The sequence below is a fragment of the Tachypleus tridentatus genome, chromosome 6 (assembly GCF_004210375.1).
Source record: "Tachypleus tridentatus isolate NWPU-2018 chromosome 6, ASM421037v1, whole genome shotgun sequence".
Taxonomy (NCBI): domain Eukaryota; kingdom Metazoa; phylum Arthropoda; class Merostomata; order Xiphosura; family Limulidae; genus Tachypleus; species Tachypleus tridentatus.
In genome coordinates, this window is record NC_134830.1 from 10287112 (window position 1) to 10431290 (window position 144179).

General features: G+C 33.2%; 5 protein-coding genes across 6 annotated transcripts; 1 reads left to right on the forward strand and 4 right to left on the reverse strand.

The window, feature by feature from the left end:
• Window positions 1-9318: 9318 nt before the first annotated feature.
• l(3)80Fg (dnaJ homolog subfamily C member 16 l(3)80Fg) lies at window positions 9319-86403 on the reverse strand. Of its 2 annotated transcripts, XM_076503288.1 has the most exons (11): window positions 86109-86403; window positions 77006-77072; window positions 64802-65001; window positions 46501-46634; window positions 41400-42084; window positions 33368-33536; window positions 31726-31985; window positions 28968-29045; window positions 26755-26916; window positions 19923-20136; window positions 9319-12627 (listed from the first exon to the last, which is right to left on the reverse strand). In XM_076503288.1, exons 1-11 carry the CDS (start codon window positions 86270-86272, stop codon window positions 12382-12384), a joined length of 2379 nt encoding a protein of 792 aa, XP_076359403.1. In that variant the 5' UTR covers window positions 86273-86403; the 3' UTR covers window positions 9319-12381. The 2 variants fall into 2 exon arrangements, with proteins under 2 accessions (XP_076359403.1, XP_076359404.1); XM_076503289.1 differs by lacking the exon at window positions 77006-77072 and having other exon boundaries at window positions 10932-12627; window positions 86109-86241.
• A 5103-nt stretch (window positions 86404-91506) lies between these two features.
• Window positions 91507-124520, forward strand: LOC143251921 (DNA fragmentation factor subunit beta-like). The gene is made up of 7 exons (XM_076503290.1): window positions 91507-91632; window positions 93541-93721; window positions 109730-109853; window positions 117953-118156; window positions 120103-120182; window positions 121708-121970; window positions 122229-124520. Exons 2-7 carry the CDS (start codon window positions 93572-93574, stop codon window positions 122422-122424), a joined length of 1017 nt encoding a protein of 338 aa, XP_076359405.1. The 5' UTR covers window positions 91507-91632; window positions 93541-93571; the 3' UTR covers window positions 122425-124520.
• Window positions 124057-126109, reverse strand: LOC143251540 (E3 SUMO-protein ligase ZBED1-like). Its single transcript, XM_076502812.1, has 2 exons — window positions 125258-126109; window positions 124057-124272 (listed from the first exon to the last, which is right to left on the reverse strand). Exons 1-2 carry the CDS (start codon window positions 126107-126109, stop codon window positions 124057-124059), a joined length of 1068 nt encoding a protein of 355 aa, XP_076358927.1.
• A 106-nt stretch (window positions 126110-126215) lies between these two features.
• On the reverse strand, window positions 126216-126977 carry LOC143251541 (uncharacterized). The gene has a single exon (XM_076502813.1). The coding sequence runs from the start codon at window positions 126975-126977 to the stop codon at window positions 126216-126218; it is 762 nt and encodes a 253-aa protein (XP_076358928.1).
• A 4727-nt stretch (window positions 126978-131704) lies between these two features.
• Window positions 131705-132391, reverse strand: LOC143251543 (general transcription factor II-I repeat domain-containing protein 2-like). Its single transcript, XM_076502814.1, has one exon. It carries the CDS (start codon window positions 132389-132391, stop codon window positions 131705-131707), a length of 687 nt encoding a protein of 228 aa, XP_076358929.1.
• Window positions 132392-144179: the final 11788 nt, after the last annotated feature.

A 144179-nucleotide genomic window follows, 5' to 3' on the forward strand; every position in this document is an offset into this window, starting at 1 on the left:
AGAAATAACGTAACGTACATGCAATCACTCATAACAATAACCTATGACTAAATACAGCAACTATGTTTTATCAAGATAAGCTAACATAGGATTAAATGCTTTTATAACATTGACTTTGTCGTTGTTTATGTTCATTGCTTTTATCTGTTTTTTGGTGCGTGCTGTGATACGTTTGATCAAATCTTACTATTCGAGTCCTGCGTACCAGTGTTGTTTCTCCGGTTATCGAAAGTTGTGACCTTAAGTGATAATAACGTGTCACTGGTTGAACCGGTGGAGAAACCTGTTCTTACCCACGAGTTTTCAAATATAGTGATATCTTCTGTTTTATCATCCTCTTTACTTTTTGGTTCACTCTCACACATAGATTCAACCATTATCACATTATCATTTGCTGTTATGGATTCTTCAGAAGTGTCTATATCCATAGGTACAACTTCTGTTTTTTCTTACTTCAACTTTTTTTGTTTCATGTTTACTTTTGTCGTAAGGATATGGTTACTATTTTTTAACTTTCTTGTTTTGTTTTTGAATTTCGCACAAAGCTACTCGAGGACTATCTGTGCTAGCCGTCCCTAATTTTGCAGTGTAAGACTAGAGGGAAGGCAGCTAGTCATCACCACCCACCGTCAAATCTTGGACTACTCTTTTACCAACGAATAGTGAGATTGACCGTCACATTATAACGCCCCCACGGCTGGGAAGGCTAACATGTTTGGCGCGACGGGGATGCGAACCCGCGACCCTCGAATTACGAGTCGCACGCCTCAACACGCTTGGCCATGCCGGGCCTTGAACTTTCTTGAACCTATTTATTTGTAATAATATTTGTTTAGTTCTGCCATATAATTCCTGAATTTTATAATTAATTGGGCTTGTTTGCTTATTTACTTTAAACGACCCTTTCCATAATTTAGCTAACTTAATATTTTCTTTTTTAACACTAATGGTATACAACAAAATCTAATAATTTATTTTTTATATCAGTTATTTGTGCTTTCTTTTCAACTTGTTTTTATCTTTGTTCTCCTGCTTTTGTTAATTGTTCTTGTGCTATTTCAAAAACTAATTGCATTATTTGTGTCATCTCAGCTTTATAGTCATCACTAATAGCGTTGGTAAGATTACATTTCTACCATGCAAAAGTAAGAAGGGGCTTTCTTGTGTAGATTCGATATTTTCTCATCCCAGATCTTTTGATCTTTCTAACAATATTGAAAGATCATATCTAACGAAGTTCGATTGAATCTTTTTTACCAATCTGTTAGTAGCGGGATGATAAGCCTTGGTTTCAATTTTCCTCACTTCCAAGGTTTGATAATTAAGTAACTAAATGTGAAATAAACTCATATCTCGATCTATTAAAAAGATATTGGGGTACTTCATACCTGGCAATAATTTTATCTACAAATGCTTTTGCGATTGTTCCAACTTCCTGATCCGGTAAGCAAATGGCTTCTGGAAATCAAGTTAAAACTACTACTCTCTTGATAGAACCTAAAATATCCACAGTTAGTAACTGAAAGGATGTGGTTAAATTGACATCATTTGTACGGGGACAGGGGCGTAGATCCTGGTGGGATGGAGGATACATCCCCCTTCATTTTAGGTGGGGCTATGGTGCATACAATCATCCTCTCCTACAGTTTGGTTTGTTGAATTGTTTTATTGCATCACAGACCTACAAATTGTGTGTTTGTTCTTGTGATTCTCGTGTTCTTACCAATCGAATTACATAATTAGGCCTAGATGTAGGCTTTTTCAGTGGCCTAAATGTACATCTTTAATATAGGCGTGCTTCTAAGCTTTTCGATCTAAGCGATAGTTCGTAAGTATCAGTCAGTAGGCCTAAGTATACATGCAAGGCTTGGAAGCACGATCACAGAATCTACCTACTTCTTGTAAGTAGTGTAAGATTAAGTAAAATTTTCATCACAACAGATTGAACAGAGCATGAAATTCGAAAATATTACTCCCAAGCGTAAACTCCTGTGATCTACGTAGATCTGGCAGGCCATTTGTAGCTTGTAGCTGCATCAATCTTATGTGTATATTGTGCGGTTTTCCTACGCCATTTGTTCTTATGCATGTCTAGCTGGTTTTATTGCCGAACACCTCACTCTCCTTAGTTGCCGAAGGCACTGACTATAATGTATGTTTAGTGTACAGTTAACGACAGGTTCGGGCCGCTCGGATCCAGACGCGCCCTACATCACCCCCTCCGCTCCCTTTAGTCTGAGCCTCGATTTTACAACAGGGCTCATTAGACCTGTGTTTGTGGTCCTCATTAATTCATGAAATTTCAGATTATCACCGCCCTTTAATAAAGTGCTGGTGCTTTGTGGTAAAAGAACAATATATTCTCTTATCATAGATAGTAAAAATATTGTATTTTCTTGTCCAATTAGAACACAAAAGGAGCGATTTCAACGGCCTGAAGCCTCTACTCGAATTGTACTGCTAGTTTTTGTTTAGGTTTTTATTTAATAGACGTGCTTATAGACATTATATCACAACGTGTTTGAAGAGCTTTAACAGTAATATAATATATTTGTGATTCTTTAAGTATTTTTCGAAAAACTTGCAATTACTTGTGTTGTAACTAGCACACATTATTGTTCCAGTGATGCCCAGGCGGTCAGTCGGCTCGGTAGTCACTGTGAGGTTCGCGCGTTCGACTTAAATAAATTGTACAGTTCAGTCCTACTTCCATTCTGCTCTATCTTCGTTCGTTGTACGTTAAAGTTTTTCAATAAAGACTGTATTTTAGCCTGTTGAATCATCTGGGAAACAGATTCCAATTATGACAAGCAAGCGTCTGAAACTTTCCGATATTAGACAGTTCTACAAGCCAGTTACTAGTACTACAAGTGACAATGTAGATGTAGATAATCCAACAACCTCAAGCGAAGGAATAGAAACTTGTTATACAGAGGAAATACCATGTTCATCAGAGGACGAGTCTGAAAATGCTTGTGTAACTATTGCACATCATGAACCACCAGACAGTTGTGAAACATGTTTGTGCAGTAATGAAAAATCTGACACTCCACAGATACAGTGTGGAAAGCCATATCATCCAGATGCACAACTAATACCACGACAGAAAGCAAAATCTCAAAATATCAACTTCCAGGGCAAGTGGTTTGATGAGTTCCCATGGCTGCACTTCGACAATCAGACTCAAAAAGTCATATGCTTTCATTGTGCCAAGGCGGAAAATAGAGACCTTTTCACAGGGAAATTGGAGAGGCCATATCCACCGGTTTTTGCAACTGGAAAAAGGCAAAACAGAAATTCAACGAACACCAACCCTCCTCTCAGCACAGATTCGCTATATCTCCAGAAGGTTCACTTGATGTAACTCCAGGACTGTCCAACTACATGATGGAAAAAAGAAGCAGCAGGAAGAATGCAAAAGAAGTCCAGCCAAAATATTCAGAAGTTTACGGTTCTTACTGCGTCAAGGTTTAGCATTACGTAGACATACTGATACGGAGGGGAACTTCCTGCAGTTAACGAAATTCCTGGAAGAGGAAGATCCTGAGTTGACGGCCTACTTGTCAAAGAAAACCACATTCACATCACCCGAGGCTCAGAATGAAATAATAGAGAGTTTCAGCCATCAAATACTGAGGAACATAGCACACGAAGTGCAGCAAAGTAAAATCTTTGCATTAATGGTTGATGGCACTCAAGATGTTACAAATGTATGATACGTAAATGAGAACCTTGATGTCCATGAGACATTTCTTGGTTTGTACAGTGTTTCCAACTGGTGAAACAATATCCTCGACTATACTTGATGTACTGACTAGACTCAATTTACCACTGTCATGATTAAGAGCACAAAATTATGATGGAGCCGCTAACATGAGTGGTGTGTACAGTGGATGCCAGTCAAAAAAAGAGAAGCAACCGTCAGCTTTGTTTTTTCACTGCAGAGCACACAAGGCTAATTTAATAATGCAACATGCAGTTGAAGCTTTTGAATGTGTTCGAGATTCTATCCAGTGGGTACATGAACTTGGTGTCTTGCTTCAGAAAATATTATATTGTCAGACAGCCACAATGGTCCAGTTTAATGGATCCGCCCACTGTGTCCAACACGCTGGTTGTGCCGCCTATCTGCAATTACATGTGCTAATGATCACTACAGTGACATTGCTGATTCTTTGTCTGAATTAGCAAATGAAAAATCAGATGTAGCAGTGAAAGCACGAGGTTTGCTGGACAAATTTGACAAAGGAAAGACAGTTTTAGGATTGTTGCTGGCTCAGCATCCATTAGCTGCATCAGAGGAATTAAGCCGTGCATTCCAAGCAAAATCAGCGACAGCATCTGGCATGATTGAAGTATCTACAATGACAGGTGATGGTTCAGCACACCATTCTGCAACAGCTAGAGATTACTACAGAAGCCAATATTTTGAATTTGTAGACACAGTCATAGAACACTAGACCACTAGATTCAATGCAGACAACGACTTGAGGCAATATCTGGCACTTGAGAACATGATCAAATCTGGCAAGATTGACAACTCGGTTATAAACTTCTATCCAGAAATCTCTGTACAACTGCTCGAGTTTCAGTTGCCCATGTTCAAAGGAACAACAAAAGCAGTATCTCTGAAAGGTGCGAAGGATGCTTACTGCAAAATGCATGAAACAAGCCAGCAGATGTTAAGTGAAGTGTTTCTTCTCATGAAAATTTTGCTTGTATGTCCAGTATTCAGTTGCGAATGTGAACGCAGCTTTTCTGTATTAAGACGGTTGAAGACGTTGTTAAGGTCACCTCAGTGCCTCCTCAACCATGTGGCAGTTTGTCACACTCACAAATATGAGGTCGACAAGATAAATATAGAAGAGCTTATGAAAGAATTCATAAACAGATCATCACAAAGGAAGTCTACGTTTGGGAACATGTCGACTAGAGGACTAAATGAATTTTACTTCAATGAAAAGTATGAATAATTATGTGCTACATTGTATTGATGTGTAATTTTCAAGAGTTCACAAAGACATTTTAATTATTTTTATCAAACAACATGAACAGTTTTCCAGTAGATATAAACTTATCAAGGGTATTACTAATTTTATTAATATTTGAAAACGTAATTCATGCAATGAAAGTTAATAGTAACCTTGTCAAGTATAATGGCCATATTTTATACTGTGCAGGAATAAATTCATGTGGCTGTTAATTTACGACACATTTGTTGTCTTTATTCTATTATTAACATTTTGAAAACTGTCCACAATACCTCACTTATACAAACATACATGGAAACCTTGAAGTATCGTGGCAACAAGATTACTCTGTGACTGTATGTTTACAGGTTTCAGGTTCACGTAATCAGAGATTAACAATTTGCAAATTGAACAGTCCACATAAGTGGTTGCAAAAATCATCCTCCCCATCAGGTGTAAAAAATCTACGCCCCTGTAGGGGAATATTTCAAATGTAAGCTTGTTTCTCGTTCTTGATGTTCTATGCACGATTCACAGTAATGTTTGATAACTTTTCTCAAGTTTTGCCAGAAAGCCGCTTACTTATTCTACTACGTTTTTACAAATGCTAGGTGAGCCTATAAGGAATAACATGTTAAGTTTCATGACTTTATATTTTAAGTTATGGGATACAACTATTTGAATTATTTATTTTCCAGTTTGTTTATAGTTATCCCATCTCTACAGTATATCTGAACTATTCAACTTCCAGTTCTGATTTTAAAACTTTTTGTCTTAACATGTTAATTACGAGATCCTCGTTCCGCTCTTTGATTGTATGATCTAAAAGATCCCAATGAGCTTCGGAGTTGCCTGATCTAGTTTTTACTTCCTTTATCGGATTAATGACATGCTTCAGCATATTCTATCATGATTCTAATCAATGCATCTACGTTTGAACGTACTCTACCTGGTCCATGTCTTACTTCGAAATCATAGTCCTGTAATAATACATGATTTTTCCTTTTACCATTGTATCATTGTTAAAGGGTTTTTCAATGTGTGATTGTATGTATGTTAAATAATTGTATTATTTGTGTTGTGTGTGTTTTATAAGAATGAGAAAAAGATTATGTATTTCCTATATCGGTGTATTTGGAAGTTAAACTGGTTTTAGTTTGAGATTAGTTGACTTGATGAGCTTGACTCAAACAGAGGGAAGTGTGATACGAAGGAATACTGTGGACTTTTTCTTTTTGTACAATTTTTTGAATTTCTTTTTAATACTAAACGTGGTTTTCATACAAAATGTGTTCTAGAAAGTTGTTAGTGTAATTTCATTCTTGTTATTCACATGGAAGGTACAGATGTGATACCACATGTACACAAGGGTCAAGAGCAGCAGTATTCTCCAGTGGTAGGCCAAGTGATATCTCAAGGTTACAAAGTTTTCAGTGTTTAAATGGGAATGACCAGTCACGTGAGAAGCACTAGTCACTGTGGGTAAGTATTGTATTATAAATTTAACTAATTTAAGTGAGATTTAAAAAATTGGAACATATCTTTAATGAGTGTGTGTGTGTTTTTCTTATAGCAGATCCACATTGGGTTATCTGCCGAGTCCACCATGGGGAAATCTTGAATGAACCACTCAGTTTGGAAATAACACTTGAGGGAGTAAAGCTGGTCTGTTAAATTAATACCTGTCCAGTGTCCAAAGCAAATATATACAGTGTGTTTTAATGAAACTCAGCATTACTTTACATTATATGTAGTTAACCTATTGTTATATACCAAATCTATCTAACCTCTTTGTTTGGAAAATCATTTTATCTGAAAATACTATACTTGTAAATTATTTAATGTTAGTATCTAGAGTTGGGAAAAAATAAAACTTTTTCTAACAGGTATAATTCTGGCATTTTCAAGAGAAGTACACATTTTTCTAAAGTAATTTTTTACACTTCAAAGTTAACGCACAGCTAAGATAAACAAATTTTGCATCCACTCTTACATACAATTATTTTTAATTGTGCTAGTGTTGCTGAATTGTTTTATGTATTCAAGAAAATGTATTTAAAACTAAACAATGTTTAATTTGGTACATATATGATCATCCAGATTACATGTTGAAAAGTTAAAATAACAAAATATTTTGCTGCAGTAAGTAACAGAGTGAAAAAATTATTTCTAGTAAATACAGAGTGAGTTACCAAAAATGAGACGTTATTTAATGTTTCAAACTATTCTGATACTTAATTATGACACTCATCTAGGAGAAATTAAAACTTCATTCCAACTTCTGAATAAATAAATAATCTATTATATTTCTCTGTCACGTAGTTAAGATCTATTTCTCAAGAAAGTTCTTAGTTATGAGTTACAATGAGTTACAAATGAAACATTACTATAGAATAATGACAAGAGATTAAAAATATAAATTTGATGATGTAAGAACTTTCTGTTTATTTAAAAGTGTAAACGTTTTTTATTTCACATAGGTTTAAGTGGTGCAATGTTACGTGGTCTATCTTAAAACTACGTAATACTCTCAGTAACTGTTTCATGAAAGTCTTCATTCATTTTGTTTATTCGTTGTTAAAAACAAGGCTATACTATAGTCTATCTGTGTTCTGTCCACTGTGGGTGATTTAGACTTACCATTGGGCCACTTAGGGGATACTTGATGTATAAAACCTAAACGAAATTATGTCAGTATATATCATGAAAAAATTTCATTAGATTTGGCTAAAATTCTTAACATTTTCTGAGGCTTGTACTATATTTAAAGTACCCATGAAGATTATGTTAAAAAAATATCATAAGTCAAAGCACATTCATGGTCACATCCAAAAAATTCAAATTAATCAGTAAAGCTAAAGAAAGAGACTGTGCTACAGACACAGGATATTACATCAATTTTAACTAATTCCTGTGAGTTAAAGATATTAAGTCCCCTACTGGTTTAATAGTAAACTTCTGGACTTACAATTCTAAACTCCAAAGTTCAGTTCTCCATTTATGACATAGTTCAGATAGCCCATTGTGTAGCTTTGCTCCGAAACAAACTATCGTTAAAGCAAAACTAATTTGTTCTTTTTACCATTATGTATTTATATATGGATTAATTAATTAAACTTGTAGATGATTTAAGGTCTCTGGTGTTGCTGGCGGTGAAGAAAATGCTGTTGAATTTACAAAAAGATTTAGATAATCTGGTGAGTTGGTTTGTTTTGAATTTTGTGCAAAGCTATCTGCACTAGCTGTCCATAATTTTGCAGTGTAAGACAAGAAGGAAAGCAGTTAGTCATCACCACCCACCTCCAACTCTTGGGCTACTCTTTTACCAACAAACAGTGGGATTGACTGTAACATTATTATGACCCCACAGCTGAAAAGGCAAGCGTGTTTGGTGCGATGAGGATTCGAACCCACAACCCTCAGATTACGAGTCAAGTGCCTTAACCATCTGGCCATGCTGGGTCTGGTGAGTTGGGTAAAACAAATGGATTTTCAATGTAATAAATGCATGTGGGTTATAATAATTTGAATTATAAGTATAATTTGGATGGGAATCACTTAAACAGTGCCATTAACTAAAAGGATCTTGGTTTAATAGCTGATCAGTCTCTAAACCCATACAAACTGTATCTACATAAGTACTGTTTACAAGTCTAAAAGGTTATAATTTCATTGTATGGCTACTTATGATACAATGCATTAGCTTCTCTCACATAGATAGCTATTCTTGTTTTCTACTTTCTATCACCTCTTCATTGTAACTGACCTCTTCATTGCATCTTCCATGCAAATCATTGTGTGTTAACCCTCCACCAATAGTCTCATGATACATTCAATTCTCTCCATTCATTTCTGCCAAACTATCACTTCTCATTTGGCGCTCTCCACATGAATTGTTCATGGACAGCAAATTAATTCTGTATTGACACACAGTACACTTCTCATGACAGGAAGCCAACTTCCTCACTGAACACATGCAACTTTTCTCAGATGACAGTATGTAATGTCCTTGTAGAAATATTAACATCCAAAGTTAACTCATTGAAGTTGAATGATTTGTAATGTATGAAATTCTGTAAACATTCCTGGTTAAATACCAGTACTTTCTTGAATACTAAATGTTAATCACAATTATAGCTTCTGAGTCTTACAGTATACAGACTGTAGAAAACCAATGTTCTTAAACTTTATCCTCATGTGTTGCACTGGTTACCTTTTATACACTTGGAGGAGATTTTCTATAAATTTCAGCTGAAGAAGGCAACAGTACTGGTATTTGACGTACACCTTAACTGCTCCTTAATGTTCTACAAATTTAGAGAACAGGTGAAGCATTTGCAATACACATTGAACAATGTAAGTTACATATATTTTTAAATATATATTACATCAAAACAGATGTAGATATTAAAATATGTTACAATAAATCTGTTACATCTCTCTTCTTAGAGAATTAAAAATTGATATTAGACAATTTTTAACTAAGACATGTATATACACACATTGATACCAATATACTGTCAAAGAACTATACAATGTCAAAAATCATGACAGCATATAATATGATCAATGCAAATAACCTTATTATCATAAAATTATGTAGCATGTGAAAGTACATCAACAAAATCAATAATCACATGACTGAGATGCTCTTCACAAGCTGGGATAGGTTTCAAAGGAGCAACAGGAACTTTCTGGTTAGGTTTTCAGACCATTTGACATGCGTGACAAGTTTTACATAACTGAGAAACATCTTGCCTATTTTTTGGCTAAAAGAAATGTCTTATTATTTTGTTACATGTCTCATTGACACCTAAATGACCTCCCATTGGCAACTTTCCATATTTCAGAAGGATGTGCTTTTGGAACAACGAGTTGATAAACTGTGGCCCAATCTTCTGAAACTGGTACATTTGGTGATCTACGTTTTCTCAAGAGCACATCATTTTTGAAAAAACATTTGGAATTTTTTCCAGTCCATCTTTTGGGAATGCATATTTAAATAGTATGGAGATCTGCAGACCATCTCTTGCTCAGTGATCAGTTTACTTCTAGCAAAGAGAACTTCAGTAAGTGAATCAGATCCCTCATGTTTGTCATTGTCACTCACTGAAGAATTGTCAGTAGGACAGTTATTCACAAGATTTCCATTGGATCCAAAAAATTGTCTAAGACAAATCTATAATGTTGTCCTCCTCTGAACGTGCATCTGTAACTTCTTTTTTTCTTAATTTCTTAGCCTGAGCTCGAATTACAGCACACAATGGAAACACATCGGTATTCCCCTCAACAATAACACCATCATCAGATGAAACAGTGATTAGATCACTAACCATTTTGGGTTCAGGAACGACTTTCTCCCAGACAAATTGTTTCCCAACAATAATAATACACCCTTAATTGGCAAAGTAGGTCTTACTCCAACCACAACAAGCCCCACAACTAGGTCTGATGCTAAGTAAATGTTATGAAGAGAAGCATTAACAAAGCAATCCTCAATACCCTGAGCAATAACAGACTCACGAGTGACAAAACTTGAATCTAAAGGCAGTATACCCTCTAACAGTAACAAATGAGGCTCCCTATTGTTGTGTAGAATAGATATGAGTATGATATTCTTCAAAAGAAGCCAATATTAAACAATTAGGAAACTTCTACTCAAGTTTTTCACACATTCATAAGTGTTTTATGTTTACAAACTGAAATTTGGTTTTGATAGTCAAAACTTTCATTCATTTTCAAAGAAGTGTTTAATAATGAAATTCTGGAACTTTTGGCATATTCAGTTAACTTATTATTTTCCCCTTTTACTTGTAAGCTCAAAATAAATTACGCTTAAGATAATACGTTACTTAACGAGTTTCATAATTATTGCCTAAAAATATAAAAATTACTGTGAAAAATTTAATTTAAGTTTGATTTATTATAATGTATTATAACACATTATAAGAATGATAATTATACAAGTTTTAACTTTTATTGCAGTTGAAAAATCTTAACTTCAACAGCATTAGAAATGATAACCATTAAATTAAGCTCTGAAAATACAAATCATATAAACAGAAATAATCCTGTTTCACCTGGTCACACATAATACAAAAACAAAGATAATTATGTTTAAGTTGACAAGTGAAATGAAGTAATGGATTAGGTTTCATAAATACTTTCACCTTAAATTTTAAAAAGGTGGTAAAATATAAACCCTAAAAGTTCTACCTGAGGAAATCACGTGTGTTTTTATTAATGTGCAATATATTTTTAAGCACAAGCATATCATTTATCAGTAAGTAAAACATGGGATCAACATATTAGGCAGTTCTGGATTACATATATAAATATGAATGCATTGAATAATAAGCATATTATTCATAAGACTTCATACAGTAAAGTCTATTACGATGAATACAAAACACTACATTTTCCAAATCTAATTATGAATCATTCGAAAACTTTACCAAAGAAAACCAAAATTTTAGTTCCAATTAGTATGTTTACACATAGGATACAAATTGTATGAATTCTAAATATATAAAAAGAATCAGAAAGACAGAAAATTGTAACAACAGGTTTTTGATATACTAATTTTCAGGACCTAAAATCCTTGTAGATTATACCAATTTGTAATTATCAGTGACATACAGGTTTGGTTGTATAAATATGCAATAATTTCCAAAACTGCACTTCCCTTTTTTGTGTAATATTATTTAAGGAATAATCAGGAGGCAATAGACTTGTGTTAAAAATGAGGTGAAATAATATTACATAGCTAAAATCAATGAATCCAAACATTATTAAAATATAAGAACTCTTACTTAACTCAAAGGTGTTTTGATTGGAAGATTGCATTCAAAAACAGATTGTACAATTTTCAAAAATGTTAATTTTATGAAGAATACTTACTGAAATAACATCACCATCACTGAAGCCAGGTTACATACCTTACAATATATTTTTCTTTCCCAGAATTATAACTTAATTTAAACCTTTATACAAATTAATTTGATATCATGATTTCATGAATGTTTTAAACAAAAATATAACCTACTAGTCACTAAATGTCACACCTCTTTTATGAAATACGATATTAAACTTTTTCAAAATTCATGCTAATGTTAGTAAATGCTATTTTAAGTAAAATGGTGTGAACTAATTACAAATATAAAAAGCAGTTATGAGAAGTGTGTATCAGTTTTCTGCTTTATGTGTCCTTTTAAACAGTTCATAGATTGTATCATGCAAATAGAAAATGAGTTATTCACTGTTTACCTGGGACAGCATAAACTGCATTAAGTTTAATTGAAACATTAAAAGAAAAATACTAAATGGTCTCAAAAGATTAAATTATTTTTATATAACATGTAACCAGAAAATGGATGTTAAAGTTTTATATCTCAGTAATAAGAATGTATTTCTATTTCATATTTTCTGGCCAGTACTGGATATAGTACCGTTGAGTGGTTCCTTCAAACAGCCGGTCCAACCAGTTTGATAATCTGTCAAGTAAATGCTCTTCGAAGAGTATGTTGTATGATTCTATATCATCATCATCATCTCTCTTTAAAAATCCTCCTGTTTCAACATCACTACTCTCTGATTCACTGTAGCTCTCTTGAAACCCCATGAAATTCACACTGATCCCATCTACTTTTTTGGATTGCTAAATGAAAATAACAACTTTAATCAGCAGTATTATTTGGAAAGAGAAATTAAAACCTTGTAGATGATTCAGGATTTTTGCGAAAATCTAAATTTATGTTACAGGCAACTTATCTAAGTTCTAAGGCCAGATATGGAAATCTGTAAAATGTATATTTACAGGTACTTTATATAAAGCTAATTTATAACATAAATCACCAAAATTAACTTGTACAAACTTCAAATTTCATGCAGTGTAACATAAGGTAATTTATCACTGTTAATTACTGAACAGCAGTCAGGTGATGGTGTGCTTAGTTAAGTTATACATGAACCTGTATTTATGTTTAAAAATTGTATTTCCAGAGTAGAAACATAAGTATTTTTCAAAGCAACATGTTAAGTGTTAACAGAAAGAAAAGAAGTGAAAACGAATAATGACAAACTTTAAAATGTTTGTCATTTGATAAACATCTAATTTGTGAGTCATTCAAAACTTCTTCGTGAATGATAGGAAAAGATAAAACCATCAAGAACATGCATATTAATAATGTGAAAACATTTTTATTAACCTTCACTAAGTTAATGAAAACAGTCAAATTAAAATAAAATCAATAAATATATAAATTTACAATTTAGGATACCAATACTGCATTGAAAAATAGTCAATATTTCTTTAACATTAGTTTCATTAACACTATTGGTTAAAATGTTTAAAAAATACAAACATTTATATTTTTCATTACATATTTTTGTTGTTGTCAGAATTATTTTGCATTGTTAGCTTAGTATACAGATTTTTTTTTTAACTAACCAAAACCCTCTAAGCTAGCATGAGATATTATTTGTAATACAGCTGTAAATATTAAAAGTAAGGATACCCAACTGATTGTATAAAGATTCTAATCTTTATACAGTATTATTTTCTGATATTGTACATTTCTAGTTGAAATAGTACATTAAATTAAATACACCCAATACTGGGTTAATTTTTAGTTCTAGTCTATTAGAAAGCTCACTTCACTTGTAAGTTGATAGAGTCAAGCCAATCATTTGTTATACTTCTAATATTTATCCTGACAGAAATGTAAAAATCTCAAGGTCAGTGTACATTTCAGGTCTGTCTGTACTTTACTGCTGAAATCCAAAAACAAGATTGAAATGGTAAGGTATATTTTATATATATGTAGAATCACTTGTAAAATTGATTGCTTTTTAAAAATAAAGGCTTACAAACCAATTATTCAGATGTGTGAGTATAATCATATCTATTTACAGAATGTGATATGTTCTTTTTTAGTACACTGCATAACAGAATTTAAGGGTGACCAGAATTTGTAATACTATAGTTAAACCAAAATAATGTAAATCATCTTCTGACAATCAGTCACATGATCTGAAATCCACACAAATGACTGATACTTAATTCAGTGCACACGAAATTCAGTTTTCTCACAGTATAAAGAAATTCTAGTTCTTCAAAGTGGGACTTCACAAACAAACAGTGGTTGAACATCAGTGAAAATGTCTGAATGTTTTACTCATACAGAGATCCAATGAAAGAAAGAAAGCAAGCTGAACAATCTCAGAAGGCTGTTCCATATTAACTACACACATTCCAAAACACTATGAAAAGAATGTTTGACTGCTTACAGAAGTGTTTACAACTGCTCAGGCAATTGATTAAAATGGCTTGTCATTTATACCACAAACAAATGATCACTGGCTGTTGATTCTGGGTCATTTAAGTAGAAAGATGGTTGCTCCAGGATTAAGTTACATATTCATAACCTTACATTTATGCTGTATCAGTGAACACTGTTAGAAAAACACCACACAATTAAAGTAATCAATTTTATTAACAATAATAATAAATTTGACATCAAGGAATAGTTCATAATTAAAATTTTTATATTATCTAACTTTCAATTTCAAAAGGAAATAATAATAAATTCTCAACCTTTATTTATTATATGATGTTTCAGTGCTGTCCTTTTGAAAATTTATATCTTTAATAATAGGCTTACACTGTTTTCAACCAATTAGGATCAGAAACTAATGACAGTTAAAAGCATGTTTGTAAAATATGGTACTGCTGCTTTGGTTTCCTGAGATATCAATACAGTTGTGAAACCCACCAGAGAATCTTGTTCCCTGCTTATCTCTATTTTATTTGTTGCTAATAGTTCTTCAACGATTGTTGACATATTTATAACTTATAAAAAGAAAAAATCTACTTTCTATAACACTTTTAGTGTTATTAGTTTTTCAATGTAAATTGTTAGTTAGCAGAAGTATTTAGTTTTGGTAACTGAAGTTCTTTACACTGGTGCTTACAGATTTTTAAACCTATTTATAATATACTTACAAAGGAATATAAATTACAGTTGTTTTGAAAGAAACATTACATTCTGGTGCATGATAGACTTCTTGTGTTTTAAAATGCATAGCTGAAATATACATTAATTATTTTTTGGCAAATCAATATAGTGAGAAGAAAGGTAAGATTATTGAATCAAGACATCCAATCGCAAATTTATTGTTGTTTTTTGAAGGTAAGCACAGAACACCACAGTAGGCTGTCCGTGCTCTGCCCACCATGGGTATTGAAATCTGAATTCTAGTGTTGCTATTCCATAGACCAAGTGCAAATGGCCTCAAACCCAGAAATGCTAAATTTCTTGTTCTTTTGTGTGTGTATGTGTATATATACTTTATTTATTTATTCTTATATATTTATATATATATATATACACACACAATTCTTTTGTGTGTGTATGTGTATATATACTTTATTTATTCTTATATATACTTTATTTATTTATTCTTATATATCTTTATACAAAAAGCAACTAAAATGTAAAATTAGAGGTTTCTTAGGTTAGGTCACTTTCATAAGATCAGTTGATAATGAAATGAGCAGTATCTATATTGTTGTAACCTGATCATTCATTTACTTTAAACTCAACCACTTTGATTTATTACTTTTCACAGAGAGAGAGAGAGAGAGAGAGAGATCAGATCCAAAGTATAGTAATAAAACTATAGAATGATATGATAAGGTTAGATGCTGACATTGTTAGGATAAATAAATGTAACTGACTGTTAAAATTTGCAGTCATCCTAGAAAAAATATATTATTCATTTTATTTCAGTGGATATTTGGAGTTCTCACAACAAGTAATTACTTTTATTGGATTAACTGTCTCCCTTCAGGCTTTCTCAGTTAAGATTTTGTAACAAACTGTTTAATTATAACAGTTTATAACCTTTCTTGGTTTTCAAGAAACCTAACATATACCCAGAGCAGCAAGAACTACCTATATGACATTCTCATTAAAACACAGACAAGGTCATAAACTTTAGATACTACCTTATTAACTGTTGTTGACTTCCTTGCATAATACTTACTTCAAGAAAAAAAATCATCTGTATGGTTTTCTCAATGACAAATAATGCATATTCAAAACAAAGATATTTATATTCTCACCTTGCAGATTCTTTAAAACCATGTGACATACTTTTCAGATGTTTACCCTTAAAAATCAGAGAGACAGAATTAATTGTCTTAAGACCATCAGAGTAAAAACAGATGGTAGTCAATTACTGCAAAAATGTCAATCAAAAGATGACCTAGCTATTCACATAAACATTTAAAAAGTACTGAGAGTAACCTGTGGGAAAAAGACAATAATTTCAGATAATAGAATCTGTCAAAAGTGTTCACTGCTCTTGTAATACATGTTAAAAGATAGGCATGTTGAAATAATGATCAGTTGGGAAGCAAGACCACACTGGATATAGCCCAAGTGAATGTAAGTTAGGGGAATGACTTCATGGAGTTAAACAATTGTCTCCCAAAACAAAAAATGATGTTGGTATCAGTAGGTCTAGTAGATAGAAATCCTGATACAGTGCAGTATCTTTGCACACATAAATGGTTATTCTTATTCAGTGCTGCCTTCTATATGCAAAAACATTTTGTTCATGTCATAAGCTTTGAACCTCCCACATCTTGAAATGGCTGATTTCAGTGTGTCTCACATGCAAATCACAAAGCTACAACTCTTCATCAATAAGAGTGCAACATACTCTCTTAACACATGTAACTCCATCTATTCAGTTCAACCCATACTCTCTTAACACATGTAACTCCATCTATTCAGTTCTCTCTTAACCATGTAACTCCATCTATTCAGTTCAACCCAAACTATCACTTCTTGTCTGGCAGCACTTGTGTTTAGTTTGTGCTCTCTTCAAGTGTTTTAATTTTTTCCCTTATCTTTCTAATAAATTTCTCTCAAAAAGTTTAGTTTTTATTACACAGTAAAGTTATTTGTAATTTGTTAAGTTATTCTAAAGCAGAATTATTTTATATTTATATTAGGCTATGGAACTTACTACCTCATTGCAAAAACTTTCTTTGTTTTTGCCAAAACATAGTTTTGTTTGGGTATTCGTTTTGCATTATGAATTCTGTATTACCACTTCGGATGTTATATGTTGTAATTGCACATTTACACTGACCTCAAGTCATGGTACTCCAGAGGAAGATTCTCAGCTTTATTTTGATGGGATCATTCAAGGAGCTGATATTTGTTGGACCTTACCAAGAGTTTGGGGGCCCACATATTTTGACATACAGTCCTTCTGACTTCGCTATGATAGGATGTTATATTGTTATGGCTTTTTAATATTATTATCTGTAGTTATTTGCGTTGTATATTATAAATTTCATTAGTTTAGTCAATACTTATACTTCAGTTCAGGTTAGAAATGAGGTTTAGTTGTATTCTTTTTCCTATACCATTAATACTACAAATCTCTCTTATTTTTGTATTACCTGTAATTAATCTGACTGGAATATTAATCATTTACCTACACTGTTTTTTTTTTCAGTACATTACATCTCGTACATAGGCAATTTTTCATACATACTTAATTTATTTTATAAATTACTACTTATTTCATTTTTATTATACTTATTGTTAAATTAAAATTTTTATTTTAGAGCTTAGTGATATCTTTTGTCCTGCACTGTTCAATTAGGCTTAACATGTGCCTGTTGTTTTCAGTTACTTGTAGTTCAACTTGAGGATTATCCTTAATTATGTTACATAAATTGTTAAATTTTTACCATTCATTTCATTTACTTTACACATCTTACCATTAACTTCATTTGTGTTGGTTGTGGAGGTCCATCTTACCTGTTCCCAAAATTACTTGCCTTCTTCCTATAGCAGCTGAACCCATTTCAGACAGACAAGATTTTCAGTTTTCTTCACCTTATCATAGCTTGCATTCCAGGCCAGTACTCCAGAATCTGCTCAGCCTATCTTTGTTTTAGACACATTTTACAGTATGTTTCCATCTCCTGACATTGTTTCTTTATTATTTTTTTGTCTCTTTTGAGATTGGGAACTTGAAAGCCTTCCCATATCCAGGTTTTAATTATTTTATACTTTAACTTACAATCACACATAATTTCTTGATGGTTTTATGTCTTTTGGATCACTTTTACTACTTTCTATTTTCTCCCCTACATGGTTTTTAAGTTTTGTTTTACCCTATTTACTCTCTTATGGGTAGTATTTATCTTTTCTCACGTGTTTCACATCCATTTAGGAATTTTTGTGAGACATCTTCTCCTTCTTCCTTCCAAGTTGGGGTTTTGCCATCTTCCATTCTTTCCCTCCATATGTAGCTTCTTTTCTTTTGGGAATTTCTTTGGTGGAACAAGACTGTTTCATGTCCACTATTTATATGGACTTACATGCAGATTTTTTTTCTCTCCACTGTTTTTTTTTGGGGGGGAGGGCTCCTCCTGTACATTTAGCATCACATGGAGTGTCTGCCATGCTATGTTAAATTTTTGTTTTATTCTAGTATTGTCATTGTTATTCCTTTAAATTTCCAGAAATTTTCCCATCCTTTACCTGTTCTACTTATGGGTTTTCTCCATTTGTCTCGTTTGCTCAATGCTGTTTGTGGTTTCTAGATTGATCAGCCCCACCTCAGTCATTTCTTGGGTATTTTCTGTTTTTATATGTAGTATTTGATCACATTTAGGTTTGCTATTTCTGTAAATCAGAGTATGTCTACATTGTACATTTTAATTTTCCATTTTTTGGGACATTATTTTAGGTTTTTTCACCTGTAGTAGGCTTCAGGACAGTGGTCTCCAGATGGATGGTCTTATTCCTTTCACACCTTGGCACTTCGTTCAGTCCAATGTGCTTTCCTTCACTCTTTTCATTTGATTCAGATTTGATTAATCATGTTTTATTTTGACTTTTCAACAGTGGTGGTTTCTATCACTATCCAAGGGGATGTTCTTTCTTCTTCTTGTGGTAAACAGTGGATCTCCCTTTTTGAACTCATACACTTCATGTACATCTAGTGGAAGATCATGTTCCAGGTTTTCTTCCTTAATTATCATTGCCTTTCTAGTGCCCTTACATTTTTTCTTTAGAAATGAGCCTTTGATTTTCCAAATTTTTAATGGCTCTACCTTCTGTTGGGTACTCTCCCACATGAAGTTTTTCAATTTATTATCAGTTTCCTTGTAATTCCCTCTTTTATTTTTCACCTCTAGTGTATCATTTCTTTGCCTTTACTGGTAGTACATTCAGACAGGATTACATCCAGTTTCTCATGTTAGTTTTGTTTCTCTTCACCCATCATCATTTTTTCGCAAATTGTTTGTTCATCCATATCCCTCCAGTTCAGGTCTTTCTGATTTCCTGGCTAGCACAAATCTGAGTTTCTCTGCTGTTTTGGCTTGAATATTTCCTTTGTCCAGGATCAGATTTATTTATCTTCATTTTGTGGTTAATGTGATATACTCTTTTAAACGTTTTTGTTTCTTATGATCTTCCACATTTCTTCTCAAATTTATTTTTCCTAAAGGTAAGTCTATAGTATTTCAAAAGTAAACCTACTTGATTTTTAATTTTAAATACTGGATATCCCTAATGTGTGGCTTTGCAGAAGAATAAGACTTCAAGAACAACTAATAAAGTAAATATGGGAAAAATTATATTTATTTACAGAGCCAGACTTCTGGGACACCTTGTATGCGTATGTGTAAACTTAAGTCTGTATACAGATTTGATTCTCATGTATATTGTTCACTTCTTAGTTTTCTAGGCTTACTTCAAAAGAGTACAAAATTGGGGAAAAAAACAACAAAAAAACTTAAATTTTAATTCAATTTCTTAAGGTTTTTGTAATTTATTTGATACTACTTTTGTGCAAGTAAAACAATTCCTTTGTGAAAATGTCTACAACCTACACAATATGTAAAACAAAACCAACCTTGAAACTAGAGTGACCTTTTTTTGGCTCAGCATGTTTGGCATGATATACACAGAAATATTTACGGTGTCCATTCAGTGACAGTACAGTACCAATGCAGTTCTTTGGGTTGATATTAAGTTCTCTAGATTCTCCTAATGTCTGAAGAAGAATTCGACGGTACCAGTCTAGATTCTTCTCCACCACGAGAAAAGCAAACATCAAAGACTTATTCCTAAATAATAATAGGAAAGACACTTGTGTAAAGATTTCAAACTTCAAGAAAAACATGTATACAAAAAGAAAAGAAAATAATTATTTGAAAAATGTGATATTCATGTTTGGGATAGCAACAGTTGTTCACACACTCACACAATGTACAGAATCTTAGAGCTATTGTCAGAATCCTTTATACAGTAAAACCTGTCTAGGCTGGAAATATCAAAATTTTGCAGCATTATCTTAAGATTTCTCTTATAAAAGGCCCTCTATATGGCAGATACTGCGTAATGCAGATGGAAAACTATCTTTCATCTGTCTCATCTATCAACAAGGAGGATTAAAACCTAGGTAAGGCAAAAAATTGTTTTTAACTAAATGTTAATAAATTCTTGGACATTTTGTTACAGTAAGTATTGGTTAAATTTATTCTGTTCTTTTTTCTGCCATCATTATTCCAAAGGTCATTATTTGAAAAAAACAACTGACTGTACTTTTGGTCACATTTGCTGATGGAAAACTAGAGAAACCATGGGTAATAGGTAAAAGTGAAAATCCACACTGTTTCAAAAATTTAAGGAAGAATCAACTTCCTGTGGAATGGAAAGCAAATAATAAAGTGTGAATGATAAGTGCTATTTGAGGAATTTTTGAACAAATTAAACAAAAGAATGGAACAAGAAAATAGGAAAATTCTAGATTTCCTAGATAATGCAACTTGTCACCCAAAAGTTCAACTTTCAAATGTTTGTTTAGTCTTTCTACCTCCATGTACAGCATCAGTTCTACAGCCACTAGATAATGGAATTATACAGTGTATGAAATTGAAATACAGAAAATTGATGCTTTAGCATATTATTGCAAACACGGATGACTGTAAGAGAGCATCTGAAATGAACATTGATATGTTAGATGCAATTGCATTTTTGAGTCATTCAATCGAATGCGTAATAAAGTGCTTTCGAAACTGTGGATTCATTCTTGATAAAGGCAGAAATTGTGGAGAAGGTGTTGTTATGACGATTCTAGTGAAATCCAAACTCTGATTGAGAAGATTGAAGCAGATGATTCTGTGAATGTTGATAAGAATGTTTTAACAGAAACTGATGAAATTGATTTAAAATCTATAATAGAATCAAAAGATGGTAACAGTGTGAGAGATTCAGAAGATGAACAAAATGGAAAATATAGTGAGGAAATGGAAATCCTACTTCATCGCAAGTGTTAAGTTATATCAACACTATAAAATTGTATGCAAAAATGAAGGGGGAAAATGAACTTCATGAAAAGGTCATAGAATTGGCTTTCTCTTTTACCTCATGACAAAGCCCATTAAAATAAACGAAACAGTTGATATTGGACACTTTCTTCAAATAAATTTGATTAAGATTTTCTGTACTTGTGCATATTTTGAATGTCTATTATTGTTCTTATTCTAATAAATATAGCATAAACAGTATAATAACTTTATTCACAAATGTCTTACTTCTCTTGAGTCAAGAAATTATAACCTTCTGCTCAAAATTATATATAATTAATGAAATGCACGTTCACTGTGTCTAAGCTGGAAAACCTGCTTAAGCCAGAAATTTTATTTAGTTCCATGATATTCTGCCTTAGACAGGTTTTACTGTATAATGTTCTTTCACAAGTTAGATTCTAAAATTTTTAAACCTGAAATACAAAAAAATAAATTTCATAAGTAGTTTAGGAGACTGAATTACAGAAAATGATTCTTATGAAACCCAATTATGAAATTAAGGATGAAAAGGTGTTCAGATACCATAAACACTTTAAGATGGAATGTTTGAAACCAAGAAATATATTATTACAGTTTTCAAATAATAAAAAAACAATGAGAATGAGCTAATAAGAATTTTTGCAACTGCAAGAAAAGTAGGGTTGTTACATACAGTAATGAAGGATAATAAACTTCATAATCATACGTGTATGGTAACCTAAAAACACTATTTGTACTGTGTTGATGCTTGGTTATATAGATATGGAAAGTAGGGTTGTTACATTCAGTAACGAAGGATAATAAAATTCATAATCATACGTGTATGGTAACCTAAAAACACTATTTGTACTGTGTTGATGCTTGGTTATATAGATATGGAAAGTAGGGTTGTTACATTCAGTAACGAAGGATAATAAAATTCATAATCATACGTGTACGGTAACCTAAAAACACTATTTATACTGTGTTGATGCTTGGTTATATAGATATGGAACAATACCACTTAGTTCATGTTAGTTTCTCAACTTGTATCAGTCATATACTACAATTTATTAATAATTACATGCAAGCTTATTTTATACAGACCATATTTTGATATAATTCACTGAAACAAACTTGCATACTAAGAGGAGGACATTTTAAACATCTCGTTTGAAAAATGTATCTTACATGAATGTATGAATGACCTTTACTTGCATGCATAGTATGTTTTACAGGACAAGATAAAAATTAAAGTTTCATATTATGAAAAATGACATCTTGTATTCAGTTTACTTATTATCCAAGAGCTTCTTGGTTACATCTACTTCATGAAGAAAGTCAAAAGAGATTTTTTATAAACATACAAGCATTCCTTTTCTAAGATGTAAAACATTCTACAAATGCTAGAGAGACAAGAATTTTAAAGCTAAGATTTTATATTAACCAAATGACAAACAAAACTAAGTATATTTTAAATACATAATTGATTCATTGAAATTAGTTTCACTACAAATATGCCAACAGTTACAACATGAGCACTCTTAATATAAATGTGGTAAGAGTTAGAAACTGATAACATAAAGCTGTCTGTAACAAGTATGGGCTCCATGATATTTACAGTTTTTGAATCTGTGAGATACATTTATGATCATTCATTTGTGGTATGATATAGGGGATTTCTTTTATCTTGTTCAATCAGATATTTATATCAGAACTGTATGATGGCCAAACCATGGGTTTCTGGTTCAAAATATTCCATCACAATCCTAACAGTGACACTTAACATTATCATGCATTAGTTCCCCTCACAGTAATGCAACTAGGTAAAATACTACATATATATATATCAAACAATTTCTCTAAACCACAACAAAGTCACAGATTTGTTCACTCATTCAAAACATTGATCAAAATCAAGAATGTTTAATGAACAACATGTTCCTCTCAGAATCTCTAGGTATGAATTTATGAATCACTGAGAGAAACACCCAACCTTGACCATTATGTGAAGAAAGAAAACACCCAGAAGCATTGGTGCTAGTTCTGGTGATTTTTGTTCAAACAACATGTGCACTCAACTATCTGGTTGAAGCAAGTCTTCTTGACCTTAAAAATTGGCACTGGAAGTCGTATTTTGCATCACTGCTAATACCATATTTCCCCAAATATAATGCACTTTTTTTTTGTCATTCAAATTCCTCTCGAAAAATTGACTGTGCATTATATTTGTGTACATTCACTACTGTTACACATTTTACTAGAAGCTACCACTAAAAACCATTGAAGCATTATTAAAGGTTTCAAAAATTGTTGTATATCCAATGTTATGGCTGAGATGGATGATGAAATGCAGATGGAATCACAAGATGATGAAGCAAAGGTTGAAGGAAGCAAATCCAATGAATCTGATGGCAGGAGAATTTTAGTGATAAAGATTTATGTTAAAATGAACAATTAGCTTGGTTTATTACCACATACAAAATTTTCAATAAATTTTATAAAACTTACACACACAAAAATGTTCAAACATTTTTAGTAGATTGACAGTTACTTATTGTACTTGGAAACTATTCAACACACTTTGTATAACTGATGTGTAGAAACAAATTGTCTTCAATTTAATCTTTCAAAACTGTGTGCACATGGTATCTGGGCATATATAGTAACTTCATTGTTATCTTTAATTTCATTATGAGTCTTTCAAAAAGACCTCACAATTCCTATGGGCTGTTTTGTGTAAATAATGGGCATTATGCTGAGTATAATACAAGCTGGTTGGCTCGTAACCTGTCTCCTATAATGAAATTGGATATGCCAAAACTAGCTTCTGCATTTCTTAGTGTTTGTTCAGTTTGAAACATTTTCAATAGTTCTGATAGACTATGAGTTTTTGTATCATGAATCTTCACTCACACAAAATACGTTTATATTAAAATAACCACTAAAACTGGTACAATCATATCCGAAGATAAAATGAAAGGCCTGTAATTAGGCAGGTCGTACAAATTTTACAAAACATCCATACATTTTCACAGTATTTGTGAACTATACCTTTTGTTTATTTTTGGACAAGACTCATTTTAGTTCTCTTAAGTTTTTATAATGGTAATACTATAGTTAATGGTGTCATTTTGGTGTAGTCTTGTTTAGTATTAAACCATAATGGTAATACTATAGTTAATGGTGTCATTTTGGTGTAGTCTTGTTTAGTATTAAACCATAATGGTAATACTATAGTTAATGGTGTCATTTTAGTGTAGTCTTGTTTAGTATTAAACCAACTGAATTATTTCTGGTATTAAATTTCATTTCATTCTGTCTTCTTTGTTTTTTTTATAGCAGACTTGGGCCAGATAATTTGACTACACTGAATTTGTGCTTAAAATTTATGCAAATTTATTTTTTCTTTATTGAGTTATTGGGATATCTTAGTAACCATGAGGGTAGGGGTTTCCTATAAAAATTTTAATATTTTGTATTCTTTTATAAATTATGTGGGTGACAGCTAACTTACTAGTAAAATTCATACCACATTTAAGATTTTCTCAAAACAAACCAATATCAAAAGTCATTAAACATTGGTACAATACATCCATATTAACTCTCTTTTTTGGAAATGTTGAATAAAACTGCATTTTATTGTTTTCAAAACCAACTACATTTGTTATTTTTCAATCTAAATTAATGTAAATGGTTAAAGATTTTCCCTCACTTTCTTAATTTTAAGGTTTTGATCCTCTGATTCCAGCATCCAAGACAATATAATAAGTAATTTTGAGGTTTTGATCCTCCGATTCCAGCATCCAAGACAATATAATAAGTAATTTTAAGGTTTTGATCCTCTGATTCCAGCATCCAAGACAATATAATAAGTAATTTTAAGGTTTTTATCCTCCGATTCCAGCATCCAAGACAATATAATAAGTAATTTTAAGGTTTTTATCCTCTGATTCCAGCATCCAAGACAATATAATAAGTAATTTTAAGGTTTTGATCCTCTGATTCCAGCATCCAAGAAAATATAATAAGTAATTTTAAGGTTTTGATCCTCTGATTCCAGCATCCAAGACAATATAATAAGATTTAAAAAGTTGATCTCAATTTAGAAATGACAAGAAAAAAACATCAGTTGCTTACGTCATCAACTATAAAAGTTACTTTAAACTATCTGGAAATATAATAATGTTTTTATACTTCATACAATGAACATATTTCATACAGTTATAAAACAATAAATTCATACAATGAACATATTTCATACAGTTATAAAACAATAAATTCATACAATGAACATATTTCATACAGTTATAAAACAATAAATTCATACAATGAACATATTTCATACAGTTATAAAACAATAAAATCATACAATGAACATATTTCATACAGTTATAAAACAATAAAATCATACAATGAACATATTTCATACAGTTATAAAACAATAAAATGCCTGGTGAAAGTAAAAAACAAACAACTGGATAAGATTAGTGGCAACAGATAAGTAAAAACTATTTCACAGAAAATTCTAATCAAGATATATCTAATTATTCTAAGTACATGATGTTGAGCAAAAGGAACTTGCTCATGGTCTGAAATTTAGTGTTCCTAATAGACTTAAATTTGAAGATTATTTATTACAATTTGAAAAGTTTTTGCAAACACTGCCATACCAATATATCTGGAACCAATCAGAACAATCTTTAAGTAATTTTAGAACTTTGACTGCTTTTAAAACTTATAACACTGATTTCAAACACTTTAAGTTCAGAAGAAACTGTGGTTCCACCATATTTGTAAAATGATTATACTGACAAAAGGAGGGCTACACTGCAACAAACTATGAAGAGATAAAATCCTTAACAAATGACAGTACTGGCATATTAGACCACTAGGGCATTACATAGGAATCCTCTATGGGTTATCAAAAATTCATAGATAACCAGGGAATTACACAGGAATTTTCTATGGGTTATCAAAAATTCATAAAGCAGAATGCCTCTTGTGACCAATAGTATCTAAAACTTGAGCTTTCAACCTTTTCACAATGGATGAAGGTTCAAAGTCAATTTCATTGTGTTTGTTGACTCACATTCAAAACTTTATTGAACTTATGTCAATAAGTTTGGAACCAAATTGTAGATTATAACTCAAAGTTTAATATAATGTATGAGTTAATGCCTTAATTTAAAAGTAAGTATTAAAATAATACATTTAAACATACATATATACATCATAAATTTACTTATAAAAACATTCCACCAGTACCACAAGATGGTCTACCATCTACTGGTTATGTACAACAAAAGGTTCAATCTATTTGATAAGAACAAGTCAACACAATTATGAATGACACTTTAAATAAACCATTATGATGTAAGATGATTTTAAGTAAAAAAATAAAATTGGCCTTACTTTCTGTAAGGGTAGACAATTTTGTAGAACTTGGGCAAAAGCTTCGATTTCGACTCTTTGTCTACAAAAAGTACAATAGTCCTAAAACCTGGTTTCAGTAGTCGCACCAACCCATTGTATGTCTCACCTCTCAGTTCGTGTATGTTCAACTTATGTTCTTCTCTGCAAATATTAAGGAAATATTAATGAGTTAGTAAAACATATTAAGGGTGATATTAAACAGGATATAATAAAATTATTTTGGACCTTAACACATCTGTTTAAATTCTGTCTGATAATCATGCATCTTGACAACAGTCCTGCATCACAGCTTACACTGTAAAAGACTCTATCAAAAGCTGTTCAAAATGCAAGAATCCTCCAAACATGATTTCCACAATCCATCCAGTGTAAAGAACAATGATTTCTTAGTGTCTGTTTCAAGAGATTGTTTACACACAATCCACACTACATCTGGAAACATGACAAGTATGTCTTTGTGTAGAATACTATGAATACCCATCTCATTCTCTAGTTATTTGAGGTATGCCATAACCAAGATGAAGGTGTGACTGGTAGTTCATTTTGTTGCAAACATACACTATGTCAGATTCATTTCCTGAAAGAGACTTTTATTAATTATATTCCAAAATTTTGTTTGAAGCATACGGATGGCTTTTGTAAATACCTTTTATGGTCATGGATTCTTACATGGTATAAAATGCTGCATATTGCTTGATATGATTTGGGTACTACTTGTTGCAGGTCTTTTTCTCAATGGTCCTGAAGTTCTAAGTAGACCCATATTCTTTGCTTTCCAATACCATTAACTATAAGAGATATTGCAATGTTGAAAATCTTAAATCTCTAATCACTATAATATTTGAGTATGAATATTTTGTATCAGAAATAGTTGTTATAGACCATTCCGAAAACAATAAATTTCTGGTTTTGCTACACTACATATAAAATGCCAACAATGTTTACGTTTCCACCATAACTTTATATCAGGTATCATAACCATGTGTCATTCTGAGTTGTATATTCAAAATCAATAGTATAAGATACAACCAACCAACATATAGAGCCATGTGTATCTTAATTACAAGTCCTTTCACCCAGTAGAAACTAAAATTACTATCCCCACAGACTAGTTATTAAGACTTAGATATTCATGCTCTAATGATTATGATTTAAAATTAAGGAGTGACAAAATGACATTCTTATTTGAAAAAAAAAAAAAAATTATCCTGTTAATGCTATTGAAAAAACCAGAAGTAATGTCTTAGAAATTTCATACAATCTCCGAGCCAAAAACAGAGATAATATTGCTGGACTTACCTTAACCTCCTTTCCAAAGGCACATTACCAGAATAATATAAAATCTTCACCCTTCTAATGTGTTTACTAACCCTCTCATTACATCTTCCAAACATAACAGTACATCATACGTCTCACATACCAATGACATCATGACTTCATCCACAAATAAATTACAAAAACTATTTTAAGGGTCACTTCACTCACACATTGTAGTTCATCAGTGATTAAGAACAAAACAAACACACTGTGTAATTATGGTATGCAGGCATACTGTGCATTTTTTTATCTTGTTATTTTAAAGTAGAAAATTTTAACAATTTATTCTGTATCTATGCTGTTTCTGTATAACATAGGGTCTAGAAAGTTGTTAAGTTGAATTTGTTCCAGATAATACCTGTTATGCCTGTGGAAGATTCTATTATAATGATGCATTTCTTGTAAAAACATTAGATAGAAACAGCATCCTTCACTAGCAGGTCAAATAATGTCTTAAGATTATGAAATCCCCTGGAGGAAAATCCTGAAACAAATATATTTATCCACATCACCACGAATATAATTATTAACATGATAGTCTTAACTGAGCATGTCGTTTGATGCCAGATATCAGAGGTGGGATAGGAGATATTTGACTTGTCTCTCTATGCCAGAAATAATAATCTGGAAATTCATACTGTATATCACCTTGCATATCAATTTCCTTTTGTACAAACAAAAATAAAGAAAGACATAACATTATCTGATTGAGGTGCTTATATAGAGTACCAGGATAGAGGATGCATTGATTAGGTGAAGAATGTCACAAGACAGATACTGATAGATTTTTTACCTACATATCTAGATCACAATGTATTTTGAGTTCAAATATTTATTAAGCAATTAATGCAAAAAACTCTGGAAAATAAATGTACCTTGATTTTCCACAAACACCTGGTGGCTGCTTTCCTTCTCGTCGATATTTTTCTTGTATGTTCCGTTCTTCAAGTTGACTGAAAAATATTTATCTTTATTAGAGTACAAAGTTATCAAAAGTTTATGTAGTTATTATAAATCTAACAGTTAGGTTATTACATGTAAGTATCATAAAACATAACACTGTATTAATATTTCATCAAATTTCTTACTGAACTCCATTTGATTATTGTGGTACGAAGGTATACTGTGCATTTTACATCTTATTTTAATGTACAATTTTTCAAAATATATTGTTTATTCTGAATTTATACAGTTTTCACAAAATGCACGGCCAAGAAAACCATTGAACTGGCTTTTTCTAGCTGTATTTGTCCCCACAGGTACTGTAATATGTAATGCTGCACATTGAGCAATTATACAGAAAAAAACAGCAGTGTTCTTCACTCTTAGGAAAAATAGTATACAGAAATTAAAACCCACATCATGTTGAACGAGAATGAACAGTCATGAAGGTAGCATGAGTTTTTGTTGGTAAGTGTGCTTTTTTTATTAATTAAGAAACATCAGATTTAAAACATTACAGTGCTGGATCTTATGTAAGTTGACTGATGGAAAACATCTTGAGAGAAAAAAGCCACTTACTCAATACACAAGTAAAGTACAAGGAAACTGTCTAGCATCTTACTTAAAGTGTGCATACTGTTGTTTTTTTGTCAATTAATTTATTAAAAATTGTTTCATTTGTATCATAGTTTATCCAATTTGTTTATTATTTAGCTTAAACTCTGTTGATTTAGTTAAATTAAGGAGACTTATCCTGTCAATCCTTGTATTATAAGGTGGACTGTTTGTGAAAGTTAACATTTTCTTAAACAGAAATTATATTTCCAATAGCATTTACCTCCTTTCACACTTATAGTTATTACTTGACTGCCAGGATTTCTTTCTCTGCTCATCTCAGAGTTGGTCTGATTTATTTTCTCATTTGCTTTTGTCTCTTACAACCAACTTAACTTCCCTTGACAATATTCTTCTGACACTCTCCACATACATAATTAATTTTTCTGTGCCTTCTTTTAGTCTGTTAGCTTTTCATTTTCTATGTGCAACAAAAATTAAATCTAAATTATTGCCAGAATGTTGATGACCAGTCTCAGTTGCACCCTCAAGGTCCCCCAAGAGGATAACCATAGAACCGAATGTGTCTATCTCACTGTATACAAAATAATTAACAATCTCAACCAAAAGTGATCCCCCTCTGATTGTTGTGTGAAACTAGATACCAGAGGTGAAATATGAGAGAACTGATTTACCCCAGTGCCAAAAACAATAACTTGGGAATTCATACCATAAATTATCTTGCCAATGAAAATATTTGTTCAAAAAGTTATTATTATAATGAAAATCAACAAAATAGACCAGTAAACATTCAAAGTATCCCTAAGTGATCATAATACCAGAAAAATTGTTAATGATGTTTGTCACGAAAAAGTGATAACATTAACTAAATAAAGTGGTTATATACAACATCAGGATAGAGAATGTGCTTACATGGAACACCAGGATAGAAAATGTGCTTACATGGAATACCAGGATAGAAAATGTGCTTACATGGAATACCAGGATAGAAAATGTGCTTACATGGAACATCAGGGTAGAGAATGTCCTTACATGGAACACCAGGATAGATAATGTGCTTACATGGAACACCAGGATAGATAATGTGCTTACATGCAATACCAGGATAGAGAATCTGCTTATATGGAAACACCAGGATAGAGAATGTGCTTACATGCAACACCAGGATAGAGAATGTGCTTACATGAAACACCAGGATATATAATGTGCTCACATGGAACACCAGGATAGAAAATGTGCTTACATGCAACATGAGGATAGAGAATGTGCTTATATGCAACACTAGGATAGAGAATGCACTGATGTAGATGGAATGAGATAATTATTAACAATGACAAATGAGGGGGTGTAAAAGACTGGAGCAAGAGAGAAAAAAAAACAGACCAATGCTTAAATTGGTGAAGGAAAAAACCTTTGCAGTTGAGTAACAACTATAAATGTCGAGTTAAGTTTGATTTGGAAATCAGCATAACCTGAGAACACCATTTTACCAAATACATGTAATTTATATTTTTAAATGTTTCATTTTATATTCAAGAAAAGTTTTATTTTGCATGGAGTTAAAAAACTACTAAATTTATATGAAAATACCTGTATCAAAATATTGATACTTGCAGAAGAGAAAATCTGTATGTTACAAGAACAGTAAAAAAAAATTTGCATTTCATTAAGACAAACACAGATATATATATATATATAGAAAAAATAATGGAAAAAGAAAGACAAAACTACAAAAACTGAGTTATTCAATATTTAAAAAATGTTAACCCTATAACATACAGGAATAATCTGTCTGACTGCTCATTTTCGAAGTAACTAGAATATGCACTACACCAAGATCAAACTACTGATCAATTGTGCAGATCAATCAACCAATAGCTGTTTAATGGATGAATCATCATTTTGAAATTTTGTGATAATAATATGGTATAATCTTGAAGAGAAAATCTAGAAACAATATTTTTTTACTGAAAATTAGCCTAAATAATATCAAAACACACAAAAATATCACCCAAAATAGCTTAATACTGAATGGATATTCAAGAAACAATATAATAAAGTGTTTGAAAAATACTTATTAATGACATATTTCTAAAAAGATATGGTCATACTCACACAAGATAAGACATGACATAGCCCACAATGATAACAAATGCAACAGACAAGACAATAGAGATGGCTGGAAGGACTTCTTGACGACTGATGTTGTCACGTAGTAAATCACCCATGATGATAAACCTGTTTACAATGCGACTAAAGAGTCCCCTTGCTTGTTCATCAGATAGAATAGCAACTTTAGCATGATAGGGTAAACCCTCTGTTGTTTGTATCAACTTTTCTAAGTTTTCTTCTAATTTCTTCTTTGTATTATTCATCTGTAATTTTCATATAAAAGTTTTTCATTTATCAGCACAATATTTTTAAAAAAATGTTACACAAGAAAAATCAAATACAACAAACATCACTTCTTCCAATCTTTATTAAATAATAAGAGTTTTAAATTATAAATATCTTATACAGTAAAAAGTGTTTGGAAGCTTCTAGTTAACTGCAGCTAAAAATATTTTCTCCAAAATAAGCTAATTGATTATTATGTTTCTAACATGGGAAGCATAATTTCAAATTTATCAAAAATGTGAACTTCTGTAAAAAAAACATTTTCAAAAATTGTTCACTTTTGTGCATTGGAATTCATGATAATTCTGTTTTTCATTAACACAAGTACATGGGTAATTTTTCAGTGTTGAATACTGTAAGAAAATGTTATTTTTATATCTAATAAGGTAAACAATAACTTACTTCATTAATATAAATAAAGACTGATAACTTTCTTAAGTTAACATGCCCCTATTAAAACTCCAGTTATACAGATTTATTAGACTGTTTGAACAATGAAGAAAACCAGTAATAATTTTAAGCTTTCAAAGCAAAGGCTTTTAAAATACTGATAACCTACAGGAAGACAAATAATTTTATAATGAAGGGACATAAGACTGGATAACTGAAACAAATTAGCTTCTTAAAAGACTTTGTATTGAATATTTAACATTTAAACCATAAAACAAATTATACTTTAGAGTTCTTATACACTAAGAACCAATTCTGTTATGAGAATATAACAATTCTTATTATTTATTTTATGATCTCAAACTTAATTTCACAATCTATGAATATGGTTCTGTTCTGGTCTACATACTGAGCTATGCTCCAATAGAAAATATTAATCATCTTTATTCCTTCCCATTTTAATATTATTATTATCAAAGACAGTAATCAGGCTCTTTGATTTAATTATAATGAACACCTCAATTAAAAATAAAATTCTTAAAACATTTGCCTGCATTTTACAGGTTTGATCTGTATTATGCTAAATGTCAATCCTTATTTACACGAAACAACTTGTAAATGAGTCATTGCTGAAAATTATGTTTTTTACAAATGTTAAAAAATACTTATATTTATCACAGGTCCACATCAGCTTATACCCTGAAGTGTAGAACAGCTTCAAAGTTAAATATATCTATGTGGTTACAAAACAGAATTTACTAGTCCAGTATATTTTGGCCCATAATTAAATAATTTATAAAAAAAATCAGTTAGTATATATTTCTAAAAAACAAACATAGTTTCCATACCTTAGATCAATTAACACATACCTTTCTGATAAGCACAGTTTTCATATTCTAAATTAATTAGAACCAGCATCATCTACTGCACCAATTTTCATAAAAATATAAATTAGACACAATGAACTTACAGCGTCTGGTTTTATAGACCATTTAGCATCTAACCACTGGTAGCGAACTTTGTCAAATTCTTGTCGCCACAATATTACAACGTGAAGATCTGGTTCCTTTGGAGCTCCTTCTCCTGTTGACAAGGCATTTACAAATTCCTCCTGCTTTTCTTTGAAAACAAACATAAACCTGTGAAATTAACACCTTGCTTGAGTTTATATGTATCAGAAATACCTACTGACATGAGAAAAAAGAAAGATCTTTAATGAAGTATCATGAAGAATAGTAAGAGGCAAGACAATACAGTTGTCTTCAAAGACTGAATAAACTGAACTAGAATATAACTGTCTACTCATCTAAATAGCATCTCACTTTATAGCGATGTACACATGAGCATTCATAGAGCTAGAAATAAAATCAACAAACAAGTACATGAATCTCAGTGAAAATAAAATGTTTACACTTATATTTGAAGTAGATGAGTTTCTTTCTTCTTTCAGCATTTGATTATTCAATACATGTTTAACATTCCAAGACCAACTACTTTAGATTTCACACCTAGACCAATAACAAACAACAAGTCCCAAGATATAACAAACTACAAAACTTTATATTGCCACACACCACATGTGAAAAAATAACCAACATCTGGAAAAAAAAAACTTATAACAAAACACACCATTCCAGTAAACACCAAATTTATTCAAAAACCAGGTACAAAACTAAAGTCCATATTATGTAAAAACTACACTGACAAACATAACACCAACATAATTCATATAATACAATGCAACAACTAACACAACTTCTATACTGGAGAAACAAGCAGAAAATGGAAACTAGATTCAAAGAACAAAAAAAAAACACCTTCACACATTTTTGAACACTGCAAATAAAAAACACAGAACATAACCACAGAAAACACCCAGATACTAAATGGAGAAACAAATGTAAACAAATGCAAAACTTATCAGGCTACACTTATCAACTTTTTCTACTTTGTCTTTTATATAAATAAGAAAATTATTTAACTTACAACTCACTGAGAATGTTACATTTCAATACATTACCTACTCTTGTTGACAAACCTTAAACATGTGGCAGCAGTTCATGTGATCAGTTTTATTCTTTCCTTTTAACTTTGTATGTGATAACATTTTTGATGTGTTTATTTCTAGATGGCACTAAATGTAAGCAAATTATTCATATATTTATTACATAAGTCATAATCAAATTTTAGCTTTTACTTTTTAGTATGGTAGCGTAGAATACAGAAATGTGTAATGTCTTTTCGACTTCATCATGTTTTTAATAAATTAATTTTTATGCAGTTACTTTCACTCTATAGCAGCAATGCTATTTGTGAACCTTGTTAACCCCTTCTGTGATTGTTACTGACTCACATTTAATATTCAATTAAATCACATTACTATAAATTTATTTTAACAAAATTATTATTGTCAAGTACAATATAATTTAAAGTTTCATATTATTTCAGTTTAAATTCTTTATTTTAGAAAGATTACATCTAAAACAGCAATTAAAACCAGTTTTTAGCTGTCACATCATCAACTCATTGTTATAATCCAAACTTTTAAGAGCTCTTATGCATGTAACCAAACTGTAAGTAGCTAATAGACACTGATAGTTGAGACAGTCAAATGTACAAACATTACCATCTGGAAACTTCCCAAGAATTTCTCCCTACCTGAAATGTTGCAAATGTTGTCAAAGCTTAAAATCTACCATGGCAACTTGCAAAGTCAAAGGTGATATTAAACAACACTTTAAGGTATGACAGACTTATAGCCAACAAAACGATCAAGTTTCTCATTATTTACTTAATATCTGAAGAAATGTATGGTTCTGTACTGCGGGATAGATAAGTTCAGTTCGTTGTTTTCTTGAAGGATATGTAGTGCTTGGCAAGTGTTTCTCACCTTATATGGATTAGTTTGCTAGATAGTCATATTGCATTTAGGTTTTATGTTTATATCTCAATTAATTATGTATTATTTTTGTTTTAAGATGCATATTTGAAAGGTCTGATGATTGTCACATGTTAAACTTGTTGCATTTTGTATTGTGAAAGTATCTAAACAAGATGGCATTATTTACATTTGTAAACATTAGTGACAGAATTTGTGCACAAGAGTTGCCCTTTAATAATAATAATAGAACAGAACCCTGCAGAGACAATCTGGTGTATCAGTAACAATAATAAAAGGCAAATAACTGGAAGTCATAATATCCTTGTACTGAAAACCTGTTTCTGACAGTTATTTATTTCCACTCATATATTCTTGCTTAGTGTTATTTTCTATTTATAACACTTTTTCTGTATGCCTTTCACTGTTACACATTCCTTGATTCATACTCTCTAACTGCTTCTTGTATGCAAATTATCATGTGACACACTTCTATTAAAAGTAGTAAAACACAGATGACTCTGTCTGCTATTCTTCCCAACTATCACTTTGAGTTGAGACAGCACCAGTTGACAGTGGGGAGGAAGGGTTGGAAGTGTGAATAGAAAAAATTCCTGTTGGAAATACATTTTTAGTACAGAAAAATTATAGCTTTCAGCAAAATACTTCAATTATGCTCATATAAATAGCTACAATCCCACAGTCAATAAGTGAAGGGAGAAAGTAGAAATATTCTTAAAAACTGAACTGTTTAAAGGACACCCAAATGAGAAGACCCTCTAACGAGAGGGTTATACTAAAATACTGTACTATTTCTGTAAGGAATATACTCTTTGCCCAAATGTTGAAAAGGTGTAATAGATTTGAGCAGAAAATGGTGAAAAGCACATACCAATGGGTAAAAAAAAGGATGTGCCCTAAGGATGTGTTGATCCTTGGCTTTCTTGTCACAGAAGAGCTTCTGACTGTCTTTAGCTACATAAAAACTTTCTTAAGAGAGTTGATAGGTCTCCTCAAGATGATTTCTGAGGTCTAACATGAACTGTTATATGTTCCTCCCTTCTGACTGTTCTTCTTCTGTTTAGTTCTTTCAAAATATGCATTGGATTTTGTACTGTTCTTCCACATTGTAATGTGAAGAGTGAGAATTCTGTACTCACTTGTGGGATTTCTTGGTAAGCAAATAAGTGATGTGATCTTCCTTGGCTATTTCAGACTCTGCTGACTCTCTCACAAAATCCATTACATCTGAAGTAGTATGAGGTGGTAAAGAGTGGCCTAGTGTTGATCAATTCAAAAGTGAAATGAGTCCATTTGTCACTCCAGACTTCTTTTGGAAAGCCTACTCTGCACAACACTTCCAAGAGTAGGCTTCTGCTACTCTCTTCACCTTTGCCTTCAGCAGTGTTATGGTTTTTGGGTAATGTGTCACATGTATCAGTTCCCCTTGTTGGACACAGGTGCAAGTGATTAAATGAACTTCACAGCTACTCTGATGAACAGCTCTTATATGAGTGACATATTCACCAGTGGCACCTTGGGTACATTTTCTCTCAGTATTGTCTTCTGGCAGATGTCACATTATCTGCAGAATCTAGTCACACCCCTAATGACCCTCCAGCTTATGGAAATTCCTGACAATTTTGGCTGCATCTTCTTTGCTCTTAGGTGTCCTCTCACAATCAACTGACTTTATCAACTTATTCTGGATACTGTTGTTACTTTGATCTGTTTAACTTCTCCAGTATAACAGATCTGGTGTAGCATCCTTTTCTGGTTCTCTGTATTTTGTAAATCCCCTTCCTCTTAGTTTCATGTTTGAGTTTATCCAAGCTATTGTCCTAAAGTTTTGCAGAGAAGAGTCTTTCTTCTGTGTGCTTCTTTAAGTTCCCATAAACCTATGTTTGGGATGTCACCTTTCAAGGTTCAAAGGGGCTTGCTTTATTTTCTTGAGCTCTTGTGGTGGTTGCAGATGCCTAATCAGTCTCTTTTTCTTCCTGATTCCTTCAAACGTCTATGGCCTAGTATACTGCCAGTCACCAAGGCATCATTATTCTGGCTGTGTGAAACTTTCTCACTGTCATATCAATCATCACACACACACAGCTGTACCTTGCCTGTTATCTTGTCATCAAATACTAATCTGGTTATCATTGCTGCACCAGTCTCTCATTGGATTTTCATTTTTTTTTGTCCAAAACATAGTTCTTACCTACTGACATGTTGTTGTTTGTTGGCACATCTTGACATTTTAACATACTCCAATCACCAATGGCACTGTTGACCTATTCGCTAACTTGAGATGATCATTAATAATACATTGTTTATTCATGGTTACAGCATTTCCTTACTGTGGTGAAGCTGATGAGTTGTCTTTATTCTGCTTTTCCTGGCAGTTGCAGCACCAATTGTGACACGCTTTTCTTGTTTCTTGTCAGCACCATCTTTGTAAGTAGTTCCAGCTGATATTTCTGCTGTTACTTGTTGATAACAAATTTGCACTCACTCAAAATGTGCTCCATTTTATAACAAGCACATCATCTACTCTCTATTTTGTCTGATGACGTTTTTCTCACCGCAGGTGGCATCAGTTTCTGGTTAGACATCTTTGGTTTTGACTTTGACTGATTATTCTTTTACTTGCCAGTTATACTCCCTTTATAGACTCCTATATATGGTTCTGCCATATTGTCATCTTGTCCACTAATATTGGTGCTTTCTCTTTTAGGAATAGTGACTTGTCAGTGGAGCTGTTCATGTGTTAATAAATCTATCAGTCCTATCTTTATAGTCAGTCCACCTTGTGATATATCACTGAAGAAGTGCCACAAACTGAAGTATTTTCTCAAGTGTTAGGTTTGACCTCTCTGAACTATTGGTGTAAACTTTCCATAGCAAAGTTCATAGCATTTCAACAAGACTACTTTCGACAAGTCAGAGTCAAGATCATGTTGTTGTTTAAAAAACTCTCATCTCATAGATTGCCACCTGTGAGTCCAAGTTACTTCCCCCTTCTCTATCCACTTATAAGTGTTAGTCAACATGATTATATTGTGTGGTTATGCCTGTTAAATTTTTTACCACCACTACAGCCAATTTATATAGGGCCACTATATATGGCGTTTAACATGTAATCTGATGGTCGCTGGTTTGAATCCCAGGTGGCACCAAACATGCTCGCCCTTTCAGCCGTGGGAATGTTATAATGTGATGGTCAATCCCACTATTCATTGGTAAAAGAGTAGCCCAAGAGTTGGCAGTGGGTGGTGATGACTAACTGGCCTTCCCTCTAGTCTTACACTGCTAAATTAGGGACAGCTAGCACAGATAGCCTTTGTGTAGCTTTGTGCAAAATTCGAAAAGAAACAAGCACACAAAAATAATAGTACAGACCCACGGTTCTAGAGCAGGAAATCAAATGTCTCAAGAATAAATACCTTCCTGTTTAACCCTATTAGAACTGACTAGGAATTTTACTCATAGCTAAATCACTTTCATCATATTCTGTTTCAAAAACAAAAGTAGCAGATGAAACTGTTTAAAATTTGACAAGAGCATTTCTACAAGATTGTAGTGATAAAATATTTTTATTTTTTCTTCTAGTTCTATTAAAAGAATTCATAACTTAATGTAGTTGGACTTGGATTCTGAATAGTTGACCTGAAAGGTGAATTTGTATATGAAGTATAAAAATAATATTTGTCATCATATTTATCTTACATTTCATTTATATAATCACTAGAGCCTTTTAAATGAATATCAAGTGTTTTCTCTACCACACCACTAATTGTAGTTATTATCATCAATGTGCAGTGCAATGAAATGTTTAAAATTAAAAAATGAAAGTATTTGAACACCTATTAGCTCTTCATAGAAGTATTCTGAAACTTGGATTTTTAAATATGCATAATTTCATGTCTTTACCGTTTCACTTACAGCTCATTTTTAATTTCCCTTTCGAATTCTTAGTTTCTTATTACTTATGATGATCCATTAACTGGTAGCCCCAGAACTTTACTGTTATTATATGACAACTCTCACATACAGACTCATTTCACTAATGCTTTCCAGATGCAAATGATGCCACTCTCACAAAATAGGCAACAAGAAGTTAAAAATAGTAAAACATTTAAATATGATTTTAAAAACATAATCAATAAATAATTAACTACAAGATAATAGTAAGACCTAAATACAACTTAACTGCATTTCTAACTGTAGCATATTTAAATAAGAAACTGCTATAAGTGCTATAGTCAATCAAGCATACAATAATAATGGCAGTTACATGCACACTCTGAGGAAAACTGCATGGCAATTTAAAATTAACCGTTGTTTGAGTACAGTGTAAACCTCATTCTTTTATACCACTATGTATACTTCTGTAAACTAACTACACGTATTTTGTAGATCTCAAGTATAGAAGGTGGACATGGTACATGTCAAGGTTTGGAAAATTTATATCTGTTTTCCAGACAAATCAACTACATATTTCGATGTCACATGTCAAGTAAGTCAAAAACATGTATTTACTGCATACATACTTAAGTACATTGCCAGTTTATGTGGCTATGAGTGAACTGTTACTACGGTTCAGATTCTTCATAGCGTGTTGATCACTTAACTTGAAAACTGCAGTTTTAAAAAGTTTCCTTTTAAACAAAGAAATTTTAACTTATGTAACCTAAAAGTTCAAATTATAACACACATTATAATATTACCTTCATTGTCATAAATTGATAATACAGATTGAAAGATTTAACTCCAGAAAGTAAGATATCTTAGCCAATAAAATCCTGGAAACAAACACAAACAAACGAAACAATTCAGCAACTGTTGAAAAAATTCAGTGAGTATGGAGAATGGATATGTGACCTTTTCTAATAAATCTGTTGGGGGTTACAGTGCAGCCTCAGAAAGTTGAATACAATCATGCTGAGAGTGAGTCAGGAGTTAAGTACAAGAAGAAGATCTCCTAGCTGGAAGAAGAGATTTGGAGTAGGAGAGAACCAGAAAAATAGAGGTAAGATCCTAACAACAAAGAAAAATTCTTGAGAAGTCAGCACAAATCTAAGATTGAAAATAATTTGCATTAATGCAGAAACAGATCAGGAAGAGAAAATGAAAAAAATATTAGAATGAACCAGTGTTAACAATCGTGGTAAGAGAAAACAAAAGTCACATACATAAGCTACAGACAAAAATGTGGTTACCTGATCCTTGTTAATCATAGAAGAACCAGTAGAAAAAGCAGGTTATGAGAAAAGCTGATCAAAATCTTTCAAAGACAAGACAGCCTCTACAGAAGCAGAAAGCATAGTCCTTGGTCTGAGACAAAAAATGTATGATAGAATCAATAATAGTGGCACCTTTGTTCACCACCAAAGTATCTCAGTTGCCACTGGAATAAACTAAAACTACTACTGCAGAGGAGGTATCAGAAAGGTGAAATTAGAATTTCTGTTCAATATGACACACAAAACTGAATTAAGTGAAATTATTATTTGTAGTATTTTTAAACAATTTTTTTCCTTTTTTGTCTTCTTTTTTATATGCATTTTATTTTCTTATTCTGTGTATTTGTTTTTGAAACTAAGGTTAATTATCACTGTTTGCCTGAAACTAATACAAAAGTATGGATATGGAAACAATAATGGGCAATAGTTACTACAAAGAAGACATATCATAGTCTCTTAAACATTTCTCCTAAATCTTGTAGTTCGGTTACTTAAGGAAATTAATTAAATAAAAGCAAGATGGTAATTCTTATTAGAAGATTTAATTAAAATTATTTTAAGTTCAAAAGTTGCATGCAACAATGAAATATTTTTATTTCACTGAAATCCTAATAAAATGACAAATCTAAACAATGCATTGCCAAGGAAACGAGTGAGATTTTGGTTTACACTTAGTGCTCAAAAGGAAAATTGTGCAAAAAGGATATGTCACACTCATATTGGTGAAGGAGTATAGTCTAGAGCAATTCATATAACTACATACAGGAATGAGAGATCTTACAATGGCTTGCTGTAAGCACAAAAACATTTTAGCACAAGCACTGAGGCACTATCTATTTCTATTTCTGGTGAATAATGTAGTAAAAAATGAAATAAGAATAACTTACCGAACTTTTCCTCTTGGGTAGGTACTAAACTGAATAAAATTTCTCATTGCAGCTCGATATGGGTCATGGCTTTGAGTGTTTTGAGTGATGAGAATAACGCATAGCAATTTCCTAGACTTTGCTGCCTCTGGAGGGCAGATTTGGTCAAAAAGTTGCTGAGAAGACAAACGTGGGAGAAGAAGAAATTTGTTAGCTTCCAGAACATCCTGCATTGTTTGAGGAGCAAGTTCACTCATGCTAAGAGTTGCCACTGGAGATGTGACATTCTCACTGAAGACCAGTAAAGATTCCATTTGTTTGTTTACTCCATAGCGTCTACAAATCTCATCAACTCCTGGGCTTCCAAGATTGATAAACCCAAATAAAGCACGTGTATTGTACTGATAGGCCAATAGAAGATAACGCAGACGAGGGAGTTCCACTTGACTGAAGAAAAGTGCCCTGACCTTATTGTCAGACCATCCATTTAAAAATTCCTCAAGGGAGTCATCATTTACATTAACTACTGTTTTGTATGGAAACAATTTACGAGTAAATTCAACGATTCTGCGAAAGCTTAGCTGGTCATTCTTATAATGAATAAATCTACCATCAATAACCCCTACAAGATATGGCAGCGAGTTCACCCCAATCTTTTTTATAAGGGCTGGTTCATTCTGCACATGAATAGCTGCTAAGCCGACTCCTATGTAAACAGAAATGAAAAGAAACAAACACTTTCTTCATAATTAATTATAAAAGACTGCATAACTTAAGTACAAGTAATCCAAAACAATTATATTCCACAACGTTGATTAAATTAAATAGTATTTAATTACATAACTGCTATTATGGTCAAATAACAGGACATTATTATACTAAAAGAGCTAAAACAGTATACACTTAAAAAGGGGTATTTACGTTTTCTTTGGTCCCTCATTTAACACTTTAACAGGAATTGAGCCCATCTTTGGAATCAATCACATCCTTTATTATCTTGCTTACAACTGCTACTAGTCATTGTTTCAAATCAGGTGAAACAAATGGGTCTTATTCTTGTAAAGCAGTTCTAAGTTCTGTTACTAAAGCAGTATTTTGAAATATTCTAGAGCTACTATTTTTGATACAGTTTAGAAGTTTAGGCTAAAATGCATAAAATAACATCTTCCTTATCTGAAAATGTATTTTCAATAGACACTCACCTCTCATAGCTCTATTCCTGATGCATCTGCCTATGAGACTTGCCTTGAATTAAATGTTTCTAACATGAATGTCACTAGTGTATGAACAGATCATCAAGCAATAACAGCCAACCATCAAAAGAACAGCACCACAACTTCCTTGCTCAGTAACTCCTCCTTAGTACTTATCCTTCAAATAATTTCATTTTTTAGAAGCAAGAAGAACGTGCATTGGAAGTGGGGAGGATGGGTGGAAAGGTGTGAGGAGGTATCTATCAGAAATACATTTTCAAGCAAGGAAAATGTTAACTTCCTAAACAATACTTCATATAAAATATTTAGAATGCCGCACTGAAATGATATTGAGATTTGGGTAAACATTAAGCTTAGATAAACTCTCTTGATAAGGTGCATGAAAGGAAAGCTCAGGAAATGTAGCATCTGATGGCAGGGGCTCCATAGGGGTACGCCCATGGGAAACTGCATCTCATCTCATCCAGGATATACTCTTCACCTAAAAGGAAATAGAGGGAAAGGCAAAATAGCCTCTAGTGTTACAGAGATAAGGCATAATTTTGTCATGATCAGCCAAGCATTCACACATGGTTGGTGAGCCAAGAAATGTAGCATGGCTATGGTGCAATAAGACCATATGGTATGTGCCTTACTTCACCTCAACTGCACAGACTGAGACAGGGGGTGACAAATTCTTCCCACAGGAGGAGAGCACACTATTTGTTTGAGGGCTGGGTTGCACTACACAGCTAGTACTACCACCACCTTAGTTCCCACCACATACATACTGTGTTGTATGTAATAAGTAAAGAACCTCACAGGGTCTGTCACCTCAGTGAAGAAAGGAGGGAATTTACATTTGGAACACCAAAGAAGTGCCTGGACATACACCAGATATTTGCAAGATAGGTTATTTTATTGGAGACAGTGCAATGAGTGACTGAAAAACCAAATTTCTAAAACTAGCAAGTGAAAGCCAAAGAAGTGGGCAGTCATTTCCCTGGTGCTAGTTTTTTCCATGATATTCCATGAAATAGATCTAGATAGTGTAACTGAGTCATTTTTAGTGCCACAAGATTCCATATGTAGTCTTGCAGAACACTTTATCTCATCAGTAGGCAGTGGTAGAGCTAGGTCAGATGGGTTAAATACTTTCCATTACACCAGCCTAGTGTGTATTTAGAGATAAAGTAAAACATGGGAGATAACACAAGTAACCTGGTAGGATCCTATAAAAGGAAAAATGGTGGGAAAAAATGAAATATACTTACTCCCTCTCAAAGGTAGCATATAGTTTTATTGAATAACAGTGATTAAACGAAGCCTTAATCACCAAAGAGACAAAACAGCTAGATGATGATGATGACAAGAGACAAATGTGTACAGATACATCTGTGCCAGCCTCAAGGGTCTTCATCTAAAGGTCAGTGAATATGAGATGCAAGAGAGTAATACAATTGAGGAATCAGATGTGACAAAATGTGATAGAATGATTACCTCCCTAAGCAGCCAAAGTCCAATGATAAAAGAACAAGTCTTGAAAGAGGAATAAGTTGGTATGATGAAAGAGATCAAGAAAGCATCAACTGTATCTAGATCCATTTGATAGCAATCAAGGATGAGGAGAAGAAAAAAACATGTCTCCAGGGAAAGAATGTATAATGAACATGAAGCCATAAATGAAGCAGCATTTGTAAGCATGTGTAAAACCACATCAAAGTCCATGTCAGGCATGTGAATTAGATAAAGGGGTCAGTAAAGAAAGAAGGATAGAAACAAAGTGGAGACAACAGAAGAAGAAAAACCTGACAGTAAAGGAAAGACAAAGTGCAGTTGATAAATCCACTCAAAAACTAAAACAACCATGTGAAAAAGGCAAAGAGGTAGGCCACAAAAGGATGTCCCAGACGAAGAAGAGGCTGAAGAACCAATAATTAAGAAAACTACCCTTTCTAGTGATAGACAAACAGAGTTAAAGAAAAAATAGGAACAGTATTAAAAAACAAAAGACTGTGACCAGAAAGTACTACTCTGATGACAATGGACTAGACAAATCCTACACATAGGGTGGGGCAGAAAAAGAGTGAGCTTGGATGCCATTTAATAAAGCAAGGAAAATATAGCTACACAGGGCAAAGAGGCACTACCAACAGGATCCAGCAAGGAGCAATAGTTGTGAAAGTGAGGATATAAGGAATGAATAGGAGCAAAGAAACACAGAAAATACTGAGGATAGTTTTGGTTGAAAGTACTGATCACCCAGGACAAACTGTGAACCTGAAGAGAGAAAATTTAGTGTTGAGAATGGTGAAAGCTTTCATAAGAAATATGCCTAACAAAGAACAACCCCAATATAAACACCTGAGAATGGAAAGACCACTCCATGATCAGAATTCTGTTTTGCCAAGAGAGGCAGTTTGTTACCATGTTCAGAACTCCTGGCACATGACAAACCATCTGATAAAACCAATGGAAATAAACCCAAAACAGCAAGTACAATGCACAAAAACAAGACATCACTGCTATCAAAGAACAAAGTGGAAGTTACCATCACTTGATAATCCATGATAGATAAAAATAAAAAAAAAACTATTTTCTTTAGTGATAAAAAGCCAGAAAACTTTATATGAAATTTAAATTTTATACACTATCTGCAAATCTTGTGTAACTGATTAATTTTACAAAGAAAGTTACTGTATCAGGAGGTTTTGTTCTGTCCTATTAGTGGAAGGCTACTGTCACATGATTACTTCATCATGCACTAATGTAGTTCACATTAAATGTAAATTTTAGGTGGGATTTATCTCAAGGCGAGTGGCATGCAATATTTAAAAGGAGATGCATAAGTGATCTAGCTATTTTGCATGTGGTGAGGTATTATCTCGGAAGTTTGAAACCATTACTAATCAAGTTGTGCAGAGTGGCATACATCATTCTGTTAAAAAAATCTCACAGAATTGCAAAACCATTCCTAACAGTTGAGAAAAAATGGTCAAATCCATATTCTCAACACTGGAATCAAACACATCTGTAACTTAAAAATGATGAACAGAAGTAAACTCTCTTGGTAAGATATTTTTTTTACTATTCTTCATCTTAATTTTGATATTCTTGGCACCTGGAAAATCTTTGTTTTGTGATGAAACAATTATAGATAGCACGTCAAAGAAGTCAGGAGTTTAACCAAAGATAGTATATATTCATACAGTTCTGAACTTTTATTTAAAGTAGTGGGTGACAAATATGAAATAAACACACTTTTATTTTTAAAATGTGCTGTAGAAAAAATAAAATTTGTAAATGAATAAAAAAATCTTTTAACCTGGGCAGCCAACTTGATATGCTAGATCAACATATCCAAAGGTCTTCCACTGTCTATGAACATTATCCCACAGTGAATTTGGAAAACATAGGTTGAAATGTTTTGCACACTCATACTATCAATACTGAATCCAATAATCATTCCTTCAGGAAAGATACATCCCATCTTTTTTTCATTACATTTTGATTCCAGCTGGGCATTTGATCTTTGTTATCTCTAAACAACTGTAGATAATGGAATGTGCTTGAAAATTTAGTAGACGTGAACCCATTATTAGTTAAAGAATGAGCTGTCACAATACTTATGGTAATTTAACGTGAATGAAGTATATTACATAATTATTTTAGAGTTAGGAGAAAGTATATGGTTTACACATTACAAAATATGTACTTGATATAAAATTTCATCAATAACACTACTATTAAAACTTATATTTGCATATCAAACAGTTTTATCATGACATAAACTGGAAACAAGTCTTATGATATACATAAATGCAAGGAACAACAATAAGTTTGAACTTATCATACCTTTAAAAAACCTAGCTTTTTATAATGATACCCTTTGTAATTTTATTAATAGAACCATACCTTTTATAACCTACCTATTGGTTCCAGTTCTGAGGCTACCTTTTGCCAGATAGGTTCTGTGTGAATACAAGGTGCACACAGATTATCATAGAAAATGACAAGGTAAGGTCTTATTGCAGTTGCTGGAATGATGTGGTTCTCATATGCTCTGCAAATCAATATATTCATGAAATCACAAGAATGGACAATAATTTATTAAAAGATATTCAAATAATATTTCACAGTTTATCTATTTTTTAACACTCATAAAATTTCCTAACTTTTTTAAACTTGTCCTCAATGTGTGAATTAACAGTTTGAACTAATTGTATAATATTGATAAAATAATGAAAAATGCATACATAGAACATCATTACCACACCAGTGCAATATAACTACGTTTGAGATGGAATAATGAGTTAAATTACAAAGAACACTTCAGTGAAATGGATTTGAACTAATATCATATGAGCTTAATATTTTTATTTTAATAACATAATGACTCTCATGAACAGCACATGACATATTCAAAGGAAGAGTTCAGAAAGAAAGGTAAGCACAAACATACACCACAGGTGGTGTGAACACTGGCAACCAAACATCATTTATCAAAAAAGAACTGATATAAAGTTCCACAACTTTATGAATATCAGTTGTCTGAAAGTTTTGTTCATACAGGCTTTCCTTGAGAGAAATAAAAACTTAATGAAGATGTAGGGTGTTAATATACAATTAAATTCAAAACAAAAATAAAATAATTGTTAGTTTTCCATTTAAGTACCGTACAACTGAATACAATATAATACTCAAATCAGTAGCAGTTGGTAATTACACACAGCACCATCTATTATAGAGACAAAGCACACAATGCTGGTAATAGTGGCAAGAATAATGACCTATTAAATATAATACTTTGTAGCCTGCAGTTGGTGACAGACACTGATAATAGATTGCACTAGACTTAGGTATTCAACAAAGACATGATCTGTATACATTATAAATTTATAAAATATAAAATTCAATATTTATATTTCTTGGGATCCCTAGGATATATAAACATTTTAAGCAGGAATATAAAAAAATAAATAAAAATTCTAAATGTCCAAAAAAACATAGATGCTTTCTTAGTTATTACAATACTTTTAGAAAGTTTCTTTTTGTGAAGCATCACTCACAATTGCAGTACACAAACTGCTGGCTTTGGGTGTAGGTAATTTATCTAAAGAAGCAGAAAGTGACTGATTACCACTTAAAACTGTGTGAATATAAATAGTGGTTGCAACTCATAGTTGTGCTAAAATATTTGGAAAATTATTTGAAAGTTTATTTAAAATAAGTTATTTTCATCTTTCAGTACCCAATAAATAAATGGAAAGATTTCCTCTTCAATTTGTTACATCTTTATTTCAAGGATTAAGGCCATATGCTTAGTATAATAGAGACATTACAACTGAGAGTAATTTCAGCATATACAGTTTTGTACTATACATTCAATACTCTGCAATGGAAATTTTTACTCCTATTGAAATAAGTTGGACCAGAAATGCATTAAAATATGTGATTATTAAATACTAAAGTGCCTGCTGAAGATAAATTTGTTATAATGGTTATTTTACTTGTAAAAGATAAAAACATTTGAAACCAGACTTAATCAACTAATAATATGTAGACATATGATGCATGTCTCTTCTTATTTACAGCAGACAGTTGTAAAAAAAAAATATATTTAATCTGCACCATTGCATATTTTGCATTCTGCACAGCTTAGAATTCTTAAGTTGACTTTGTTCCACTGTTATTCTACACACTGCATTATTGAGAACACTGCTGTAACATTTCACATTTTGTTAAGAAAGTAGATGCTAGAAGTGTCCTTCATCACTGGTAGGACATATGATATCCAGATATTAAGGCTTTATTACTACCAAATGATAATTACAGCCATGTGGGTAGCATTAATCATTATGGATATTTCAGCATTTCTTATGACTATAGGATGAGTGTATTCCACCCAGCCCATACATATAAAAGTAACCACGAGAGCAGTTGTATTACAATGTTTGATGATGTAGAATTATTTTCATGAAGTTTCACAAATTATTAGTAATTATTTCTGAGCTTTTATACAAAAAATACTAAATTTTGTATGTAAAGGTTGCTTATGATTTTGTTTCATTTGGAATATTAACTATCCAAAATGCAAAGTAATTTTATAATTAAAAATACTTTTATTTATCTGAAAAACTGACAAACTGGAATAGCAAATTTTCTATAATTTTCTAATAACATCCAGATAACTATCAAATGTTTTTTCAGAAACAACTTTATATTTTATCCATTTTTTTCTTGGGAGTATGCAGTAGTACCCTCTACTGGTACATTTTTTCATAAATAGAAAAAAACAAAGTAGTTTATAAGAACTCCAAAGTACAAAATTTTATTATAATTTTATGATCAGCTTAAGAAAAGGAAATTGTATTTTTATAATATTTCATAAAACAATTAGAATTTCACATTCTAAATGTTACACTGTTGCATTCTAAATGTAATATTTATGTATATAAATAATGAGAGAGCTAGGTAGTAGATAAGAGATAAATTTGAAATATAAACATTTGAATACTTTTGTGCATGCTTAGAACTTTCAGTAAAGCAGTCTGGTAACAATTTGTGAAGTGTAAACTTAGCTGTTGGTGTGCTAATCTGCAGTGTGTATATGGGAGCTGTTATACTTTATACAATGAAATTAATCATGAATTAACCCTGTGCTTAAAAGAAGGAAATTTGATGACAAGAAGGAGAAGATAATAAACTGGAATCAGATGTTACTACTTCAACATCTTCATCTTCTGGTGTTGAAGAAAGTGTCAGTAACTGGTCTAGCTGTTCAACTTTAGAACAAAAAATTAATTCTGCAAAAAATATGAATGGCTATCTATACAAAATGAAAAAACTTGGCTACAGGCCATACCAGAAAGTTGGAACACTTGGAATTGAGACAAAAATGCAAATAAAACCAGTAAAAGAATGAGCCAATAACGAAATTACTTATTTTAGTGAAATATGAGTGCAGTAGTTAATGTCCTTACAGAACAATTATTTAAGTATAAAGAAAATTCTGGTTACAAATCTGCCCTAAACTTAGTGGTAGAAGCCAAGATAGAGATGCCAGAGAATACACATATGAAATCACTTTCTTGTGAGAAAAACATAACTGCCAAATATTTTTATGTCTTACCATGTGCCAAAGAATAACCAATAACTGAGTAATTACAAAGTTGAAATAGACATATATGTACATAATGGTGTTTACATGGGATGCAAACTTCACTCGCAAATGCATGTATTGATGTTGTATCACATTTGTATTGAAATGAGAAATAAATTGGTTCATCAAATTGTAAATTCTAAAGATAGCATTAACTGACAAAGCAACAGCCTTCAGTCAAAAGCCTATGTTAATTTTGAATGTCCAAGCATTAGTTTGATTTGTTAAATGACCACATCAGTAAATTTATTTATTTATTTGACTGAATTAGAAAATTTAACGATGAAAGAAATTTTCAGTTTTTTGGTTTATTATCTCCAGTCTTTCTGCATGACAGAAGAATGCTTGAGTAATTACTTGGCTTCTGTGTTTTTGATGGTGTATACGTTGTGATGTTTGGGGCTGACAGTGATTAAAGAAATTATTTAAAAATTTTTTCTTCAGCTTCTGTATGACACTGTGTCAGTCACAGATTAGAATTAGCTGTCCATGATGCTGCAAAAGCTGTTTCAAGAATCAACAGATTCAAATCATTCACTGTTAAAACTGTATGTGCTACTATCATGCATAACCAAAAATAATAGAGAATTACAATTTTGTGCAAATGCACTAGAAAATAAATTCCTAAAAATTGGACAAATTTTAAGCAATTGTTAGTTAATATCCAGTTTTCAATCAGTTTCCACAATATGGCAGAATTATGAAGCATTGGTGCTTCACTTTGAAAATGCTACGAATGATAATATTAGAAACAAGAAAGATAGATGCATGTATGAAGGATTTAAAGAATTTAACATCTGTAGAATTTGTTTAGACTTAAGACTAATGTGTTACACACTTCAAGAACTGTATGAACTAAGCCTAGGTTTGCAAGAAAGTAGCATGGATTCATAAAGAACCAACAACAAGATTAAAAGTCTTATTCCAGTTTTTGAAGAGAGATGACAAAATCCTGGCAACATCATGAAAAACCTGTCTCTGCTGCCAATTGTCTCGTATTTCAATTAACAAGAAGACCCAACAATCTGTCCAAATGTATTTTATGTAAACCTGAAAACATGTATAAAAACTGGAGTTTACTGTTCCACAGTTTGACTAGAAAAAATTTGATATTCATTTAGAAGAATCTAAAAGCTGTGTACATAAACTATGAAAACTGTAAGATGGAAATACTTTTTTTATGTGTAGCTTGAACATCACATTTTATCCAAACAGACTCATTAAAGGGTTCACACATTTACAGATTACTAGTAGAAATGCTGTTTATGTGACACCATAACATTACACTCTCAAGATTAAACATGCATAATCATAGTGAACCTGCTCTATGGAACTGAACATACCCGAATATACAAAAAAAGAGCTTGTTTACTACAGTGCTTACAGGAAAATTAATCCAGACATTAAAATGCACTTTGAAACTGAAACAAATGTTTACAATATAGCTATTATAAAGTTACTTGTGCTCATTCATTCAACCTATTTCTTATTTTTTATTCTGTGAATTTATACATCAACAAAAAACACCTTTCAAAATACATACAAGGTCCCATTCTGTTTTATCTCATTATTCTACACCATTTCATATTTGTTCTTTTATGTAAAATCTAGCATCAGTCACTGGTAAAGCAACCAGTTTATAAGTAGTATTACATGAAAGTAAGTAATTGTTACGTTCACTACATCAGAAATTTCTAATCAGTATATAGATTGTGGTAAAAATCTAGTGAAAGTGTTTCTGTATTTTAACATAACATGAACTGTTTCTGACACCTATGATACACAATGCATGTGACAACACATATGTAACATTTTGTTTTTTTACTTCTGTTCAAGTTGACCTTTACCACAATCATTACACATGATATATTCATGTAATTTCAGTTCATGAGTTTCAACATATATTTATGAATTAGTATCCAGCTAAGTTGGTTTTGTACTTTAGCATGGCATGTACTGTTTCAGAAATCCATGATACATAATACAAAACATGTACTATACATATTATACCCTTCCTTTTTCTAGAAGTGATATCTGAACAAAGAGTGTAAAGGAGATTAAATGCTATAATGAAGGAGAAATAGCTGTTCTCACATGAAGAACTGGAGGTTGTTGTCACTGTGTCACTATTATCTAATGAGGGAGAATTTCTGTCAGAGGAACCAGAAGCTGAATAAATTAATACTTCTGTATCAATGTTTTTGATAAAAGCTGTACACAAAACCAACTTATCACAAGATCTTAAACCAACTCTTTTGGAATCTATTCTTTATACAGATCAAGACTTAACTGGAAAAGACCCTTCATGAGATGAAAATGTTCTGGAAAGTCTATGCTATGGCTAACTTTGAAAAGTTCACCATGGTTAGAACTAGTTCTGGAAGAACATTAGCAATGTCACTGAAATGTAAGTGGTTATGTATAGCACAAAATCTGTCCACAGAACAAGTGTTGCTACCACCACCACAGTGAAAAAACAGAAATACTAGGAGTATGTAAAGAGGTATAACAAATCTTTTAGTATGAATGCAACTTCCCAGTGGGAAAGGTCTCTCCTCTGCAACAATACTTGGATGTGGCTGGAGCTTACTGAGGAAAAGCAACCTATGGTATCTTAATCTCATATTTAATAGAAGTGAATTTGTATCCTAACAGATTAGTTGTAAAACTAGTATAATTGTTTTTTTTTAAATGTAAATTTTTGCAAATAATTATAAATGAGACAGATTGTTATGGCACTGATAAACTGGTATACCAGGATGAAACTCTGAGAATGATGTAAAAAGGACTATTGTTACACATAACTGTTGAGGATATTTTAGCTCTCTTTGGTCTAACTACTGTGTAGCTATGGGTCTTTATCATAATACTTATTTTCATTCCTGTGCTCTTTTTGTTCACTAATGTCTCATCTATGGACAGGTTTTGTGCTGTAAATAGTTACAGTTCAGTAACAATGCTAAAACTCTTCATAAACTAGTTCTAACCATGATAAACTGTTCACAGTTAGATTTATCACAGATATTCTTCTAAAACTGTTTGTAAACCACTACTATCCTAACAAGGGGCTGGGTGTAAAATATAAGACTGGTTTCTTCCAGTATCTACCAAAGAAGCCTGTAAAATAAAGTATTGAGTTATTGGGTCTAGCAGAAACCCTGAGTGGATAGTGTTTTAAGTTTAAAACATATTCAAGTAAAGATTGAGAAACACCACCTAGAGGTCTTGCAAACAAAGTTGTGATGAAAATGACTGAAAAATATAACAAACTAGCACTATGGGTTTCCATAAAGAAATCTAGCATTTACCCTCATTTATTTGAGAAATTACTGGCCTTGGTAAAACGTGCCTAAAGGATATACAGATGAGACAGGCTATATTTTCCACATAAATTAAAAGCTACAAATTACTCACAGAAACAAAGGACAATTTTTTAAATGTGGAACTTCAACAGCTATAAAATGGAATGATAAACAATATGTTTATGCCATTTCTGCTTTTCATTCTAGAAACATGATAATTATGAAAATGACAGACAGGGATACTCAGGTAATAAAACCTTAGTTGGTTGTGGACTTAACAAATTTATGGGGAGAGAGGACACTGAATTAAAGGATAATAAAGTGGTACAAGAATTACATTTTATAACTGTGAATTCTCTTGTTCAAGATGAATAACTAGTCACCATTATCTTAAAAGACCCTTCAAAATAGCCCTGATCACTGCTTTTGTTAAGCATCTACTTTAAATTAGACTGGGTCCTGATGGTATACCAATATTGATAAACATGCAAGATTTTTCAGCTCTCAGACTAATTTTTGGTGGACATTACCTGACAATTGTGGATAAAAACAATAGAAAAATATGTAGGCTATACCTCTCACAAAATAACAGGTGATGTTTAGACTGTGTCTTGAGTACACTTGCATGAGGCATTTTGAAGAGTATCACATACTGCAACTCTCCAAAGAAATTAAGTTTTTATTTGGTACATACTTAAGTTACTAAAATGATCACAGCTGACTTACTTTCCATTTTCATACTACATAAAATATGTCAAAATAAATCAGTTACGAGAAGTGCACTTTGTTTTGTTTATGTAATAGGTAAAAGTATCATTTATTTCTAATTTTACTTTCTATTTGTCTTTTTCAAGAAACTAATCTTTCACAGTAACATCATTTACATTCTAATCTATAAAATTTTCTCAATCACTTTTATTCACAGATTTACATAAGATTTTCTACTGACATATATTTGTATATCTTTTCATTGACTCATACATTTTTTATATACAGTAATGATATGTTTTAAATTTCCAAGTGTTTTTAGTAAAACATACATATTTATATAAATCTTTATTCAATGATGTTTTCTATGCACAGTTTCATTTTCTGAAAGTTCCTCATTCTTGACTGTTTCATTCTAGTGTTCCTTTTTATAATGTGTTTTATGTATCAGTTTTTATTAATTTTCATTGATTTCTAAAGTAGTTTTTACCAGTGGCATTCCTTCTCATCAGTAATATTTGCATACATTTTTGTATGTCAGAACTGTTTAACACTTTTTCATTGATTCATAGTTTTGTATGTACAGTATTTTATGATAACAAGAAACTAACTTAAAGTAAAAATGTATCTTAAGACGGCTGGTACTTGGTACAGTACTTGTGTTCCTTTTTGTAATGGATGAACATTTTCAAATAATTTTATCTCATTTTAAGCTGTGAATAAACCTTTTGTTATCATTATATAGCTTTCACACATTATTAATATTTCATCTGATTGTACAACACTAGAATGATAAGATCTTTAGTACAGAAATTTATAAGTTTTAAAAACTATGTTACAAAGTTCAAGACTGTAAGTAGTATACCATTATTTTATCAAATATGTTGACCTTTTTGTTAATATATCCACACACACGTTATTACCAGTTACTCATAAATACTTAAATGTAATTAATTCTTTAAAATGTGTAATAATATTATGTAACTGATTTCTACTCAAGAGTTTTAGTTGCTAAGCCTCACTAATTCTCTCAAGAAGAATCAGAAACAAATGAATTTGTGTATATTTCAAATATACATTTTACAAAACTAAAAATTTATCATTTACTACAATAACACTTCATAAACAATACCTTAATTCCTCTGACTTCCTACTGAAGCTATAACTTAAGTAAACAAAAGTTTTGTTTCTGTTTGGAACAGCAACTCAAGTTAACACTTAAGTTTCCTAAAGAACTAGGACTTTCTATATCAAATAACTTACAGAGAACTGTTAAGTTTATGTGGTTCAAAATGTGCTCTTTTTATTGGTTATGTATATTTCAGATGATTAAGCATAAGTAAATAAGTGCCTTCAAGAGAATGAAGGCATGAAAAGGCAACTCTGGTAGGTTTACTGAATAAAATATCTCAGTAAATTAAAAAAAATGTGGAAGATTCTTATTTTATACTGTAGCTTATTAATAGTTGAAGTCTGAGTTTTTAATTGGTTAGCTACTATAGATAATGTATTGTAGGCATAATAAAAATCTAAATTGAATGATTTGAAGTTCAGACATATCTTGTAACCTACAAAAATAATTATTGAGCATTTGTTCTGAATATTTCATCTTGAATTAAGAAATTAGAACAAGAATTATAAACTATGTTTTAATGGTAAGTTTATAGAGATATATTGATAATTTTGAGTTTAATTCTGTAAAGGGTCATGACATGTGCACTTTGACACATAACTATAGGATTAACTTTAACATTTTCCCATGCTAAAAATGTATCTTTGATAGATACTTATCTTCTCTCACATAACTGTCTTGATTCAGTGATAGCCTCTATATGCAACTATTTTTGCTTACCACTAGCCTTGAAGCTCCCACCTAAACTCACATATTCTATGTGATATTGCTGCATGGAATTGAGCATGTGACAAGCCTCCACCAATAAGAGTGTCACATAGCCTTCTAGCACAGCTAACTCTCTCTGTACTGACTCTTCAATTATCACTTTGAGATTAGGCAAGAAAAGCGTGGAGGAAGTGCGAGAGGAGATAAATATGTATCAGAAATAAGTTTTCATTGTTGGTTAACTTCTATTATGGTACATAATCTCTGCTTACACATAGCTAGAATCCTATGCTGAAGCACTGAAGGGACTGGTGCAAAACCTATATAGATTAATCCCTTTTGGAAATCCCCAAGAGAATTCATGGAGTGTGACACTCTATATCATGGAACAGCACATCCATGATAAACTGCATCTAGTCTGTATCAGGTTACACTCCTTACTGGGAAATAAGTGAAGATGTGTTAGCATGGGTGGAAAATACAAGTGAGTAGCCACAGACTGGATAAGGTGACAAATTTGATGGGCAGACAGACACCTGGCATCACTGAGATGAATCCCTATCCAAGGAAGAATGTGTTAAATGGATGAAATGATAAAGCTACTCAGAAAAAGTAATTGGAGGAAAAAAACAAGTGAAAGAATTAACCATGAAGAGGAGAAGCGTGGCCTGAGTAACAATGAAGTAGATAAACAAGATAGAGGAAGAGTGATCAGTATCTGAGCAAGAAGATAGATAGAGAAAAACAAGTGTGAATGTGCAGGACTCCTCACATACAGCAGATGGATGAAGGAGAAAAGCATGACCTGGATGGAGAATAGCAAAAGAGCAATGCAAAATAATACATGTAGAATTGCAAACCACGAGTAAAAGGATTAGGAAACAGGCTTTAACTATATTGCTTTAGGTGTACTCAATTCAGGTTAGTTCATAACTGTAAACTGAGTTTCAATTTCCATACTATAACCTTCAATATGTTTTACGTAACTTTACAAAATTTGCAAGCTTTCAGTAAACATTATAGGTCTAGTGTACACGTGTGTAGACAAAAAAAACTAATAAAATCAGAGTTTTTAAGAAAGTATTTTTACTAGATATTTCTCTGTGGATATAGTGAATCAAAGTAATGACTGCTCCAAGTGCAAAGTGATTTTCATATTACAACTGAAAATACTTTTTTCATCTAAAACTTGTCAGATTTCAGTTGCATAATCTCTAAAGCTTCCTAAATAAATACTGAATGTTTTTCAGAAAAACTTTGTTTTAGCTGTTATTTTCTCTACCCTAACTCACTATACATTCAGTCAATTTGACCAACCTCTCATAACCATGATAAAAAAAATATGAAATAAATCTAAATTAGCAGTTTTTTATTTCTACAATTACTTCAAATTGTAACTGGAAACAACAGTTGTTCATCCTAAATAGAGTAAACCTCATAACAGTATGTACCTGTTTCAATATACATTTTATTCTTTTATTGACCTATGAACCATGTATTAACAAAATCACTCAGCAAAGGTGTAGCTCATGTTAACATATCAAACTGCATAATGCAAAAGTTACTTGCAAGTATACCCCATGAGGATTTTTTATTATTATTAATTGTTTTCTTAATCTTCCCAAAGTTAATTTAACCAAAGGTTTCTAATCTTTACATTTTAATGACTTTTATGATAATGCACATGAAAAACAAGAAATATAATGTGGGTCTTTTGTTTTTCCTGCCAACTTTCCATGAAACTTTAAGCCTGTTTTTTTATACTAATGAAACTATAACACTTAACAGCTTATTTAATTAAATAGTCCATTTAAGAACACAGAATAACACCATATAAAAACAAATAATATCTTATAACTATGCAATAAGAGCTTTTAAAAATTCAAATAAGTTAGTTAATGTGGTTCTCATGAGAATAAATTTGGAACTAAACCAGGAAACAGACAATTTTCTGTAAAGAGAAATAAAAATAATATTACATAAAATATGAGAGAATTGCTGGCAATTTGTGAAATACAAGATGTGACAAGTGGATGTGACAAGTGGATCTGACATTCTAATTCATGGCTTGTAAACAAATAAGATTCATGGTTATTAAAATTATGCTTTGTCTGAGTAATATCTATATTATAATGAATATTTTTTTTATTTTATGGTAAATTCTGTACTTATTGGATGAGTGATAAATAAATTAGTTAAAAAAGAAGACCTAGAGACCAATTCTCACACTAGGAAACATTGAGGATTTAAAAAAAAACATTTCCTTATAAAGACCTTAGAATTTATATAATATTAATATTTTATTTACTAACTATATTCTGATGCCAAATTTATTTACACAACAATAATAAAGGAGTTTAATTACATTTTGAGCATAACTCTCTAAACATTCAGGACATGCAGACTTTTATTTACCCATAGCAAGAGGGTTAAGGAAGAGATGATAAGGAACAAGATGCCAACAGGTCTCAGTCAGGTAAGCTAGAAGGACATGTTGGGTGATGGAGGTTAAAGGACGGTAACAGGAAAACTAAGAAGTAGGAAGAAATAGCTCACTGGTAACCAATGTTATGTATTATAATTTATCTCTGATGAGTCTCCAATTTATTATGTTACATATTACAATTTCTAATAGCCTGAAACTACGTTTAATTTTAATCTAGAAGTTAGTTAAATGTCAAGATGTATCAAGTTTAAGATGTTTATCAACACGATTTACATACACAGTTTTCTTAAAACATATATTTTAATATACAAACAACAATACAATTTATAATAATAGTTGTTACAAATGATTTATATATAAAAACTTTACAAACTTACAAACAATATTGAGTCTTCTATCTGCTCTGGAACTGAATAGTTTATCTATGGCTCATAATGAGGGAATTTGAAGCTGATATAAGTACACTAGTTAGCTCTTCAGTGATCACATGAGTTTTTCACAACTGGAGCTATACAATGTCTTCAAAGAAATACTAATATCTGAAGTTAATGTGCTGAAGTTAAATGGTTTGTAATGTTCAAAATATATAAATGTTCCTGTTCAAATATCTGTAGTTTTCTGATTAATAAGCATTAATCACAGTTATAGCTTCTGAGGTTTATGGTATACCAGCTGTAGCAAACCAATGACATATACTTTCTCTTGGCACACATTGTGTTGGTTAATTTTATAAGCTTGAGAGGAGAGTTCCTAGAAATTTCAAGCTAAAGCAACAATACTGACAATCACTAGTACTTAGATACATAAATAGTATAATGTTGATTCTTATACTTTAGATTCACCTACAACTTTAGTGAATAAGCAGGAATTTCACAATAGATGTTTAACAGTATGTTACATGATTTTCTAAATATTTATTTAACTGAAACAAATACTGATATTAAAATACATAATTGTAAACCCATCACACCAGTAATAATATAATCTTACAAACCTTAGTCAAAAAGCTCAGTGAAATGCACAGACAAATGGGGAAGAAAAGAATGACATAATAATCAACAGGATAAATTACAGTATTACCACTGATACATCATGATGTGGAGAGATGGACAAAATGAGAAAGAAGGAGACTAGATGTGAAAAGAGCACAAAAAAATTATGTGAGGGACAAGAAAATTGGAGCAATGGCACAGCTAGAAAAAACAGTGAAAACAAGACTAAAGAAGAAGAGAAAAGAAGAACAAAAGACAAAGAATATGATATCAGAAAGTTCCAGAGGAAACAATGATTGATCCAGCCATGTTTGAAATGAGGGAGAGATCATGAGTGAAGAAAAAATAGGCTGACAAACTGAAAGGAAGAGGTTAGAACAGTTTGATCTTAATGCTTCAATTACCAGAGATGACAAATATAAATAGGAGACCAGAAACTTGGTATTGGGGTAAGTGGAGAAACATAGGAATTGAGGGACTCTCTCTGTGCCAAAATTCTTGTCTGGTCACAAGAAAATACACAAAGAAACAGAAACACCAAGTCACACGGTGGATATGCAAAAAACAGGCCCTTAAGGAGGTTAAAGTTCCTGAAACAGAGAATGAGACAATGTGCCTCTAAAGCAAGTGATACAAGTTGCTACAAAAGAGTTGTCGATATAGATCTTTACCAAACAGTCATGTACCACTGGAAGGAAATGATCCAAAGCCTAATGAACTTCTAAGAATTCCAGGAGGTTGAGCAATTCCTTCAGGATCCATCACTTCTGGAAGCAAGCAGCTGCAAAAGGATGAGAATGTGAGCAATGGGAACATTTTCTGGCTTTGTCAAGTCATAAAAGAAAATATCTTGTAAGAGAGGAAAAATATGAATATGGTAGGACAGAGAATCCTGAAAGAGAGTCCATGGATTGTGCAGAACCTACTGCTAATAATGTATGGAACTTAAGAGAATAAGGGATACTAATAGAAGTCCAAGTCCCTAAGACAGAGAGAAACTCCCATGCAGGAAGTGTTGTTAAAATTAAATTCATTATGGCTCACCAATAAAGCAAAGAAGGCTTAGGTCTGTAGAGATAGGAAAATCAAGAAGACATCCAAGCAAACCAGATATCAAATGTGAAAAGATGCTTCTCCAGCCTAACACAAAAACCAAAACAAGCCAATTCCTGAAGTAAAAAAGAAGTAAGTTCACAAAAAGGTCTAGTAGCATGGAGTGAAAATGTGAAGAAGGAAAACACATTTGACAGTGTAATTGGCCAGCATACCTGAAACTTCCACTGAAAGATGCCAGTAAGACATCAGATCCCATAGAAAAGGAAAATAAATTGAGACAAAAACAATAGAGAATGAGAGCATAAAACATTAAGTTACAAATTAGGAATCACAAAGAGTTAGCTGCACTAGAGGGGTGTCTCTTTCACCTATTAGTGGACATTTGTCACATGTTCAATGGTATGCAACAATAACAATGCACCAATATTATGTGAATTTGCTGATTTAGATGGGAACCTTAAGCTAGAAATAAAATGTATGTATAGAGGTAAATAATGAATTAGGAGAACTATACATCAGTGTAGGTTATCTGTAATATTGGAAGGAGTTTCTGTAGCACACATTATTGTTTAAGAATTTCATTTTCCATTGTTTTGAAAAGAATTTTCTTATTGCTTATTATTTCATAATAATACATATTAAAGATACAGTGATACAGTGTTTATGAACTGTTTCAAATACTATCATTAGTATTAAAATGTCAAAAGTTAGTTTGCAGTATGCACTAACTATATTAGCTATTATGCAAGAAGTTACAAACCAAAAGTTTAGAAAGAGCACAGGTAATGAAATACTGGATGCACAATAAAACATGTGATAAATATAAGTTCAATAATCTTAAGAAATATCTGAGTCTTCTTTACAATGTTAAATATAAAAAAACACATCTAAATCTTTAAAAAGTCATAATAGTTATTAAATAAAAACACTAGAAATCTAAAAATTACATTAATTTTTTATTTGGTGTTAGGTGATAATTTAAAATGAAAAGGCTTTCTTTCATAAAGTGTTTCACAATTAGTTTTCATGAAGTAGTGATTTTTATTCTCATTATGTGATGTACAAGATTTATGTGGATAAGTTAACTAGTATCACTTCTAGCTGAAATTCCACATGCTTATGTCATGTGCATTTTTAGCAATAAAAGTGACTTTACAGTTATCACAAACAGTTAATGTAAGTTGCATGATGGTTACAAAAGTCCCCCACACTAGCTGTAAGTGGTCTGATACCACTGTATAAAACAATAAAGTTTGAAAATGTTGTACGACTGCACATATACTGTTAATTTAAGACAATTAAAATTAAAATACTGGAGTCATAGTAACCAAACTGGTCACACAAAGTTATATGCGAGCTTGTATGTGTATACAAACAAAAGCTGATTGAAAGGGCAATACTATAAATTATTACAGGATCCAAGTTATCCAAGTATTTACTTGTAAATGACCCACATAGTAGAGTATCATTTGTTTTAAATAAGTTTTGAATTATAATGATTAATTTAAATACTAAATGTGGCTTAATTTGTGGGTATTATGTCTTGATCATCTTTTGAATTCTAGAATTGAGTTTAAAACCTTGTTTGCCCATGAGAAAAATGATTATAACTAGTAAATAGTTTGAGAATTGGTTTTACTTTATTTGTTTAAAATATACATGTAATAAATTAAGGAAATAATCACTACTTTGTAATATGTTACAAATTTTAGAATAAAGTATAAGAAGTCAGGACATGTATATTATTTTCAACAGATTTAGAACCAGGTTACAGTTAAACAAATCTCATATGAAACTGTTGATACAACCACATAAGATAGATGTTGCATTACATAATACAGCTCTATCAGTGAAAGAATTCTTTATTTATTATATTTAATCTTTAGTTCTTTAAGAGTTGTGTTGTCTATATACTGCTCATAAATGTTATAAGAAAGTTAATGTACCTGTTGATTATGTAACAACTGTAAAGTTAATAGGCTTTAAAGTTGAATTCAAATGTTGACTTGAGGACAAACCTAAAATAGAAGTTCAGAAAATTCAAATTCTCAATATTTTGTTTCTTGTAGATGCATTGACACCACTCTTGTAACTGTGTGATGTGTAAACATAGCAACAGACTCTTCACATTCCTAAAACAAAGTTTTTACTAAAAAACAGTAATTCTTCTACAATTACTTTATTTCTGTAAACCTAACTTTCAAAATCACTGCAAGCGAATTAAACGTTATTTGATTCCCAAATAATTTCATGAAACTGAAACTCATGAGTAGCCTTCTTGTGACCCGATCTTGTTGTAAATAAAACGTTATTTGATTCTCAAATGATTTCATGAAACTGAAACTCATAAGTAGCCTTCTTGTGACCCGATCATGTTGTAAATAAAACGTTATTTGATTCTCAAATGATTTCATGAAACTGAAACTCATGAGTAGCCTTCTTGTGACCCGATCATGTTGTAAATAAAATGTTATTTGATTCTCAAATGATTTCATGAAACTGAAACTCATAAGTAGCCTTCTTGTGACCCAATCATGTTGTAAATAAAATGTTATTTGATTCCCAAATAATTTCATGAAACTGAAACTCATAAGTAGCCTTTTTGTGACCCGATCACATTGTAAATAAAATGTTATTTGATTCTCAAATGATTTCATGAAACTGAAACTCATAAGTAGCCTTCTTGAATACAAGGGCATTTTTGTCAATTTTATACAAACAAGTTAAATAAACTACCATAAAATTCACTCTTTAAATAAAATTCTAAAATGGAAATTCCTTATAGCAATGCAGTACCACATATCTTAGTCTCAAATATAAATAACATTTTTTTACTTCTGATCACCAAACTTTAAACATTTTTTTCCATATTTCATGTTTATAACATCAACATGCTTCATACATTTCCGGTACATAACAAAATCAATCTATTTTCTGAACTTGATTCAATAACAAACAGTTTCCTACTATCAACTGCACACAGAATTTGTCGAGAATTCTTTAAGAAAAAAAAGTAAATTGCCTAATCGAACCAAGATGACTGTAAATTTGAACTGACTAACATATCTGACTCTCCAAATGTATATTACGGAATACGCATTTTTTATACATGATTTATTGTTATTATTTTTTCTGATGCACTTTCCTGGTGTTCCAGATGTTTATTTGAATTTTGAGATAAATATCAGTACTTTAAGTTTATGTGTTGAGGGTTTCCAATCAAACCAAGTTATTTGTTAGCTAAAAAATAATAATAAAGTATTTTCATTTTTATTTGCTGTAAACTTATTATAACACCTTATGCCACATATCTGTAGGTATATTCAGTAATTATGCCATCTTTGAGATAAATACAGAGCCTGACACAAAGTAATAAACTTGGTGGTACCAAAGAAAATTCAAGTAACTATGAGGGATTAATTCTCATTAAGTAACTGGAGGGTCACTTTTCTCATACAGAGAGCATTTTCTTTAATGAAACTGAAACTTTTTATATTAAATAAATTACAATGGACAATCTGTTAGAAAGTTTCTTTGTTACATATGATCTTTTTCAGGTCTCCCTTTCTATAAACTTTGTTGTGTTTTTATCTTGTAAGCTATTTGAGATGGAGAACTCTTGCAAAGACTAATCTAATCTCTGAAGGAAAGATAACCCTGAAATTCATGAAAAATACGCCCCTGGACATTTTTCCAGCTGGCAAAGGTAATTATACTGTCTATCTTGAGAAAGACTACTTGTATAGGAACTTACAAAAACTAGTTACCAAGTACTCTTACATGGGAATGTAAATATTTAGTAACTCTTAACTCTAAAATCAAATTTAATCTGTTACAAATATAAAGAAATGTTTTGCATTTTTAAGTAAAATGAAAATAATTTCAGTTACCATACATATGTGAAACTACAACGATCACCCAAAAAGTTTATAGACATTACTGCTGTGACATTTAGTTTAAAATTGATATTATACTCTAAAGGTTAAATACAGTAAGAATGATTTATAATGTCAATTTAATAATATACACAAGACCAAGTTTTTACACTTTTAATATGAGTCAAAAATATGCATTAAAAATAAAATTTTCCTATTTTAAACAGAATAATAAAGATTTTAATCACAATGGTCACATGGTTTCAGACTTTCAAAAATTGTAATTCAGTTTGAAACAACACCTTAGCTAATTATAAAAAAAAGACTGCAGAAAGGGAGAGTTTAAATGTATGATGGTTTATTTTCTTTGTTGTAAAGCTCAAAGCAACACAATAGACTATCTGGGTGTGCCCACCAGAAGTACTGAAATCCAGTTTTTTACAGTGTGAGTCTGGAGACTTATAACTGAGATAATGGTGGCAAATTTATTATTGTATTTCAAATATGAAAAATCATTTAGATCAGAGGATGTTTACAAAACATGTTTTCTAACTATTAAGAATGGCTTAAGAATATAATTATTCGACACTACTAGTATATAGTTGAAATGAACAATTGTTACCAACAAGTGAATCCAATATTTGCACAAAAAAATATAAACTGAGTAACATGATGCTTCAACACAACAAAATACAAACTGAATAACATGATGCTTCAACACAACAAAGTATAAACTGAATAACATGATGTTTCAACACAACAAAATATAAACTGAATAACATGATGCTTCAACACCTTAATTTTATTCACTGTTATCACTGCATGAATGAGTAGAAACTATTTTCTCACCTTGAAGTGACTGTGTATTTATGATAAACTGATCCCTCATCAAAAGTAAATTTAAATCCACCATGGTTAAAAAAGGAGTCAAAGGGGTCAAATTCAAATCTGTGAATCTGACTATAATCAGGACGCTGCCTGAAGTTTGGAATATCTTCAACAGTCCCATGTCGATCAAAGAGCTGTTTTCTTTCAGGATCCATTAGCAGCTAAAAAGCATTAAAAAACATCCTGTAACACTCAAAAACTTTCAAAAGATAGTTACTGAACAAGAAGAGAAGAACTCTCGTTTAGTAATTTGGATTCATGAAGAATATTACCTGCAAATCTTAATGAGAAAATGTAATATTTTAAAATTAAATACGTCATAACAAGCAACATTTTTTTAATATTGTAATTTGCTTGTTAGCTACCAAAAGTTGTGGCTCTTGATTATATTCAATAGGCCTAAACAATTCTAAGTTGAAATCCAGTTTTCTTGCGTATCTGAAGCTATATTATAAAACCAGGAGAGTTGTGGAGTGTGGAGTTATTTCAAGATAAAGAGTTGAATCAGTCAATGTGTTCTCAAGAATTTAGACTTGTGTTTGTGTTCACGTTTGAGTTACTTTGCACAAATTGATCTTATGGTAGTCCTAGCATTTTAGGCCTACAACAAGTTATGACAACTTGCACGTGTTCAAGATCTTAAAAATTTTAAAGGAGGAAATCGAACAATTGTTTCTTGTTAAGTGGACAGAAGGTCCATTTATTTTCATAATATAATTTATATGAACCTGTCAATGAAAGAACAATATTACAACACTTATGAAAGAAGTGTGCATAAGAACACTGAGATAAGAAACCTGCTAAACATGATAATACACAGGAAAGAAGAATAAACAGAAGAGAAATTGAGTAACTAAGAAGAACAAGAAAAGACAGGAAATTAGAACAAAGGGATTTAATATTTAAGGAAGAATTAAAATTGAAAATAAATGTGAATGAAGACAAGATTGATGAAACTACAGAGAATAAATGGAAGTATTACAATAATAAGTTTGGAAAAATGCAGGACATCAACAAAGTCTAAAGCAAAGTACAAAACTTCAACAACAGAGTTAAAAATGAAGTAAAGAATGCTATTAACAAGAGAGAAAAAAGTAAAACAGAGGTAGAATACAACCTCTTACAGAATGAAGCATCTGAAAATAAATTATTAAATGCAAAGATTAATTTAAATCAACCATACCTTTTCCTGAATTAGCACAAGAATTCCATCCAAAACACTATCTACTACTAATTATAGAATAGGAGAATTTCCCTGATACACTTATTACCACTACTGTTGTTATTGAAGAAACTACTTGAACTACTCATGTCATGACACAAATCTAGTTTCATTACTAAATAATCCAATTGAAGCACCAAAAATCTATGATGGGAAGGTACCATGGAAGTCATAAAAAAAAACTCAATTCAAAGCTAATTCCAGAGTGAATGGGTGGAATAGTGAATGAAAAAATTATTCATCTTGCTGTCATCTTAAAAGTAATAGTTGTTACAATGTAAAGTAACCTTCTAGCTGAGAGCCATTTCAACTAACAAGCTGTAGTATACAACTAATTCAACAGGTTTGGAAAGTCACACCAGAAAGAAGTATGCATAGAAAAGTTCCATAATGGGATGTGGAGAAAGAAAAAAACCTTAGGTAAACTTGCAGATGATTTGGACAGGCTCTCCTAACTATCTTTTTTGGACAGAAACAGATGAGGATATAAGAATCATGCTGAAACAAAGCAGAACTATATATTTTAAGGATGCTACAATGGAACTAAAACTCGTTAAGTTTGCAGATAAACTAAGGACACCAACTCAAACCTATGTGATCATTAGAAAAAGTAATACTGAAACATGAACTCACACTAATAACAGCTTAAAAAACAACAACTAAAAGAACTTGTCAGGTAACTAGTTACACAGAATGGAGAAAATATATCACAAAACAATAAGTTTTAAATATCATTTTAAAGGAATATGTTGCTCAAAATTGCAGGTTGAAGTTTGTAAGGAACAGCACTCCTTCCAAAGAAAACCAGGAACAGGGAATAGTTACAGAGATAAGAAACCTAGTCATTACAGCTGACAGTGGATAAATAAACAGTTCTTAAGATGCCATGATGACAACACCTCATGGATAAGTATTTGAACCCATCCAGATTGAAAGAGCAACCAACAAACCAGACATTGGGGAAAAAAGAATTCGCTGGACTTATGGAGAAAATTTAAGCTAAGAAGACATGACACTGCACAACAAAGTTTTTGCTTCTTGAACACTATTGGGTGTTCCTTATAGATTTTTGGCTGCTTATCACAAAAATCACATCCAAATTTGCCCATTATGTACCATTTCATCAAAACCTTCAGTTTCACCAGGACATGGCTACAATGTGAAAATGATATCAGGGCAACTGGAATCCATCAGTGCTTGCTGACTACTGTTGGGCACTGCAACAGTAGTGCACCGGACATTGAATACAAACGAAAATCAGGAGCAAAACACTTTTAATTACGTTGAACTTAATAGTGTATTAGAAACATAAACGCAATTAAATATGTTATTGCTGGTAAACAATTAACTGTCTATTTCTCAGAGTTCCTACGCGATGAAGCAAAACCAAAACTGTATTTGTGCATACCCACCAGGTACCTGTCAAAATCAGCTAAAACTTTTCATAAATATTTTTGTGCAGTGTTATCTACACAAGATGACATACAAATTTCAGTATTTACAGAAACCAATCCATACTTATATTATGTAACTTAAAGATTTACAACACTGAATGCATTTCATCCTTTATGCTGATGTCATGTATGCTACAATTGGACATTAACAATTAGGAGAAAATTCAATAAATACACCAAGTATGTGAAAATTAATGCTGCCTTTGATCAAATGCAATACTTCAAGTACACAAATAAATATTAAAAAAAATGTTTACAGTGTTATAGTAAACAATTTATCATTATTAACCCTTTTATTGTGCCTGTGATATTCATTGTATGAAACTGAACAACATGCACTTATTTTTTATAGTAGAATCATCAAACCTGACCAGCACTGTTAGTAATCTCAGCTCGAAAAATGATGTCATATAAGGTATTAGTTTTAAAAAAAATTAAAACTGAGTCAAACAGTTTCCTTAATTGTAACAGAAAATTAAAAAACACTAACACAGATAGCTGATAAAAAGAAAACAAAGACATTTGAATAAGCACCCAATAAACATAAACTACTTTGGCAATGGCTTTAAAGAAATATCCAGTGGAAAATATTTATGGTATATTTAGGTAAAATTAGATTAACTTCAGAGTAGTGGCATATATCTGCTCAATAACAATGAATTTTACAATATATTTATCATGAATTAGTACTGAATCTGTGAGTAACTGAGTTTGTGAGAACAAAACAAAGAAACATGAAAAATGTAAAAGAAAATATATGTTTGTTAAAAAATTCAGTATATGCACATGGTTTGTGAAACCATGTCACTATGGATAAACATGATGTTACCTGTAATGTAAGAAACATTGAACTTGAACAGTGTGGTAGGTGATTTTAGCCTCGTTAGTTTAGAAAGGAAATTGCTTGTTCTAGTGACTAGCTCTATTCATGTCATGGTCATTCTCATTCAAGCACAAGAGAGATTATAGTTTTAATATACAAACTGATATATCACTGAAGAAAGTTAAAACTGAGTGATTAATATGATTAACTGATGTAATCCATTACCTATGAAAACCAATTTGTGTACCTTAGGATAATTAATAAAAAATATAATTAAATACATTAACTCTCTCTGTAAAGTCTCAGTGGAATTGACTAACTTTGGGACCTCAATTAACTCTGTAGTTTCCACACTATAGTTTCTAATATATTTTTAGTATGAGAATTGTGAAGATATACAAGAAGTTCAGGATTTAAAAAAAATATTTGTTATTAAATTAAAAACTTAAAACTTATATAATATTAAAATATGGGTTATTAACCCTGTTTTAGTACAAGAGTTATTCTTATACTATGATAAGAAAATAGTTTGATTAAAATTTGAGTGTACCTTATGACATGCAGGAAAGAATGCCCATACCAAAAATGTTAATGTCACAAAAATATTCAGTTAGGCTTGCAATTGTTACTGTTTTCATTTATTTCAGCAATTCAGTAATCAATATTATGATTACATCAACAGTCAACCAATCAAAGTAAGGATCTCTAGTTGCTACCAATTTTGATAATTCCATCTATCCAGTTATTAAAATACCACTGGAATGACTTTATTATTCATATTTTAGATAACTCCAACTATCAAACTGAAATATCAGCATTATGTTTATTGTTAAAAAAACAAACTATATAATGGGCTATATGTGCTCTGCCCACAGATATGAAAATCTGATTTACAGTGTTATAGTTTAATTTTTTTCAATAAACTCACATTAGAATAATAAATTAGTTGAACGTAATCAACTGGTAAATACTAACATTTATCACACTGTAAATAGATTTCCAATAGATACTTCCACTGCCCATTAATGTATTGAAAAGAAATTTTCTTGTTTGATGTGCTATCCTTTCTACCCCATGAGCTTAAGTTGCTCATTTAAAATGCACAGGGCATACAACCCTCCACTAAAAGAAGCACAAAACATTCTCCTTGAACAGCTGACTCTCTCTGTACTACTTAATATAAACCTCACTTTTGAGATTAGATCCACAGGAAGCAGAACAACACTGAAAGTGGGGAAGAAGTGCATGCAAGCATCCATCATAAAACTATTTTCAGTATAAGAAAATGATCATCTCTGATGTGGTACATATCTCCACTCACACAGCAGCTAGAATCTCATACTGAGTAGATGAATGGACTGATTTAAGATGTAACAAGGAACTCTTGTATTAAAAGCATCCATGGAGAACTGAACATGTGTGATCTGTAACTGTGTGCTCTGTTACTGAAAAATAGCATACATGGAGGAGACTGCAATACTTTTGTAACAGATATGCCCTTCACCCAGGAGAAAGTAAAGACATATCTCATAAAACAATGTTTTGGTTGAACAAATCAATGTGCCCCATTTCATCCTCAATCATAAACATACTACTGGAAACAAAATGATTCTAGTAGGATAAAATAGGTAACTCCAAACCATCATGGAAATATGGAAAGCCAGTGGCCAGTTCACAGAATGAAGAAGATAGAGGCATTAATCTAAACATTGATATGTATCTACCAAATCCCAACACTACAGATGAGGTTCGACTTCACTTTTAAAGTATTATGATGCAGTATTTAATCAGAAGACTTCCAAATGAGATTGAAAAATAAGAGGAGACAGAGGTTACATAGCTGCAGAGGTTTCAGAATAAGGAGTCAAGACTAGTCTTGCTAAAAAAGAGCCACCAAGAAAACTCAACACAGAGTGGGCAAATGAGGGAGATTACTTTGGTGAAGTGACATATAAATGGAAAGGCATAAATGTAAAAACATCTATCCAAAAAGCCTGAGGATGAAAAACTGGAGACCAGAAAGAAAGTAATTTGTTGTTTAAATGTGTGGCAAATGCATTTATGATCAGGATTCCCAGATGAAAGCATAACCACCAGAAAACTTGAGAATCCAGGGAACACTTTGGGAATGACCTTGTGTAGATGCAATATTTGATCTGCAATAAGATTAAAAGCATCATAAATATGGCAAGCTAAGAGCTCCATCTGCTACATGTGGGCTCACAATAGGAATTCTAGAGTATGAAAACAACGGGACATGGATTTGATACCTCTTTGCCGGATGATGTACGAGACTACTGTAAAGTTGTCAGAATTCACCATAACCACCTTTACCTCAGAAGATAGAGGAAAAGAGACATAGCTCAAACTATAGCTAAGAGCTCCAAAATGTTGATATGAAGCCAAATGTAGCCAATAACCAATTCAAGAAAATCTCAATGCAACCCAACCCACAAGAGAATCATTGGAAAAAGAGGCAGATCTGGATCAGAAACACCAGTGACAGTATTTTCTCTGTCCAACCATCAGGCAAAATTTAACCAAAGAAAAGAAAGACAACTGGTTGGTCCATGGAACCCAAGCTGAAGATCCAATTATCATGGAATTCCCATTGGAATGAACATATGTGAGGCACAACTGAGGGAAATGAGAGCTTCCAGGAAAACTCACATCCCAAAAAAATACAGAACCACTGGAGTTGTAATAGAATGAGAGAATAAGGTTTTGATAATCAACTGCTTCATATCCCAAAGACAGAATGGAGAAGACTGGGCCCAAATGAGGTGTGAATCAAAGATATCCCCCAAGTGAATTAGCTACTGTGTGGAAAAAAGGACAGAGTTCTCTGTTTTAATTAACTAACCCACATAAGCTGACTTCTCCAGAAGCAAATGGGTGTGGTCAGAAAAGATCAAACAGGAAGGAGCCAGTCATCTAAATAATGATAAGGCCAAGTTCTCAATAAACATATTTGCCCTGAAGGAGCTGAGAAAAGCCCAGATGGGAGAGCCTGGAAATGAAAAGCACAACCCTCAAGGATGAACCAAAGAAAATGGCACAATTAAGGACAGATAGGAGCATGAACGTATGCATCTGCTGTGTCAATCTTGAAGTGAAAGCTCAATGAATAGATAAAAAACTACCTCATGGAGAAATGAGGAGAATTCTAAATTAATTTAGATGAGAGAAGTTGATGACAGATCTCCAATCCCTAGTTTTCTTTGAGCAATGAAAAATCAAGAGTTAAAAACAAACTAAACTGAAAATACCAACAACTTCCTTGAGAAGAATGTTTTTCACTGTCTTAGACAGATGACTGCTTGTGACAGACTCTCTTGGATCCATAGTGACAATCTCCTAAATAAAGAAAAATCAGTAGAGACTGGCCCCTACAGAAATTGACTTCACTGTATAGTCACCTATACCATTGTCAATGTTCTTGACAGACATGGAGAAAAAATAAGGATAAAGATGAGAATGTCAAGATGCAGGTGAAGGATGAATCATGGAAACAGGAGAATGGGAAATAGGAATATGATCAGGAGATGTGGAGGAAGAAAGCTGTGATAAATAATGAATAAATGAAGATATGACATATCAGCATCAGAATCCAAAGAACTGGGATGACTTCCCAAAATGATGTTACACAAAAACAGAACATGAGCTCACCGAACAGCAATGCAGTTTGAAAGTGAGGGATACCTACAAAAGGTATCCCATGCCAGTTTTTGAGCCTTTCATGTCTTTTGGCAGGCAGGACTACACCACAAGTGAAGATAACATGAAAAATATGTCAATTATTTAGGATTACACTGAGCAGCTGTCTACATAATACACTCAGTCACTGCTGCCATGAAGTTGTACATCGATGCCATACAGATGATGACAGGATCAAGATTCAAAAGAGTAATTGGCCTGGTCCAACTTCTACCACAATATGCAGGTCAGGTAGCACTGACCATGGCCAGTTTCCCTCAAAATGACAGGAAAATTATCACTGTCAACCCTCCAAGAAAAGTAAAGGAGAGCAGACAGAGAGATCAACAATAGTAAAAGACTGACTAGGTGCATGAAAATACCTAAAAAAAACAGTATTGAACAGAGAAAGGTTGTTATCTGAGATCATAAGCTCAGTGCAATGGCCTCCTCTATCAATATCGGGACCACCACAAAGGGGATTACATCCATTAAAGTCCCACAGGATTAAAAAGGTCACTGTTCAGTGAGGGCATCAAGGTCTCTACAGGAGACAAACAGGGAAAACAAACAGTGATGGTATGACCCAAGGAAACAAAGATGATGACAGCCTTCAAGGGGTATTGAGTGACAAAGACAGGGCAGGCATGTGCTGATTAACCAGTTGTGCCACCCATTCATGAACTCATTCATCACACAACCTGTCATTCCAGTATAAAAAACTGCCAAATGGTGACTGTATAAACCTGTTTCAGAAACTTTTCCTGTAGGAAAAGACACACAGGATGATAGGAATCAATCAAAACCTTAATGTTATCCAGATTAGAATGGAAACCTCAACAGTTCCACTGTGTCAATGTGGCCATTTTTATTTAGATGGTGGAGAAATGGGTGGAAAACCCTTCAGTTTACAACAGTTTTATTATAAGAAGGTCTCTTGACCTCCATGAATTCTGCCCTAGATCAAGTAGGCAGGTCTCTATCAGTAGATGTAGATTCCAGTTTCTGAGAGCAAAAAAAGATGGGTCTGAACATACACCATAACCCAGGGCTGAAGGAAATGGACCTGAGCAATCACTGGAAGGAATGGTGAAGACAGAGGCAGGAGTAAACATGGACTTGTAAACATGCTTATCCAAAGAGGGCAATAGACTCTGCACATGGTCTGAAGCATTTGAACATATTGCAGCAGCATATGTCTGAGATGGAGTGAGAAGAATAAATTCTGGGCCTTGATGTAAGTAATGTTGTGAACCTTTTACATATGCTGTACCTCTTCCACCCACCTAGGACAAGAACAGAAGTAAAGAACCACTACAATTAATACAGTTAGAGTCCAGTTTGCACTCATAGGAGGCATCATGGTCTTTACCAGCACAAGAAGATGCCAAAGAACCATGATATGATGTCTTTGAGCAAGTGAACAGCTGATACTGGAAACATCTGAGAGGATTGGAAATATGTGGGCATACATTACAGTTCACATAGCCAACCTTGACAACAGCAGGTGGACACTGTGACATAAATATTAAAATTAGAACTTTGGTAGGAAGCATAATTCCACCCTTGCAAGTGAAGATATGCCTCACAACAGAAACTCCTTGGGTGAAGAAACCAGCAAGGATGTTCTTTAAACTCCTTTCAACAATAACTCTTAATGAGGAATTCAAAGCAGTATGGAGAGTTACCTCAATGGGTATATCCCCAATGCCCTTTGAATGCAAGAGGAACTTACTGGTTTTTCAGTGGATGTTTCCACCAAGATGTCTTTTGACTGACTTATGAGAGTCAACAAGCCTCTCTAGTCCATACTTAACAAAAAAAAAAGGGAGACATATGCCCTAAAGGTTTGTCTGAGAAAGAATGTAGTATGAGAAAATATGTATAGGTGAAACAAAAAGTAAAGACTGCTGTTTGGAGTCTTCAAGATGTAGTGGTTTACCAATTAGCTGTTTCTTTTTCTTATTTTCTTTTGATTTGGAATTGAGGGATCCATAATAAAAGAAATATTCAGTACCAACTGACCCCACCCACCATGGAGCCATATGAAGGAGTGTACTACAATGCCAAATAAGGACACTGCAGCAATGCCAGGGTTTTGTGAGCACTACACCCAAACACCATCATGAGACACAATGTTCACAACACCCACTGAGAATGTCCAACACTGGTACTCAGTTGAACCTAACCCAACAAGACCAGCTAACTGAGCCTTTGAGTGCCACCACAAGGCTGCCCTTCTAATGGAATTCAAAACCAAAGTGATGTGCTGGAGTTAGACCACTCAACCACAAGAATCATTTCCTCTCCTTCATGGATCAACACATATATGTCATATCTCAGTTAAAAATTGTCTAATGCAAATTTTTAATTCTCTAAGGAGAGAGGTGTAACAGATTTATCATTATACATTTATTATAATGCTCACACTTTTTCTGTATAGTTTTATTTTTTGCCTGAGACATATATTCTTGAGTGTATATTGTGTAAGTCTCACCTGTTCTAGAAAATTGTAGAATGTTCTTCAGTAAAGATCAACAATGTACTATATGTTTACATGCAAATAATATTAGTGATTGACAGTATTGTACACGAGAATATTGGTGAAGGTTCTAAAGACTTGCAAGATTTGTATAAAAATAATGTTCAAAGAAGGGTATTATTGTTGGGCAGCTAGTCAGTACTATAGGCCTAAGAAGCTATAACTGTGATTAATGTCAGTTTATTGGAAAACTACAGAACTGAACCAGGAATGTTTACAGATTTCAAACATTACAGACCATTTAACTTCAGTGAATAACTTTGGATGTCAGTATTTATCTGAGTACATGAAATATCTTCACTGGTAAGAAGTGAACTTCTAGAGGTGTAAGGTCAATCATGCCTAGCCAGTTTAAGCAAGTTTGCAACATTATCAACACTGAATTAATTTGCTTGGCATAGACTTGGACTGTCAATAAAATATTTAGTTCTAGACCTGATATAAGACTCTGTGTTGTCTGTACATTTGTAAAACTGTTATATATAAGCCATCCTTTGTAATAACTATTAGTAATGACCATTATTTTACATTGTATCATTTTATGTTTATATATTAAAATATATTTGTGTTAAAGGAAACTGTGCATTAATCTTGTTGGCAAATAACAAAAATTGAATACACTTTCACATTTAATTAACTACTAAGCTCAAATTCAAATTTCCAATTATCTGAGATAGTAATATGTAATGTGCATAGTGTAATAAACTGGAGACCCATCCAAAATAAAACAATATGTTTGATGGAACCTAGAACCATACTATCTATACCAGACTTTCATGGATGCCTTGATACTCTGGCAAGAAGTAGGTCTCTGCTCTAGGGTAGCAGAATGATGTGTTCTTGCAGGTTCATCCCAAGGTCCTCTATGGCTCAAACTTATTTCAGCAGTATATTCCCCCAGCTCAAAAGACTCGCCACTACCATAAGTTTTAAGATTCTACAAAGACAGTAACATCCAGCCTCAGACTTTCCAGAAGCCACACCACTGTGATAACATTCAGTTGTCCACTTTTCCTCATGAAAAAGTCATGAACATGTCATCCAATATGCACCAGATTAGTAGCTCTTCTTTCTGAGTCAACAGATATAACATGTAACATTAATACAAGTCATAAAATAAGAAGAGAACTTCTAGATGCTATATCTCTCTCTGACAAACATCTCCCCTCAGTGTAAAACTCTTTCTCTTGGTCGTAAGTCCTCATCATAAAACATTTAATTTCCTTAGCTGAGAAACTGCTATAAACGTAACACACAAGAACTGAAGTAAAGGGCAGTACACATTTCAACATATATAGCATACTTTGCAAAATCATATGTTCTACTTATAGCAGAACAAAGTTTTCTCCTATCTGCTCATTGTGTGATACATAAAGGTTTTGTTTTCTCCTATCTGCTCATTGTGTGATACATAAAGGTACAACTGAATTAATCTTTAAGAACTTGGATAGGTATAATGAATAAATGGAGATTTTGTAAATATCCAATCATGAAGTAACACTAAATCACTAACTAATTGAGTCTTGATGTCAAACAGAATAATAAGACTGGATATAAAGTGAAATGCAATATGAATGTTCATTATTATAACACTAAGCACAAACAAGTTACATACTTGCTTTTTCTTACACAAAACTATCACCTTTACTGGATTCCCTCAACTACTTCTCTTCCAAGATAGTGTTCCACACCATCTAAATCCAATGTTCTTCAGCTTGTAAAGCACATTATATTTGAACATTCTCATTTTAACATAACTAAAGCTATAACTTTGAAACATAATCTGAACAACCATTAAAGGACAAGCCATTGAAAACATTGCATAGCAGGCAGTATTTCCCTCCTAGAAATGACAGGTACTATTCAATCCAGGATAAAGGCAGCTAAAACAAAATCAACTTTACAGCTTTCTTGACAGCATTTTATGTGATACTTCCACATACACAAAAAAGGAATAAACTTAAAATAAATGCTATAATGTTACACACAGAGTGAAAGATATAGCATATTTATACACAACAAAGATATCTAAGAAGTGAGAGAATGTTCAAAAGTTGCCCAAGTATAGAAAGATGCACTCTCATGCAGTGTTGAAAGGCAGAAAAAAAAAAAGACAAAAACTAGAAACATCAATTACTTTGGGATTATTCATATTAAATCCTATATTTATTAAAAGAAAGGTACATTTATTTCAAATTTAATTTAATATCCAGCATATTATTCTTGTAAGTGCAAAGTTCAACCAAACTTATTGTTGTCACTTCATTCTTGTTTATAAATATTATATCCAAATCTGTTTGAACAAACATGATAAAATTATTCAGAAAAATACTAATAAATGAAAACTGAGCCTATACACGACTTTTTAATGTTTTTCATCTGTAGAAACCTCGACTTTTTGATATTTTTAGACCAACTTCAATCATACCTCATATGCCTTGTTGATCTCAATAAAATGAGATTCTGAACCTGGTTCTTTGTTCTTGTCTGGATGCCTGAAAATCCAGGAAATATAATTCTAAACATTTACAAGAAAAACAGGAAAATATGCTATAAACTTAGTATTATTAAATAATGATAAAAATAATCAAATAAATATTAATTGAAGACATGGAAATGGCTAATGCTTGTCTATTCTGATAATTTTTTTTCACATCAGATTATGTTCAGCCTGTTCATTTCAACAAGGGATTAAATCTATTAACATATAAAAATCTAAATTAAACACAAAATTAAGACTTAGGAGAACAGCATCAGGCATTTTACAGATTACAAATTAATATGTCTACCATTAACCAACATTGTGAACTTCAAAAATAAAATAGAAACAAATTTGTATGGTTATATAAAGATAATTATATAGGAATTGTAAGGTTTTTACTGAATTTCAATTTTTTACCATAGAAGTCTGTGATTTACTGGTAATAAATGTCAATGATAAACAAGCAGCATATAGTCCACTTTTTGTAAAATAATACATTAAACAAGTGTTCATTACACAGCTAATAACCATAGGTGAATCCAGAGAATTAAATAATCCTGTCAAACCAAACATGGTCACCCTTTCAGCTGTGGGAATGTTATAGTGTGATGGTCAATCCTATTATTCATTGGTAAAAGAGAAGCCCAAGAGTTAGTGGTGGGTGGTCATGACTAGCTGCCTTCCCTCTAGTCTCAAATTGCTAAAGTAGGAATGGCTAGGGCAGATAGCCTTTGTGTAGCTTTGAGCAAAATTCAAAAACAAACAAACAAGCTTTAAATAATTCTCTGTGGACTGGCACGGCAAAGTGTGTTAAGGCGTGCGACTCGTAATCCGAGGGTCACGGGTTTGCATCAGCGTCGTGCCAAACATGCTTGCCCTTTCAGCCGTGGGGGCATTATAATGTGACGGTCAATCCCACTATTCGTTGGTAAAAGAGTAGCCCAAGAGTTGGCGGTGGGTGGTGATGACTAGCTGCCTTCTCTCTAGTCTTACACTGCTAAATTAGGGACGGCTAGCACAGATAGTCCTCGAGTAACTTTGTGCGAAAGTCAAAAAACAAACAAACAGTAATTCTCTTTTTTGTCAAAGTCCACACAGTCTGGTTCAGTTACTTCAGAATCCAATTAACAAGATGAATTACTCTTCTCTAGTCTTTTATTATAATTCAAGCTGTGATTATTATACTTTAGGAGTTGCCACTATACATTCTTTATAATTAAACTCACAATCACCTATGATATATTTTGGATTTTTATACATAAACATATATGTATGTCTCTCAATATATGTATTTTCTGAACAGCAACCAACATTTTACACACTACTAAATATTATATGATGTAACACTAATAGATTAAATAAATGAAAAAAATGTAGAAAACTTGAGTAACATGACAACAATTAACAATAACTGATTTATAAGCATTTACTTAAACAAAATTGCCATAACTGTAACTTCTAAAAATAACTTATTTTAATGTTCCCACTATATAAATTAATTATTTTTATATTAAGTTTAAATCTGTTTATGAGCTTGGTCTAGGAACTGTCCTCATAACCAATTTGTGCTTGTTACAGTTTTCATGGTACAATTTTTCATAAAATATATGCATCTTTATGAAATTTTACAATTTATCAGTAAACATTACGTGGTTTTCATACAAAAAATACCAGATGTTTGTATTAGGTCTTAATACTTACCAGACAATGATATGCTTGTACATTTTTTTCTTTTTGAATGTTGACTATCAAACATGAGAAGTATTTTTTATTTTAAGATATCAAAAAACATTTATGTATCATAAATTTGTCACATTTCACATACAAAACCTTTGTTACCTCCTTCTTACCTTCAGATAATTACCCAATTTTCTTCAGAAAATTTTTTTATTTTATTCTATTATTTTCAATACTGTAACACTGTATGGATCTGGTCATTTCAACAGACCTCATAATCATTATAAAAAAAATTAGTAAATTGACATAAATTATGCTTTTTCATTCTAAAACAATCAAAATTATAATGCAAAGCAAGAAATATTTAGCCTAAATAGCTTAAACCTAATATAATTATACACCAATATATATTTGTAATTATTTTATTAACCTTTCAGCTTTGTCTGATTGGCATTAAAGAAGTTTTAATGATAAGGTACATGTGCACTCATGCTACCACAAAACTGACCTTTACAAAGTGACCTGTTTTAGCTTTGCTCTAGTGGATCAATATTTTGTAAAATATAATGACATTTCAATTATAATGCAGTTTCAAAATTTACTTGAACTATTTTCTTGTCATGTTATGCCAATAAATATAGCATAAAATGCAACTAATACTCCTTAATTTAATATTATACAAGTTTAAGTTATTATGTTTATAAGGCAGTATATTAAAAGAATCTAGAATTTTCCCTAGTATGAGGCCCCCCAATGGCACAGTGGTATGTCTATGGACTTACACACTAAAAAGCAGTTTTGATACTCATGGTGGGCAGAGCACAGATAGCCCATTGTGTAGCTTTGTGCTTAATTCTAAACAAACAAATTCTAGTATGGGAATTGTGACATTTATTCTCTAAGCAAATGGGTTTTATGTTATCCTTGTCATAAAAATGGGGCACATTTCAAGTGAATGCAAGTCTGTCACCAACAAGTGGACGTTTTAGTGAATGATAAACATGATTATCTTACACTTAGTGAACAACTTGAATTGACACCAAATTTACACAAAATTTTTGGAAATTTAGACTGTGTTGAAAATGTAGTTCACTATAATTAAATTCAACATGAAAGAGCTAAATTTAACAATGGAATATGGCCCATACATAAAACCTGAAAGTGGCAAGCCAGCCAGGATTTACAGGGGTAGATAGTGGAAGAAATCCTATGAGACACTAAAGCATAGTGATTAATAGTTATACAAGAAGCCTACTGCATGCATGTACAATTTATTTTAATAACAAAGTATATACGAATAACAACATTACAAGCAGTTTCAGAAAGGAAAATTGAAAGAAAAACTGTTGAAACTTTTGGACAATGCCAGGAGAAATTTTAGCCCAAGACAATGGGGAAAGGGGCTTCATACTTCCTGTCAAGGTGTGGTACAGTAAATTTTTCAAAAGAAACAAGACAATTCTCTTTGTTGATTAATTTACCACCCCTATAAAAAATACAAAATTTAATATATATTACTTATTATAATATTGTTATCACTCAGACAAAGGATAATTTTCCTAGCCTTCAATCTTATTTGGTTACAGAGTTATGAAACTGATGTCCTCCTTGCCATGCCTACCTGTCGCATTTAAAAAACTGCCAGTAATCCTCTCTGACATTCCACACTACAGTGTTTATAACTAACAGAATATCAGGGTTTTCATATATCAAATGACATATTGCATTACATTGTTTTAAGGAAAGAGAATTGTAAACTTGTCTCTCATTTCAAGATTGATTCCCACAAGAAACACACTGATGAGCTTAGATGAAGTTTTAATGTCCTCTTGTTGCACAGTTAAAAAGCTAGAAATATTGAGATAGTCATGGAACATTGTTTTTTACACATTACTATTCTGTGTTCTTTCGTGAATTATCTAACTAAATAAAAAATTGAGTGCAGTGCTAACATTTGTTTGAAAAATTAGTGTTAGATGTCACTGGCAATCACAAGGGAAAAAAAAGACCTGGTAACTACTTGTTCCTTGTTTTCCAATCATGTGTGTTCTTTATTTATTATTGTAAAATCATGTGTGTTCTTTATTTATTATTGTAAAATCATGTGTGTTCTTTATTTATTATTGTAAAATCATGTGTGTTCTTTATTTATTATTGTAAAATCATGTGTGTTCTTTATTTATTATTGTAAAATCATGTGTGTTCTTTATTTATTATTGTAAAATCATGTGTGTTCTTTATTTATTATTGTAAAATCATGTGTGTTCTTTATTTATTATTGTAAAAGCAGCTGAAATGTAAAAATATTTTTTTATGGTAGTTAAGGTTCATTCAGGTGCAATAAAAAATAAAAATTTTGCACAAAGTATTCTTGTGAAGGGCTAGGAACCTATCATGTGTGAACAGTTTATATTACCAAAGAAGAAAGCACCAAAAGATATGCACAAGATGATCAAGTTGACAGAACAGTATATGTAAGCTCATGGAAAGAGTATAATGAGCAAGTCCAAGAATATTCAGCTACAGTTCAAAACAATGGTGTTTAACAAGGAGCAGAAATCTACCAAAAGTCACAGGGGTCAACAGACAAATTGGAGATGATTTATTTGTTACAAAATAGGACACAATGCCAAGGAATGCAAGTATATCACCAACACGAAACAGCAGAAATCTCAACTTAAAGCAGCTGGAGCTATTTTCAAAGACAGTGCCAGTAAGAAACAAGAAAGGAACAACTGTCACCATGGATGCTGCTGCCAGAACAAACAGAGTTAAGTAAACATGTCAGATTCACCACAAAAAGGAAGTGTCATTTCCATAAATTATCAGTGCAGGACTAATTGTTAGCACATGTTAGTAAATGTATCAACTATGTCAGTAGTGATCATGGCATGTTACAGATATCAAAATGTTCCAACAAATTACAACATGCCAATAAGTAAAAACTAAGTCAGGGACATAAAAGTGAAAGTTCTAGAAGACACTGGGTGCAGTAGTCTAGCAGTAAGAATAAGTCTAGTATCTGATGACCAGATGGAAGGTAAGGTATACCTGTGTGTGCTAATTTATGGAACAGTGAGAAAGTTTTCCATAGCAAAAATCAAGATGAATACTCCATAATACATAGGAGACTTTGAGACCATATGTACAAAAGCACTTATATACAACTTGATGATTGAAACACACCAGGTAGAAAAATTTGAAGAAACTAAACAGAAGGAAGGCTGATACAGTACCTGCACTCATTACAAGAAATAAAAAAAAAGAAAATAAAGCAAGACATCAGCTATTGCAAGTATCAAAGAGTAATGTCCCAAATGTAGGTCTACAGAAGCAGAAAAAAGTGCAAAACAAATATATTTCTCTGCATAAATATTGGGGCAGTGCCAAAGAGAAAGTCCAGTATAAAACAGAGCAACAATGGTTACAAGATAAACAACCAGAAAGCAGTACCATATCAGACCTTCCAATGAAGTTCTGTTGGTGATACAACACATATCAAATGCAGTAAAAAATAACAAGAAAGCAACAGATCAACATTCTGAGGTTGGGCAGATGGTCTTAGTTTTTCTACCCACAACCGACAACAACCTCACCCAGCAGTGGAAAGGGCCTTTTGCAGTACAGGAAGCAGTCATCAGAATGCACTATATTGTGAAAGTGGATTGGATGACTAATGTGTTGAAGAAGTATTTCAAGAGGGATGAAGACCACATGAATGCAGCTACTGTGGTACAGATTGACATGATTGGGCAGGTATGAATGTCATAGATAAAGACCTACTAGGCCTAAGACCACTGGATGGTGATGATACACACAAGGACGTCAACATTAAGTGAAGAACTGACTGGCAAGTAGAAGAAAGAGATAAAAGATATACGGTGCCAGCATACAGATAGATTAGAAAAGACAGACTTCAGGCAACACAAGATCAAGATGAAGACAAGGAGTCTTATCAAGATGAAGCCCTACCAGAGGTCATAAGAGAACAGAGACCAACAATGAAATTGCAAATACTGGTGTAGGCTATTTGAGAATACTAAATAAATAAATTAAAACCAGTATGTGTGTACAGTGTAAAAAAAGTGTGAAGAGGGGATTATTGTTGATTATACAAGACTGTTTAATGTAATGTTATTATTTAGTTTATTTTGTGACTTAATATTTACTTACTTTCCTTAACAAGATAACTCTTCAGACTTCAGCATAGTGGATGGGATAGCCTAAATTGGTAAACAGGCCTCTTGTCACCCTTAAATTATGCATATTTATACACATAATATGCATTTTTTCATGTTTTTTACATTTCTGAAAATTACATTGAATTATATATTTTATTTATATATATATATATATATTTTATGTTCTTCATACAGTTTCTTCATTTTTAGTGAGACTTCAAATTAAAGGTCACTATTGCAACATGCACATTAACTGATATCTCAGCAAGTTTTAGATGCACTTAAGTTAATATATGACAACATGAATTACTCCACATTTGTGTCACCAAGCTTTCCAAACTCTACAGGTGTAGGTGTGGTACTAATATATTCAACTGGTTGTTATATTAAGATGCTTTAAGAGGCTAGCATTAGATAACCTAAAGTTAAAGATATGAATTGTCAGGTCATTCATGGACAATTTGTAAACTTGTATTACAGCCCTACTAATATAGAGACAGATTACTTTGAAAGGTATGTGTAATAAATGGTTTATGAGATTTTTATACATAACAGATGAATAGCAAACATTTTAACCTAAATAAAATGTTTAGCTGAATATGGATGCAATGGGACTGACTACATACTGAAGAATAAATGTTGACTATAAATCCTAACTTACTATTTGTATTTACATGATGTGTCAGACTTTTAATAAAATGTACAAGTTTGTTCCATACAAAAACTTAGATGTATTCCAAAAGTAATTATACTCAAGATATGCTTGTGAATTGATGATGTAAGCCTGACTCACACACTGACAAGTTGAAGTGCAAGATAATGTTCACGTGAAGATTAGAAATACTTTTGAGCATCATACAGTTTGCACATTTTATTTGCATATCCTCTAGCACCTCCAAAATGCACTTTTTTCTTTGTATCTCTCCATATATTTGGTATTTACTGTGAACTCAACAAACTGTTGTTCAAACTGACAATTTAGCTTCAAATGAGTAGTTATTAACTCTATAACATCAAATACATAATACCATTTTGACTGATATTCAATACAATACTATGGCATATTCACTTTGATGTTCTACCCTTGGACAGAAGGTTAAAAGTATATTAATTATGACAAGTGTTTATTAATATAAAATATTATAATAATAATTCATTCTTGCTTAAAGTTTAGCTTTGTATATATGTGTGTGTGTATATATATATATACACAGACACATTTATAACCAAATTAAAACCATTATCTGATAAGATTACTGAACTAAAGGTCTAAATGTATGACATTTGTGCTGGTAACTTGTCAAATTTTCCTAAGTTAATGTACGACAGCTATTAATTTTTGACTGCTATATACTGCATGGGTATTAACAGTTTATGATATATGTTTACATTGCTCACTTTATCACATAATAACTCAAACCACTGAATGTTAAGTTTCTTACATATATATTTATATATAGTTCTACACTGTCTTACACCTATGCTTTGGAAAGGAAACAGTTTTACAGGGAATCTACAATGTCTTTATCAAAATCCTGTTCAGTGCTCAGGTTTATTTACTAGTAATTATAACTAAATGTAACTTTTAGTGATAATTCTTGGCTTCAGTAGCTTAACTCTGATATTAAAAAGTTTCACTAATTTACTGAGTTTACAATAAATCATGCAGTTCAGACTGAATGACTTTCAGAATACACTCACCAGCTACACTTACCAAGTTTACACCAGTCAAAAGTTTATCTTAGTAACAAACAAGAAAAACTAGGATCTGTAAAACAGCTGAGAAATGGTAGAGCTTTGCAACATTATTAAAGTTTTATAACCAGACTTTGATATATATTCTTAGATTATGCTGTGTCTTACTTAAATTCTTAATTTCACAGTAGTGTTACATGTTCTCTTTGCTAAAGTTGTATTTGTCTTTTTCTTTATCAAAAGAAATACTCCCTCAACTTTTCTCAAGTTTATTCATGTACATTTTATACACAACAGTATATAAACATATATGCTTTTGTGTGTGTGCATACAAAAAAGAAATCTCAACTCTGTACTTTCTCTTCAGTTTTGTTAATGAAAACAACACTTGTATCCTAAAAAAATGTAGTTATTTTTTAATTATTTTGCTATAACTATAAAACTTAAATTGGCTTTCTCAATTTCAGAAATGACAATGTAAATACATGATAGGGATTACATAACCAAAGGATGTACTGGTGTTGCTCTGCTGGTATTTCCTTTACCAACATTAAGACTTTGTGGACTTTCTCCTCATTCACAATAAATATAGAGGGTCATTGCATCACAGACGCTGTTCATTTGTTTGTTTTGAATTTTGTGCAAAGCTACACAAGGGTTATCTGCACTAGCCATCCCTAATTTAGCAGTGTAAGACAATAGAGAAGGCAGCTAGTCATCATCACCCACTGCCAACTCTTGGGCCAACAACTAGTGGGATTGACCATCACATTATAACATGCCCACGTCTGAAAGGGCGAGCACATTTGGAGTGATAGGGATTCGAACCTGTGACCCTTGAATTATGAGTCGAGTGCTTTAACTACCTGGCCATGTCAGGCCCAACTGTACTTGGATCTTGCTAAATACTATCACTAACTGGTATAAGGAATCATCAAGAACCACTGATATAAAAGCAAACTTCTCATTACTACCACTACCCATTATTAACATTATATAAAACCTGTATATTAAAATAAGTTTCCTTTACAAATTACATTACACTTATAACCTCTTCAGCATATGATTATATATCTCACCAAATCATTCAGGTGAAGAAATTTTAATTTTAAACAAAATATTCAATAAACCTATTTTAGTTTTTTGTTTTTTATAGTAATACAATTTGACGCTGTCGCACTCGTACTTTGCCTTATATAACTAATACTAATTAGTAATAATGTTAGTACTGTGCCAGATGTATCTCATTTTAGATATATATTCTAATTATTCACAATAATTGTGGATGTGAGTGGTGATGTTATTAGGCCTACTAACATATCAGAAACAGTCAGTAATAAAGCCTGTCTTTTGAGTTTGACATCGACGATAACGAACTTGACAGTTATTTTGATTTAAAATATTTCAAGTCTTGAAGAAGCCTGAGAGATAATGAAAGACCTCTAGAGGTTGTGTGGCGGTTTGACCCAATTTCTTTCACTTGATAATAAACTTACCATTGTCTTACGAGCCTTTTGTAAGCTTGCTTTATTTCTTGCACAGAAGCTGAAGATTTTACGCCCAAAGTTTTATATGGATCTCTCAAACCTTGAACTACTAGAATTATTGAAATAATGACTATCAGGAATTCATTATAATATTGAAATTTTAGTACAAGCATTCTTAAACATTAACTTAAAGAACACTCAACCCACCCACACTAATACTAATGATGACACTGAACTTTGTTTTCTATTTTCCAAAATCAAACCACCATACGTTAGCCACCTACTGATCTAATAGCACAAGTGTGTGTGTGTGTGTGTGTATATATATAAACATACATGTAATGTAAAGAAAACACATTGGTTGAGGAAGTCTCGATACAAAATAATAAAAAAATGACTATTTTATATATATATTGTTTTCACGACTTTTAGCAAACCTATCGTGTTTCTTCAAACTCGAAAAACAGAACAAAAATTCTTATTGTGAAATATATAATATTTAAACCCTCAAAATTGATTTGCAATTCACCTATTTGCCAAAAGTTATGTGTTTCATTGGATTGAGACACTATGATTCTCAAAATATCGCTCATTGATCATTTCCGGACAAAATTCAAAACTGGTAAATACCAGATGACCAAAGAATCAAGATTTAGTCGATGTCTTCAACATTAGAGCCTGGTATGGCCAGGTGGTTAAGGCACTCAACTCGTAATCTGATGGTCACGGGTTCAAACCCTCGTCCCACCAATCATGCTTGTTCTTTCAGCCGTGGGGACGTTATAATTACGGTCAATTCCACTATTCGTTGGTAAAAGAGTAGCCCAAGAGTTGGTAGTTGGTGGTTGGTGGTGATTACTAGCTGATTTCCCTCTAGTCTTACACTGCTAAATTAGGAACGGCTAGCGCATATAGCCCTCGAGTAGCTTTGCGCGAAATTCAAAACAAACAAACCAAATCTCAACATTAGACCAAACTTATGGGACAGTCTGAAAAATATATTTGCTATTCCATTCTATATTAACTTAGATGATTTCAACTCGGATTCAGGCTAGGATTCATTTTCATTTTCTACTTTAATTATCTAGTCTATAATATTGTTGATCCAAAATTATGGTTTTTGGAGGAAATTAATAAAACACTCAGCAAGTTATTTTACTTTACTAATGTTTTCGTTTTCTCTCCTTTTTTGTGTTTGTTTGTTTTTTTTGTTTTTTTTTTAATTTCGCACAAAGCTACTCGAGGGCTATCTGTGCTAGACGTCCCTAATTTAGCAGCGTAAGACTAGAGGGAAGGCAGCTAGTCATCACCACCCACCGCCAACTCTTGGGGTACTCTTTTACCAACGAATAGTCGGATTGACCGTCAGATTAGAACGCCTCTACGGCTGAAAGGGCGAGCATGTTTGGCGCGACCGGGATGCGAACCCGCGACCCTCAGATTACGAGTCGCACGCCTTAACACGCTTGGTCATGCCAGGCCTCTCTCCTTTTTTTGACAAGTCTTATTGTAATCTTATACTTGCATATGCGGAAGTTAGTTTTCAAATAATAATAGTAATAATATATGTGTAGAAAGTCACTTTTTCCGTACTTGTCCTCCAGCTGTTTAGAAGTGAGCTTGAAACCTTATAATGACAAAATCCGCAGTTTGATTTCTTCAGTGGCACAACATAGATAGAGAAATGTGAATCAAACAGACATATTTTCCTACCTTATGCTAATTTCCCTTTTTCTGTTTTAAAAGCAATAAATAAATAATAATTTTTCTTTTTGCAGAATGTGTTTTTGTTACATTCCTGACGAACATATAAGCTGTCTTACACTAACGTACATTCTTGTCTTATATTGCCATAACTTTCGACGGGTACTTTTAATTTGTTTGGTGACAGTAACTAAAGAACTAGTCCACATAACGATAGCAAGTTAGTTTATTTTAGCTTATATGCTGTTGTAACTTGTACTTGAAGACCTAAATTTAAAAATTACGTTAAATAGAAATACTTCAATAATTATGCTATGATTAACGTGAAACATAATTTTTATTAACACAATTTCTCGATTAGAGGATTAAGTGGTTGACTAAACGCGATAACTAACGTTGATTTAAATACTTTACTGGCACTGTATTAGTGAAACCAAAATTGACTTAATGCTGGTTGGTTCTGGTATTTACAACAAATTTTTGTTTTAGACACTGTACAAAGATTCTCGACTATAACCTCACCATTTTGTTCACTATTTCCTTCTAGTAAACAAATAACTGGCAAGATTAAACATTGCCCCATTACTGGACTATGAAGTCCTTTAAATACAAAACTATAAACTGTCAATTCACTGAGTTCCTTTTGGTGTTTTCTATTCCAGTGCTCATGGTATACAAATGGGACGGCCACCTGTCATTTGTTGTAATTGGCGGTCCAGTCACTGGGAGAGCTTTTCCTCACTAGATGGTCGAGTGAAACTACTGACTTTACCTTTGATGGCCATCTTGATGAGGTCTTGACAGGAACTGTGTGGTTCTAAGTTGGATGAGTTTCCACTTACATATTCTTTTGTGGAATCACCCAATTGGCCATTCTCTCACTGATATACTTCCAAAGATGATTTTGTGGAACATCTTTGCCTAGAGTTACTTATTTTTCAAGATTATTTTAATCACCACTTTGATTCCTTTCAACAAAGAAATATGGTTTCTTTTAGTACTACTCAATTCTGGAGTTTGTCCTTTCTTAGAGCAAAAATTATACAGATGTCATCTTGATGGAATAAAGTATCAGCAATAATATTACAATGGTTTTTCATTTGATCACAAGCCGATTTAAGCGTTTCTCGCGTAAAATTATGTATAACATCCTTATTCTTCAAATCTTCGAGGGTTCTTTCATTAATCAATTCCTTGGACATCCCAGAGTCTTTGACTTCACTACACACCAGTCACTATATGTAGATTTTTTGCTAATAACTTCTGGTATGAGTATTTTATTTCTTAGTGGTGCAATGACTACTCCCCTTATTGTCACAAGAAGTTCGGTCTTTGATGTAGTACAATTACGATAGAAAGTATTTGTATCCCTGCGTCGTGAGTAGTTCTTTCCTCATAACTTAAAAAGTATCGCGAGTATGATAATGAAAGTAGAGTGAATTATAAATATTATACTAACACACATTTACATAAATTATTATTTATATTGAATGACAAATAAACTGTTTATAAACAAATAACCAAAAATAGGAGGGGCAAAAAGTGTTCGGGCGTCTACTTTAATGGTCAATTGTGTAGCCTTTCAGGGTGAATTACTTGGCGCAATCTCTCCTCATAGCCCTCCATGATCGTTTGACAGTACTCGACTGGTATTTTATTCTATTCTTTTTTACGGAAGGCCTCCAACCCTTGCAAGTTTTTCGGATGACGCTGATGAACCCTGGTCTTCAACTCATGCCAAACGTTTTCAATTGGGTGAGATCAGATGACTGCAATGGCCACTCCAGAACGCTTACATGGTTGCTTCCTATGCAACCAGGATTACACACATTTCGATGTGTGCTTGGGGTCATTGTCGTGCTGGATGACCCAACGATGCCCAAGCCGCAAGTTCCGAGCATCATTCTAGATATAAGTGCCTAATATATAAACGTATTCTTCTTTTTCATGATTCTGTTGACGCAGTGAAGGCTGCCTACACCAGAAGAGCTGAAGGAACCCCATAGCATGATAGAGCTACCTCCGTGTTTAATTATATGGACGATGTTTTTTGGAAGATTTCGTTCCCCCTTCTTACAAAAAATATTGCGAAATCATTGTGGCCGAAAAGCTCGATTTTAGTCTCGTCTGATCAAAGAATACTCTTCCAATAGGTAAAGGATTTATCTACATGCTATCTTGCACACCTCAATCGTGCTTCTAGATGAACAGGCTTTAAATATGGAGTTTTAGGAGGATGGCATGCTTTGAACCCAGAAGAGCATGACATGTTCGTAACTATAGAGGTGCTTACTTCAACCTCAGTTTCCCTTACCAGTTTCTGTATGTCATTACGTGTTAAACGAGAACGTGTTCTGAGAACCTTCCTCTTGGATCTCTCTGTAATTTTGGTGGGGCGTCCAGAACGAGGGAGGTTAGCAGTTGATCCTGTAAGCTTAAACTTGGCAATTATGCTTTGAACAGTAGATTTAGGCACATTAAGTTGTGTAGCAATACCGGAAAGAGACACACGAGACTTGTATTTTACAATAATTCGGTTTTTTAAATCACTGGACAGTTGTTTCCTGTTCGCCATGCTGACCAAGCAGATAATGACGGAGACGGTGCTAAATTGCCGGAAGTACATTTTTTGCTGGCTAAATTCCAATAATTATGAACCCAGTGTCTAGTTTGGGAATGGTGTAATGACGTTTATTCGCCAAACTATACAAAATTTTTACAGGAATATCATTTTTTTCACACGTTCTGAACTGTACAAACACTTTCTGCTCCTACTATTTTTGGTTATTTCTTTATAAACAGTTTATTTGTTGTTTAATTTACATAAAAATTTATGTAGATATGTGTTAGTATAACATTTATAATATATTATACTTCTATTAGCCTAATCATGATACTTTTTAAGTTATGAGCAAAAAACTACTCGGACGCAGGGGTACGAACACTTTCTGTCGTAACTGTATTTATAATAAAAGAAGTACAAGTCATTAACTGACAATTCGCAAACAGCTTTAATAAAATATAGTTATTTCAACTCAACATAATGTTTAGCCGTTTATACTGCAATTAAGTGAAGAGCTATCAAAACTTAAAGTTTCAACAAGAAGTCTGGACAACGATTATAATAATAGCCGAACAAAATTGCTCTGAGTTTCGCTACTCCTGGTGGATAGAGCACAGATAACCCAACGTGTATCTCTTTACCTAATTATAAACCAACTAACCAAAATCTTAATGCAAAGTTTTCAACAACTACTTTGGAATTAAAATAAATAGCTAAGAAAATAATGTAATGTTTTTAAAAAGAGCTGCGAGAGCTCAACTTTGGATGCAAGCAATAAAAATAAAGACTTTCTAACCTCATTGATTTTTCAATTAACCTAAATTGCCATTAGAAGCAAACAACTAGTGCCAAAACAAAGGAATGTTTGATGTAGATACGGCAACTAAAGAGCCATCGAAATTAAAATAATGTTTCACTACCTAGGTTGTAATCATATACTGTTTGTACTAACTCAATAAAAATATAAACGCTACCTTTATCTAAATTTTATTTTAGCTTTTCTGTTAATCAAACTTGTCTACAGAAAAGGTGGTTATATTTCTAATAAATACTAAAAATATATATTTTAAAGCAAAATATCGTTAAACTTGAGAATATTAAAAATACATATAATACTTTTATTGTAATTAAAAGCTACAATAAAAATGTACATTACCACCGTTAGATGGGGCGCTTTATTGTAGGCTTGTTAATGCAGCATGTGGTCGTTGTATTTACAGAGTTTCAATGAAAGTTTGTGAAGTCTGAAGTTGATTATTAATAAAGGTATTCTGTTTTTTAACCATTAAACGATTATCAGGTTTTAGAAGAATAAGGCTGTCAAATATTTAATTTAATAAAGTAAATATTTCGTAAAGCATAAATATTATTAATTAGTTATAGTATTAATAACACTATAGTAAGACTTTTCCATCACAAAGGTCTTTGAAAGTAATTTTGTTCCGGCAAATTCAAAAATAATTAATACACTTCATTATTTTTGTTCTATTTGCCTGTTTAATGTTGTTCATTATAATTACTTTCTCCTGTGATGTTTCTGCTTTTCGTACAATTTTCTCTAACACTAACTTTATACAAACTTGTTTTTTAAGCTGGCATGGTATACGTACTTTTATTTTTAATGTTTACATTGTTATTCCTGTTCTTTCAAAGTGTTAGTCCACAATGTGAAGTTATCCGATTCATAAGATTTACAGTTTTCAAGAAATTCTTTAAAGTTTTTTCATAATTTTTTCATGTTTAAATAAGATTTTATTGTGTGTTTTTAAAAGGAGAATTTTATTCTCCAACATGTTCATGAGAAGTTATAATGTATTAATCAAATGTACATTGGACTGGTTATGTACTGGAGAAGGAATATTATTTATTAAATATAATTATAACTGGAGGACTAATTATCATACAGAAGGAAAATTTAGGTCTTTTCAACTTTCCTTCTGTTCAATAATCAGTCCTCCAGTAATAGTTATATTTAATAGATAACATTTCTTCTCCAATATGTAGTAAGTCCAATCCATATTTGTTTGTCACAAATAGTCTGTACAAAACTGCATCTTGACAGTGGACATTTGCACAGAATGAACAAAATTTCCCCTTCATTGCACTGTTTGTTTGCCTTTTCATCTAGATTGTTATATAGGCATTGTACTGTGGGAGAGCAAAGTTTCTCAGTGTTTGATCTCAAGAATTTGTACTCAGAAATATGCCTGTCAAATGAAGAAATCAGTCTGATTCAGACTGACAAAATGTAGTGCAAGATGATCTCTGTGTAAAGAATAAAAATACTTTTGTTCATTGTATAGTTTGCATAACCTCTAAAACTTGCAAAATATATCATTAGTTTTTCATTTTTATATATGTTTTATTTCACTGTTACTTTCCTTTACCGTGAACTGTTGCAAAGTCAGCAGTATAGGATAAAATAACTGACTAACATCAAGTATATAACACCATATTGAATGGCATTTTGGAAGTGATCGTTGCATACATACTTTGATCTTTGATCTGTGCATAAAGTTAAGCAATATGCTGAAAGATCTTTTTGATTTTTGATGAAGTTAAATCTTTCTTTAAATGATCAACAAGAAGCTGCACTATAATGAGATCTTCTATATTACGTTGCTATATATACCTATATGTAATTTGTGATGTAAATCTGTAGTGTCATTGAGGTAAAAGTGGAAATGTCAGCAGTAAGTTGTGTTTTGTTTGGTTTATTTTAGTCTAGAAATTATATTACTTGATCTGCTAAACAAAATCAAAGTAAAGCTTTTTCAATTTGAATTTCTGTCTTTCAGACTCCTACTTCTTTGTTTCTTTTTTTGTCAACATTGACAATTATACTAAAAACATTTTTCTGTTAAATTGACATTAATTATTTCATATAAAGGAATGTCAAATTGAAAAACTGTTGGGAAAAGGTATCTAAGATAAATCTTGTTGGGTTTTATCATCAGTGAAAGAAATAAAAGATTCAGGGATAATTAATTAACTCACTATGTTTGATAAAGGCACAACAGTAGTTTCAAATTATATTTAGTAAGGTTTAGAATAATTTGAAGCAGGTAAAGCTGTTTCTCAGAGGAACTGTCTTATACTATATATCATAATTTGTTTTAGCTTTGAGCCACTTTGTTGCTTTGGCTTAGATTTCTGATATTGAATGTTTTTTAGCTGAACACTTCATAATCAAACTATTGAGAAAATGCCAAAGACAAAGAAGGCTGAGAATAAAGACCTGGAAGTCAAACCTATAACATTTTTGATCCAAAGGCCATCTTGTAAAGAAAGAAGAAAAATTGTGTTGGCAAAATCATTTGCAGAATTGAAAAGAAAGGCCTGTTTAGAGTTTAAGGTATGCTTATAATAAAATCGGTACGTTTAACCTTTGATGTAGTTATACAACTAGATTTTATGAAGCACAGGAAAAAAAAAGTGTCTTGTATTTATTAATTTAACAAAATGTATTAATAAAACAGGTAGGTATTTTCTAGAAAGAAAAGCACAAATTTTCAACTCTGTTGGTTTTATTATGCAAATGAATATTTTAAATAAGAAAGAAATGAAAGAAAATTAATTGTAATTATTCAGTCAGTGATTGCTTATGGCAGTGTTTTACATTAATAGTATAGTTATATATGAGATTGTTTTTGCTTTTTTCCTCTTAGTTCTGTAATATGTTAAAAGTTGTATGAGCATACTATAACATTGTGTAACACAATATGACAACATCAAGGCTGTCATGTTCTCTAAATTAGACAAAAATCCCCCAAACCTGGTAGTTATATAATTATTTATTATGCCTTTCCTTAAAAGTTAAACTTTAAATTTACAGTGTTAGCTACTTATTAACTGAAATCTCACAATGCTGTACATTTTTTCATATCCTAATACTGTTCATATAAACACAGACATACACATACAAAATAAATAAATGAAAACTCAAAATATTAATAAGGCTTAATTCATATAAACGGTGTATTGTAGCTTGCAAGAGAGCTAATAGGATTTTGAGTAGCATCTATAGCAATATTGAATACAAGACAAGGGATATTATTGTTTCACTGTGTAGATCACTTATAAGGCCTTATTTAGAGTACGGTGTACAGTTGTGGGCTTCCTTCCTCAAGAAGAATATTGAATTGTTGGGGAAGGTTCAGAGAAGAGCCACTAGGATGATACCTGAGATTGCCTTATGAGGAGAAGTTAAAATATCTAAATTTATTTTCTACAGACAGGAAAAAGGTCAGATGTGAATTTGATTGAGGTTTGACACAGATAGCGTAGTTGGTTTGCACCAATAAATGCCAACCAATTAACTTTATTGCTAAACTCACAACCACACAATCTAAACCTAAGTAATGATCTTTCAACACATATTTATACCCCAACAGAAGTCCAAAACAGTATTAGTGATATTTTAGGAATTCTGATAAAGTTATATTTAATTAAAATACTGAGAAAAGCTCAAAGAATTAAATGTATATGTTACATAATGTATGTTTCATAAACAGTTACATAAACAAATTTGTATAAACTGTTGCTTCTAAGAATAATATAAACTATTCAGGTCATATTGCTTGCATTAAACTAAAACTAAAACAGTCCTGTATATCTGACTTCTACACATGGTTTTCAGCACAAGAAATCTTTGCCATGTCACAGAAACAGCTAAGTAAATTGATGGTGGGTTTGAGATTTAAGCATTTTTGTACAAGGAAGGAGCTGGGAATTTTACTTCTTAAACCCATTTGAAAATTATTTGCTATATCAGTAAAAGTCTGGCTTGGAAAATTTCATGGTATTTAATATATAAGCTAGGCCTTTGACACTCCTTACTGAATAGAATGAAGCAGCTATGTGAAACTGATTGCAGTAAAATGAATTGTATTTTGCTGGTAAAAGACAAAGGATTAGCACATAACAACCAGTGTACAGTGCTATTAACTTTGCTGCTTTAATAACTAATGTTGTCTTTGGTATGCAATTAGAATTACTACATTGTGTTTTAATTACAATGTTTGTTTAACCTATGAACAAGATATAATTCATCTACATATACACGTATGTAGATGAGTACAATAGCAATTGTTACTCTAGATTTTATATATCATGTAAATTACAGTGTTATGTTCAAGCTGCATATATTGGTCTCCTCATTAAAATTGCTATATTTTTTTTTCCCACACACTACTAATCATATCAACTGATTTACATACTTGAGCCTCAAACTGCTTCAAGCACTGACAGTTTAATTCTTTCTCGACTATTATGATTGCACTACACATTACAACAATCACAGATTTGTTGTAGCATTTCTTTAATTGTTGAGCCATGCACTGACATTGGCAATTTATTAACAACAACAAAATCACTTGGTGCAAAATGCCAAGCTATTAATAATCTATCAAATGTTAAGAAAAGTTTTTTGTTGTTGTTTTTTTTGTATGCATGTGGCACTACCAAAAGTTTTTCCTACCACCTTTTCTCATATGTAAAAATGGCTGGTATGGGTAGAGAAAGCTCTATGTAGAGGAGTGAACAATGTTTCAACCTTCTTTGGTCATTGTCAAATTTTATGTTGATACAAGTTCTTGTAAACATCTTGGCAATTTTCTGGCCTTGCTGAAATAGTATGCTGAAAATGATGAAATAATGAGAGCTCATTTGTATCATCCCAATGAAAAAATGCTACATATTTACCTCCCCTCACAAAATAACATCATAAATGTCATAGGATATATAATTAGAGTACAATTTAAAGTGAAATGAAGCAAGAACAGGTACAAAAACATCTACGCTATTCTTTTTAATGAGGTGTCTTCTTACAATCTGGAATATTTTCCAATATGTCTCTGCTTTGAAAATTACAATTATGAAATTAGGAAATAATTTGTTACCTTTGTTAAGATACAGATGGTCAGAACAATAAATATTGTGTGCAATTACAAAGATTCTGACTGGATTATCTCTAAATGAATTCCATGGTCAAAGATATATTGGAGCATTCAAAGTGGCTGGAAAAAGATGTGCAAAGCAAGGCTTTGTACAGTTTTTGCTTGGGTCATTTGGATGTGGAAATCTCTGAGTCAGCAACTGCAGACTGACAGATGTCAAATACCCTCATAACAATAGCAAAAGCCCTATATCAAAGAAAGGACTTCTAGACTCAATTTCTCTTCTATAAAATTCTCTCTCTCCACTGGTGACCTGGTATGGCCAAGCGTGTTAAGGCGTCGACTCGTAATCTGAGGGTCGCGGGTTCGCATCCCCGGCACGCCAAACATGCTCACCCTTTCAGCCGTGGGGGTGTTATAATGTAACAGTTAATTTCACTATTTGTTGGTAAAAGAGTAGCCCAAGAGTTGGTGGTGGCTGGTGATGACTAGCTGCCTTCCCTCTAGTCTTACCCTACTAAATTAGGGACAGCTAGCACAGATAGCCCTCGAGTAGCTTTGTGCAAAATTCAAACAAAAAAACTCTCCACTGGTAGATTATCCCTTTCAGCTGTGAAAACTTTTGTGTCCAAAAAATGTCATTCTTTTCATGAGATGTATTCCCTAAAAATAAATCAATTACAGAGATCAAGAAAAGGCTAATACATATGTATCACTTCAGAAAGACTGCAATAAATGTTGATGTAATTTCTTCATCCTCTACACTTATAGTACTTTCAAGTAAAATCACTTTTTTCATCTTGTGTAAGATGATAAGATCTGCTAGAATCAGCAGATTTACTGAGGAATTATGGAAAATAATTCTGAGCCTTATAACCAAGTTTTCATAGTTTTTGTATTTATTAAATAGTGTTTTTTGGACAAATTCAGTAACAAACTGAATACTTAAAAAAAAGGAAGCAAATGTATTTGCACAAACAAAACCACAGTTATTTTAACTGGGCTGTGCTTAACTCCACAACTTTATCTTACAGTAAACTTAAGTGAGCTAAACATGGTGATCTTAAAGTTAATCTTTACTCAAGGAACTCCAGCCAGAACTGGACTATGAAATAAAGCTGAATATAACAGCAAAATTTCTTTGTCCCATCAGTAGTATTACCTTCTCACCTTTGTTCTCTCATAGCATTGGTCAGCTTTCACATTTAGACAATGTTGATTTGATCAACAAAGTATAGTACAGTGCTAATCATTTCAATCCAAATGTTACATGATCTGCAATACCCCGTCAGGCAGTACAAACATCACTACTGAGTTTAACGAAAAAAAGCAACCAGAACAAAGCAAACTCACCTTTCTGTACTATGTGTTTATGCTAAAACTGCATAGAAACTGTAAAAATTCCCACGTAGCTGAAACAGATGGAAAACTATTTGTCAAAGATTTAATGTATTTAGTTTTAAAAAGGTTTTGATAAGGTGCCTTACAAAAGATCACACAAAAAAATAACATCTGAAAGGTTTGGGAAGGATGAGTTAATTGAAGAGTATTTGAATAGGATAAACCAAGTGGTTATTATTAATATTAAACTGGAAGCTTGTTACTAGCAGAATGTGCTTCAGGAATTGTTGATTGGTCTTTTGTTCCTTTTAATTTATATTACTCATACTGGTAAAAATAAAATGAGTCAAGTTTTACTGATGACAATAAATTCTTGGATATTTCCAGCATTTTGGTAAATATTGTACACCTTTCATAACAGTAAATGCAATTGGATTAATAAAATTGGATTACTTGTTTAATTCAGATGGGAACCTACTAAATTACATAACTGAAGAAAAGCATCTTGAAGCTAAGTCACTAGCCATTAAAGCAATGATTTGTTACTGCCAGTAAAGCTAATAAGATGTATTTACAGACACACTAATTACAAGTCAAAAGTGTATTTACTTGTTATTATGCACCAAGCTGCACAGTGGGCTATCTGTGCTGTGCTTACTATGGTAATTAAACCTAGTTTTAGCACTACAATTTTTCAGACTTACAGCTAAAATCACCGAGGAAGCAACAAGTCAAAATAGATAATTACATCTTAATAAAATCCAAATGCAAGGCTTCACAATGGTTACTCTGTATGAAATAATATTGACTTATTGGATGGGGTTCAGAGGAGAGCTAATATGATGACTCTGAGGAAGGGCAGGTTAGAATCTCAACTTACTTTCTCTTCAAAAAAGTAGAAGAGAGAATATCATTGCTGATCACAAGATCTTATGAAGGATTGGTGGGATAAAGGATTTCTTAGTGATCTGAAGATAATAGGATGATAAATGAAAGTTTAAACAAGTTGACAGGCATGCTGGCTTCAATCAAGACAGCTTTATTTTTGCAAATTATGAAATGTAATTCTATCAACAGTGGTTGACACCAGCATTTTACAAAAACTTAAAAAGGACATTAATAGCTTCCTGAAAAATAAATATGATGTTTACTTTTTCTTATCTTCAAGTTGTTCCCTTGTTGCCTTACTCAGAGTACTGAGATAATTATTACAAGATAGTGAATATCAAAAAAATAGCATATTTTAATGAGTTTCTCACTATGTAATAAGAGCCTTTAAAAAGTCAATGAAACTTGTCATTACGATTCCTGTGGGAACATTTTATGAACTGGAGATAAAATACATAATTATCTGCACAGAAAACAATAATGAACAAAATATAGTATGTTATTTGATAGATTAAAATTTCACTCTTTATTGTTTATAAATAATACAGTATAAAATGTCAGAAAACTATCAGCAATTTGTGAAAGAGGGGATGAGACTGATAAATGTAGCAAGTGATGTAGCATTTAACTCCCAGAATAGTCAGCAAGTCTAGTTCTAACATTTTGATATTTATGGCTAAGCTTATGTATGCATTAACTATATGCCCTAAGTATGGAATATTCTGGTTTTTAATTGTTCTTACTTCTATAGTGTGATTGTAGATTGTAACAGTTTCACATCTGTTTTTATTTAATTTTATCACTTTGTTACATTTTGAACCTTAAGTATTGTAACAAAGCAATAAATCACCCAGTGAACACTGTGTAACTTAGGGTGGATAAAATACTGATTTACATTGCATGAATTCATTTCTTGAGCATTACTTTATAAATTATATTTTTTTCACTGGTTTATTTATCCTTTGTAAACCACTCCCTTTTGAACCTAATGTTATCTGTAGAATTTATAGTTTACCTGTTGCAATAAATGGTTTTCATTAAAAAAAAATAGTTTTTCTCTAGAAGAGATTGCATAAACAATATTTATATCTATCATAAAATACTAATATGAAACTCCTGAACTATTGTAATAACTACATACACTGTGATATATAAATATACTATGCATTGTTTACTTCCTATTCAACTTTTGGGTAGAGCTGTAATGCTGTAAGTTGTGAAACTGTAAAAAAATGTGCTTTTCGATCATAGGTCGAGTGCTGTTTTTTGGTCTGAATGAGATTGACCAATCACTGGTATCACAAGTTATTCTACTAAAATCCATTACATGTTAAGTAAGGAACATTAGGTTTAAACAATCTAGTCCATTATCTCCACAAAAACAGTTAACTTACAATACAGTAGAGGCAACAGTCCAATGTCTGAGCAAATATACATGCACTGTGTTTGTGTTAAATTAATAAAGTTTGTTCATTTATATCTTACATACCATCCAGTCTCTTTACCTCATTTTCAGACACTCAGTCAGATAACTCATAATTACTTCACAGTAAATATGTTGTTGAATCTTCTTTTATTTTATGGACATGTTTTATTACCCTAAGGAAAATCAGTTTCATCTGGCAATACCAAAGATTGGATACTAAAGAGAAAGTTTGGTAACATGACTAGAGAATATCTTATTATGGAATTTTCCATTTTTTGCTGATGTGTTTTCTGAGCTCTACTCTTATTTTTGTGTTATTTAAGTTTATAAGGTCTTCATGTTATTGGAAATGGCATTTTTCACACTCAAGGAACTTATTATCAAATGGAAGAGTTGACCACTGAAGGAAGATAGATGTATAGTAGGGTTGTTGAGTCTAGGTTAAGTCCTCTTGAAAACTGGACTTGCACCAATGCTGCCAACTTCATGACTTCCATAATCTTGCAACCAGTGACTTCAGAATGAAACCCTTTGCTGTGTACTGAACTCAGAATGGCTGCTTATGCAGTACCATTGAGGACTGATCTCAGTAAGAGAGAAGCACAGGTATCTGGAGATCATTGTTGTGATATCTGGCTACTCTGAGACTGAATAGGGTGGTCTAACAGATGTTTAAGTTTTGGCAGCCAAAAAAACTGAAACTCAGCTCTGGTTTGAAGCCATTTGAGAATAACGAGGAGCAACTGGAAATGCTGTTGGTGGGCAAGTCTGCTAACAGGAGTAATCTCATCCAGAAGTTAAATGGTAAAGTAAGTGAACCTCTCAAAGATGAGAAAAATAATGTTGAGGCAACCATTGTCCAACAAGTAGCCTGTGGCTGCAATGATCTGACAGGACAGCTACTGAAGGAACCTTGTGGCCTTGCAACCCTGGACCAGGGAAGGGCTATTATCACAAGAGTTGAAATCCCTAAGCAGTTTACCACATTATATATGTAACAAAGAAGAAATTTTGGTCAGTGAATGACTCGGAGATTGTAAGGGAAAAGTTATGGTCATGATTGCAGGTTTATGAGAATGACAAAGACAGATTCCTCCCCCAACATTCAAGGGTGCAGGGGTGGATGGGGGTGGATCAATTCCCGAGATGTTTCAGGCAGTTACATATTTGGAAAGTCTGATCTCCAGAGCAGGCTTTAAAATAGCTGATCTTAAATCTAGATGAAATAAATATGCAAAAATGAGCCGTTTTTGCATATTTATTTCAATACAAGTGGGTTTTCTCGACATCAGTGATTAAATCTAGATGGTCCAGTCGTAGATTGCATCAAATACTAAGTGAAGCACAAGTTTGGGACTTTAAGACAGTTGTTGTTGAGTTGTGCTTTTGAGAAAAATGACTGTACCTTGTCAAAGAGCAAACTAGATAAGGCTATTGATTTTACCCAACAGTTCAATCTGTGCAGAATCCCAACAAAGGGTGATAAACAATTTCTCTACTGCTCTGAAAAATTTATGGAGACTAAATTGGACCTGGGCACTAACTTTAGGCAATATAATGGAGAGCTTCACACCAAGTGATTTGGTGATCAGTTCAGATCTATCAAAGGTGGATTATGTGTCTGTCAGAATACAATGGAGAGAAATAACAGTTCCTGGTTCATACAGAAGTGGCTAGAACAATAACAGACCCTGCCTTATATTAGAAGGTATGAGGGAAACCACCACTCAATCTATTTGACACTAATTTCATTCTGGCAAATGGAGATAGGCATAAACAGATATGACTTCTCTGACCATATCTGAAGGTATCAATCACAAAATGATGTAGTTGTCATCAATTTTGGTTCTGGCATCACCATTGGTGGGATGGGTGTACTGCACAAGCTTCAGGTTAAGTGAAGATGACTGAGAAAGGTCGAAACATTGTTCTCTGCTTATCAGTAAAAGTGTTAATACCCATACATGCTGGTTCTTTGCAATGCATCTTTAATCACACACTCAAAATGTTTCCAATTACTGATGCAAGACTAACTGGCCTATAATTGCCTGGACAATGTTTATCACCTTTAAATATTGAACTAACATTAGCCAACTTCCAGGCTTTTAATACTCTTCCACTACTCAGTGACCTATTAAAAATAATAGCTTGTGGTTTACAAGTAAAAATTGTAAGTTCCTTTAAAACTCTAGTATAAAAGTTGTCTGGTCTAGGGGATTTATAAATTTTGAAGTTACCCAACTTTTCCAATTTTAGAATTTAAAATGGTGTCTTTTACATCAGTATTTTTCCCATACATCAAGTGCTCTGATTGAGGTGCAATAGTAAAGGAGCTGAAGAGAACATATAAGTTTATCATCTCATCATCTTCCAAGACCAACTTCCCACTATCATTTTTAAGAGGCCCAATTTATATCTTAACATTTTGCTTACCTATCATATATCTTAAGAATTCCTTATTGTTAAATTTAACTCTCTTAGCCAAGCCTTTTTCATGTACATTTTTCACCCTTTACACTTTCTTTTTACCATATCACGTGATTTCCAACAGCCCTCTGAGTCTTTATTACTTCCAGTAAGTTTAAATGTCTTGAATGTATTATGTTTGTCTCTAATATGATCTCTTAAAATGTTACTAAACCACATTAGCATATTCCATTCTGTTGCCCTTTTTGTTTCTGTGGGGAATATACATGTTCTTTATGAATATCAGTTTTACCCTAAATGTTTCTGACATCTGATCAAGGTCTCCTTCCAACTCTTTTGTTCAATTCACAGAACCCAGAGTTATTTTGAGGTTGTCAGATTTTGCTGAACAAAAGTGTATCTTAAGAAAAACAATTGTGGAGCTAAATACAATCCATTAGATGTATTATGATTCTGTCTCTGTAAATATATATATGCTGAATTTTCTTTCTTTTTATAATAATTGTTTTTGTTTTTTTAAGTTTGGCCAATCTCATTATTTCACACACACACAAGGAAAACTTAGTTAAGTATTAGACTCAGGTTCCTCTTTAGAAGTCTGAATGGCTGACATTTATTGGTAAATCAGTTTTTACTTGAAAATGCCACATGCTTACAATCTTTGTCACACAAATAACAGGTAACAATCATACAAAAAGATTGGTAAAACAAGATTTCTCTTTAGCATATGCATATTGGCTCCCAGTTTGCCCCTGAAGAAGAAAGGTCCACCTTTTGAAAGTGCTCAGGTACAAATATGCCAACCATTATGATTTGAGCGTAATCATTATGATTTTGGTGTATACATTATGACTATATGCTCATACAGACAAATATTACGACTTGTTGCAACTCCCAAATTATTATATATTATATAGGCCTGTATAATAAAGTGATAAATTGTTCCCCCAGGGCTTGAAAGGGGTGAAAAAAAATTTCCAGTGAGATATAAATAAATTTTGATAATAAATAAAAGACATAGTCCAAATGGCTACTTGCAATAATCATGTTTGTGCTTGAAATAATAAAAAATATTTGTATCTCTGATGTCTACCAATAGTTTAAGTGCGGTGCTTCTCCATACTGGGTACGTAGGGAAATCCATAGTTACATCATCAGTGCTTGTCAGCCAATCAGCTCTTGTGTAGATGGGTATTTCTCGTTTTCTAAGCGGCATAGAAACATCAATGTGATCATTCACAAGATGGAAAAAAAGAGGCCTCGTTCACCAGATTGTCTTGTTTCTGGCAAATCTAAAAGGACTAAAATTGTGAAAGAGCTCAGTCTACAATCATTACACTCAGTCATTTGAAATATTTGGCATCTTTGCAGGTTATAGGGTTTGTATTTCATCTCCATGAAATCTCTTGTTATAACTGAAACAAACAATTCTTTTACAGTTTGACATTTAAAGTTACAAATGACTGTTGGTGGACAGAATTAAAAAAAAGAAGTTAAGAATTGTGGTTCAAGCGACTTTTGGAAGAGTCAGATACAGCATTCACATGTACCTGCACAAATGACACCAGTTGGGTAAATTTTGGAAAAATAACATGATATCTTGTAGCCACAATCTGAAACTTTCAACAGCAATTAGTGTATTGTCTTAATTGTAGATTATTTCCCTAAATGGGTTAAGGCAGCCAATATAACAAATTAGGAAGTGTTAACAGTTGCAAATGTTGTAGATGCTTAGTTTGTTTTTGATTTTGAGACTTCTGTTTCATATCATAGACCCAAGAAATTCACTTGACCTCCATTACTTTAAGCATTTATATAAGCATCTTTAGGCTTATATGTAAGCTTCAGTTCAGTGAAAGGTGCACTATGGCTTGTTATCCTCAATTGAATTGTCTCTATTTGAAATTTAATTAAACAAGCTATGTTATTAATTTTGTGCCCGGTAATAAATGAGATTAAAATGTATATCTAGACGTTGTTTTACGTAACAGTACAAAAGGTGTAGTAAACAAGGCAGCACTGAATTCACTGCAAAGTATTGTACGATTGGTTGTAAAGCAGAGATACCTCTTGTTTAAATAGCTGCTTTACTACCATGATCAAGCTACAGAGCAATGTTTTTTCATTCAGGACACTTAAAAGAGATTATTTTTAGCTTTTGGAGTAGAAGAAACCAACCAAAAGAAATATTGTGACAATAAATATGATGGTAGTTTTTTATACTTTAGGAGATTATTTGTAGAAGAACCTTGAAAAAAACCCATAACACAGTGTTTTGGGAAGGAACTGCTGTTAGTGAACAAGTTATCTTATGCTAGTTTTATGACGAGAATATTTAGGGTAGGAATTTCTAAACTTTCTCAATCTATGATCCACATGAGTAGCAAGCCAGTGTTTTTTGTTACTCATGCTTAACTGGGGGAGGGTTGAGTTCTGTTTTTTCTGAAAAGTGTACTAATGTTCATATATTTTGTTGTTTTTTGTATAAAGTATTTTAGGATCTTTATCATGTAAATAATCTTAGAATAAAAATGTATTTGTCTTTCTGCTATCCCAACAACTATCTATTGAAGTCTACTAGTTGGTCCTGACCCACAATTTGGGAAACTCTGGTTTAGGGAATATAAACTTTAAAGACATTAAAAGACTTGTTTGTCCATTTAGCCCATTCCAACCAATAAGAAAAACAAACAACAGCTCTTATCATCCAATTTTTCAAGTCTTCTCTTAAATAAATATACATGGGCCCAGTGTTTTGAATCAACTTTGTATTAGAGAAGGAATATTGATTGTAATTTCTGGTAACATTTATAAACATATGTGACAAGCTCCTAGTAAAATTTACAAGTATGTTGTATACAAAATGTCAAATGAGTTACAAAGGTATTTGTACTTAATATATCTCTAAGAAATCACAAAATCTGTTTAACTCATGATCTGACAAGTCAGAGTGCAAGATGGTGTTCACTTAGAGAATAAAAATACATTTGTTCATTATACACTTTGCATATTTCATTTGCACAAAATGAATTATTGATAACTTTAACATTATCAATATACATGGTAGTGTGCCAAGCTCCAAAAACAACTTGCAGGACAAATTATGTATTATTAACTCGAGTGATAGTTTAGTAATTTTTCACTTTCTGTGATTCAGGCTGATAGTCCAAATTATTACATATATTCAATGGATGTGCTTTACTGGACTTTTAATTCACATATCCAATTTCAAGGCAGTTTATTAAGAAATACACGAGATGTAAAAGCTCCAGTTTTGGTTGAATTTGTTTCTTTATTTTTGCATTGAATGTATGGAAACTTTATTTGATGGAAAAAAGATACATAACTTTTATTAATTTTTTTTAACTTTACAACTTACAATTAGAATTCAAATTTGGAAAACTACTAATGATGTGAAAAGTTTTTAAACAAAAGCCACTCAAATTTGACCAAATTTTTTGTGTACAATTATAAAAAAAAGTCTTGCTATTGGTCTGAAAGTTTTACTACAACTTCACTTAAGAACAAATATGGACCATTTTTAGTGTTTTTTTTGCCATTCAACTTAAAGACAATTAATTTAGAGCAGCAAAAACATGGGGTGCAAAGACATGCATATACATAAGTATTGGTTAGGCCAAGCAAACCAGATTAGTGGTTTCTAGCTTAATTTGTCAAAAGATTCAAAAGATTAGTCATTATTCAATGCCAATTTTTTAAACACAAATTTTTTGAATTTTATGAAATTCAATTAAAGAGTATTTGGTGTTGTGATATTAGTTTAAGCAATTAGTGTAAACAGTGATGCTTGATATTGCTGTACTGAGTGCATACAGGTGTTGGCAAGAAACTATTAATCTAGGTTCCATGGTGTTTACTATAGAGGAAGGTATTAACATTGTTTTAGAGAGAAGAACTACCACCATATATTGTAAAGAATCTTGTTGATTCTGTAAAGTATAGGTTTGTTTTGAATAATAGAGTTGTGATTCTGAAACTAATGTTGGTTACTACCGAGTGTCACTTTTTTACTTGCTGTGGTTTGTTGATGTGTATTGATAAAAAGTCATGATATCTAATCAAAAATACCTTTGGTGTGAAAAAAAGATGTGCCCTCCCAAAAAAAAAGAATAAAAAAGGATTGAATTTTCAATTTAAAGGAATTAACTCAAAATTGGCTGCATAACTGGTAGCTATACTTGTAGTATTGATAAGAATTTCACAGCAAATAGTCATTTGTTAGTTGACTAGGCTGCATATTTTTTTTCCACCTGCAAATATACTACAAATTGAACATAAACTAGGCCTAGCTAACTAATGAATGAATATTTGCTGTAAAATTATTATCAACGCTATAGAATAGCTTTAAGTTGCACGTTCATTACTTTTGCCACTTTTTTTGTTCATACCTAAGGTGTTTTTGATTATACACGATAATATCATGTTAAATGGCACTCAAAGCTCATGACTTGCACACTTTGACCTCCACCTGTGAACATAAGGTTAAGGTTCCTTAAATGTATTGCATCTACCGCATCTGAAAATAACCCGTTTCTATCCTACCAAAATTTATATTTGTGTTCCGTAGTATTATCATTCTCACCACTGAGTGTGAAAAAAAAGTTACATCAACATTTTCAATTCTCTCAACAGTTTTAAACACCCCAACTTTATCTCCTGTAACTCTTATTTTTTTAGTACAAAATATTTTCAGGAATGTTAACCTCTCCTGAATGATTTCATTCCAGGTACCAGCTTTGTATCCCTTACCAACAATTCAATGTCTTTCCTAAGATAAAGATTCCAAGAATGAATAAATGTGGTCTGACTAGTGACCTCTATAATAAAATTATAACCTAATTAGAATTGTATTCAGTATTTATGTTGATACAACCTTTATATCTGACTGGTAGCAACTGATCAGAAGAAGAAGAATGTTTTCATGTGTAACAGTTGTAATGTTATTGTCATCAAAAGCATATTATAATTCAACTTGTAACATCTATGCATGACCCTGTATTTATTATTATTAAAAGCCATCTACAATTTATGAACCAATTCCTCCAAATTATCTTTTTTGTAAAGCAGCAGTTACAGCTATCAAGATTCAGTACTTTAATATCATGTAGTAATTGTATGATACATTTTTGGTTATATATCATGTAGTAATTGTGTGATACATTTTTGGTTATATGTCATGTAGTAATTGTGTGATACATTTTTGGGTACAGTCTTATCATTTTGGTACATCTCAGGATTTATTCTCTAAAGGAACAATCTTTTGACTGAATAAATAATTCTTCAAAAGTGAAAAGGGTGATGGAAGTATTCTATATTCCCCCAAGAGCTACAGTAGTGTGTTGAGTAGAAAGAGTTTCAAGAAACAGAGAAAAAAGATCCTATCTTTTGGCTGACATTGTGTTTAATGAAGGTGACAGGGCAGATGAACTTGAAGAAGTAAATATTAACGATTACTCAGAAATAGATCTGATCTTTGATCAGTGTATGTTAGAAAGAGAAGCACAATTATTACATCTCAAAGAGCATGTTGGCTTTCACAAGTGAATGTTTTATGTAAGTTTTGTTATGTTGTAATTTATTTTGAATGAACTGTTTTCGCAAAAATGAAATGAGAAGGGTTTTTATAATATGGGTGGTAATAATATAAGAAATAATAGGTATGCTGTCATCCTTGTCAAATTGTATCTATTCATGCATTAATTACCCTGTAGGCATTACTGTTTCCTGTACTCAACAGCATCTTCATGTTGTACAAATGAAGAAAGAAAGATAGTAGTTAATGTAGCTCTGTAGAAGGATAATATCAGGAGTGTTTTGGGATATTTTAAGTAAATGACTGAATTATATGGGTTTCAGGATTCCAATAAAACAAATCAATAGCCAGTAGTTTCTCAGTGAGGTTGGCTTGGAATGTTAGGTTACTCCACATGGTCATCTTACTGGGAAAGTATACATACGTATTGATAGTTATAAAGGTATCATAAATACTGTGAAACTTAGTGTAGAATTAAGAATAGGCCTGCTTACAGTTGATGGTCATGCTAGAGAAGTACTCTATCCATTTATAAAATACAGCATGATGGTCATGCTAGTGTAGTACTTGATCCATTTATAAAATACAGCATGATGGTCATGCTAGAGTAGTACTCTATCCATTTATAAAATACAGCATGATGGTCATGCTAGAGAAGTACTCTATCCATTTATAAAATACAGCATGATGGTCATGCTAGAGAAGTACTCTATCCATTTATAAAATAACAAGCTGTAACAGTCTGAATGTGTTGCAAGGCTCTTGGTGAAAGTGTAAATTATCAAATTTATTTGAAGTAGTAGTTTAGTTATTATTGTCACTATTGGTAATTGTGATTTAAACATATTCAAAACTTTAAATTAATATAGTAATTCTAAACTAGTCATTGAACTTTTATATACCTTTGTAAAATGTAAATTATAGATAATATCACTGTTAATGTAAACAGTTGAAAATATTTTGTTCGGCCATGAAATAATAAAGAACATATATCATTATTTATTAATTGAAATGCATAATTTAACTCTGTATCTGTAGGATTAAGCTAATTATTTAAGTTTAACCTATTGTTTCTGTATCTGTAGGATTAAGCTAATTATTTAAGTTTAACCTATTGTTTCTGTATCTGTAGGATTAAGCTTATTATTTAAGTTTAACCTATTGTTTCTGTATCTGTAGGATTAAGCTAATTATTTAAGTTTAACCTATTGTTTCTGTATCTGTAGGATTAAGCTTATTATTTAAGTTTAAACTATTGTTTCTGTTACTTAATAAATGTACACTATTTCAAGTTCTTTATTAGTAGATATTAGTAGAAACTGTTGATCTTGTATTTTCAGTATTCTAGAAGTTAATCAAATGAAATATGAAACATTTTAAAGTACTGCAGCTTAATTTGAATTACAACCACTTTTAGTTCATCTGTTACAAGAAATAACTTGGTTTTTGCTTTTACAGTTCTTAGTGACTGAAAAGACTGCTAGTGAAAAGTATTAGCATTGGAATGTGAAAGTTGGAAGTGTTTCATTAATTAAGGGTTATAACTTAAAGTTTTGGAAGTTTAGAATTAAATGTATTTTTCATAAGATTGCTTCTTTGCTATATGTATATACATTTTTATAACTGTTTATCTGATAATGAGGTATTTTGTTTGTTTAAATTTATTTGTATTTATTTGTGAATTCATAGACCTTAACTTAATTGAATGGGATTATTTCAGTGAGTGCATAGCGATCATAAATATGATGTCACCTTGTTTCTTTTCATTTTATTATAAAAAATAATTTGAGTTAATTAGGCCTATATCTTGTTATTTTTTATTATCTATAGATTGACAGCAACAATGTAAAGTTTGTTTTACAAGATGGTACTGAAGTATCAGATGATGATTTTCTGCAGACTCGATCAAATTATACCTGTTTAACAGTGCTGACAGAAGGGGAACTTCACACTTGTAAGTTGTTGTTTTTCATGTCCCCATATATACATACTTTGTTTTTGTGTATATATGTTATGTATATGTGTAATTGCAGTTCTTACTGTGTATATATATGAACTACGTAAGTGTTTTTTCTACAAGTTTACATAAGTGCAGCAAAATATGAAAAGGAATCTATATTTATACCTAATTAAGAAATACTTATGAAAACTGCATAATAACAACAGAGCTAACTTTCATTTGCTATGCTGTGTTGCCTTCTCCAAATTGCAATCTAGGTGGAAGAAGTAATATAAGTATAGAACAGGTCAAGTTAAGAGACACTATCATCAAACTATATTTGGTAGAATGAAGATGGTGCTTGTCATTCAAAATGAATTATTTAAAAGGTATGACAAGTTATCATTCACCCTTCTTATCAGGAATAGGAGATGATGTTTTGAAGACGACACTTTGTCAATACTATTATTAAGTATGAATATTTTATTTATTTTTCACAATCACAACTTAACACAATTCAGACATAAAACCAAGAAAGAGTTTGGATAACATCTGTACTTATTGAAAATATGAAATAAAACTTGTTTTTGTAAGCTGTAGTTGATTTAAAGTTAAAGCAGTTTGATTTAGTTTGAGATTGTTTCTGTTGTGTTATAAGATGGTATTGTGTGATGGCCATTGTCTTAACTAAGGTGTAATTTTTGTTTTTTTCAAAATTAATGTTTTTTCAGAGTCATCAGTTTGAACTCTATGGTTTGCTCAAGTAATACTAATTTTCTTTGTTTATAAGGCATGTAACATGTGTATTAGCTAATTGTAAACTTAACTTTTTTCCAGGAAAGATAACATATGATATGCAGAAATATCAGGCTTTTGCATATGAAATGTCAAATTTTGTGTGCAAATTTAAAATTTGAGTTTTATGACTGAAAGAGAAGTATTATTGTAAATTTGCCACAGTAATATAGTATATTGTCTGGTTCATTTCAAATTAACTTTATTTTCCTTATTTCAGAAACTAAATCATATTTATATTGATTGTTGTTACCATGGATAAAATTTCTGTTCTTGTAATTTTCTTGTATGAATTCAAGCTTGTTCATAGTGTGATAGAAGCAGATCATAATATCAATCATGAACACACAGCACAGCATTAGTTTAAGAGATTTCACTCTGTGGACTCAAACTTTCAAAATGAACCTCAGGGCTGCCCTCAGACACCCATTAATGAGGAGAAGATTTGATGGTTTTATTTGGATCAGATACCCAACAGAACATGAGAAAACTTCCTGATAAACATAATGTTCCTTATACAACAGTTTCCTGATATCTGGAAGCAATTATTAAAATGAAGAATCTGAATAAATGGGAACCTCACAAATAACTGAAAAACACCAAACAAGACAAAATTTGTTTCTCATTCTTTGCCCACAACAAAAACTACCTGTTTCTCGAAAAAATTGTCATCTGTGATGAAAAATAGATTCTTTACAACTATCAACAACAATCTGAACAGTGACTTCTTTATTAAGAAGCTTCAAAACATATGCTAAAACCAGCTCTGCACCTTAAGAAGCTAATGGCCAGTGTTTGGTGTTTTTCAGGAGGTGTGATTTGTTATTCATTTGTAAACCCACAAGAAACAATCACAGCAGAGAAATACTGTTTTGAACTTGAAATTATGCATTACAAATTGTCACATAAACATTCATTGATAGTCATTTGCAATAGACCCATACTGCTTCATGACGGTGCTTGACCTCACATGCTACTGTCCAAAAACTAAATGCACTTCAGTATAAAACTTTACCTCATCCACCATATTGACACAATCTTTCCCCTATGGATCATCCATCTCTAAACATATGAAATTTATTTTTAAAGGAAAAAAATTTGCAAATCAAAGGCCAATTGAAATAGTTTTTACAGACTTCATTGCATCTAAGAACGTTCAGTTCTTTAAAGGTGACATTTATAAACTTACAACTCATTGACAGAAGTGTATTGAGTCTAAAAAGCTTATTTTGATTTAGTAAATTAAACAACAAAAAGACATACATGTTTCCTATTTTCTTTTAAAATTCCAACATTTTAATTGCAACAGCCTGATAGAAAGCTATCATTCCTGTTGACAAATTGGATAAAAATTCAAGGATAGAACTGAGAAATGAGTGATGTTTGCTAAATGTTTAATTGATGAGCTTTAAATGATTATATTCAATCAACTCGTTCATGATGGGTCACAGGTAAAAGGTCGTGCCATCATGTTTTTTGACTTGCAATCAAAATCTTATTGAAGTACTATTTTATGAATTTATGTCAGTAAGTTTGGAATCAGACTGTTAGATTATAATTCAAACTTTAATATTATATATGAGTTAATTTCTTAATTTAAAAGTAAATATTAAAAGAACACATCCAAGTGTAGATTTAAATGAGCCACATGGTATGTTTAATACAGCACTGTTTGTAATGTTAAAATACTAACTCTGTAGTTTCATACAAATTGGGATCTCAGATTACTAATATTATGAAGTTAGAATATAAAATAAGAACCTCGTATCTTTTTTATTTTGTTGACATTTTGGTTATGTACTGAATCAAACACAGTGGCCACATTCACCTCTTTCTATTTACTATATGCAAAGTTTTTTTTAAATACATACAACAAACCTTCTGCATCCCCATGCTATTAGAATAAAAGATTCCAATATGTCTCATGCAAATCAACATGTGTCATCTCTCCTGTAATAGGAGAGTACCACCATCATGTGAACTGTGACTCCTTCATGTGCCAATACCAGATCATCAATTATTGTTTGGCAATACTTGAGTTCAGACATCTTTCTTTTGTTCCAGTTCTGCTACAGAGTGGTTTACCTTAGTTTAACTTGCACTTTATTACATTTATGGTCAAGAAATTTCTACCTTTGTCTTGAAAGCACTTATTTGTATTTTGCCACCAAATCTTTCACTTGTTTATTTGATGTCAAGCATGAATTCCAAGGTTAGCATTACCACTTTGAGTTTATCTCATTCATCTGATGCATACTTCAGGCCATGGGAATGGGTGACCTGTCAGGAATTTATCAGCATTTATTCACAAGGAAATTGAGTGTTATATTGGACTATCTTTGTCTCCTCCTGTTGTCCCTCTCTACCAAAGCCTTTCTATCCTGTCCATGGTGACTAGGCTTTCAATCTTTTGTCCTTCCCTCTCTGAGTTTGACATGCTTTACCCAAACTTACTTGAAGATTCTGTTTGGCTTTTATCAGCTTTCTCACATTTTATTTCTTAGGTATGTGATGTTTTTATTTAGTGCTACTGTTTCTTATGACCAAAGTGCTTTTTTTTTACATGATTCTGCCTTTAATTTTTATTCAGTTTTTCCCCATCCCCTGATATTTGGGTTCACACTGAGTGTTTTGTCTTCCAGTTGAGTTGGAACATAAGTCTCATTCCCCATGGGCTTCAAATTAGTCTGCTCTCTCCTATTCTGGGGTGGACTGTCATTACTCTGCTTGCATGGGGAGCAGGTACCAAATCTCCTGTTTGCTTAATAGAAGTCCAATATTTCTATTTTCATCTTATCATGATGACTATGTTACGGTTCATTTTCTCAATACAACCTCCTGTCTGAGACTCTTCAAGGGAACCCTGAGTGTTTTTTCTTGGGGCATCTTCCTCTGTTAGCCTCTGTCATCCTCAGCTCTGACCCTGCAAATGTAGTTTCTTTGTTGTTGTGACCTCTTGGGTTGTGATGACATGTTGTCACAGACCCATTTCCTGGCTTCATATCTGTAGGGCCTTTGTAGGGCCCTATTTTTGAGACATTATGTGCTTGACACAGTTTTGTAGCCTAGAGTTGCTTCAGTCCAACAACAGCCCACCACTTCTCTTAGGTGGCCCATTTGTTCCAGTTGGAATTGAGCATTAGATTTGTTTCTCCTGACCTTCCTCTTCTTAGCTATTGCCAGTTTCTTCTTCCAATGGTGCCACTGTTTGTCATTTTTCATGATGACCTATGGTGCACCAGAAACAGTTCTGGTGGGTTCAGGTCCAATGGAAGCTTGTCTGATGGACTTCATTCATCAGTGTAACCCTTTCACGTCTTATGTTTGAGTCACCAAGTATTATCAGAAGGTTTTGTCATTCAATTTCTTACTTCTCCCTTAACAAGCATGTCTGCTTCCTCTCTTCCTCCTCAGAATCCTTTGTTTTACAAATGTCCTTCTGAGTCAATACAAAATGTCCTTTCACAACAGGGTATCAAACCTGCCACATGCAGTTTGAGAAGGGATTACTCTTACCTGTTTGTGGTTCCCCAAAAGACCAGAGACTGGTTGCTGTTTATTGACCTGTTTTGTCCCTCTCAATACTTTAACACCCCATGATTCACTATGGAATTGAAGGGCTTTTCCTCTGGGTCTTTGCATAATCAAGATGAACATTTTCAATACTTTTGTGCATCTTCCCACCTCAGAACATTCTCATCTTTATTTTCAGTTTGTCTATTGTAGGGTAGTATAACAATTTTATGCCCTACCCTTTGGTCTGGCATTGGTGATGTATTTCGTTTTTTTCTGGGTGGTGTGAATATTCCATCTATAGCTTCATGCCCTATATATGCACTTTCATTTTTACATGGATGAATGACTTCTTCCCACTCATTCTGAACAAGAGTCATCCTGTAGATACTCAGTACATTCTCAAGATTTTTTAATTGGCAGATTGGTCAGATTGGAGAATTCCTTCCTTCATCCTACCTGGTACCTCATTCATATTAATATTTTTTTCAACATCCATTACAGTTGGCCCAACTTTCTTCTCTCTGGCTTTGTTCTATGGAACTGGCTGTTTGGAATGCCGAATCTGCTCCTTCACTTTATTGCTGTTGGGGATGTGACTTTTAATGACTCCTCTCATACCGATCAGTTGGACTCATGATCCTTTCAGTGGGCTCTTCATAATCAATTGAACCTTGCTTGGGATCCTGTTTATTCTCCCATCACCCTTCTTTCCTACATTATGGATGATCTATGATGGTGGTTAGATAAGGCTAATATTTTGGTGGGCATCCAGCTTCCTCCTCTGTGGCCAGATTTACACCTGTTCATGGATACATTCTTTCAGAGCTTGGGTTTGGGTATCAAGATCCCTGGGTTTTTTCACCTTGTATCTTCTCTTTTAGGTCCACTATCATCATATGTGTTTGATGGCATATTATGTACTGTGTGCTTTCAACCTCGTGGTAGATAATCTTTCCTTACCAGACAAGGCTCACCTAATGGAGTGGCCCCTTACATAATATGATTTCGAATAGCCTAAAACTGAGTTAAATTCAAATTTATATTAAGAGTGAATTAAATGTTGATATGTATTAAATTTACGATATTTGCCAACAAGATTGATACACATAATTTCTTTCTCAATACAAATATATTTTAATATACAAATAATACAATTTATAATGATTATTACAAATAATGATTCACATATGAAAGTTTTACAAACATTATTGAGTCTTCTACTTGGTCTCATACTGTATATTTTAGTGATGATTCACAATAAGCGAATTACTTCTGAGTTCACAATGATACAGTACATTTAATGTGGAACTAGCTACCTCTTTGCTGATCACATCTATATAATGTCTTTGTAAAGATATTAATGTTCGATATTAATTCACTGATGTTAAATGGTTTGTAATGTTCGGAACCTATAAATGTTTCTGGTCAACATTTGAAGTTCCCAACTGATAAGCATAAATAATAGTTGTAGCCTCTAAGGTTTATAGTATACCAGCTGTAACAAATCAATAATACATACCCTTTCTTGGTGCATTGCATTGGTTGCCTTTTATAAATGTTAAACAAGGTTTTAGAAATTTTAGCTTGTACAACAATATTGGGATTTACCTACATACACTGCTGGCCAAAATCTTAAGGCCAATGGGCATAAAGAAAAAATATGCATTTTGCATTGTTAGACTCAACCACTTATTTGAGTAGAGCTTTGAAAGATGAAAATAAGAAAAGGGAAAATTAAAAATAAAACATTTTTAGCATTTAATAGGGAAAATGCAAACACTGTGAAATTAACCTAAATACTAGCTGGTCAAAAGTTTAAGACCATACTGAAACGAAGCGTTAATCAGTAAACACGTAATGAAAATTAGTCATTTGTGTTCAAGCATTAGCATTGTCAACATCTTTCACTGACATCTGTGTTACCTTGGGTAAAAACATGGCAAAGGCTAAAAAGTTGACAGAGTTTGAATGTGGCAGAATTGTCAAACTGCAAAAGCAAGATCTTTCCCAACCTGCCATCGCTGGTGAGATTGAGCATAGTAAAACTGCTGTTGCAAATTTCTTAAAAGACCCTTAGGAATATGAAATGAGAATTTCAAGTGGTTGGCTACATTAGTATGTTGGAGAGGGCATCCTTATTGACTGAAGGCCCTCACTTGTGTGGAAATGACTGGATCTTTCAGCAGGACAATGCTACAATGCACAATGCCCACAGGACAAAGGACTTTTTCATGGCAAATAACGTGATTCTTTTGGACCATCCAGAGTGTTTGCCTGAACTGAACCCCACTGAAAATGTGTGGGGGTGGATGGCGAGGGAAGTCTATAGAAATGGACGTCAATTCCAAACAGTTCATGATCTTAGTGAAGCCATCTTCACCACTTGGAATAACATTCCAGCCAGCCTTCTGCAAACGTTTATATCAACCATGCCAAAGCTGATGCTTGTAGTTATTTGCAATGACGGTCGTGCAACTTACTACTGAGACCTATTGTTGAGCGTTTCCTACCCTGTTTAAGAATTTTTTTTGTTATGGTCTTAAACTTTTGACCAACTAGTATTTAGGCTAATTTCATAGTGTTCACATTTTCTCTATTAAATGCTAAAAAAGTTTTTTATTTTTATTTTCTCTTTTCTTATTTTCATCTTTCGAAGCTCTACTCAAATAAGTGGTTGAGTCTAACAGTGCAAAATGCATATTTTTTCTTTATGCTCATTGGCCTTAGGATTTTGGCCAGTAGTGTATCTAGAACATTGTTGATTCTTATGAAACTTCTGTGACTTTAGTGAATAGGCAGAAATTTCACAATAATGGTTTAACAGTATAAATTACATGCATTTTAAATATATATTTGACATCCATCACAGTTGACTTTGCAATTTGTGGGGTTCCTATCATATTGACGCATTTGCCACCTCTCTCAATCACCAGTTACCTTTATTTTAGTCCCCTATTCATCATCCTTGAGATTTGTTTATAGATGTATTCAACCAATTTTGGTCAAACAAGTTCCCTTCTGTTTATCATCCTATCCCTTACCCATATCACTGTATAAAGTCCTTCTGCTAATACTTTACTGGCCTGTTCAGTCATAATTTCCTCAGTTACTTTGGTTAAAATTGTTCCCTTTCATCCCTCTTCTGTTATTCCCCACCTGGGGGTACATCTGTTCTTCTCTCACACTGGACCCTCTTCTTTCTCAATGTGAAATTCTAGCTAATCTTTTGCTGAAAGGGTAGCACCACATCAAAAGTTATACTTTTCCTGAACTTATATTTGTATTTCCAATAGGTTCATCCCTCTATACACACTTCCCACTCTCCTTCTTACAATCATTCAGTGCTTACGTCTTCTGCCAAATTTCAAAGCAATGGTTCAGTAGTGGTGCATATATGGAGTTGCACATGTTATATAAGGGTGGTGATCTCCTGTTGGTGAAGAAATGATGCATGTTTATTTGCATGAGACCTGTTGAGATCTCTGATTCCAACAGCTGGGCAGGTTACAGAAGGCTTGTGACATGTGTTATGAAAGGTTGGAGGGCAGTACCAAATAGAAAAAGCTTATCTTATCAGTAAAAAAAAAATATCTATAAGAAAAAAATTCAGTTTGGGAAAATTTAACTGTCAAATATCACATATCTAAAACTGTATAGAGAATTTTTGATATACATGTATATGTATATATATATTTTTAATTTGGATGTATAAATACATGAAGTTATCGAAATAAAATTATTGGATTGGCTCAATGTGAATTATCAAGATAAGTTAAGGTTTTATGCATAGAAAATCTATACAGATTTACCACAACGAGTTAAAGAAGCCTTAGACACCATTGCAACTGTAATAACCAAGAATAAAAGGATATTCGTAGAAGCAGATGAATTTGTTGAAGAAAAAGTACATTTACTCCAACAACTCCAGAAAATAATTGAAAAGATAATAGTGCCAGATGAAGAGAAGTTTGCTGATTTAAGGAAGGAGCATGTGGAATGGTTTGAAGGTCAGTCCAAAAATTAAACATAAGAATAGCATCAAGACAACATGATGTCATTAAAAAATTTAGGTTACTTAAATTTAAACTTTAAAACACCTTAAATTATTATTAAAATTTCTGTTGCATTTTGATGGATATTTAAAACTAGCTTCTTATGTCAAATCTGAAGGGTCCTTTATTCTAATTAGTGTCACATTCTCTGCATTTGCAATGATCTTAAATATGTTCAGAGACACCATCACCTGACAGTCAGCAAATGCATGTTAAACAGTACTTGAATAATATTTAGACCTCAGAATGCTTTTTTCTTTTGTACCTTTGCTTCATCTTATTATCGTGGAACTAGTACAAGTTACACCACAAGTCTTTTCCTTAATTGAAGAAAATAAATCTAAATCTAAATGGAAGGTTTAAAGACACTTTAGCTTGATTTGTGTATAAACTCCTTGAATAAGTATATTCAGGTTCCCTTTTTATATAACTATTTGACAGATTTCTGTATATCTAAATACACATAAGAACCATATCATCATGAACCAGCTTAGTGACATGTCAGCATGAAGAGTACAGTGAAAGATACTTTTATTAAATACAGAGCAAACATTATTTCTGTAACTCAGTGCTTCATTAGGCCTATCTAACTTCATCATATGGAGATAACGTGCCAGTAAAATTTAAAAACTGTCAAGAGTAATTAGAGCATGTGAGTGCAATCAAAATGATGTCATAATTACATCATAATGTACAGGTAAGATAATGTAAAAACTTGTTTTGACAGTGTAATAACATTATTTTAAAGGTTATAAATAATATTTAAGTTAACAAGTTGAATTTCGGTGAAATAATGTATGTAGAAATTAAGAAAATCAAACTTAAAAATATACTTGAGTGAGCCCACAATATGGTGTTTGAACTATAACTTAACTGGATTGTATGCTAACCTAATTCTTTGCAAGTTGAAGAGTCAACAAGCAAGTCATGATTGAGTTAAACAATTATTATTATATCTCTAATAAATGTATAGGAAGAATTTTGTTAAAAATCAGTGATGTCGAGAAAACCCACTTGTAGAGAAAAATGTGTGTATACATATATTTAAAAACGATTTCTTTGGGTTGAGAAAATTTGTTACGTAAAGGAGCAAATAACGTTTCGACCTTCTTTGGTCATCATCAGGTTCACAAAAGTTAAATATGTTTTTTCGAATTCAGAGAGAAGGATTATTCAAATAAAATGTTGACATACAGTCACACAAAAGGTGAGGAAATTGTGGAGGTTTAAGGATAGAAGTTTAGAAGTTGTTGTGTAACCTGTAGTGTGAATGAGTATTAAACATTACTTGCTCAGTTTTTTTTATAAATATTACATCATTAGTCTTTTCCTGTTAATGTTACTTTCTCTTTCTAGAATCTTGGCCTTAAAGAAATTAAAATATGGTTATTGTCAAACACATGAGGAGGAGTTTTGGAGTAAATTATTTATGTTTTATGAAGTTTGTGTTACTGATACTTTATTCAAGTACAGAGTAATGGACACCAACTCACATAATGCTTTTATCTTGTTTTTTTCTTATATCAAGTGATGTGAATGCTGTCAGATTTCAATGTGGCCATTTTAATATTTATTTCTTTCATAATTTCTAAAAATTCTAAATGTAACCACCAGAGCAAGTTAAAGTTTCCAGAAGAAAATATCTTCATGATGTTTATTCCAAGTAACAAAAATTAGATTTAAACATAATCATGAATGAACAAGAATTGCTGTTTTCTGTTCACTTTGAGATTATTGTCTAAGTTTTTTCAGAAAATGTACATATTAAAAATGTTATTACTTCAATTTATTCAGCAATTAGGATTTGTATTACATTTTAGATTTAATAATTATAATACGACAGTATCATCAGCTTCATTTGTTTAATTTGTTAATGATCAACTTGTGTATTGTGCTTTCAGGTTTAGATGAGAGATATATATCTAAGAAAGAATACATGAAAGGCAATGCCGAACATAGAATCAGAAGTTACTATTATAAGGTAAAATGTAAAAAAAAACTTGTAAGTCTATAATATGTAAATGTGTTTCATTGAGCTATACATTAAATTTATGTAACAAATAAGCTGCAAGAATGAAGTTTGTCATTAACAAAAATAAATTAGTTATATATTAATATCTGCTGAGATATTCGAAGCTATAAGGTTTACAAGTATTATATTTTTCCCCTCAAATTAAAACACACTAACTTCGTACCTGTTAGTATCTTGTTAAGAAATTTTGAGAGCCAACAGATTAGGCAGATAACACTCATATAAGAGCCCCTTATACCTGTAAATGTCAATAGATTTACTGTTTCTCCAACAGGAATTGAGTTTTTGGTTAAAGATAATGAATAGTTATACAAATAGTTTTGACATAAATATAAAAACTCTAGTTGAGTCCAAAAAGTGTAAATAACAGAAATTTATTACATGGTCGTTAAACTGCCTTTTTTCATTATTTTTCCTAGTCTTGCCTGCAACCCTCCTCAGTTTTCATCAAACATTGTTCATGCATTAAAATAGGCCTAAAATTAGAATACTTCTGAACGTGATCCACTTCCAACTTTTGCCCTCAACATACAAACACATTTATCATTAAAATTTTTCAAGTCTTTACCATGCATGAATAAAGCTTTTTGATTCTAATAAGATATTTTTTATTTAAAATTCACGTTTTCGTTCAAATGTGGGTATAATTGAATTTAATCTGCAGATGATGTAATGTGATATGTGATACTAAAGATTTGTTTTTTTGGTGTTTGTATAAGTGAATTTATTACTGTCCTGAAAGGCGTAAAATATAATCTTTAAGAATGCAGTTTAGGCTGATTTTATTTTTTTAACCCATGTTTACATAATGATTCAATTAGGTTTATTTTTGTGGTTGAAGTTAAGGTTAAGTTACATGATGCTGTTTTGTAATGAAAAATATTCATTGTAAATAGTGTGAAAAAATAATTATTGTCATTGGTGCAAAATTTAAACTATTGCAGCCAAAGTTGATTTTCTTGTACTTCTTCATGTACAGGTTTTGACAATTTGTTTTCAATAATGGTCTGACTAATTCACTAAATAATTAGTTGAGAGAATTACTTTGGGTGTTTTGCTTGAAGTTGATCAGAATTTTGAAAAAGAATTGTAAAATATGTATATAATTTATTGCATCAGGGTGTTGTGAATGACATTGTTTTGGATAGAAACTTGGCTCATTCTTATATTTCATAGTCTTTTGAAAAATTTTCAATTTTGAAGAATCTTGCAATAAGAGAAGCAACGATTTTTATATTTCATCATATATATATTTAACTAAAAAGCAAGATAGTCTTCATTTTTACTGATTGTACTATTTATATTGGTGGAATGATAACATCAAAATATTTGCAATATGACAGTGGTATTAATATTTATAAATATTTTCCAGCCTTCTGATTTGTATTTGTTTTCATGTCTTAGCTAGATATAATAAAGTAACAGACCATAGTAGTCAAATTTTTAAAATTAAATATTACTTTTTTCCCTTCAGACCAAAGTAGAATTACAAAGAAGGAACCTTCCAGAGATGTTGCTAATTGATCTGCTCATTGATTTAAAAAACTTACTGAAAAGAGATAATTACAATGGCCATCTGTTTGTTCGTGGAGAATTAAAAGCTTTGTGTACCGAAGAAGGCACATTTTCTTGTCAAGGACGGTACAATGCCTCTAAATGTGATAAAGCTCATACACTTAATCCATATCTTAGTAGTGAGCATCGTAAACTTTTCAGTACTTGGAATCTTGATCACAGGTAATTAATTTTACTCAAAGAATGTTTAAAACAGTAAATGCCCTGATGAATAAAAATATGTTGAATATTTCTTGGTACTTAGAAAATGTTATTTTCTTTCATTTGACACAGAATTTCTAGATTTTTAATAATGCACCCTATGTAATGGTTTATGCATTAAAACTATTGTAAATTGTCAGCTTTTTTTTAAAAAAACCTCTATAATTATTATTATTATATGTGATAACTATAAGTTAATTTCTTGATCATTTCTTTTAGGATTGAAAGATCCCGCACTATCATTCCAGCAGTTGTGAATGCTATTAGAGACCTTCCTGTGAAGTCAGTCATAAATTCAGACTACTTTTACTCATTACTGTTTACTTCTGCTAACCTTGAACTGGTGCATATTGCTTGCCATGATAAATCTAAACATGATGGGTTCAAATGTGATAAAAACATGTGTTATCGATAAAGTTAGTTTCATTTGTATGGTTGGGGTGAATTGCTTATAGACAACTTAAAATAAATTTAGTACTATTGTTACATCCTAAAACACCTATCCCCTGTACTTTTTTCTCAGTTGAAGTATATTTGTTAGGAAATTCCATAAAATTAATTTGAGTCTTAAAAGATGTTATTTTCATACTTAAGTTTGTTTTAAACAACATGGTTTAAGAAATCAAAATTTTAATCCAATTCAAGGCAAATATGATATATTTACTGATTTATATAATAATGGTTGTGTAATTACATAATGTTGAGGTAAACTGTGGAGGGGCTTCCCAAAGTGCCATCAATATGAAGTATAGATGGTAAATTATAATAATGTAAATACCAAGGTACATTTCAGAAAGGTGTGCTATTTTGAAATGCGTTTTCAATGCAGTTTTCACTGGAAACTCATACTCTGATTAATAATTCATTGTTACAAATTAGAAATAATTTGTTTATGAAAATACGCATATATGTAAAAGAGGAAGCTCATCTAAATTCCACCCAAGGTATTCTTTGTTTTTTTGTTGTTTTTTTTTAATTTCGCACAAAGCTACTCGAGGACTATCTCTGCTAACCCTCCCTAATTTTGCAGTGTAAGACTAGAGGGAAGGCAGCTAGTCATCACCACCCACCGCCAACTCTTGGGCTACTTTTTTACCAACGAATAGTGAGATTTACCGTCACATTATAACGCCCCCACAGTTGAAAGGGGGAACATGTTTGGCTGACGGGATGCGAACCTGAGACCCTCGGATTACGAAGTCGAATGCCTTAAAGCGCTTGGCCATGCTGGGCCCCACCCAAGGTAATACATAATAATAAATAAAATCAAGATTAGCTTAGATTGAACATTTAATATACCATTAAGAGTAACGCTACAAATCAAAAGAAATATAACATAAAGACACAGTTTACATAACAGAAACGAATTATACCATGTGAAGTTAATACACTCTGAGGAAAAGTAAGGTCACTATCAGGCTAACTATCTATCATCATGTTGTGTTTATAGTCAATATTACTTCAAAACAATGCACCTGTTCTGGTGATTGGCAGCAAATGTGTGTATAACAGTATCAATATCGAGTTGTTTTGCCTTCCTGGAGTTTACTGATATGACAGCAAGGTTGCTGGTGTGGTTGTTACCACTGCTGTTGCGCAAGTATGTCTTCAGAAGCTTCAGACATGAGAAAGTTCTCTCACAGGCAGCTGAAGTGACAGGCAGAGTCACAGCAATGCATACAAATTTGTGGAGATCCATGAAGGCATCCTTGTATGGCTCCAGCATGGTTGCAAGCTCCAATGGTCTGGATATTTCCTGCCCCTTGTCTATCTTCCTGGCAATTAGCCAGTTCAACTGGTGGACCTCCACTGCAAGGTCATCCTCTGCCACACCATAGTTTGCTGCCATTCCTAAGAGTGCTTGCTTGTCCATAAATGTGGAGTGTTTGGGATTCAATGCAGTTGCACCCATCAGAACACTGCAGGCATCAGAGGAGAATCTTCTATTCAGCTCGTTGAGCACCCTGTCTATGATGGCATAGAAGGTATGTCTCCTGGCATCTGGTATTGGTTCATCTCTTTGGCCAGTACTAGATGTGATTATGAATTATTCATGCCCAACCAATGTAGAGAAGAATTTGTACAGCTTCTGAATTGTCACAAAGAACTCTGCTGCAGCCTGGACGTTGTGCACACAATCAACTAGCACAATGTTGAGCATGTGTGCATAGCAGTGGACATACATAGCCTGAGACACCTCTCTCCTGAATCTCTCTTGTATGTCACTGATGTGCCCTGACATGACTGCAGCTCCATCATAGCACTGGCCAATGCAGGCATTATGGTCAATACCACATTTAGCCAAAGTCTCCATGATTTTCTTGAGCAATGAATCTGCATCCAGACCCTCAGCAGCTGTGAAGTAAGGCTTCTACGTTTACTAATTTCTGTAAACCTTTACATGTCACTCAATACACGAAACTATTCGTGTACACGGAATTGATGTTGGTGTTGTGTTCAGTGAATATATTGGCCACATTTGAAATATGAATAAAATGAAAATTAATTGCAGGTGTGTCACGTGTTTTGTTTTAACATTTTACCTCACTCTGTTACTGCCAGTCTTATTGTGTCATTACATTATCTTAGTTACGTTGCACCATACAAATGATAAAATATTATCACTCTGAACTGTGTACTGAAAATGGGAAAAACCCAAGTACCAGGAGTCGCGATGCTCAGACACATACAGACAACGACAAAAACATGATGTCGGAAAATTGTTCTTATTTCCACACAAGTTTACAAAAACATCAATGCATTAATTGAAGTGAATATGAAAGGTACAACGTGCAATAGAAAACATATATATGTTGGATTTTGGGCCCACTCCCACTCCAAGTCAGTGACTCCTCCAAGAGTAGGGAGAGCCGGAACATCACTGGAGTGTGCAACACTGACATCCATTGGCTCTTGCTTGATGCGGACAGGGAGATTGGTAGCTGTATCGGGAGCTGAAGCCTCAAGTTTTATGGAGACATGATCCACACTCTTGGCATTGTTTTGGCTTTTAATCGTTTGTTTAAAAAAATCAACATGTCCACTGTGTCGGGATCAAGAGACGATCTCAATTTTGTAACAGTTCCTGGCATAAACATATAATAGAAACATTTAAGTATTTACAATAGAACATATTCTGATATGTCGGATAGAGGTATATATCTATAATCATGATGAACCACATGTGTGATATAGTGTGAATGTTTTATAAAAGAAATAAAGAACTCACCACCAGCACAGGAAAATACCCTTCCGGACGGTACAGAGGTGCCTGGAATGGAGAGCAGTGTTCGGGCCAGTTTAGACATCGTTGGATACGATGATTGTTCATTTCGCCAACAGGCAAACGGAGATTCTTTGCATGGGATTGGCTTTTGCTCCAGGTAGAGGAGTTCTAATTCAGCCTCGGGGGATTCAGGAACAACAACAGAACAGTCTTGTTCATAAAAATCACCCAAGAAATAAGCCATGTCGTCTTGTGATAGTTTGCTGCCTGGTTTGGTACTTGAATTCACCTCTGCTGACTGATGTTGAGGAACAGACCTGTCAGCTGCTACTCCAGTGACTTGTGATTCAGGCTGTGCCAGTTTTTGACAGTAACAAATGATTTCTCGGTGAACTACATCTCGCTGAGCTGGTGTCAAAAATGGCAATTCTTTGTATCGGGGATCCATGAAAGAACACATCATTCTAATGTTTTTGCACATGTCTTCAGTTTCTGTGTTGAAACGTCTTTTCAGATCTTGTGAGATTTCAACTTTGAAGTTTTTAACCACATTGGAATCTGAGTCTTTGGTCTTTAAATGGATCTCCAACAGACTGTACACGATCGGCATCACCCCAGAGAGGGTTGGATATTGTTCTGAGCAAAGACCCCTTGTGGCTATGTATAAAGGCTGAAGAACTGGAACAATATCTTGAATGACCTCCCAGTCTTTATCAGTAATGTCAAGAACCTTTGCTTGAGAGTCCTTCACAACATTACTGTGCAAGACTGCATATACAGCAAGTCTCTGTTCTATAAGTCTGTCAAACATCTCGTACGTGCTATTCCACCGTGTTGCACAGTCTATGATCAAACTGTGGTGCGGTAATCCCATCTGCTTTTATCGTTGGGTGAGCTCATTGGAAGCTAACACGGATTTTCGAAAAAAAGTTACTAGTTTTTTGGCGCTGCCAATAGCGTGGTTAATTGATCTGACTTTATCAAATGCAGAGCTGTAGCGTGTGTGCGAAACATTTCACACTCAGCCAGCCAAGATTGTTGCAGCACAATGTCATGTTGCTGGCATTGTCTGTTATGAGTGCCGTAATTTTGTTCAGTGGTATGTGAAATTCTGACGTGATTGACCTCAGTTCATTAGCCAGATTTTCTCTAGTATGTCTGTCTGTGACTTCTCTTGTGGTTAAATCAACATTGTGCAGTGTCCAGTTTGAATCAAGATAGTGCCCCGTAACTGTTATGTACGCTTCAGTTGCCTGGCTTGTCCATAGATCAGACGTCATGGCAATACTCGTGCAGTGATTCAGGACATCATTGATGAGTAACTCTTTCTCAGTAGCAAATATTTTCTTCAGATGATTTGTGACCGTTTGTTTCGATGGTACAGTGTAACTGGGATTTAGTTCTCCACAAAACGCCCGGAAACCGGGTCCTTCACAGATTGATAACGGACGCAAGTCCACGGCACACAATAAAGCTAACTTTTGTGTGCAGCTATTCCACCTATCCTTTGATAATACAGGTGCTTTATTTGCATTGATTTTAGTTTGAACTTTTGTTTCTTCACAGTGGATTGACTTATGTTTATGCTTAAGGTGGTTTAGCATTGTTCCTGTTGAACCTCCAGAAAATGAAAGGTGAGTGAAACATAACTTACACTTCACTTTGTTGTTATTTTCACGTTCAAAATGGTCCCATACTTTTGAACACTTGGCGGTAGCAGGCCTAGAACTAGCAGAATCCATTTTGTACCACTTCCGTTGGCTGGTTTGGGTGTGTGCGCGTGGCAATTTTCACATTCATACCAGACAACAATTACAAGATCGTTTGCACATGATTTGACCATGTTTACGGCTGCACGCGCGCGCTGTCAGGGATCTTTACTGAAGTGTGTTTTGAGTGATGTTCGGGTAGAAGACAACAACACTTTGCATTTGCCATTTAGAAAACGATTTATGGCATAATTCTTTTTGCAGAAATATTTTGTACAATCTTATCCACCACTCGGTGCAGGTTATCCGAGGAGCCAATATGGCAAATGTGAGTAAATCGTAAAAAACAGCGAAAACTGTCTGGGACTGTAGGGAAAATATTTTGTCACAAATGATAGCTATTGTATGTTTATTAATTAATGACGTTACCAACTGGCTCACACTTAGTGCAGGACCTAAGCGATTAAACGTTTTGTAATATCCTAAACGGATACACCACAAACAGTAACCTTCATCGTGTACACGTGTAAAGGTAGAAGCCTTACTGTGAAGTCCAGGAACTCCTTGTGAAGGCTCTGTTGGTGGAGGTACCTTGCCACAATGGACCTTGTTTGCTCACATCCTTTGTTTCATCCACCATTAGAGCAAAATTCTCAGCTTCCATGACGTCTTTGCTGATATCCTTTCTGATCATTCCAACTATGATGTCAAGCAGTTCGTTTTGGATATCATGGTACGTGTACTTGGCATTGGCAGGACCACTCAGCTACTTCTTCACGATTTCATCATACCTGGAAATCATGTCAAGAAGTTTCAGGAAATTGCCCCTGTTATCTGACTGACTACCTTCCCCTGTGACCTCCCTGAGCTTCGTTCTGGCAGGCTGTGTAGAGCAGTGCATCTATCACGGCTTTCATATAATGTCGGTTTTCCTCCACAGTTTCAGCATGGTTTGCATCGAGAGCATGTTGGATCCTTGCACCCTTTATTTTCTGCAATTTAAACTCTGCCCAAGCTTGTATGGCAAACTTCTGTCCTGCAGAGTTATCATGAGACTTCAGTGATGTGGTCACCTTTTTCCAGTTCCAGAAGCCTTCATGGGTGAAGGACTTCTCAGTTTTACTCCAAAGGCATCCTTGGACCAGTGGGCCAAAATGTGTGCAAATTCGTGTAGTTCTGTACATTTTATCATTATTCTTCCGTTTGGAAGTCGTTTAATGTCTTTAAATTGAATGCCCGGGAAATAAGCCCTCAGTTGTTTCACAATCTGAGGGATGCATGTTGTGTTGTTTATTCCTTCAATAAACAGAGTTGGAATTCTGTGTTGAGGATCAGCGTGTGATTGAATGATTGAAACAGTGGGGATGTTTTTAGTGTTATCAGTGTCGTTGTTTGTGTTTTTAATTTAGTGTTGCTTAGAGCTATTAGTGTTAGAGTTAGTAGAATTAGAGAGCTATTAGTATTAGAGTTAGTAGAGTTATTAGTATAGAGTTAGTAGAGTTATTCTTTTCTCTGGAGTTGGTTCTCCTTCTTTTATTGACTGCTTGTTTGTTTCTTCTGGACCTAAATCTGAGCTGTCCTTCTCCAATCCATCTGTAGATGAGCTCAAAATTTCTGAGGCTGGTCCCTCAATTGCCTTGTTAAGCATTTCGATGGTCTCTTCATTTGACATGGCTTCACCATTGGATCTTGTTACAGTCTTGTTCTTTGATCTGCAATTCATCATTTTACTTGTCCTGAAAAGAACTAAGGGTATGCCTTTTTTTTAGTAAAACTGAGGTTAATGCACAAACAAAATAAAAATGTCGCTGGTTTACACTACGTTGCTCGCAGCTGCTGACTGCACATCCCCTCTGCTGAACGTCGACCTTGGAACTGAGAGCCACGTAACAACAACAACAAAGCTGACGAATATTTCGGTCTGAAGTTTTCTATCCCCTCCACGGATAGAGATAACTGAGAGTGCTCAGAAGGATGGCCATTCTCTTCGCCCCACTCATGACTTTAGGATATTGAAGCAGCTACCCGAAGAGAAGAGAAAAAAAAACACGGACGAGATCATCCTTATATATGGTGCAAACCTTGAGCAAGCAAGGAAGACAAAAGACCAGCAAACTGACACCAGACACTCATAGGATATATGCAAATACCACAAAATCAACGGCTGATACATGACTTAGGGTCCCTCAGGACGGCTGGGATCTGTAGACCCAATGCCGAAATTTAGATATGGGGGAAATAGGAGAACCCCGGGAAAACCCACTTTCACTAGCTAGTGCCATTTTAGCTCACTTCATGAAGGTGGAGGGTCACACGGAGAAAAATGGTGCTATGTTACAATAATGTTTTACCCTTTCCATTAATGTGTGAAAGTCATTGAGAGGTGGTGAGTCCACTGCACTGCACGACGAAACTCTTGGTTGGGGTTCTAGAACTTGTTCAGGTAGATTCTCTGGGGCCATGTCATGATAAAATTCTATCATTTTCCTTAACTTGTGAAAGCCATTGAGAGGTGGTGAGACCACTGCACTGTATGGCAAAACTCCAGGTTGGAGTTCTAGAACTTGCACAGGTAAATTCTCCAGGTATTCTTCAGTCGTCCGGGAAAATTAATATCTTCTGTGTAATATAGTTTGAATAGTTTGAGAAATGGTAAGATGCTTGTCTGTTATAGTTGACATGTCGTAGTAGGTAACTTGTGTAGTTTGCGTCTGGGAAGATGTTTTCGAGTGAGGTGTAATAGATGGCATCTGAGTGAATTTGTTAAGAAACTGAGACTTGTTCTGTACATGATTGGCTGTCTGAGTATGGTTGTCGATTTTCATGGTGAAAGTTTGAATTGAGTTGGATGGCAGCTTCACAATAGACGATTTGACTAAAGACTGTGTTAGGTGGAACAGCAGATTAGGTGTTACATTAGGTGGCAAAACAGATTCTGGTTGCTTTGGTATCCTAGGATTGATTGAGTGATGGCAGGGTCGTTCAGCACTAAAATGAAAGATGTGATAGTAGCAACCATCACGTAAAATGGTATCAGCAATATGTTTAGTGGTTGTTACTATTTTCATGAAGTTGGTCACTTGTCTGGAGGTTTTCGAGTAGATTCAGTGCACAGCGTATATCTCAGAATTGGTTTGGCATTCAATAGCACATTTGATTTCACTCTGTTGAATAGAATGGTGTATTCTTCTCAGAAAAACAGAGAAAAGGTTTGTTGGGCTCTTGGTTGGTGAACATTTGATATGAATTTGAGTATTCCATGGCTCACAAAAGTATGATAGGTCTGCAGGCCTTGACGGCTGGAGGAGAATACCTTCCCGGTGAAGGATCCGGGTTCTAGTTGGGTGTAAGGAAGTGCCAGGTTTTGCCTACGTGATAAACGTGGCTATTTGGAGAGGTGAGAGGTGCTGTGGCAGACTGTCGACGATTACAGGCGGGACAGGTAGCGAGATTGGCACAGCAGTACCAGGTAATGGGAACGTCATGCTGGTAAAGCAGAGGGAGAATACACGTCTTATTAGCTCAAAATGAAAGAATGAGAGCCGCGGTAACAACAACAAAACTGACAGTATTTTTGGTTTGAAATTCTCTATTCCCAGAAGAGATATAGATAATCAGGGGTGCTCGGAAAGATGGACTTTCTCTTCACCCCACTCATGAATTAGGAATATGGTAAAGCTACCCGAAAAAAAAAACAAAAAAAAACTTGATGTATGTTATGAACTCTGAGTAAGCAAAGAAGACGAAAAACTGGTGAACAGACACCCGAAGTGATGCGTCAGTGAGTGAATGATACCACAAAAACAACGGCCAATGCATGACTTAGGGTCCATCAGGGCGGCTGGGATCTATGGATCCAATGCCAGAATTTAGATGTGGGGGAAATGGGAAAACCCCGAGAAAACCCACTTTCACTAGCTGGTGCCGATAATCTAGCTAGTGCCAGTTTAATACTCTTCAAAAGGGGAGGGTCACACAAACAAAAATATGGGGTTGTTACTCTAGAACAGGGGTGGCCAACCTTTTGTTTCCTTTTGCACCAATTTTTTTCACTTCTAATTCAGATGCGCCACACAAACTTTAACAGCCTTTCAATCCTTTAAGTATGGTAATTTGGAGATATTTGGCAGTTATACATATAATCATTTGTTATATATATGTTAATGTGGAGTGTGGACACATGTAGAAGTTGTAAAAAGAATTCAACATGAATACAAGGTAAACTTTATTTACTTTATTGACACTTTGCATTTGCATTGATATATTTCATTAGTTATTTATGAAAGAATATCTAATAAAAATTTATCAACACAATTAGCAGTTTTAATGAAAAATAATTTTACATGGAGGAAAAATAAACATAACTAGGTTTAATGAGACTTTTGACTTTGCTTCGCTTTCACCAAATCTGTAATATTAGGAGTTAAATTAGTAACTGACAGCAACAGTCAGTTTTTTCAGACTTGAATTGGATAGTCGCTACCTCAGTTTGTTCTTGATCATTTTCATGGATGAAAATGCTTGCTCGCATCTGTATGTTGTTCCGAAGCGACAGGCATAACTTTGGGCAAATTTTCTCAGTTCTGGAAAATGTTCACATGGTAATGATTGCCAAAAATTAAGCATTCCAGATTCACTTGAGAGTAAGGGAAGTTCATTAAATTTACTTTTCAGTACTGAATTTGCTCTTAGATCAATAAGTTCCATCTGTATATTACTAGGCATCTTCAGAATGTTTTGTTCAGTCAGTGAAAATGGATTTATAAATGCAAGCATGCAATCTTCTTCTTTAGCAAAATCACTAAAACGACTATCAAAGACCTCTTGTAGTAGTATGATTTTTCAATGTATTCTGTAAATTTAGTATTATCTTGAACACATTCACTTTGTTCCTTTAAATGTGGAAATTGGCTCAAATCCTTGTTTTCTAGCTGAGAGATGAACAGTTTTAACTTCATTTTGAATGCACTGATATCATTTACTAAACTAGGAAACAATTTGTCCTTGCCCTGCAGTTTTGAATTTAGGTCATTGAGATGGCTGGTGATATCAACTAAAAAAGCTAAATCAAACATCCACTTTTCATTACACAAAAGGGTCCTTTCCTCGGGCAGCTCTTCTTTTTCTTCCAGAAAATCATGTACAATATTTTTCAGTTTCCAAAATCTTTTGAGAACTTGTCCTCTAGAAAGCCAATGCACTTCACAATGAAGGATGAGATTACCATATTCCATATCTAACACTTCACAATATTCTCTGAATTCTCTCCTATTTAATCCTTTAGCTCTAATTTTATTCACGCATTTTACAACTGGTATCATAACATGCTGCAAATTCAAAAGTTTTACACACAGAGACTCTTGGTGTAATATGCAATGATATTTTAGAAGAGGACGACCTAAAAACTTTTCGAGCAAGGCTACAGTTCCAGCAACTCTACCAATCATTGACGGTGCTCCATCAGTACAGACACTTAAGAGTTTACTAAAGTTTAAATGCTGATTTTCTAAACATGACTTTACTTTCTCAAATATGTCTGACCCTCTAGTTTTTCCATGGAGTTATTCAAGGCCAATAAGTTCTTCAAATATGTTAAAATTATCATCAATTCCTCTTATAAAAATACTTAACTGGGCTGCATCACATACGTCAGCAGATTCCTCCAAAGCTAATGAAAAGAAAGAGCACGCATGGACACGTTCCTTCAGTTGCTCAAATACATCATGAGAAAGTTCCTCAATGCGTCTTGTAATTGTCTGCTTTGAAAGAGTGATTTCATTTACCTTTCTTTCAATACTTTTATCACCAAGACATTCACTGTAATGGGACTATAAAAAATCGAAAAAAAATTATTATTATGATTATTATTGTTATTATTATTATTATATTTTATTACTAATACATCCCACAGGATCATTGATCCTGTTTAATCCATGAGAGTATTGAAATTTTTTTAGATTTCATTTATATATTCGTAATCAATGAGCTTGGCTCATTGGGCCAAGCTCCCCCTTGGTGCTGCCAGTGGAAACTTAGATGATATTCAATCACAGTGTGTGTCTTCTTGAACTCCAACAGAGTTTTATTTATTTTAGACTTGGCAGTAATTTTGGTTTTAAAGACCATAGGGAGACCCCTAAGGCAAACCAGGGGCACTCAGAAACTTTTGTTTTTCTTCATCCCCACACGTGTGTAAGGTTGGACGTGTCATGAAGGAAGGAAGTGTTATGTCTTTGGGTTCTCATAAAACACTTGTTATCAAGTAACAACAAAACTCAGACGTGCCGCAGCTTCCTGTACTTTATTTAGAATAGCCTCGCACATACAAAATACTAAGTGCTGATTGGCTAATAATGTCACATACATAACATGTCCCTTTTTTTTTAACAATTAAGACAATTAACTATTGTTACATAAATTTGGATTTATATATCTTATAGTTATAACATCAAAAGACATAATAAACTATGTTGTTATTAATGTCTATTTTGGTAATATGATAAATGTATTTTTCTTTTAATATGATAAGTGTAAATACACAGAAAATTAAATTTTTCTTTAACATTAAAAACTGGGCCTTTTTTTTTTTTTTACTAACTACATAACACATTATATCAATCAGATATAACAACATAATAATATATAAAATGAAGTAAAAAAAAATTCTACCAAATTATTACACAAATACAAGAGTATTTTAACTCTTACAAATACAAAAGTATTCTTTCTTTTACAACTCTTATTCTCAATCATTAAGTATTACATTTTTCTTGTAACATTCTTGCTCATTTTAACAATTCACATAACAAAATCTCTTAGTTTTGTAGGAGCTTTAGAAATTCTACCTGTTTTTGTTACAATTTCACTCTTTTGAGCAGGAGCAATATTTTGCATTTGATTTTTATTTTTAGCATGTGTAATACTTTGTTTCAATTGTGGAGATTCACATATATGGCTAGCTCTGGGTGACCCTGATTGAGACATATTTTGTCTTGGGGGTGTTTTAGGGATATTTGGCACATTTTCTGGGACAGACTCTTCTGCAATCAAATCATCTTGTGATTTTCTTCTAAGATATCTCTGTCGAGCACTGTGATAGACATCATCTTCATTTGTTTGCAATAAATGTCTACGATTTCTACAAATCATCCTGCCTGCTGGTGTTTGTAATATATAGCTTCGGGGTTTCTCAACTTGCCCTAATAACTGAGCTGGCATCCACTTGTTTTCATGTCTGTATCTTACACATTTTTCAAGATCCAGTGGTTTTGAATTCTGATCATATCTTGATTTACTTTTCTGTTTCTGAATGTCGATTTCTGACGTCACTTTATCACTTGTGGAATAAGCAACTTCTCATTTGTCGGTAACCTCGTTCTGGTTCTACGACTCATGCACCTTTGCACTGGTGATTCAATTTTTGCATCTTTTGGTGTATTTCGGTAGTCTAACAATACCAAATGCAGGTCTGATTTTTCTTTCAGAGATTTTATAACAAGTCTTTTCGCTGTCTGAACTGCACGTTCCGCCAGTCCATTTGCTTGTGAATGTTTGGTGTTTAAATCCCCAGATGTGACTGAAATCTTTAAACTCTTTAGCATCATAGTGTGGACCATTGTCCGAATACACAATCTGAGGTATGCCATGCGTAGCGAAAAGTTTCTTCAATTTCTGAACTGTTTGTTCGGATGTGATCTCTTTTTCATATTCATTGATCTCCAAATATCCACTGTAATGATCAACTACTACTAGATAATGTGTTCCTTGGTTTTCAAATAAGTCTGTTGAAACATACTGCCATGGCAACGTTGGTGTAGGTGTGCTGATCATCGGTTCTTTTTGTTGTGCATTTCTCATTGTTTGACATGTGGTACATTTTGAGACAGTGTCTTCGATTTGTTTGTTCATTCCTTTCCAAAATAAAATGTCACGTGCAAGCTGCTTTGATCTCACAACTTCTTGATGGCTTTGATGTACGAGTTTCAGTATGTTATGTCTCATTGACCTTGGTATCATGACTCTCTCTCCTTTGAATAATATACCATCATATACTGTCAGCTCTTCTCGGAAATCCCAATATGGCTTTGCTTCTGGTGGTACCTCGTCTCGATTTTCGGGCCATTCTTTCACAATCTGTTCTTTGAGAATTCGATATTCTGTATCATTTTCTGTTGCGATCTTTAGCTCTTGTTGCTTTTCTTTGGTGAATGCAGACAAACTTGCGACTTCAGTTGCGAAAACTTGACAATCTCGCATATCATCTACCAGGCCAGAATATTCATCTTTCACTGGAAATCTGCTCAATGCATTTGCGATAGGTATGTCTTTACCTGGTTTTCCGACTAACCTGATGTTCTACGGCTGTAGTTTTAAAAGCATTTTCTGTAGTCGTAACGGAACTTGTCCCAATGGTTTGTCTTGAATACAGACCAATGGCAAATGATCTGTCTCCACTGTGAAATCATTTCGGCCATATAACAAGTGATGAAATTTTCTGCAACCAAATACAACTGCTAATAGTTCTTTCTCTATTTGTGCATACGCTCTTTCTGTTTGTGTTAGTGTTTTAGATGCATAGACAACTGGTTGATTGTTTTGTAATATCACAACACCTAGTCCACCTTGTGATGCGTCACAAGACAATGTCAACGGTTCATTAAGTGCATAATATCTCAGAACTGGAGCTTGGCTGAGAGCAGTCTTGAGCTTTGAAAACGCCTCCTGCTGTGGTACATCAAAATAGAATCCATGAGTTTCTTCTGTCTTCTTCTTGACTACTTCGTAGAGGTTCAGTTAAATCAGAATAATTAGGTATGTATTTGGACAGGTACGTAGCCATTCCAAGCAGTGTTCTTACTTCGTCGCTATTGGTTGGAGTATGCATTTCATGTATTGCACGCACTTTTTCATCAGAAACTTTGATGCCGTTGCCTGTGATCACATGACCTGTGTAGTCTACCTCTGGCTGGCCAAACAAACATTTTGATAGTCGAAATGTCACATCATTTTGTCTAGCGGTTTCCAACGTGTTGCGTAGCACTTTACATTGTTCAGGTAGTGTAACAGTATCGAGTAGCATATAATCAAAAATGTTATTCACATGATCATGCTCCTGAAATATTTCTTCCATCGCTCTTTGGTACAATTCAGGACTCGACTTAATTCCCATCGGCAAACGTAAGTACATATAACGACCCCACGGAGTGTTAAAAGCGGTGAGTAACTGACTATTCTCATCGAGCTGTAGCTGATAGTATCCCATGTTCGCATCTAGGACGGTAAAATACTTGCTTCCATTAATACGGGTAAGTACATCCTCTAGTGTATTGATAGGGTGGTATTCTCTCAGTAGTGCTTTATTAAGAAACTTAGGATCAATGCAAATTCTCACTGAGTTTCCGTCTTTCTTGTGTACAACATGTAGTTGACTACACCACGGTGTCGGTATACCAACTGGTACTTTCGAAATGATCCCTGTACTGTACTTTGGTTCTGTCTCTCATCGCTACAGGAATCGGCCTAGCAGCCTGTGACACAGGGCCATCTTTGTAATCTGGGTCAATAGACAACGTACATTTTCCCCGGTATTTTGCCTACTCTGTCTGTGGGAAATCTGTCTTTATACTGAAGCAAAATTTCACGAATACTCTGTGGCACTTTGTTTATATTAGGAACCCGGGCTAGGAACTCGGAGTCTGACTGAGTCTGGGTTTTAGTACACTTATTTGATTTATCAACCGAAGGGGGGCGTACTTGTGTTGATTCATGAGGGGGGGCTTTGAACAGTGGGAATCTCGGGACCTGGAGGTAGCCTATGTTGTGAACTCTGATCATGCAAGTATTTACCTTGTACATAAGTACTAATTGCATTTACTTTTTGTATTAACCCCAACTTAGTACTACATTCACCTCCAAGAAGATTAGGTAAATCACCATCAACAACTTCACAATCAATATCATACATTTTGCTTTTGTGAATAACAGTAAATGTAGTTTTCCAACAGGTGTGATCTTATGATTACCAAATGCTTTTATTGTTACCTGTGACTTAGACAAAGATAATGAACCATGAGGTGCCATGCGATCAAATGACTTTACTCAATATATTACACTCTGCCTGTGTGTCTATTTTCGTACGCACTGCACCTTTACCCTGTTCATATGGGGTACTTAATATGACAGACCAATACTCAGTAGGTTTGTTTACACCAATGGAGTAAATATTCAAAGAATTCATACTTTCCTCTACATTACACATTTCATAACAATCATCATAATCATTGACATCTTGAAAATAATCATCACATGTGTTTACAAAATGTACATTTCTATTCTTATTTTTACACATGACAGCAAAGTGACCTCTTAATTTACAATAATTACAAGTTTTCTCTAATGCTGGGCATCTTTGTTGACTGTGATGTGGTAGTTTTCCACACCGATTACAGTTCCTCTGTGGCGGTCTCCGTGTCGTGGCTCCTCTGTAGACCTGTGTGCCTCGTCTTTGCTGGTTTCTGGAACCTTGACTTCTGTGGCGACTACGACCTCTGCTTTGACCTCGACGTACATAGTTTACATCTGTTACGATACTTGTGGATCCTTCGATTTCCTTCAGTGATTCTAGTTTCTGTTCATGGTGATGACATTTCTCTGTAGTCTGTTTCAGTGTCAGATCCTCTGACCACAGTCTGTCTCTTAATGCTCGATCACTAATGCCTATGCTGATTTGTTTACACAACTGTTGTTCGAGAGTATCACCATACTCACAGTTCTGTGCTATCTCTCTAAGTGCACTGATATACTGGGACACAGTCTCACCTGGTTGCTGCTTTCGGTCCTCAAACTTTTTCATGTACAACTTTGTTACATTGGTTGGCTGAAAATAGTTGTCGAATTCTCTGATTACATGTTTATAGTTCTTCTGTTGAGCTTCTGTCAGTCCAAAATTGTCGAAAACTGTCTTGTATTTCGACCCAAGTGTGTACAACAATATAGACACTTTACGTTCTTCTGTTGCCTCTGATAACCCTGATGCCATGAAGAAAATCCGCAAATCTTGTTTGAGATTCTTCCATGCCGCACTAGCATTCGTCTTGTCATTAAAAACAGGTGGCTTGAAACTTGCCTTCGCCATTTTTCTGGGTAGAACACGTGTGTTTCCTCGAGAATCGTATCTCGTACGATTATGTCAATTTACAGTTTGTGAATGTAAAGTTTGTATTTATCTTGACTGTGTGTCGCTTCTAAGGCACAATTTAAATAAAACTTCCACTTCTGATACCATGTTATGTCTTTGGGTTCTCATAAAACACTTGTTATCGAGTAACAACAAAACTCAGACGTGCCGCAGCTTTCTGTACTTTATTTAGAATAGCCTCGCACATACAAAATACTAAGTGCTGATTGGCTAATAATGTCACATACATAACAGGAAGAAGGAATTGACTGATGTATGACTGAATATAACAATAAAATATGAAAGTTAAGAGTTGAAGAGGGGGAGAGCTGGCCTGGTCGGCTTTGGTCGAAAATCTTCTTGATCATGGGTTGCTAGACCAAGGCTGCAGCAGGTCACACCTACTTCAAGGGACTGGTGGCATAGAGGGAGAAATGAGTAGTGAGAGAGAGAGAAAGATTAAAATAGAACCAAAAAACGGGATATAGAGAGATTAATACGTGGAGAGAAAGGAAAGGGAAGGGTGGATAGAGATAGGAGTAGAGACAGATGGTCTTTTCAGGGCCAGGGTGCCTGGGATCCAATGGCGAGAAATTAGATGTTGGGGATACCAGAATACTCGGAAAAAACCACATTCACTGGATGGACGCCGAAAAAAATACCCACCCAGTGCCCAACCTAGAATGTTGAAAAGAAACATTATTGACATGTAAATGGATAACACTATATTGTCTGTTTTAACATTACTGGTTAGTACTGGTCACTGTGGTTAGTGATCCGGTTTATTGGTGAAGTGTACTTAGTCCAGGTATGGGGGGTATCTGCTATTCGCGGAATAATTGACGAGTTTGGAGGTTTCTATCAGCAGCTTTAGTATAATAGCATTTGGTAAGTTTGATGAATTGATCCTTAATTGGTAATAGTTGAGTTAGGGAGTTGAGGTAGGTTGTGGGAGTGTAGTTGGAGAGACGGTAAGCAATTTTAATGGTGCGGTTTTGCAGGTTTTGTAATATTGAGTATTGTCTTTCAGTCATGTTACATGTGGCTGTATAACCATATTCTAACAGGGGTCTAATGAATGCTTTATATATAGTGATAATGGTTCTGGGAGAACAGCCTTTGTTCGTGCCGCTAATACGTTTCAGAAAGAAGATTCTGTTACTTGCTCGGGTAGCAATTTTCTGGAAGTGTGGAGTCCAGGAAAGGTTATGAGTTAAGGTAAGGCCTAGAAAGGTTATAGACTTTGTGAAAATAATGTCAGTTTTATTGAGGTTGAGCTTAATGTTTTTGAATTTTTTCTTATACTTGTTAACTTTTCTGCAGAAGGCAATAGCTAGCGATTTTCAGGGATTTAAGATGACATGCCATTTATTACACCATTGAGATACTGTATCAAGGGTTGTTTGAACTCGTGAGGCTGCAGTATGGGGGTTGCATGAGGTGCTCCAAATAGCAATATCGTCTGCATATTGGGAGATGGGGGTTGAGTTTAGTGAAGGAAAAGGTATGTCATTAATATAAAAATTGTATAGTATTGGACTGAGTAGAGAACCTTGGGGCACGCCTGCGTTAAAGCTGAATGGGTGTGAGATTGAGTTGTTTATCTTAATACTTGCCTTACGATTGGTGAGGGAGCTGGATATCCAGCGGACTAAAATATGTGGAATGCCGATGGTTAAAATTTTATGGCGTAGGCCATCATGCCAGACAGAGTCAAATGTTTTTTGAACATCTAGAAAGGTAGCGTCTGTTGTTTGTTTCCTGTTAAATCCTTTAAATACTGATTCTGTGAGACGAGCGAGGTGGTCAGTGGTTTGTCTGTTTTTCCTACCGGCGTTTTGATTTTTGTTGATTAAGTTGTTAGTCTCGAGGTAGCAAGTAATTCTGTTGGTGATGGATTTTTCCATAAGTTTTCCTTGGGTGTTTAGAAGGCTAATCGGTCTGTAATTATTCGGATTAGAAAGATCTTTATCTTTTTTGGGTATGACTTTAATTAAAGCGGATTTCCATAAGTTTGGGTAGTTTCCTGAGAACAGAGATAGATTGAAGATTGAGACTAGGTGATTAAGGTTAGTATTGGACAGGTTTTTAAGAACTTGGTTACTAATGCTGTCAGGTCCAGGAGCTTTGTTTTTAATTTTTTTAAGGATAAGTTTGATTTCAATCCTAGTTATGGGTTGAGTGTAATAAGAGTGGGGATGTTTATCTCGTTTAAGATTAATGGGAAATCGGGGTAGAACATTGCAGGGTTTGACTTCACAGTTTGGGTATTTCGGTGATAGGGGGATTGGTCAAAGGATGAGATATCAGGGGTGACAAAGGTGTTTGTAAAGTATTGAGCAAATAGGTTAGCTTTATCGAGGTCAGAGGCTGCTGAAATATTGTTATATATGATGTCAGGGTAATTGTTGGTAGGTTGTGTATTAGCAATGGATTTAATTTTTCTCCAGAATAGGGTTGGGTTTGGGTAAGATTTTTTGATGGAATCACAAAAGTTGTTCCAATTATGGGTTTGGAGGGTTTTAATCAGGGCTTTGATCTTGTTATTGGTATTATTGATCTGGGTTTTTATGGTTGGATTACGAGAGGATATGAGCTGTCACCGTAGTCGGCGTCTTTGAATGATTGCTTGATGTAAGTCAGGGTTAATTTTCCAAGAATTGGGGTTAGTATTGTATTGTGTACTAGGTATGGTATTTAGAGTAGCTTGATTAATGGCATTGGTGATTTGGGTTGCATAATCATCTATATCAGCTTCGCACGAGGCAACTGTCTTAGTTAGAGGTACCTGTTTTTTGATATGGTTATTAAGTTGAGTCCAGTTAATGTGAGAGTAATCGGGCAGTGGTGGACGTGTGATTGATTTGGGTGAGAGATTCGGAAAGATTTGAATGTAAATAGGGTAGTGATCACTACCGATGTTGTCAAGAACTTGGAAGTTGGTTATGTGTCGAGACTGTCTACTAGGGGCTGTTACTAAGTCAAGGATATCTTTGTTACCATTATTCTGCATGTGGGTAGCTTGGTTATTGTTTAAAGTGACAAAATTATTATCCTCTATGAATTTATGTTGTATGATTCCGTTACGGCAGTTGAAGTCAGTGTGTTTACTGTTGAGGTAGCCAATGGTAATCGAGTTTGGAAATGAGTTATAGATCTGTTGTAGAGTGTTTAAATTGGGTTTCGTTCGTGGGGAGACATGTATAGCAATTAATGTAATAGGACTTGATGAGGTTTGAACTTGGCAGATGATAAGTTTGTTATCAGTAGCACAATTAAGTTTGGGGAAGGAGATTACCAAAGAATTGAGGTATAGTATTTCAATACCTCGGTTATTACGGTTAAGGGGTAAGTGTTTCATATTATAGCCAGGAATACTAAAATTAGTTTTATCTTTTAGTAGTGTTTCACTTAAAAATAGGATATCCGTTTTTGTTCTTGTTAGTAACTGGAAAATTTCATATTTTTTGTGATGTAAACCTCCGCGAACATTAATATGGATTATGTTTACCATTTAAAGAAAAGGATGTAAAAGAAGAGAAGGGGAGACGACGTCCAGGAAGGATGTTTTACATGTCGTCCAGGAAGGATGTTTTACATGACGTCCAGAAAGGATGTTTTACATGTCGTCCAGGAAGGATGTTTTACATGACGTCCAGGAAGGATTTTTCTTAATCTGTTCGAGTTGGATGCCAAGACGTACAGGGTTCAGGAGTTCATCAGTACCGAGGAATTTGCTGGCACTCTTTAATGCTAGAAGGGCTACATGATCTGCGTCGAATCTCTTCTCACATAGTTCAGTTAAGACATCGGTGATAATTGTCACAATTACTTGGACAACATCATAGAACTGTTTTTGAGTATAACTATGATTTCTACTATCAATTACATTGGTTGCCTCAGCATAGGTTTTCTTGGTTATGAGGTTAGGTACTTGTACAGGAGTGGACCTTCTTTGGTTGGTAAATTGTCGTTGGGATCAGAAACTAAAGGTGAGGCAAATCAGATAGATTTCGTGGCATTGATGAAGATTTGTGGGTTGACAAATGAAGGCTGTTGTGTACAAAAGGCAGCTTGAAATGTGGGACAACCACTGTAAGATGAGGCGTGGGGTCTTTTGCAATTAGTGCATTGGGTGGCCTCTCTTTCATTAGGGCACGCGGAAACTTGATGTGGGCCACTGCATCTGATACAGCAGACAAGTGATCTGCAGGCTGTCGCGGTGTGCCCAAATCATTGGCATTTGAAGCACTGGATTAATCTGGGGGTAGTGTTTCTCATTTCCTCTACTTGGTGATGGTTGTAGTAAAGGATGGCACCTGATGTCAGTATTTTTTCAGCAACTTTCTCGTTGGAGATACTGATTTTTACTAATGGAGTGGGTAAGCCAGTCTTGGGTGACTTAACACTCCTACGAAAAAAATATTTACATCCACTAGTGATTTTGGGGCCTATCAGGCCCCATATATTTTCCAATAGAAACAGTGATTTAGCAACATTCATTACAAACAACTTTAGAATGGCTCTGACAAACATTTTTTTACAATTTGAGCAAACAATTTTCGACTGTTTATCTTTTGATCTGCCGCACAAATGGCATCGTCCTCTTTTTGCCCTCTTTGCAGGCAGTTCACATGAGGTTGTTTTGTCATTATCTTTGCAGTAAATTTCTTTGATTTCAAGCACCAATTGCCGTATAAATTCTCTTCTGGCTCTTGATTTATGTTGACGAAGAAATTCCGGATGTTTTGTCGAGTATAGAACGAAAGCATTGTACGTAGCAAGATCTAGAATGTTATAGAATATGCTGACTGACCAGCTTTGATCGCCTCTTTGTTGTATAATATCTCACCAGTTGATCGAGAGTGTCGACACCTGCCTTCGCTGCATTGTAAAGATTGACGATTTGGGCTTTTCATTCTCTTCTACTTCACCAGACTGATGCTGAAAACTCAGTAGTAGCACATATTTTCCTGGTTTGTCTGAGTGCCCGAGAAGAGTGATGTTGTCATGGTAGAAAAACTTTGGTGATAACTCTCTAGATTTTGCATTTATTTCAGGAGGCAGGAAGGTTCTTGATTTTCGTATGGTTCCAACAAGTCCTGTTCTTTTTGTTCGTAGGTACTTGGCAAGTGTCATTGTTGTGAAGAAATTATCTGTCGTTATAGTCCTTCCTTTCCAAGAAATGGCTGACTCAGTTCTCTGACTATTCTTTCTCCTTGATATGTTTCTGTCGTATTTCCAACCTTTCCAGTATAAATTTGAGCGTTGAGGAGGTAACTTGTCTTTGCATCTGTTAGGCACCAAATCTTTATTCTGTATTTGCCTGGCTTTGTTGGAATGTATGTTCTGAAGCCAACTCTTCCTTTGATGTTACATAGTTGTTCATCCACTGTCAGGTATTCGCTTGGGTTGTAACTGTTTTGCAATTTTCAATGAAAAATTCCAGACTCCAGAGATGACGGCATCTTTGATTTCTCTATTTCTTTGAGAGTGGATGTCAAATCTGATTTTGAGCACATTTTTTTGAATTTGTCTTGTGTAATCAGTTTTCAAAAAATGGCAAACCAATTCGGTTGAAAACATTTCGCCTATCGATGCATTTTGGATTTGCTTATTCCAAAGAAAAGATTAGCTGCATCCATTTCCAGAGGTCTTCTTCAAAATTGGTTCTTTCATGACAGTGTTTGTTGAGTGAATGATCTGTTCCATTATATTATCAGAAATGAAAATTTTGAATGTTTCGAAGGGTGTAGAGACTCTTGGAGCAGCTTGCCTGGTAATGCCTGGGTTCCCATTGAATATATTGAGAGCTGTGGTTTTCCTGTTGATCCTTGAAGGTGTTGTTGAATAACTAAAATTCTTATCTTTGGACAAAAGTTCGTTCACTGGCATCGTAGTAAGATCTTCTTGATTACTTTCTTCACTTTCAGAAGGGTACGGCGCGATTTGTTCATCATTTTCGGCTTCAGAAGGATCATCATCACAACTTTCAGAGTAGTCTTCAAGATTATCATGTTCACTTTCATCGTTGGATGGTTTTGTCAGTAAATGTACAG

Excerpts from the sequence above, each read along its gene's own strand:
- LOC143251921 (XM_076503290.1), top strand. The coding sequence starts at position 93,572 with ATGCCAAAGACAAAGAAGGCTGAGAATAAAGACCTGGAAGTCAAACCT. Across the intron at positions 93,722-109,729 it reads AGGCCTGTTTAGAGTTTAAG|ATTGACAGCAACAATGTAAA; the intron begins GTATGCTTATAA and ends TATTATCTATAG. Across the intron at positions 109,854-117,952 it reads AGAAGGGGAACTTCACACTT|ATTTACCACAACGAGTTAAA; the intron begins GTAAGTTGTTGT and ends AAATCTATACAG.
- LOC143251541 (XM_076502813.1), bottom strand. The coding sequence starts at position 126,977 with ATGGATTCTGCTAGTTCTAGGCCTGCTACCGCCAAGTGTTCAAAAGTA.
- LOC143251540 (XM_076502812.1), bottom strand. The coding sequence starts at position 126,109 with ATGGGATTACCGCACCACAGTTTGATCATAGACTGTGCAACACGGTGG. Across the intron at positions 124,273-125,257 it reads CCTCTGTACCGTCCGGAAGG|TGCTATGATGGAGCTGCAGT; the intron begins GTATTTTCCTGT and ends TGCATTGGCCAG.
- LOC143251543 (XM_076502814.1), bottom strand. The coding sequence starts at position 132,391 with ATGATTGGTAGAGTTGCTGGAACTGTAGCCTTGCTCGAAAAGTTTTTA.